Source organism: Oncorhynchus mykiss, chromosome 18 (genome assembly GCF_013265735.2).
Source record: "Oncorhynchus mykiss isolate Arlee chromosome 18, USDA_OmykA_1.1, whole genome shotgun sequence".
NCBI classification, from domain to species: domain Eukaryota; kingdom Metazoa; phylum Chordata; class Actinopteri; order Salmoniformes; family Salmonidae; genus Oncorhynchus; species Oncorhynchus mykiss.
This window is the reverse complement of record NC_048582.1, coordinates 35224386-35368564: the sequence shown is the minus strand read 5'-3', so window position 1 is coordinate 35368564 and position 144179 is coordinate 35224386. Positions and strand designations below refer to the sequence as shown.

Below are 144179 nucleotides of genomic sequence, written 5' to 3'. Positions count from 1 at the left end.
AAAGGTCGCAAAGTTCAAGGGGGCCGAATACTTTCGCAAGGCACTGTATGTCCTCTAGTGTACATAAGTCAAAATAACCCTTGACAGACAACACAACTCATAAACAGGCCAAAATGGCTCTTATTTGTTTTTATGACAAAACCATCAGTACCATAAATATAGTTATTCTGCTATGAATTGGTAAACAAACAGAGGTTGCATACTGCCACCTATAATATGTTGTTTGAACAGGCATAAAGCCAAGTTTTGACGATTTACTTGGATGGAATTGTGTGATCCTTCCTTACCCTGTAGGAAGTCCCACCCAGTTGTCAACTTCAAAATGGTTAAGTCCTCAATATCACTGCCCATGCTAAAATGGGCTTCGGGGCCCAAGTCCTCTATCTCTGTGATGGAAACGCCTTTGGTGGGAAAATGTGCATATTTTTTTTTAATGCAGATTTGAGAATATTATCATGAAAATCTGTTGCCAATTGGATGGAATGCTTATGATGACCATCATGCCATATTTCCATGATCATGAAATACACTGAACAAAAATATAAACGCAACATGTAAAGTGTTCTCATGTTTCATGAGCTGACATACGCAAAAAAATCTGATTTCTCTGATTTCTTTCTGACCCCATTTCTAGCCTAGTGGTTAGAGCGTTGGACTAGTAACCGGAAGGTTGCAAGGTCAAACCCCCCAGCTGACAAGGTACAAATCTGTCGTTCTGCCCCTGAACAGGCAGTTAACCCACTGTTCCTAGGCTGTCATTGAAAATAAGAATTTGTTCTTAACTGACTTGCCTAGTTAAATAAAGGTAAAAAAATTAAAAATAAATAAAAAGGGTTTGGGTAGCAGCTTGGACATTTGTTTTGTTGATCCCAGACTTTTTTCTGAATTTTTTTCTGAAATGAGGACAATGTACATCTGTCAATATGAACACAAAAGGCGAATTGTTTAATATCATACACATACATCATGTCATCATGTCATATTATGTGAATCATCATTCCAGAATGAGGTTAGGAAGCAGAGGGTTATTTTGGATATTAAATTGTCTACCCCAGGAACAAGATCAATAAACTGATAAAGAATGCTGATTCAGTTATTGGAGTTAGTTATTGGCCTGACTCTGGAGGTAATGACAGAGCAGAGAAACAGACAGAAACTGGAAATCTGTACAGTACATATAATGACTGTAGAAGTACTTTTAGCAACTGTCTTGGAATGCCAAAGTGCTCAACAGAAAGACTTAGGATGTTCGTTTTATCTCAAATCAAATTTATATAGCCCTTCTTACATCAGCTGATATCTCAATGCAGTACAGAAACCCAGCCTAAAACCCCAAACAATGCAGGTGTAGAAGCACGGTGCCTAGGAAAAACTCCCTAGAAAGGCCAAAACCTAGGAGGAAACCTAGAGAGAAACCAGGCTATGAGGGGTGGCCGGGTGGAGATTATAACAGAACATGGCCAAGATGTTCAAATGTTCATAAATGACCAGCATGGTCAAATAATAATAATCACAGTGGTTGTCGAGGGTGCAACAGGTCAGCACCTCAGAAGTAAATGTCAGTTGGCTTTTCATAGCCGATCATTGAGAGGATCTCTACCGCTCCTGCTGTCTCTAGAGAGTTTAAAACAGCAGGTCTGGGACAGGTAGCTCATCAGGTGAACAGGTCAGGGTTCCATAGCTGCAGGCAGAACAGTTGAAACTGGAGCAGCAGCACGGCCAGGTGGACTGGAGACAGCAAGGAGTCATCATGCCAGGTAGTCCTGAGGCATGGTCCTAGTGCTCAGGTCCTCCGAGAGAGAGAAATAAAGAAATAATTAGATAGAGCATACTTAAATTCACACAGGACACAGGATAAGACAGGAGAAATACTCCAGATATAACAGACTAACCCTAGCCCCCCGACACATAAACTAGTGAAGGCTTCGACAGGAGGGGTCCTAAGGCATAAGTTCCTAAGGCATGCCTAATGCATTTGTTTTTTTATGAGCGTACTTGAGGGGTTGTAGGCCTATGGTTTATTATATAGTTTCGATATATTGATAGTAATATATTATTATTAAGCTCCCACTTCTGCCCTACAAAGGCAAAACGAAGGAACTACGCAATTTTTTGTGTGTTCAAAATCATCAAACATCAAATCATTTTTCAGTCTAGCAGAGAGCAATTTCTGATAATCCGTTATATATTCTAATCAACTGGCTTGTTCTTGTGTCAGGAAACCATTACAGCAGATCAAAGATGTTTTACAAAATTCGTAGTTACTGCGTTTTGTCTTTGTAAGGCATTCTTGCCAAAGTCATAGAGTGTTATTGGTTGCACTATTGTCCGGGTCACATCCCTATTGCCCCTGTAGACTTGGACAGTAAGGCTTCCTAGTCTAGGCCACTGATGCTGTCCCAGTGCACAAACTTAAGCTACAACAGTCATTCTGTGTTTTACCTGATCGTCAATTAAGATAGTGAACTATGTTGAATATAGCAACTCTCAGAAAGAGAGTTGTAAATCAGGTTTTAAATGGTTCAATCTGGAACTTTTTTTAGAGGGTTCCCCTAGAAGCACATATGGTGCCCCATAGCAGTGTGAATTACATCTCAACATACTGTCGACAATGTTTCACTGGCAACTACTAAGGCTCAAAATATTTTCACATTTTTCTCTCTGATCATTCGAATGGTTGTGCAGACCAGTCATTTTTATGTTGGACATGCCAATAAATGAACTAGCTACACTATCACAGGTCTAATTAAAATGCTAAATACAATTGTTTCTTCTATTATTATACATTATATGCAGAACAATAGTTCACTGTAAATTGTTTTTTCTTAAGTTTGTTGCAGAATTCAACATAATTAAGTTGATTAATTATATTACAAATGACAACACGGTCAGTTCCGGTACAACGGAATCATGGCCGATTGAGTTACAGTCTGTCACTCATAGCCCACCACTTAAATAATTAAATAAATAAACAATTAGCTAAAAAGTATGTCCATGTGCTTACACGATTGATATTATTGATTATCTTTTTACATAAATGTAACAACAGCGAGTAGATTTTTTAACAGCTAGCTAAAACATGCTTCCGGGAACCACCAACAATGGCCAGGGCGAATAAAGATCACTTCCAGTATACAAGATGATAACGTAATACACATAACTGAATCAAATAAAAGTCTAGAATTATGCGGCTGAAATACAGAAAGCATTAGATTGGTCATTTCTTATCCGATAACTTGCCTCGCTTTCACTGTAAAATAGCTAGCTATGTTTATTTGTACTAATAGCACAAACTCCAAGAACATCGAGGGATTCAGAAGGGGCGTGGCATTGATGGAGTTTGTGCTATTAGTATATTTTAATTTGTACATATAGTACATAATCTTGTTGCTAACATAAAAACTATCGACCTATATCGAATCTCCCATTCCTCTCAAAAATGTTAGAAAAAGCTGTGGCGCAGAAACTCACTGCCTTCCTGAAGCCAAATAATGTATACAAAATGCTTCAGTCTGGTTTTAGACCCCATCATAACACTAAGACTGCACTCGTGAAGGTGGTAATTTACCTTTTAATGGCGTCCGACCAAGGCTATGCCCCTGTCCTCGTTCTCCTAGACCATTGGTTCCCAAACTTTTATAGTCCTGTACCCCTTCAAACATTCAACCTCCAGCTGCGTACCCCCTCTAGCACCAGGGTCAGCGCACTCAAATGTTGTTGTTTTTTGCCACCATTGTAAGCCTGCCGCACACACACTATACGATACATTTATTAAACATAAGAATGAGTGTGAGTTTTTGTCACAACCCGGCTCGTGGGAAGTGACAGAGAGCTCTTATTGGACCAGGGCACAAATAATAATATAATAATAATCAATAATTTTTCTCTTTATTTAGCCATCTTACATATAAAACATTAGTTGTGGGATCCTGTGTTTTACATTATATTCCTTACCATATATATATGATTAAATATTATCTGATGTTGGTTTGTGTGAGGTGTCTGCATTTGTGCACTGGAGCATCATTATGAGATTAAACAACTGCTTGCTACTTGCCTGTTTGTGTGTGACAAGAACTGAGTAACATGGTGTGACCTGCATGTTGCAAAACTGTAGATAACAGCCCAGCAGATGCTTTGTCCTTGTGTTTGTATGTAACAATATTGAGCACATGGTGTGACTTGCTGTATCTTACAAAGTTGTGATAGGGAGGGGTGGTCATCACGAGGTTTAACTGAGATGGAAAAATACTGAACAACACAATAGTAGGAACTGAGCAATTGTTATAACTAGGGGGTGATACCAGAACAGTAAGAATCTATACATCTACGGAGGGAGGACTCCAAGAAGCGCCAAGAGGCGGGGACCCGCCTTAGTGCCTGCAATAAGCTGAGCAAGTTTAAACCACACCCAGCCTCTACTGTGATAGGCCAACAGACAGGTTGGAACAATGTCTATCACAGTATAAGAACACTGTTTACATACATCTTGTCAGTTCCCTGTTCTGCCCTGCGTGGTATTACAGTGAGCCCGTATATACACGAAAGTTGCATTTGCCATTTATTACTTAGCTAATAAAAAATACATAGGATACAATCGGTGACTCATTGTTATATTTATCCTGATACCAGATTCAAATTTACGCAATTCTAACATTGTTCATTGAAAATTGTGAATAACTCACCACAGTTTAATGAGAAGGGTGTGCTTGAAAGGATGCACATAACTCTGCATTGTTGGGTTGTATTGGAGAGAGTCTCAGTCTTAAATCATTTTCCACACACAGTCTGTGCCTGTATTTAGTTTTCATGCTAGTGAGGGCCAAGAATCCACTCTCACATAGGTACATGGTTGCAAAGGGCATCAGTGTCTCAACAGTGCGATTTGCCAAGGCAAGAAACTCTGAGCGCAGCCCAATCCAGAAATCTGGCAGTGGCTTCTGATTAAATTCAATTTTCAACTGTATACAGTACCAGTCAAAGGTTTGGACATTCCTACTCATTCAAGGGCTTTTCTTTATTTTTTACTATTTTCTACAAAACTATAAAATAACACATATGGGATCATGTAGTAACTAAAAAAGTGTTAAATAACTCAAAATATATTTTATATTTGAGATTCTTCAAAGTAGCCACCCTTGGCATAATCTCAACCAGCTTCATGAGGTAGTCACCTAGAATGCATTTCAATTAACAGGTGTAAAAGTTAATTTGTGGAATTTCTTTCCTTCTTAATGCATTTGAGCCAATCAGTTGTGTTGTGACAAGGTAGGGCTGGTATACAGAAGATAGCTCTATTTGGTAAAAGACCAAGTCCATATTATAACAAGAACAGCTCAAATAAACAACAGTCCATCATTACTTTAAGACATGAAGGTCAGTCAAAATGAAACATTTCAATAACTTTGAAAGTTTGTTAAAGTGCAGTCACAAAAACCATCAAGCGAAACTGAAACTGGCTCTCATGAGGACCGCCACAGAAAAGGAAGACCCAGAGTTACCTCTGCTGCAGGGGATAAGTTCATTAGAGTTACCAGCCACAGAAATTGCAGCTCAAATAAACGCTTCACAGAGTTCGACACATCTCAACATCAACTGTTCAGAAGAGACTGTGTGAATCAGGCCTTTATGGTCGAATTGTTGCAAAGAAACCACTACTAAAGGACACCAATAATAAGAAAAGACCAAACCTGGACCAAGAAACACGAGCAATGGACATTAGACCGGTGTAAATCTGTCCATTGTTCTGATGAGTCCAAATTTGAGAATGAGTCCATGCAACTTATGAAGCAAATTTTTCAGAATACTTTCTGAAGGCACTGTACACAGTACTACCAGATACAAGGACAAGACACCAGCGCTCTCAAACAGGTAACCCAGTTAACAACAAAAATTCCCACAACTTTAGAGAACATTCCCTCAAGAGTCTCATTAGGTCATTAACTAAAGTTTTTCCAAGAGAACCTTCTCTTAATGTCAAATACAACTTACCCAGAATGTGATTACGATGTTCTGGGAACTTATATATACAGTTGAAGTCAGAAGTTTACATACACCTTAGCCAAATACATTTAAACTCAGTTTTTCACAATTCCTGACATTTGATCAAAGTAAAAATTCCCTGCTTTAGGTCAGTTAGGATCCCCACTTTATTTTAAGAATGTGAAATAATATTAGAGAGTGATTTATTTCAGCTTTTATTTCTTTCGTCACATTCTCAGTGGGTCAGAAGTTTACATACACTCAATTAGTATTTGGTAGCATTGCCTTTAAATGGTTTAACTTGGGTCAAGTGTTTCAGGTAGCCTTCCACAAGCTTCCCACAATAAATTCGGTGAATTTTGGCACATTCCTCCTGACAGAGCTGGTGTAACTGAGTCAGGTTTGTAGGCCTCCTTGCTCGTACACGCTTTTCAGTTCTGCCCACACATTTTTTATAGGATTGAGGTCAGGGCTTTGTGATGGCCACTCCAATACCTTGAGTTTGTTGTCCTTAAGCCATTTTGCCACAACTTTGGAAGTATGCTTGGGGTCATGATCCATTTGGAAGACCCATTTGCGACCAAGCTTTAACTTCCTGACTGATGTCTTGAGATGTTGCTTCAATATATCCACATAATTTTCCTGCTTCATGATTCCATCTATTTTGTGAAATGCACAAGTCCCTCCTGCAGCAAAGCACCCCCACAACATGATGCTGCCACCCCCGTGCTTCACGGTTGGGATGGTGTTCTTCTGCTTGCAAGCCTCCCCCTTTTTCCTCCAAACATAACGATGGTCGTTATGGCCAAACAGTTCTATTTTTGTTTCATCAGACCAGAGGACATTTCTCCAAAAAGTACGATCTTTGTCCCCATGTGCAGTTGCAAACCGTAGTCCGTCTTTTTTTATGGCAGTTTTGGAGCAGTGGCTTCTTTCTTGCTGAGCGGCCTTTCAGGTTATGTCGATATAGGACTCGTTCTACTGTGGATATAGATACTTTTGTACCTATTTCCTCCAGCATCTTCACAAGGTCCTTTGCTGTTGTTCTGGGATTGATTTGCACTTTTCACACCAAAGTACGTTAATCTCTAGGAGAGAGAATGCGTCTCCTTCCTGAGCGATATGACGGCTGCGTGGTCCCATGGTGTTTATACTTGCGTACTATTGTTTGTACAGATGAACATGGTACCTTCAGGAGTTTGGAAATTGCTCCCGAGTATGAACCAGACTTGTGGAGGTCTACAATTTTTTTTCTGAGGTATTGGCTGATTTCTATTTGATTTACCCATGATGTCAAGCAAAGGGTCACTGAGTTTGAAGGTAGGCCTTGAAATACATCCACAGGTACACCTCCAACTGACTCAAATGATGTCAGTTAGCCTATCAGAAGCTTCTAAAGCCAAGCTGTTTAAAGGAACAGTCAACTTAGTGTATGTAAACATCTGACCCACTGGAATTGTGATACAGTGAATTATAAGTGAAATAATCTGTCTGTAAACAATTGTTTTTAAAAATGACTTGTGTCATGTAGACTTGCCAAAACTATAGTTTGTTAACAAGAAATGTGTGGAGTGGTTGACTCCAACCTAAGTATATGTAAACTGTATATACACTGCTCAAAAAAATAAAGGGAACACTTAAACAACACAATGTAACTCCAAGTCAATCACACTTCTGTGAAATCAAACTGTCCACTTAGGAAGCAACACTGATTGACAATAAATTTCACATGTTGTTGTGCAAATGGAATAGACAACAGGTGGAAATTATAGGCAATTAGCAAGACACCCCCAATAAAGGAGTGGTTCTGCAGGGGGTGACCACAGACCACTTCTCAGTTCCTATGCTTCCTGGCTGATGTTTTGGTCACTTTTGAATGGTGGCGGTGCTTTCACTCTAGTGGTAGCATGAGACGGAGTCTACAACCCACACAAGTGGCTCAGGTAGTGCAGCTCATCCAGGATGGCACATCAATGCGAGCTGTGGCAAGAAGGTTTGCTGTGTCTGTCAGCGCATGGAGGCGCTACCAGGAGACAGGCCAGTACATCAGGAGACGTGGAGGAGGCCGTAGGAAGGCAACAACCCAGCAGCAGGACCGCTACCTCCGCCTTTGTGCAAGGAGGAGCAGGAGGAGCACTGCCAGAGCCCTGCAAAATGACATCCAGCAGGCCACAAATGTGCATGTGTCTGCTCAAATGGTCAGAAACAGACTCCATGAGGGTGGTATGAGAGCCCGACATCCACAGGTGTGGGTTGTGCTTACAGCCAAACACCGTGCAGGACGTTTGGCATTTGCCAGAGAACACCAAGATTAGCAAATTTGCCACTGGTGCCCTGTGCTCTTCACAGATGAAAGCAGGTTCACACTGAGCATGTGACAGACGTGACAGAGTCTGGAGACGCCGTGGAGAACGTTCTGCTGCCTGCAACATCCTCCAGCATGACCGGTTTGGCGGTGGGTCAGTCAAAGTGTGGGGTGGCATTTCTTTGGGGGGCCGCACAGCCCTCCATGTGCTCGCCAGAGGTAGCTTGACTGCCATTAGGTACCGAGATGAGATCCTCAGACCCCTTGTGAGACCATATGCTGGTGCGGTTGGCCCTGGATTCCTCCTAATGCAAGACAATGGTAGACCTCATGTGGCTGGAGTGTGTCAGCAGTTCCTGCAAGAGGAAGGCATTGATGCTATGGACTGGCCCGCCCGTTCCCCAGACCTGAATCAAATTGAGCACATCTGGGACATCATGTCTCGCTCCATCCACAGACTGTCCAGGAGTTGGCGGATGCTTTAGTCCAGGTCTGGGAGGAGATCCCTCAGGAGACCATCCGCCACCTCACCAAGAGCATGCCCAGGCGTTGTAGGGAGGTCATACAGGCACGTGGAGGCCACACACACTACTGAGCCTCATTTTGACTTGTTTTAAGGACATTCCATCAAAGTTGGATCAGCCTGTAGTGTGGTTTTCCACTTTAATTTTGAGTGTGACTCCAAATCCAGACCTCCATGGGTTGATAAATTTGATTTCCATTGATAATTTTTGTGTGATTTTGTTGTCAGCACATTCAACTATGTAAAGAAAAAAGTATTTCATAAGAATATTTCATTCATTCAGATCTAGGATGTGTTATTTTAGTGTTTCCTTTATTTTTTTGAGCAGTGTATATTTTCTAGACACATTTCATGGGAACATTGCAAGAACATTCATTTGTCCAATTTTCTGTGTATCAGTATCAGCCTGATGGTCTCAAAGAAACGCCCCCCCCCCCCCCACAAAAAAAATAATTACACATCACGCCTCGTTACTAAGCCCCTGATTGGTAAATCACTAATCCATTCACAGCTCTATTTCTATTGGCAAGGTTAGGGATATTCTTACACACAGTGCTTTTAACTTACAGTGTAGTGCTTTTAACTTGCATATTTGACACACATGATTACATTGTGCATGTTCATTTATACAGTAATTATTAATGAACATGTCTTCACCAAGGATTTGAACTCACAACAATTCAGAGCTTCCTGCTATGCCACCATGTCTGTGTCAGCTTTCAGTTAATTTTACCTGATTTAGATTGATTTATTTCAACAATTTAAGGACTTTCTGTAGAGTTGTCTAATGTTGTCTTAATGGTACTCCTGAATCACTAGGATCACAAAAACAATTTCTGGATGGTACTTGTAACAGAGCTGAAATTTACTTCAAAGTGCATTATGTGAATAAAGCTTACCCCATAAAGTTGTTTTAAGGGGTTTAGGGTTTCTTTTGGACAGAGCCTAACTATACTGGCCCAATAAGGACATGCCCTTGAGAGATCCCTTATTGACACAGTCGTTGGGGTGTTTGTCATTGGTGCTGGTGGCCTGGGTTTGAGACCTGCTAGGGGAGTAACCCTACTCTCACGTTCTTAGCAATATACACAGTGTACATAACATTAAGACCACCTTCCTAATATTGAGTTAAACCTCCCCCATTTGCCTTCAGAACAGCCTCAATTTGGCAGGAATGGAATCTACAAGGTGTTGAAAGTGTTCCACAAGGATACTGGCCCTGTCACACACTGATCTGTGTCATCTGTCCTTGTGCTTGTCTCCACCCCCCTCCAGGTGTCGCTCATCTTCTCCAGTATCCCGTGGGTACTTATACCTGTGTTTTCTGTCTGTCTGTGCCAGTTTGTTTTGTTTGTTCAACCCTACCAGCAGTTTCCCTTGCTCCTGTTTTCCCTTGCTTACCGACCTCTGCCTGACCCTGCCCGCTGTTCCGCTGCCTTAAACCCTCTCTGGATTATTGACCTCTGCCTGACCCTTTCCGCTGTTCCGCTGCCTTACACCCTCTCTGTATTATTGACCTCTGCCCGCTGTTCTGCTGCCTTACACCCTCTCTGTATTATTGACCTCTGCCTGACCCCTGCTCGCTGTTCTGCTGCCTTACACCCTCTCTGGATTATTGACCTCTGCCTGCTGTTCTGCTGCCTTACACCCTCTCTGTATTATTGACCTCTGCCTGACCCTGACCCCTGTTCTGCTGTCTTACACCCTCTCTGGATTATTGACCTCTGCCTGACCCCTGCCCGCTGTTCCGCTGCCTTACACCCTCTCTGTATTATTGACCTCTGCCTGACCCCTGCCCGCTGTTCCGCTGCCTTACACCCTCTCTGGATTATTGACCTCTGCCTGACCCTGACCCCTGCCCGCTGTTCCGTTGCCTTACACCCTCTCTGGATTATTGACCTCTGCCTGCCTTGACCTGTCGTTTGCCTGCCTCTGTTTAAAAAATAAACTTTTGTTTCTTCAACACGTCTGCACTTGGGTCATACCAGAAACGTGATAGGCACATGTTGACTCCAATGCTTCCCACAGTTGTGTCAAGTTGGCTGGATGTCCTTTGGGTGGTGGACCATTCTGGTATTTGGAGAACCTGCTACCATACCCCATTCAAAGGCACTTCAATATTTTGTCTTGCCCATTCACCCTCCGACTGGCACGCATACACATTCCATGTCTACACTAATTGAAGTGGATTTAACAAGTAACATCAATAAGGGATCACAGCTAGGGCTGAGGCGGTCATGAAATTTTGTCAGCCGATTGTCAAGCAAATAACTGTCGGCCTCACAGTAATTGACTGTCAACTAAAATAAACACATTTAGCATCTCCTGGCTTCCACACACAGCCTACAAGCCACTGATGCAGATCTTTGGAACATCTACATTTTAAAAAGTCTAATACATGCATTTAATAAAGCCTACACCTTCACAATAAATCCATTATTTATTTTAGACAGGTCTAAAGAAGCACGATATGAAAAAACTAGTCTATTTCAGAAGAACAAATCGGTCACATACGTGATTAGCAGATGCTATTACTGGTGTAGTGAAATGCTTGTGCTTCTAGCTCCGGCAGTAATATCTAACAAGTAATATCTAACAAATTACACAACATATACCCAATACACACAAGTAGGAATGAATTAAGACTATATACATATGGACAAGCGATGTCAAAGCGGAATGGACTAAGATACCATAGAATAGTAGATACACATATGAGATGAGAAATGCCAGATATGTAAACATTAAGTGACTAAGATACCGTAGAATAGTATAGAATACAGTCATGGCCAAAAATCTTGGCACCCTTGCCCTTTTTTCAAGTAACTCACTATTTTTCCTAAAAATAAGTTGAAATTGAACAAAGTATTTGGTCTCCACAATTCTTTATTTCACTGTTAATATGACATAACCTTTGTTTTTGATTCAGAACTTAATATATCCATTTAAATTGACAAAAGTATTGACACCCTAGGCTTAATATTTGGTAGCACAGCCTTTGGTCAAAATAACTGCGATCAAGCGCTTCCTATTACCATCGATGTGCTTCCTGCACCTCTGTACAGTCAGTTTGGCCCACTCCTCTTGGGCAAACTGCTCCAGTACTCCCCGATTAGAAAGGAGCCTTCTCCTATCTGCTGTTTTCAGATCTCTCCACAAGTTTTCAATGGGATTTAGATCTGGACTCATTGCTGGCCACTTCAGAACAGTCCAGCGTTTTGTCTTGAATCATTCCTGTGTGCTTGCTGAAGTGTGTTTGGGGTCAATGTCCTGCTGGAAGACCCATCACCTTCGACGGAGACCCAGCTTTCTGACACTGGGTCCGATATTGCGCTCCAAAATACCTTGATATTTATCTGACTTCATGATGCCATGCACACGTTCAAGGCACCCAGTGCCGGAGGCAGCAAAGCAACCCCAAAACATCACTCAACCTCCATGTTTGACTGTAGGGAAGGTGTTCTTTTCTTTGAAAGCTTCATTTTGTTTTCTGTAAACATAGAGATGGTGTGCTTTACCAAAAACCTCTAATTTGGTCTCATCTTTCTACAGAACATTCTCCCAGTAGGATTTTGTCATGTTCAGGTGTGTTTTGGCAAATTGCAGTCAGGTATTATTATGTTTTTCTCTTATGGTCTTTCTCTCCTGGGTCTCCTACCAAATAATCCCCTTTCATTGAGTTGGCGACAGATGGTGCGAGTTGAAACTGTCGTACCTTGTGTTTGAAGGTCAGCTTGAATCTGTGTGGCAGTTGACCGAGGTGCTTTATCCACCATTCAAACAATCCTTCGCTGCAGTCTTCCATCAAGTTCTCTTGTGGCCACGTCCAGTGAGGTTGGTTACAGTGGCATGGGCCTTTAACTTCTTGATAACATTACATATGGTGGAAACAGGAACATCAAGGTCTCTGGTGATGGACTTGTTGCCTTGAGATTGTCCATGCTTGGCTATAATCTTGTGTCTGATGTCCTCTGATAATTCTCTGGCTCTTTCTTTTCTCCATGCTCATTGTGGTACACACAGTGATACAAAACAGGAGAATGAGTCCTTTTCTCTTTTGAATACGTGATTTTTATACTGCAGGCACCTTCAACTCACCACAGGTGAGTACAATTCCAAAGTAAATGAGAATCACCTGCTTGAAATCTAATTATTTCTAACTACTTCTAGAAGGTGCCAATAATATTGACCCGGGCCATTTTGGATTTCTTTGTGTAATTATCTAAAATGTAGTAAATTATTCCGATTAAAAAAAAAACGAAACACCGAAGACATACATATGTGGATACCAAAATATGAATTAATTTCAACAGTCTGGAAGAAATGGTGCATTATTTGAAAAAAGTGCAAGGGTGTCAATATTTTTGGCCACGACTGTACATATGAGATGAGTAACGCATACAGTGAGGGAAAAAAGTATTTGATCCCCTGCTGATTTTGTACGTTTGCCCACTGACAAAGAAATGATCAGTCTATAATTTTAATTGTAGGTTTCTTTGAACAGTGAGAGACAGAATAACAACAAAAAAAATCCAGAAAAACGCATGTCAAAAATGTTATAAATTGATTTGCATTTTAATGAGGGAAATATGTATTTGACCCCTCTGCAAAACATGACTTAGTACTTGGTGGCAAGTACCAAGTACTAAGTCATGTCCCGTCAGGAAGTTGTTCCGTCAGGAAGTCCATGACCCAGTTGCACAGTACAGGGTTCAGACCCAGGGCCTTGAGCTTAATGATGAGCTTGGAGGGTACTATAGTGTTGAATGCTGAGCTATAGTCAATAAACAGCATTCTTACATAGGTATTCCTCATGTCCAGATGGGATAGGGCAGTGTGCAGAGTGATGGTGTTTCCATCGTCTGTGGATCTATTGGGGCAGTAAGCAAATGGAAGTGGGTCTAGGGTGTCAGGTAAGGTAGAGGTGATATGATCATTGACTAGTCTCTCAAAGCACTTCATGATGACAGTGGTGAGTGCTACAGGGCAATAGTCATTAAGTTCAGTTACCTGTGCATTCTTGGGTCCAGAAACAATGGTGGCCATTTTGAAGCATGTGGGGACAGTAGACTGGGATAGGGAGAGATTGAATATGCCGTGAACAAGCCAGCCAGCTGGTCTGTGCATGCTCTGATGATGCGGCTAGGGAGGTCGTCTGGGATGGCAGCCTTGCAAGGGTTAACACGTTATAAATGTTTTACTCACGTCAGCTACGGAGAAGTAGAGCCCACAATCCCTGGTAGCGGGCCGCGTCGGTGGCACTGTGTTATCCTCAAAGTGTGCAAAGAATGTGTTTAGCTAGTTTTTCTTTTGTAGTCCGTGATTGTCTGTAGTCCTTGCCACATATGTCTCATGACCGAGCTGTTGAATTGTGATTCCACTTCATCTCTATACTGACGTTTAGCTTGTTTGATTGCCTTGCGGAGTGAATAACTACACTGTTTATATTCTGCCATATTCCCAGTCACCTTGCCATGGTTATTTGCTGTGGTTCACACTTTCAGTTTCGTGCGAATGCTACCATCTATCCACAGTTTCTGGTTAGGGTAGGTTTTAATAGTCACAGTGGGTACGACATCTCCTATACACTTCCTTTATAAATTCAGTCACCATATCCATGTATTCATCTACATTACTTTCGCAAGCTACCCAGAACATATCTCAGTCCACATGATCAAAACAATCCTGAAGCGTGGATTCCTGTTTGAGTTTCTGCCTATAGGACGGGAGGAGCAAGATGGAGTCATGATCAGATTTGCCGAAAGGAGGGCAGGGGAGGGCCTTGTAAGCATTCTGGAAGTTTGAATAGCAATGGTTGAGAGTCTTAGCAGTGCGAGTAGTACAGTCGATATGTTGATAGAACTTCGGCAGCCTAGTCCTCAGATGTGCTTTGTTAAAATCCCCAGCTACAATTAATGTGGCCTCAGGATATGTGGTTTCCAGTTTGCATAAAGTCCAGTGAAGTTCTTTGAGGGCCGTCGTAGTATCGGCTTGAGGGGGGATGTAAATGGCCGTGGCAATGACGGAGGATAATTCTCTTGGGAGATAATGTGGTTGGCATTTGATTGTGAGGTATTCAAGGTCAGGTTAACAAAGGGACTTGAGTTCCTGTATGTTCCTAGAATTACACCATGAATCGTTAATCATTAAACGCACCCCTCCGCCCTTCTGCTTCCCGGGGAAATATTTATTCCTGTCTGTGCAATGTACTGAGAATCCTGCTGGCTTTACTGACTCTGACAGAGTATCCCAAGAGAGCCTTGTTTCTGTGAAACAAAGTATGTTACAGGCCCCGATGTCTCTCTGGAAAGAAATCCTTGCTCTAAACTCATCAACTTTGTTATCCAAAGACTGAACATTAGTGAGTAATATACTCTGAAGTGGTGGGTGGTGTGTGCGCCTACTAAGTCTAACCAGCAGGCCGACCTCGAGTGCCTCTCCTCTGACTCAGTTACACCAGCTCTGTCAGGAGGAATGGGCCAAAATTCACCCAACTTATTGTGAGAAGCTTGTGGAAGACTCCCCGAAACGGCCCAAGTTAAACAATTTGAAGGCAACGCTACCAAATACTAATTGAGTGTATGTAAACTTCTGACCCATTGGGAATGTGATGAAGAAATAAAAGCTGAAATAAATCACTCAACTATTATTCTGACATTTCACATTCTGATCCTAACTGACCTAAGACAGGGAATTTTTACTAGGATTAAATGTCAGGAATTGTGAAAAACTGAGTTTAAATGTATGGCTAAGGTGTGTGTAAACTTCCGACTTCAACTGTATGAGCAATGTGCTTCATGTTAGAAAAGTAGAGAAATAAATATAGTAGGCCTAGCCTATAGAAAATTAGTAAATAAAAGCAATGATGAGAATAGTTCGATTGCTACCAGACACTGACATGGGGGCTTAGCAGGAATACCAGAGTACTGTGAACCAAGAGGTTGTGAGGACATGTTGAATAACAATTACTGTATAAATTAACTTGAACAATGTTATCATGTACAGTGAGGGGAAAAAAGTATTTGATCCCCTGCTGATTTTGTACGTTTGCCCACTGACAAAGAAATGATCAGTCTATAATTTTAATGGTAGGTTTATTTGAACAGTGAGAGACAGAATAACAACAAAAAAACTCATGTCGAAAATGTTATAAATTGATTTGCATTTTAATGAGGGAAATACGTATTTGACCCCTCTGCAAAACATGACTTAGTACTTGGTGGCAAAACCCTTGTTGGCAATCAGAGGTCAGACGCTTCTTGTAGTCGGCCACCAGGTTTGCACATATCTCAGGAGGGATTTTGTCCCACTCCTCTTTGCAGATCTTCTCCAAGTCATTAAGGTCTCGAGGCTGACGTTTGCAACTCAAACCTTCAGCTCCCTCCACAGATTTTCTATGGGATTAAGGTCTGGAGACTGGCTAGGCCACTTCTACTTGAGCCACTCCTTTGTTGCCTTGGCCCTGTGTTTTGGGTCATTGTCATGCTGGAATACCCATCCACGACCCATTTTCAATGCCCTGGCTGAGGGAAGGAGGTTCTCACCCCCAGATTTGACGGTACATGGCCCCGTCCATCTTCCCTTTTGATGCGGTGTCCCCTTAGCAGAAAAACACCCCCAAAGCATAATGTTTCCACCTCCATGTTTGACGGTAGGGATGGTGTTCTTGGGGTCAAAGGCAGCATTCTTCCTCCAAACACGGCGAGTTGAGTTGATGGCTAAGAGCTCCATTTTGGTGTCATCTGATCACAACACTTTCACCCAGTTGTCCTCTGAAACATTCAGATGTTCATTGGCAAACTTCAGACGGGCATGTACAGTATATGTGCTTTTCTTGATCTCAGCTCGTTACCAGTATAAAAGACACCTGGGAGACAAATCTTTCTGATTGAGAGGGGGTCAAATACTTATTTCCCTCATTAAAATGCAAATCAATTTATAACATTTTTGACATGCGTTTTTCTGGATTTTGTTGTATTCTGTCTCACTGTTCAAATAAACCTACCATTAAAATTATAGACTGATCATTTCTTTGTCAGTCGGCAAACGTACAAAATCAGCAGGGGATCAAATACTTTTCCCCCCTCACTGTATGTCAAATAAATAAGGTAAAAGCACTGAATGTGTGAGTATCCCTAACCTTGCCAAAAGACAAAGCGTCATGAATGGGTCAGTGGTTCACCAATCAGGGCCTTGATTGGCTAGGCAACAGTAACAAGGAGTGATGTGTAATACATTTTTCTTTGGACACAAATGTTCTCGCAACGTTCCCCAACATGTCTAGAACATTAATATCTTATGTTCTGAGAACACAATCATGTTCTGTGTATGTTTGGTGGAACAGTGATGGAATATTCTCCTAAAAAAAAAAACTGGACACATGAATGTTCTTTCGAACGTCCCATAAAAAGCGTCTAGAACATTGTTGTATATTCTGAGAATATTGTATGTTCTGCTTGACATTAAGGGCATGCCCTAATGTTCTAACTAACACAAAAGGTTCTCATAAGGTTTTTGTTACATAGAATGTTCCCTCTAATTAACTGGACACTCAACATTAGGGGAACATTACACAAACGTTCTCTCCCTCGAACTGTTAGCTGGGAAGACACTAGCTGCTTCCAGGTATCTTTTTTTATCACACTGGCTACAATATCTGGGATGAGAAACAGAGTTGGATGTTTTCTTCACCAATTGTCTATTTCTCCATTAACAGCCAGTCATGAAGGTCCTAGTGCTGCTCGCGCTTGCTGTTTTCACTGGTGAGTGAAAAATATGTTTTCATTCTTCAACATGTGACTAGTGTTTGTGTTTGTATTTTTTAAAAGGAAGCAAATTGATAATACTAAAATGTAACAGTTAGGTAATATCAATGAAAGGAGTAAATCTAAAATACCCTCAAGTCTAGACTGAACATTTTATAATCTTCGGTCTCTCCTACAGGGTGCAAAACTTATGTTCTGTGGCAGGACCAGTCTAAGTGGATCAGACAGTGGTGCCACACAGTCAAGTTAGTCTCAATATGTAGAAAATAACACAATATATTGGAGTTTGATAACTGTTGAGTAACAATCTACTTGTTTGTTAACCTTGTGACTTGGCCTCTATACTGACCTTTCTCTCGGTCTCAGAGTGCCTATGCTGTGAACCAGTACACTGTGGCCAGGTGACTCCTCTGACTCAGGACCTGCTGGGAAGGCCAAACAACTGAAGGCTCACCTGGAGAAGGAACTGAGCACTGGCTGAAGGCCACTCTTCTCCTGAAGAGTGAGGAGCTGAAGGGAAGCCTGGAGAAGGAACTGAGCACTGGCTGAAGGCCACTCTTCTCCTGAAGAGTGAGGAGCTGAAGGGAAGCCTGGAGAAGGAACTGAGCACTGGTTGAAGGCCACTCTTCTCCTGAAGAGTGAGGAGCTGAAGGGAAGCCTGGAGAAGAAACTGAGCACTGGCTAAAGGCCACTCTTCTCCTGAAGAGTGAGGAGCTGAAGGGAAGCCTGGAGAAGGAACTGAGCACTGGCTAAAGGCCACTCTTCTCCTGAAGAGTGAGGAGCTGAAGGGAAGCCTGGAGAAGGAACTGAGCACTGGCTAAAGGCCACACTTCTCCCAAAGAGTGAGGAGCTGAAGGGAAGCCTGGAGAAGAGTATGTAGCAGCTGCAGGCCGAGCTGGGCCCCTAGCTGAAGCAGAAGTGGCCAGAACCTGGAGGAGTTCCAGAATGTCATGATTTCCCTGACCCAGAGCTCGAAGACTGAGCTGACTCAGAGAACACAGGAGCTCCAGCAGAATCTAGCCCCATATGGAGAGGACTTGACGACCCAACTGCCATTAAGAAGTGCCAGTAATCAGACTGATTTGACTTGTTCTACTAGAACTGCGTCCTGATTAATAATTTTCCATCAAAGTCCAAAAGGGGCAATATGTACAGTATACTGACAGAGTATTGTTTGTCTCATACATAATAAACAAACACACGTCTCTGTTTCAAGTTAAATACGAAGCCTAATGCAATAACAGTCAACTTAAAAATAGTATCATATGTTATATCAAATTTATAACCGTGAACAAAAGAAATGAACACAACAATTTAAGATTTTATTGAGTTAAAGTTCATATAAGGAAATCAGTCAATTGAAATAAATTCACGAGGCTGTAATCTATAGATTTCACATGACTGGGAACACATATGAATCTGTTAGTCACAGATACCTTAAATAAAAAAGTAGGGGCGTGGGTCAGAAATCCAGTCAGTATCTGATGTGACCATTTGCCTGTGGAATGAAGTCCCACTTCTTTTTAATCGCTTTGCGAATTTGCTGGATATTGGCGGGAACTGTAACACGCTGTCGTACACCTTGATCCAGAGCATCCCAAACATGCTCAATGGGTGATATGTCTGGTGGGTATGCAGGCCATGGAAGAACTGGGACATTTTCAGCTTCCGGGAAATGTGTACAGATCCTTGAGACATGGGGCCATGCATAATCACGCTGAAACATGGTGTTGGCGGAAGATGAATGGCCCGACAATGGGCCTCAGGATCTCATCACGGTATCTCTGTGCATTCAAATTGCCAGCGATAAAATGCAATTATGTTCGTTGTCCGTAGCTTATGCCTGCCCCACCGCCATCCCAGGGCACTCTGCTCACAATATTGACATCAGCAAACCGCTCAACCACATGTGGTCTGCAGTTGTGAAGGCGGTTGGACGTACAGCAAAATTCTCTAAAACGACATTGAGGCAGCTTATGGTAGTGATATTAACAGGAAATGCTCTAGTGGACATTCCTGCTGTCAGCATGCCTACTCAAAACTTGAGACATCTGTGGCATTATGTTGTGACAAAACTGCACATTTTAGAGTGGCCTTTTAGTGTCCCCAGCACAAGGTGAGCCTGTGTAATGATCATGTTGTTTAACCAGCTTCTTGATATACCACAACTGTCAGGTGGATGGATTATTTTGGTAAAGAAGAAATGCTCACCAACAGGGATGTAAACAAATTTGTGCACAAATTGAGAGAAATAAGTTTTTTTGTGCATATGGAACATTTCAGGGATCTTTTATATCAGCTCATGAAATATGGGACCAACACTTTCCATGTTGCGCCTATATTTTTGTTCAGTGTAAATGTATGTACCACTATTGTTTCACATGATCAGTTATTGGACTCACCATCTCCTGACCAATATCTACATGTGACTCAGGACTATATTACAGAAGATGTGCAGGATTCTATCATCAATAGAATAATCACATCTACTGTTGCCCTCTTGAAAAGGGTCTCAATTTCTTCAAGCAAACTTTCCTACATATCAGCATATTTGTCAGTATTATCATGTGTGATTTATATAAATTAAACTCATGAGCAGCATTCAGCTTATTCTCATCTTTTTAAAACAATTCAGGCTCTGTCAACTATGAGCAGAGAATTTGAAGCAATAAGAAACAAAACCAATTCTCTCTGTATTTTGTAAGAAATGGCATTTATCCTTTTCCCAATAGATATATACAGGTAATCTATACGATTATGAAAAAGATTTTCCTGCCCTCTGCCTCCCCAACCTAAAAAACAAACAAGTGAAAAGAAGCAGATAGACCATACAACACAAAATAAATAAAAACAAACCGACCAAAACAAAACTGTACCGGCACAGACCTAAAAACAAAAGTACTATAATTTGATAGTTTCCTAACAGCAAGTGTTTTACTGAGTCCTCTTTTACTGCTGTCTGCTATGTTGGTCTCAATATGTTAGTCTCTGAAGTATATGGCCATTGTCCAATCTCATCAACACATTGTCCTCAATCTCTGACCCATTCATTTTAACCCCAATTTTGATAATTCGATTGATTATTTTAGTCCTAAAGATGCACCTTATTTACATATCTTTGTTTAACCTTTCAATGATTATATACACTACATGGTCAAAAGTATGTGGACACCTGCTCGTTGAACATCTCATTCCAAAATCATGGGCATTGATATGGAGTTGGTCCCCCCTTGGCGCTATAACAGCCTCCACAGTTCTGGGAAGGCTTTCCACTAGATGTTGATTGGAAGCAAGTCCCCACAGCATTCAGCCACAATAGCATTAGGTGAGGTTGGGCAATTAGGCCTGGCTCGCAGTCGGCGTTCCAATTCATCCCAAAGGTGTTCAATGGGATTCATGAAGCTCCCGACAAACAGTTATTGTGCTGACTTTGCTTAGAGTGTGTTGCAAACGAGGACAGACAATTTATACGCGCTTCAGCACTCGGCAGTTCTGTGAGCTTGTGTGGTTTACCACTTCATGGCTGAGCCATTGTTGCTCCTAGACGTTTCCACTTTACAATAACAGCTCTAGCAGGACAGAAAGGTGACAAACTGACCTTGTTGTAAATGTAGTATCTTATGGCAGTGCCACATTGAAAAAGTTACTGGGCTCTTCAGTAAGGCCATTCTACTGCCAATGTTTGTCTATGGAGATTGCATGGCTGTGTGCTCGATTTTATACACCTGTCAGCAACGGGTATGGCTGAAATAACCGAATCCACTAATTTCAAGGGGTGTCCACATACTTCTGTATATATAGTGTATATTTTAACACATTATTTAGGAAAAATTAACCTTTGGAACCAACAACAATGAACTTCTTAGTAGTCAGATGGGGACAAATTGAAGTGATGTGAGACTCAGTGTTGAGTCCAGGCTTGGTCTGTCCTTTCTGTGAAGATTGCCTATAGGCTTTCCTCCACTCTGGTAAGTCTAACCGATGGTGATGCCAAAACCACATTGGAACTTGTTCTTCTTGTGGTTGAGGAAGGACCCCAGGACCAAAGAAAGAGGCAGAGGAAGTAGCTTCTTCTCTAGTGTGGCCCCCACCACCCAATTACTATCTATGGAGCCTGGAGTATTGGGGAGAAAAACAGAAAATTGGATAACAGTGCTTTCAGAACATATTCATAACCCGAGACTTATTCCACATTTTGTTCTGTTATTTAAAAATGGCTGAAATATATACATTTTGCACATTTATTGAAAATGAAATCCAGAAATCAAATTGACATAAGTATTAACACCCCTTTGCTATGACGCTCCAAATTGAGCTCCGGTGCATTCAATTTCCTTTGATCATCCCCAAGATGCCACTAGATTGGGGTCCACCTGTGGCCAATTCAATTGTTTGGACATGATTTAGAAAGAAACACACCTGTCTATATAAAGGTCTCACAGTTGACAGTGCATGTCAGAGCAGAAACTATAGCATGAAGTCCAAGAAACTGTCCCTAGATCTCCAAGATAGAATTGTGATCAGGCATATACATATTGGGAAGGGTATACATTTAGAGTATTGAAAGTTTCCAAGAGCACAGTGGCCTCCATCATTGGGAAATTGGAAAAAATATGAAACTATCCAGCCTCTGCCTAGAGCTGACCGTGCAACCAAGCTGAGACACCGGGCAAGAAGGACCTTGGTCAGGAAGGTGACCAAGAACCCAAAGCCCACTGACATAGCTACAGAGTTCCTTAGCGGAGATGGGAGAATATGCCAGAAGGACAACAGTCTCGACAGCACTTCATCAATCTGGGCTTTATTGGAGACTGATGGTCCTGAGAAAAAGGCACATTACAGCACAACTGAAGTTTGTGAAAAGGCACATGAAAAACAGAAGATAAGGCAAAATATTCTGTGGTCTGATGAGACAAACATTTAACTATTTAGCCTGAATGCAAAGCGCCATGTCTGGAGAAACCCAGGCACAGCTCATCACCCGTCTAACACCATGGTGGTGGCAGTATCATCAGGCTGTGGGGATGCTTTTCAGGGGCAGGGAGACTTGTAAGGATAGCGGGAACAATGAACAGAGCCAAATACAGGCAAATCATTGATGAGAACCTGCTTCAGAGTTCAAACAACATTCGACTGGGGCAAAGATTTACATTCCAACAGGACAACGACCCCAAACATATAGCCAAAGCAATGCTGGAATGGCTTCAGAACAAAAAATGTGAAAGTCCTTGAATGGCCCAGCCAAAGTCCAGACATGAATCCTATTGAAAATCTGTGGGAAGACTTGAAGATTGCTGTTCACTGCCACTCCGCATCTAACTTAACAGAGCTCTAGAAAATCTGCCAGGAAGAAATGGGAGAAGAATCACCAAATCCAGATGTGCAAAGCTCATACAGACATACCCAAGACAACTCAAAGCTGTAATCACAGCCAATGGTTCTTCTTACAAAGGGGTCTGAATATTTATGTAAATCAGATATTTAATTTAAGAACTTTGTCAATTTCTAAAAACGTGTCTTCACTTTGTCATTATGGGGTAGTGAGAAATAAGACATTTAATCCATTCTGAATTCAGGCTGTAACAAAATGTCAAATAAGTAAAGGGGTGTGAATACTTTGAAGGAACTGTATATGAAAATACAAAAACAGCAAACAATGTAACAAAAGGCTAATATACAGGAATATACATATACTTTAAAATCAGTGTCCATACAAGCAGAAGCCATACCTTTGAAGAGCAAATTGGCTTTAGGCACATCTAGCTGGTAGCCAAATGATACACTGGTCTCCTGCATTCGGGTGCTAGCCTCAAACTCAACACCCAACTGCAACTGTGGGATAAGAATAACAGTGAGAGAGCTGAAGACACTTTTTACCAATGTGTTGATTAGTAACAGACACAGAAGGAAACCAATGGAATTGAGCAATACCGTGTCGTTGGCTTTGTGGTAGTAGGAGGCATGTGCCCCTGCTCCCCCTAATGTCAATGTGGCAATGAAGTTACTGCCTGAAATAGCAAGAAAAACCCATCTTAAAATGGCATAGTGTAACACACACATCTATCCTATCCACTATGGAAAAATATCAGTTAGTGGACTATCGCTGCATTATCAAAAATACATGTTTGTAGAGTGTCAAATTAACACATCCCTGCCAGATGTCAACTACAATAAGAACACACAAGGACCCATTCAGTGGCCAGAGAACAAAGGAAGATGAGCAAAAAGAGAAGGACAACTCCTGCTGGGTGCTTGCTGTGAGTGGCCCCCCTCTAGTCTGCATCAACGCTTCTGTCAGCAAAAAGGGCGGCAGGTTTGAACCAAAAGGGCACCCAGACTTCTGCCAGAGACATGGACACAACAGGTTTCTGACGAAGAGTGACCATGACTCAGCCAAGGAACTTGTCCATTGGACAACATTACACTGCTCGCAAAAGTGCCTCAAACTCTTATTTCCTCAAGCAAACAGCTTAAACGGACTGAAAAGAACGGCACACACCTGTCTATATAAAAAGGTCCCACAGCTGACAGTGCATGTCAGAGCAAAAACCAAGCCATGAGATTGAAGGAATTGTCCGTAGAGGATTGAGTTGAGGCACAGATCTGGGGGAAGGACACCAAAAAATGTCGGCAGCTTTGAAGGTCCCCAAGAACACAGTGGCCTCCATCTTTCTTAAATGGAAGTTTGGAATCACCAAGACTCTTCCTAGAACTGGCTGCCTGGCCAAACTAAGCAAACGGGGGAGAAGGGCCTTGGTCAGTGAGTTACCAAGAACCTGATGGTCACTGACAGAGCTCATCTCTGTCGAGATGGGAGAATCTTCCAGAAGGACAACCATCTCTGCAGCACTCCACCAATCAGGCCCTTATGGTAGAGTGTCCAGATGGAAGCCACTCCTCAGTAAAGATAGCCCGCTTCAAGTTTTCCAAAAAGCACCTAAAGGACTCAGACCATGAGAAACAAGATTCTCAGGTCTGATGAAACCAAGATTGAAGTCTTTGGCCTGAATGCCAAGCGTTACGTCTGGAGGAAACCTGGCACCATCCCTACGGTGAAGCATGGTGGTGGCAGCATCATGCTGTGGAATGTTTTTCAGCAGCAGGGACTGGGAAACTAGTCAGGATTGAGGCAAAGATGAACAGAGCAACGTACAGAGAAAGATCCTTGATGAAAACCTGCTCCAGAGCGCTCAGGACCTCAGACTGGGGCAAAGGTTCACCTTCCAACAGGACAACGACCCTAAGCACACAGCCAAGACAATGCAGGAGTGGCTTAGGGACAAGTATCTGAATGTCCTTGAGTGGCCCAGGCAGAGCCCGGACTTGAACTTGATCTAAAATCTTTGGAGAGGCCTGAAAATAGCTGTGAAGCAACGCTCCCCATCCAACCTGACAGAGCTTGAGAGGATCTGCAGATAATGGGAGAAACTCCCCAAATAGAGGTGTGCCAAGCTTGTAGCGTCATACCCAAGAAGACTCAAGGCTGTAATCACTGCCAAAGGTGCTTCAGAGTATTGAGTAAATGAAATAGGATTTTTTCTTTTTGAATACATTTGCAAACATTTAAAAAATTTTTTTGTTTTGTCATCGATGAAGATAAAACAATGTAATCTACTTTAGAATAAGTCTGTAACGTAACAAAATGTAGAAAAAGTCAAGGGGTCTGAATAGTCACAGAACAATGCAGGTGATGAATGGGGGCTGACCCAATCCCAGGAACTATTCCATCACCTAAGCCAATCACAGCACTCCTGACAGGAGGTCTCACCTCTCACTGTTCGGTTTTACGAACCACAAAACAATCCAACAACGTCCCATGGCGGGGACCTTGTGGAATTCTGTGTCCTACTGAAATTCTTATTTTTGGACTCTGCTGGCATGGAGAGTTCTCTGAAGACTGTCCCAGACAGATGTGTAAGAGTTTTCCAGCTCAACCTCACCTTCTTCTCCCTGATTTGATGTGAGCGTGTCATCCGTAGGCTTTAAATCGGTTACTTTATATTTTAAGTGTTTTGTGTTTTTGTCCTTTGAATCACATGCTATAAAAAAGGTTAGACAAACTCCCATATACTTTTATTTGTCTATAAAATATCTCCACTATTCATTCATCCTGTACATTTGTTTTATCCTGGCTATTTCTAAAGTTCTTTGTTTGTAAAGATATCTACTGTCTCCAAGCATACATTGCCTTGTCATTTTAACTTAATTGCCTTCAGAATTATAAGTTAACTATTTTATAGTTTCTTGCTGATTTATAGTAATAAGTGTACAAACTCCCTTACATGGTTTAGAATACACTTTAACTTCTGAAATCTAAGGGTGGCGCAGAGACTGGGTTGTTCCCATACTTCAGTGTGATTGTGGCCAATGCCTCACCTGTGTATCTGCCAGCTAGAGACATGACCGTGCCTTCCTCTCCTGGCCTGCGATGGTAAACCAGCTCCCCTCCCAAAGCCAGGGATGGGGTTATGGACTGGATGTAGTGTGCTACAATAATACCTGACAGATAAAGTAGTAAGAGAAAATGATCAGCTTAAGATATGTACCACCAACTGTAACTTTCAGTATTACAAAATACCTCCATTCACAAAGCTTACCAGAGCCTACAAGGACATCCGGGTTGCCCAGGGTAACAGCAGCAGTAAAGTCCTCTCCTCGGACCTCACAATCTCCTTGCCAGTTCACAAACTTTTGCTGCTGCGTCTGATGGCAGGACACACATTGATAAACATCTCATCAATCAGTCTGATGTAGTAACTCAAGTGGGCTATACACGGTCACCAAGCCTCCCAAATGTAAGGTCCAGGCGTTGAAGCTCTACTTCAAAGTATTGCTGATTATCACCTAATTTCAACTGCCAAGGTAAATGGCAGACTAAACAAAAACTACCATAGAAATCCAAATATCTGTACCTGGAAGGCTAGTTTGGACCGGACTCTGTTGGAGATCTGATGAATGACCTGGGCATTGAGGCTGCCGCTGTTGTCCATGTCTCCCACCATGACTGGGAAGGACTGGAGGCAGTAAACAATAGTTACAAAGTACAGGTAAAACCTTTCCAGAATAAGCTAATTTCACAAATACCAGCAACAATAACTGTAATATAGTTGTCATTCTCATTCATGACTGGTAGTGCGTGAACTTGACTGTATAAAAAAATATATACTTCGGGATTTTGGCAATGAGGCTCTTTATCTACTTCCCCAGAGTCAGATGAACTCACGGACACCATTTTTGTGGTAGCATGCTAGTAGATGCCCATAGACTCCCAGTCATTGCGCTAACACTAGTTAGCATCGGCTCACGAAACTACATTCTGGACACAGCGACATGGTACCCACCAGTTCTTCCGACTCTGGAGAAGTAGATGAAAGGCCTCATTGTCAAAATCCCAAAGCACCCCTTTAAGCACTCAAATGAAGGGTTACAACTTTATATAGATGTAGTGTGTACAGGGCTAATGTATCAAACAAATCTTCAGGTTGGGGTATTAGCTAATTGGCTCAGACTCACCTCTGCTGGACCCATCTGCTTAGTTCCCACATAGGTGGCACCGAACCTGTAACTGGAATCGCCTAGGGTGCTGAGCATTACTGTGTGATTCACCTGATGGGGTCAATCAGAGGGAGGACAACATTTCATGTTTCTGTCAGCAATGCTCCTCAAGCAAACATCTGTGTGTCGTGTAAAATGAAAAGACAAAAGCTTCCCACGAGCTTGTTTGTTGCCTTATTTGGTTACGAGCGCAAGACCAGAACTAATCCTAACACAGTATTATCAAAGTTTCTAAACCCAGAGGCTTAACATCGTAAGATTTCAGGGAACGCTTCCGAAGCAGACCAGACCGGGCTTTGAGAAGTCAATGAGCGAAGAGAAATTCTTCCTTAGTTAATTTTCTCAAAACCTACATTCGAACCAATGTCTTAAGTAGCTGAACATGTTATTACTCCAACCTCATGAAAGTGACAAACTGACATTTATACACTGCTCAAAAAAATAAAGGGAACACTTAAACAACACAATGTAACTCCAAGTCAATCACACTTCTGTGAAATCAAACTGTCCACTTAGGAAGCAACACTGATTGACAATACATTTCACATGCTGTTGTGCAAATGGAATAGACAGCAGGTGGAAATCATAGGCAATTAGCAAGACAACCCCAATAAAGGAGTGGTTCTGCAGGTGGTGACTACAGACCACTTCTCAGTTCCTAGTCTTCCTGGCTGATGTTTTGGTCACTTTTTAATGCTGGCGGTGCCTTCACTCTAGTGGTAGCATGAGACAGAGTCTACAACCCACACAAGTGGCTCAGGTAGTGCAGTTCATGGCACATCAATGCGAGCTGTGGCAAAAAGGTTTGCTGCGTCTGTCAGCGTAGTGTCCAGAGCATGGAGGCGCTACTAGGAGACAGGCTAGTACATCAGAAGACGAGGAGGAGGCCGTAGGAGGGCAACAACCCAGCAGCATGACCGCTACCGCCGCCTTTGTGCAAGGAGGAGCACTGCCAGAGCCCTGCAAAATGACCTCCAGCAGGCCACAAATGAGCATGTGTCTGCTCAAACGGTCAGAAACAGACTCCATGAGGCTGGAATGAGGGCCCGACGTCCACAGGTGTGGGTTGTGCTTACAGCCCAACACCGTGCAGGACGTTTTTCATTTGCCAGAGAACACCAAGATTGGCAAATTCGCCACTGGCGCCCTGTGCTCTTCACAGATGAAAGCAGGTTCACACTGAGCACGTGACAGACGTGACAGTCTGGAGACGCCGTGGAGAACGTTCTGCTGCCTGCATTATCCTCCAGCATGACCGGTTTGGCGATGGGTCAGTCAAAGTGTGGGGTGGCATTTCTTTGGGGGGGCCGCACATCCCTCCATGTGCTCGCCAGAGGTAGCGTGACTGCCATTAGGTACCGAGATGAGATCCTCAGACCCCTTGTGAGACCATATGCTGGTGCGGTTGGCCCCTGGGTTCCTCCTAATGCAAGACAATGCTAGACCTCATGTGGCTGGAGTGTTAGCAGTTCCTGCAAGAGGAAGGCATTGATGCTATGGACTGGCCCGCCCGTTCCCCAGACATGAATCCAACTGAGCACATCTGGGACATCATGTCTCGCTCCATCCACCAACGCCACGTTGCACCACAGACTGTCCAGGAGTTGGCGGATGCTTTAGTCCAGGTCTGGGAGCCCAGGCGTTGTAGGGAGGTCATACAGGCACGTGGAGGCCACACACACTACTGAGCCTCATTTTGACTTGTTTTAAGGACATTACATCAAAGTTGGATCAGCCTGTAGTGTGGTTTTCCACTTTAATTTTGAGTGTGACTCCAAATCCAGACCTCCATGGGTTGATAAATTTGATTTCCATTGATAATTTGTGTGTGATTTTGTTGTCAGCACATTCAACTATGTAAAGAAATAAGTATTTAATAAGAATATTTAATTCATTCAGATCTAGGATGTGCTATTTTAGTGTTCCCTTTATTTTTTTGAGCAGTGTATTTGTCAAAAACAACTTTATGTTGAAGGAGTGCCTTTGATTTTTGACTGCCTGCACATGCGCAGTTTGGCGCGAGACAACCGTTAGACCTGACTGCGTGTTTCTGAGCATGAACATAGCTAGCCAACGTCGCCATGACATTCCCTACAAGCGCAATGGGGGACTTTATTGGAGAAGCAGTTTCTACACATCTTCAAACTAAACCATCTTTGGTTTTATACTCGAAGTCCGTAAACTTAATGAAATTATTTGCCAGGGGAGATCTATCTCTAGATGGAATGATGAAATGAGGCTCAGGATCAAAGGCCATTCACAACATCATTTTACCAGTAGAAAATAGAGATGTAGTGACCTTTACTGACCTGGAAGTGATTACTCAGGCCCTTGTTAACGATTAGTCTTACACCCTCCATCTGCATGGGGAACACCTCTGGAAAGACAGATAGAAATGGGAACTGATTGAGATTACGTGTAGGCCTACGACATGAAGACACAGAACCATTAAAAAGGAGTGGTTCACTATATTGTGTGTTATAGAAGGGTCCAGACACCTGTTTTTGCGATTTCACTTGGTTGAGAAACTAACCTCACTTCCTCATTCTGCATTACGGGGGCTCTGGAAAAACAAAAAACACCCAATAGTGATGCAGGTCTTTAGATGTTGTACACATGAAACTGTGCAATTCCAAAACTTTACCCGCAACATTATGTTCCATATTGTGTGACTCGAGCGGTTTCCCTTACCAGCTGTGCTGCGAGGGCTACACGGAAAGGGAGCACTGCTGCTAAGGGAAACCGTCACAAATATTTAATAATGTTGCCGATAACGTTTGGAATTACACAATCTCATGTGTACAGCATCTAAAGACCTGCAGCACTATACTGACAGCTTTGCCCTTTCTAAAATGATGTGTTTGGATGTTTTGGGAGCCTTCATTCGTGTTTTTCCAGAGCCCACACACTGCAGAACGAGCAAGTCTATTGTGGGTGCGTTAAGTTTCTCAAAACCAAGTAAAAGAGATACAAAACAAATGATAATAAAAGTGCCTGGACCCTTCTATCACATGCCATTTATGTCAACAATAATGATATGGTTCTAGAAAAGTGAACCAATCCTTTAACACTAGAACTGCCTGGCCTTTCAGCCTATAAGTACCTGCGAAAGAATGTTGCCAGCCATCACCTTTAGCATATGCATCGGATGCATATCAACTGGTACAGTGCAGCAAACATATGCACCAACACTTGATAAAGGATTCATTGCATATAGAAATACACATACATAAAAAATTTTAAAGTTTAGATCGTCAAGGATGTTTTGTATAATTCCAGCAAGTCCTAAAAAAAAACAACAACACCTATAGCCTATTTTCGTTTACCTTATAATAAAAATGCACCAGTGCATGAATAATTGTAATGGATGAATTGTATAAATACATTTGTGGAAATATATTAATGCCAAGATATAAAAACTAATTTGTTGATCGTATCATACACTGTATTGTGCCCTTATGCGTGTGCCTTTACATATGAATATTGCTCCCGAGTGGCGCAGTGGTCCAAGGCACTGCACCTCAGCGCTAGAGGCGTCACTACAGAACCTGGTTCGATCACGGGCTGTATCACGGTCTCTCGGAAAAGAGTTAATCCATAGACATGTTCCACCTGTTTTCTTTTATGTGCGCATGAGCAACAGTACAATCTGATGTGCTGCAACATCTGCATGTCACATCAACTCGTCTCTACCCCAAACCCTGCCATCCGTCCCAGACTGGTCTCACCGTGGCAGTTGGGATCACAGCCTTAGCTGGCTCTGTTCTGGTTTTTCTGCAGCGAGGCCCGGGCATTGGAGGCTTGAAGTCAACATCAGAATTAGATAAAGACTCTTAAAAATCAGCAACATCGATTTTAAGCTCGACTCCAACTCATCTAAATGTCAGTGAGTCCATTCATTTGCATCAGCTTGCCATTGTGAACTACACACATTGTATTTTGTACTCGGTGTCTGATTTGACTCTGAGGGGAAATTATATATAATTTCCAGCCTTTCATTATAAAACAATTAGACCCCCAACAACACCTAGAACTATTCATCAAAATTACACTATTGTTCTAAATTCAGTCACCCTCATCATTCAGTTACTTTAAGTCACATGCACTATTATCAGCTTCTATCGCCCATTCATCCATTGACGACAGAATAGCATATTTAAAATGTTACGTTTATTATGCAACTAGTTTTTGCTTAGCAGCCAGAGCAATGCTGTAGCATGAGTGATCATGTGCTGAATGCAGCACTGATATTCCTAGAAAAAGTCACATTTGGAAATACAGCTGCGCCTCTTGAATTAGGGGTTATCTGATAAAGGTAAGTGTAACTGAAACTGCAGAATATGCTCTCCGATACAATATAGTAATCAAAATGTTTTATCTGCATGTGACTGAAGGAGGATTTGATAAAGTGATACTCCTTTCACTGCATCTGTAAATTACAAGATGCTCCCATCTCCTCATGTACAATTTGACAAATGATAGGCCTAATATTGTCACTCATCAGGTTATTGTCAATTGAATCTTGTCTATAGGCTAACTCTTATTATGTGTGAAATTAGTTTTGGTAAAGTTGATGGGCCAGCTGTGCAGGCTCACTGGCATTGTTTCCCGCTCATAAAATTGGATAGAGTGAAGGATATGTTCTGCATTATTCTAAAGGCCTACTGCAACACATGGCATGGGTTTGTTTCCCTTACTGTAACTATTACTAATCACATTTATTGTAACAAACAGTCCCGTACGCTGTGAAATTATTTGCTGCTGATAAATGCATATATATATATATATATATATATATATATATATATATATATATATATATATATATATATATATATATATATATATATATATATATATATTAGTCTTTCTAAATTAAATCAACCTCCTTATCATTCAGTTAGGCCCAATTTAAATTCAATTGTGAAGTAAGGTGCACAATTATCACCCATTCATCATTCATTCAGTGAGCATAGAGAGACATTAGATTAGTGCCTGGCTGGGTACCAACATCCTACAGTACATTGTTTTGGCAGGTTAAGCTGGGAATAGGTGAGAAACAAAAAGAAAAACTGGTAAAAAGGCTCAAAATACTTCTCTGTTTGTGATTTCAAAATTCTGACAAATGAGCAGAGTCAAATACAAACATTTAGGAAAAGTCAGGGAAGGAGCAGGACATTTTGTATTTATTTATAAAATAAACGTCAGTGGCCGTTGGCCTATTCACCTATATTTGTACTATTCAATTCACAGATCTCATCTACATGGCGGAGGACTTTCTCTACATATTTCATGGACTAATCTGTTTACCTTTGCACTTGCGGTGGCACTCCTCAAACGTGCCAGGGTTGGACAGAGGGCCTTCTGCCTCCACCTGCTGACCGGGTGCCGCATTGCCTGAAGGCAGTACAGGTGATACTGGGGGCATTGAGAAGCCTGGGGGTACCGTCATCCCTGGGCCGCCAGGACTACCACCAGCAGGAGCCAATGGCGGGTTGGGGGAGCTGGCTGCCAAAACACTGCCCATTCTGTGAGAGGAGATGATAGGATGAGAGAGGTGGAGGTAGAAAAGATGGTGCTGAATTAATTGGGATTATTTCTGGCTATTACTGACAACTAGCAAGTTAAATAATTAAATCGGCTAACATGTATCTAGATGGCCAACCCGTTAGCTAGTTAGCTGGTCTGCTGTAACTAGTAGTTAGCTAACGAATGGTGTAGGAGGTGTTGTAAAACGACGGCAATGAAACGTTAGCTAGCTAGCTGCATAGGCTCTCCACACCTACTATATCCTGATGTTCTTATAGAAGACACGGATGAAACACCTTCTCGGGAAATAATTAAAAGCCTAATTCACAAGATCCTCAGCAACGCAAAAAGTACAATCTTTAGGCTGCCTATTTTCAATGAAACCTCGCTGAAATTGCTACTCACGTTGTGATTTCCAGAAGACGATGCAACACCCGGCAGTAACGTAAGAATACCTCAAACTGCCATGCGTCATAGCTAAGACCCGCCTACTTACTTGAGGTGGCACTTGGATTGGGCAAATGAGCCCACTTCTGAACAACGTGTGGCAGAAATACATGTCAATCTCAGCGTAAACAACCAGCATGGCACCACTGAGGTAAAAGAAAACTCAAGCGTGATAATTCGAAGGCATGGTCGTTATTTCGACCACACCTCCATTTGTAGCCAACTGGTTATTAGACGTTTCAGTCACAAAAGAACTGCAATAAGATTGGACAAATGCAATATCTGCCTTACCCAACCAACACTTGCTGATAGATTGCAAAATGGACTCTTTTTCTGATTTGGAAAAGACAGCAAGGTTCTCAAGGGCTGAAGGTGGGGTCATCACTGTTTGGAGGCTGCTGATTGGTGAACGAGGGGAGTCATTAAGGTTGGTTGCAGTTCAGGGATGTAAAATTAAAAAGTGCTGCCTGTGAAGGTCAGTGACAGCACGAGGGTCTTGGGTCAAATTCAGAAAAACGAATGGAATAGCTCCTACACCACTTTTTCCGCAGGGCCGGATTACCACATGCTCTGGGATCACTGACCTCCAGAGGTTGGGGCCCTTCTGGTGGGGGTGAAGGGTCAGACAGCACATGATAGCAAAATGTATAGAATTGCAGAAAATTTGCTTTAAAACTGCAAAATTAATAATAATAATAAAAAATAATAAGATGTGCTATAAAAAGAAGTGTAGAATTGCAGACAATTTGCTTTAAAACATGACAAAATGTGTAGAATGGCATTATAAAACTGCACATTTTACTCTGCACCATTACGAAATGAGTGGACTTAACTTGCAACAATTTTCAACCACTAACAAACGCAGCAATGTTGTGGATGTGTGCTTTGTGCTGACACACGTCCGTCAATATCTATGGAAGCTTTACCTTTCAGTTAGAGTAATGACCTAAGCAGTCACTAACTTTACATCGCTCTGGATAAGAGAATCTGCTTAATTTGAATGTAAGAATGTAGGCCTAAACACCTGAGTGCAGACAACAATGTGTAAAAGTATCACAAAAGCACACAACCTGTCATGTACACAAGCCTTCAAAGACAGGAACAATGAAAAACACCACACTTTCAATTGAGTTCATTTTTATTAAAATTTATAACCCCCTGTATTAATTCCAATGTCATTAAAACTCTGATAGAAGTAGATAATTGAAGTACACTTCTTGTATTGGTTGTTTCTAGGGTTACCGAGGGGGAGGTGTAACAAGCCAAATTGACATAGTTGCATTTTAAATTGTAATATTGTAAGAAAATTAATGGTGCAACTTTACCCATCTACTTTCTCTATAATCAGATCAAGCATACATGTATGCTCCAATATAGTGGCTGACTACGGCTGTCTGATTTGTAAGACAAACTACCTCGTCAAAGTTTCAGTATTAAGACCTCCGTTTGTAATTCTCACTCTAAATGGGGCTGAACAGTTTTGAAAATAACAAATGAGAAAGTAAAAGGAATAGCCACCAAGGTGTGTACATTCCCACATACAGTGCCTTCAGAAAGTGTTCACACCCCTTGAATTTTCCCACATTTTATGAAAAGCTAAATTGTCTTGAGTCAATAAGTATTCAAACCCCTTTGTTATGACAAGACAAAATACGTTTGGGAGAAAAAAATGTGCTTAAGTTTCATGGACTCACTGTGTGCAATAGTGTTTAACATGATTTTTTAATGACTACCTCATCTCTGTACCTCACACATATATTTATCCCTTAGTCAAGCTGTCAATTTCAAACACAGATTCAACTACAAAAACCTGCAAGGTTTTCAAATGCCTCTCAAAGAAAGGTACCTAAAGCAGACACTGAATATCCCTTCGGTTGAATCTGTGTTTGAAATTGACAGCTTGACTGAGGGATAAATATACTGGAGGATGGATCAACAATATTGTAGTTACTCCACAATACAAACCTAATTGACAGAGTGAAAAGGAAGACTGTATAGAATAAAAATATTCCAAAACATGCATCCTGTTTGCATCAAGGCACTAAAGTAATACTGCAAAAAAATGTGGCAAAGCAATTCACTGTTTGTCCTGAATACAAAGTGTTATGTTTGTGGAAAATCAAACGCAAACATTACTGAGTACCACTCTCCATATTTTCAAGCATAGTGGTGGCTGCATCATGTTATAGGTAAGCTTGTAATCATTAAGGACTGGGGAGTTTCTCAGGATAAAAAGGAAACGGAATGGAGCTAAACACAGACAAAATCCTAAAGGGAAAGCTGGCTCAGTCTGCTTTCCACCAGTCACTGGGAGATTAATTCATATTTCAGCAGGGCAATAACCTAAAACACAAGGCCAAATCTACACTGGAGTTACTTACCAAGAAGGAAGTGAATGTTCCTGAGTGGCCGAGTTATAGTTTTGCATTAAAATCTACTTGATAACTATGACAAGTCCTGAAAATGGTTGCCTAGCAATGATCAAGAGCTTGAAGAATTTTGAAAATAATAAATGGGTAAATGTTGCACAATCCAGGTGTGGAAAGCTCTTACCCAGAAAGACTCACAGTTGTATTCGCTGCCAAAGGTGCTTCTACAAAGTATTGATTCAGGGGTGTGAATACTTATGTAAATGAGATATTTATGCATTTCATTTGAAAACATTTCTAAAAACATGTTTTCACTTGGTCATTATGGGGTATTGTGTGTAGATGGGTGAGAAAGAAATCAATTTAATCCATTTTGAATTCAGGCTGCAACAACAAAATGTGGAATAAGTCAAGGGGTATTAATACTTTCTGAAGGCACTGTACAATAACTACAGAAAACACAGGACAACTGAATTCTGAAATGGCTTCTCCCCCTTAATGACCACATAATTTGTTTTACTCACTTATGTGACAAATTTAACCGTGGCTATGTTTAAAAGTTCCAAACAAGTAATTTAATTAATTAAATTTAGCAAATTAGAATTTTAGTACCAGTCATTCATCCAGTTTCCAGGAACAGGATACACTATTTTCTTTCCAGCTCTTGCAGAATTCAGTCTCTCAGTTTATTGAATGTAGCGTCTCTGCATGTAAGAGGAGTCTGCATTAGAGAAGCACAACACAGTCATGCATGCAATTCAGAATTTGTGCAACTGTAGATACAGTGGGGAGAACAAGTATTTGATACACTGCCAATTTTGCAGGTTTTCCTACTTACAAAGCATGTAGAGGTCTGTAATTTTTATCATAGGTACACTTCAACTGTGAGAGACGGAATCTAAAAGAGACCAAATATAAATTTCTGCTTTTCAGATGTATCAAATACCTTTGTCATGCAATAAAATGCAAATGAATTACTTAAAAATCATACAATGTGATTTTCTGGATTTTTGTATTAGATTCCGTCTCTCACAGTTGAAGTGTACCTATGATAAAAATTACAGACCTCTACATGCTTTGTAAGTAGGAAAACCTGCAAAATCGGCAGGGTATCAAATACAGTGCCTTGTGAAAGTATTCGGCCCCCTTGAACTTTGCGACCTTTTGCCACATTTCAGGCTTCAAACATAAAGATATAAAACTGTATTTTTTTGTGAAGAATCAACAACAAGTGGGACACAATCATGAAGTGGAACGACATTTATTGGATATTTCAAACTTTTTTAACAAATCAAAAACTTAAAAATTGGCCGTGCAAAATTATTCAGCCCCTTTACTTTCAGTGCAGCAAACTCTCTCCAGAAGTTCAGTGAGGATCTCTGAATGATCCAATGTTGACCTAAATGACTAATGATGATAAATACAATCCACCTGTGTGTAATCAAGTCTCTGTATAAATGCACCTGCACTGTGATAGTCTCAGAGGTCCGTTAAAAGCGCAGAGAGCATCATGAAGAACAATGAACACACCAGGCAGGTCCGAGATACTGTTGTGAAGAAGTTTAAAGCCGGATTTGGATACAACAAGATTTCCCAAGATTTAAACATCCCAAGGAGCACTGTGCAAGCGATAATATTGAAATGGAAGGAGTATCAGACCACTGCAAATCTACCAAGACCTGGCCGTCCCTCTAAACTTTCAGCTCATACAAGGAGAAGACTGATCAGAGTTGCAGCCAAGAGGCCCATGATCACTCTGGATGAACTGCAGAGATCTACAGCTGAGGTGGGAGACTCTGTCCATAGGACAACAATCAGTCGTATATTGCACAAATCTGGCCTTTATGGAAGAGTGGCAAGAAGAAAGCCATTTCTTAAAGATATCCATAAAAAGTGTTGTTTAAAGTTTGCGACAAGCCACCTGGGAGACACACCAAACATGTGGAAGAAGGTGCTCTGGTCAGATGAAACCAAAATTGAACTTTTTGGCAACAATGCAAAACGTTATGTTTGGCGTAAAAGCAACACAGCTCATCACCCTGAACACACCGTCCCCACTGTCAAACATGGTGGTGGCAGCATCATGGTTTGGGCCTGCTTTTCTTCAGCAGGGACAGGGGAGATGGTTAAAATTGATGGGAAGATGGATGGAGCCAAATACAGGACCATGCTGGAAAAAAACCTGATGGAGTCTGCAAAAGACCTGAGAATGGGACGATTTGTCTTCCAACAAGACAATGATCCAAAACATAAAGCAAAATCTACAATGGAATGGTTCAAAAATAAACATATCCAGGTGTTAGAATGGCCAAGTCAAAGTCCAGACCTGAATCCAATCGAGAATCTGTGGAAATAACTGAAAACTGCTGTTCACAAATGCTCTCCATCCAACCTCACAGCGCTCGAGCTGTTTTGCAAGGAGGAATGGGAAAAAATTTCAGTCTCTCGATGTGCAAAACTGATAGAGACATACCCCAAGCGACTTACAGCTGTAATCGCAGCAAAAGGTGGCGCTACAAAGTATTAACTTAAGGGGGCTGAATAATTTTGCACGCCCAATTTTTCAGTTTTTGATTTGTTAAAAAAGTTTGAAATATCCAATAAATGTCGTTCCACTTCATGATTGTGTCCCACTTGTTGTTGATTCTTCACAAAAAAATACAGTTTTATATCTTTATGTTTGAAGCCTGAAATGTGGCAAAAGGTTGCAAAGTTCAAGGGGGCCGAATACTTTCGCAAGGCACTGTACTTGTTCTCCCCACTGTACATTTGAGGCTTCGCTGTATTAGCTCTATTGCAATTTGGGAATCAGGGGTATTCTGGTTTCTGTACCAGTTTATTTTCTCCAAACCCCATGCTGCAATACCATAATTCATATATTAATTGTATTATACCCCAAACCCCTTTTACCTTTCCCCACCATTGACCATATAGGCTAGCTCTTACTCGTGTTTTTAAGGACATGATTACCTTTTCCAAACATCTTGGAGTTAACCACAAGTGAACCTTCCCTCCCCCATTTGTACTCATTCATTCACACAGTCACATCTCGACTCAATGGCCAAGAGCACGCACACACAGATCCACACAGGATTAGACAGTTACATACACTCAGTGGCCAGTTTATTAGGTACACTACACCGCTCACGAAAATGGTTAGCTGCTACAGACAACGAGTCACGTGGCCGTGGCTTGCTAAATATAGGCAATGTAGCATATACAGGCATCGACGCATTCAGTTACTGGTCAACTGAACGTTAGAATGGGCAAAATGAGTGACCTAAGCATCTGAGCGTGTTATGATCGTCAGTGTCAAGCGCGCCAGTTCCAGTATTTCAAAAAAAATGTCCGGCTTTCTTTTCATGCAAGACAGTGTCTAGGGTTTACAAAGAATGGTGTGATAAATAAAACACATCCAGCCAGGGACAGTCCTGTTGGTGAAAACAGCTCGTTGATGAGAGGTCATGGTGAATGGCAAGAATCATGCAAGCTAACAGGCAGGCCACAAACAGGCAAATAACGGCGCAGTACAACAGTGGTGAGCAGAACGGCATCTCTGAAAGCACAACTTGTGGATTCTTGTCATGGATGGGCTATTGCAGCAGACGACCACACCGGGTTCCAAACCTATCAGCTAAAAACAAGAAGCGGCTCCAGTGAGTACCGAATCACCCACACTGGACAATTAAGGAGTGGAAAAACATTGCCTGGTCCGACGAAGCCCGGTTCCTGTTGCGTCATACTGATGGCAGAGTCGGGATTTGGTGTAAGCAATTCCATGGCCACATCCTGCCTGGTGTCAACAGTACAGGCTGATGGTGGTGGTGTAATGGTTTGCTGAATGTTTTCCTGGCACACATTAGGTCCCTTGATAGGAATTGAGCAATGTTTCCATGCCCCAAATAATTCAGGCTGTTCTGGAGGCAAAGGGGGGGTCTGACCAGGTACTAGATGGGTGTACCTAATAAACTGAGTATACAGACATTTACCCACTGACATAGACTGAATATTCCATCTCTACACTCTTAACATTGCCTGTTTTCTAGTCCCCTTTGTGACCACTGATCGGAAAGAACAGTATGTGAAAGGAATTTGAAAAACTCTGCCTTGGGCTAGTTTGGGGTTTACACTATATGGCTAGTGTTGACCTATTCTGTCTTTGCACAGTATGGGTCACAAAGTAGACCAGAAAACAGGCTATGGACAACAGCCATACAGGTATTAAGACATTGTATGTCACTCACAGACAAACAAGCACACATAAACATTCACAATTGCATACAGAAATTCACATTTCAGCCAATTGAACACCCAACCAAACAATCGTACAGAACAGCCATTCATATACAGACACACAGGCAATCACATTCATACCAACAAACAAATGAGACGGGACACTAACTTACTCTTAAAACACACCAACCAACCCTGTTTCGCACACACCAACTTTCTCTCTATGACGCACGTGCACACACACACACACACACACACACACACACACACTGACAGTCACTCACGCAAAGCACACAAAATGCCATGACGTGACATTACACTTTTTTGGTTTCGGTTCAATATAAATCCTGAAAGTCAGTATTTAAAATCAAACAAAATAAAAAAAAATCTAATATTCAAAACTACCTCCACCATGAAGCAAATTCATATTTTTTGTTTGTTATTGTAAACAAATCGTGTAAACAACAAATTATTTACAAACCAATTTCCTCAAAATGATACCAACCACCTCGTAAAAAGATTGACCTAGATAACCAGTATGACTGCTCGGATAGCATTCTCTCCAGTACTTAAAATAAGCAAACTAATTGTCAAAATAGAATACTTTTTTGTACTTTGGGAAAAAAATTACAAATGTGTTGAGTTTCAGATCTGTTGCAAACCATATTGGTTGGTCCACTGTTGTGCTGGAGTTCTTAAGTACCAGAGAGAAGAAAAAATTCAAGATGACTCGCAAACCCACACAAACCCTGTGCCATAAAACCCTGCTCTGCCCCCCTCCCTGATTAGCAAGCATTGTCAAAAATAATTTCAAAGAGAAGCAAAAAAAACATCACATATTTTCCTCTGCATTCATCATCAAGCTAAACATTTGTAGCAGGACCAAAAAAAAGATTACAGCTGCCAGTTTGAAGATGCTACAATTCGCTTTCAAATATAATTCTGATGTGAGCCAACCCACCCCACACACAAGAATAGTCCCTCAGCTTTTCACAATCATAACAAAACTGTACGAACCCCCCCCCCCCCCCCCCCCCCCAAAATAAAAAAATAAACTCAGGGTTTTCCCAACCTAATGAATAGCAGAGATAACAAATGAGAGTTCTGCCAAGATCTCTGCTCTGTATGTATCATATCAAAATACCCTCCCTTCTTTCTTGGAGCCAGGCTGAGGAACATCACCCAAGAGCTCTGAGGTTTTTAAAATAAAAGCTTGGTTTCTTGTTACCTAGTTTTTAGTCTAAATATACTATATTTTGTGCCAATGGGCTGCATGTACCATTTGGCTGCACAGTACATATTGGCAATTAATACATTCACAACACTTTGGAGATGACATTTTTACATTTGAGTCATTTAGATTGATTCAAATTAGACCCTAAACCGAAGGACATACCCACAAAACTGTACCAACATGAAATGTCTGCCTCTAAAAAACATATTATATTACTTTGAGGGACCCTCACATTGAGGAAGAAAAAGCAGGTCTTAAAAATATGTTGAACCATGTTGTTTTGTACAAAGAAAACGTCAAGATTGCCTCAATTCAGGCCAATGTTAGAGGGCCTTTTTACTGAATAATGTGTTTGTTTCCTTGTGTTTGTTTTTCATGTAATGTGTAATAAATGTGTATATAGATATTTATAGTGTAATTGTTGTTTATTGAGGTGTTCATGCAGGGCTCATATGTGAAAGAGACAGTGGTTAAAAAAAAAAGATCCCATGCTGATCGTAATCTCCAACAACACCTTGTGCGTCTTTCAGAAATTGGATGCATATGACTGAATAGATTGTAAATTCTACCTGTTCTTTCCATAGTTGCAGACATATGGGCCTATTTCCTATATAGTGCACTACTTTATGGGTCCTGGTTAAAAGTAGTGCACTACTTTATGGGTCCTGGTTAAAAGTAGTGCACTCCTTAATGGTCCTGGTCAAAAGTAGTGCACTACTTTATGGGTCCTGGTCAAAAGTAGTGCACTACTTTATGGGGCCTGATCAAAAGTAGTGCACTACTTTATGGGTCCTGGTCAAAAGTAGTGCACTACTTTATGGGTCCTGGTCAAAAGTAGTGCACTACTTTATGGGTCCTGGTCAAAAGTAGTGCACTACTTTATGGGTCCTGGTCAAACGTAGTGTACTTTATGGGGAATAGGGTGATATTTTGACCCATAATCACATCACCACCGTATGAAAGCTCAGAAAATAGTTTTACTAGTAAAATGCTGCACAAGCTCAGTAATTGGATGCTACTGTGTTTTCATGAACTGCTCCTATACTGGTCTGAGATCGTTTATATATATTTTTGTCCGGTGCTATATTAGCTTGATTGTAGGTTACCATCCACAGTTTTTACAATGGGCCCAGTCTTATATTCTTTAAGTAGTCTTATATCATATTTATATCTTATTCACATGATTGATTATTCATAGTGACAGTCACGTTGCGTCTAAGTAAAAGCTGGCCTTTTTTATTGCAAAGTTTACATTAAAAGTACTTTGGCATTCTAGATGATGTCAGTCAGAGTTTGAGCCTTGATTATTGAGCATCTAGAACATGAACAAGATTCCCTAGGAGGACAGTGCACAACGAACATTCTACTTGCATATATCTGAATCAACCAATGTTACAATTCAGCTTAATTGTGTTTGTATTCCGTCTGTTGTGTGAGAGAAAGACAGATGGATGAACTGATAAGAGAGCACGTGGGAGAGTAATTAAGGCACTTGAGTGACAAAAGGCATGTGAATGTAAGCGGGCAAGATGGCTAGTGTGAATGAGCCAATATAAAAGAGTCCATCTTGTCTCTACAATGGAGGAAGACCGGTTTAAATGTGTGAACGCGTTTGGGCCTTGTGTCCCTGGCAACCGCTTTGGTCTTGCCCACAAAGGGTAAAGAAAAAGGAATCTCTTGTTGAAATGCATTCATTTTAGTGTTAAATGGCTAAAAGTGTTTTTATTTTCATATAATAATGAATTATATCTATAACTGAGTTGATGTCTGAGGGCCTCTATGTTGAATAAAAACAAAAACAAACGTTGACCACTAATTTCAAGCTACGTATCAAAGCCAGTGAAATACTAGTAATTCAATACAACTGCATGAATGAAGGTGTGGTGTACCACTGTAAAAATATACGTTTGGTGGTTTTCTATCTAGTGTGAGTGGGAACACTACCACAGGCATTTGCATCTCCGTAATTTGAGATAAACAAAAAATGTATTTTGTCTCGTGACATGCATGTCATGTATACCTAGGTAACTCTAGCTACAGTAGCCTGAGGCAAGGCACAAGCAGTGTTACTTTTAATCAGCATAAATATTGTTGAAGAAAAAAAAAACATTACTTTGTGTGCAATTCAAAGACCTGAGCCAGCTAGCTGTCATCGGTAACAAATCAGGTTTGAATAACCTACCGTAAACATTTATTTTACGGTCGGGACTGACTGCACCTCTGAAAGTGTACATGACTCAAGCTGCTCGTTTTGAACATGACCACTTTTAAGCAACCTAAAGCCATCAATCTATGTAACTATTTTCCAATACAGGCATTATTTTGATAACCCAGCTAACTATATACACTGAGTGTACAAAACATTAGGAACACCTGCTCTTTCCATGACAGACTGACCAGGTAAATCCAGGTGAGAGCTACTGTATGATCCCTTATTGGATGTCACCTTCAATCAGTGTAGATGAAGGGGAGGAGACGGGTTAAAGAAGGATTTTTAAGCTTTGAGACAATTGATACATGAATTGTGTATGTGTGCCATTCAGAGGGCGAATGAGCAAGACAAAATATTTACGTGCCTTTGAACGGGTTATGGTAGTAGGTGCCAGGCACACCGGTTTGAGTGTGTGAAGAACTGCAATGCTGCTGGGTTTGTCTCACTCAACAGTTTCCCGTGTGTATCAAGGATGGTCCAGCACCCAAAGGACCTACCAGCCAACTTGACACAACTGTAGGAAGCATTGGAGTCAACATGGGCCAGAATACCTGTGGAACGCTTTCGAAACACAAAGAATTGAGGCTGTTCTGAGGGCAAAATGGGGTGCAACGCAATATTAGGAAGGTGTTCCTAATGTTTTGTACACTCAGTGTATGTGGTACAGAAGATAAGTTATTCAAGTCGAAGTTGGATATTAGTAGTGCTGTAGCAAAGGATTTATTATCCAACACTTTGTGAATTTATTAATAAGTTTAAAACCTACAAATATAGTATCTTAATTCCAATAAAAAATGCATGTAAGTGAAATGAGCTTTCCAACACTCTGAAGCTTTCTTTACCCTTAGTGGTCGTTGCTACGGTTAACAATAGGCCTCGTGTCATTGATGACACAAACCTGTCCTCCTCCAAAGCTGACCATAAAAGTGGACGACATATTCAGCTGGAAACAGTACAACTTGATCAATATTTTGCATGGTTCTTACTTTTTTTAAGACAACGTTCCTCACCTATCTCTGAAGTTTTTCAGCTGATATGTTACCTTGCAATACCAGGATACAATCCAAAAAACATTAGCCTACATGTCTTAAGCCAAAAAAGGATTGATTGATCTCATTCAGTGTGCATTGGGCAAGCTACCTTTGGTGCAAAACAACATGGTTAAACCATTTTAAATAAAAAAAATGCAGGCAGCTCTTAATGAAATAACAAGGGGGAATAAGAACAGAATATACAAATCAGCAAAAAGTCAACTCGACCTTAACGTCCATGTGCCAGGTTTTGAAGGTTGCGAAAAGAGAAGTTGAAGAGGTGCCTGAAGCTTGTGTGCAAGAGCTGAATGTTGTGCAAAAGCTGGGTATGTCCTATTGTCCTGGATGGAAGATAAGGTGGCGGGGATTAAAAAGATGGGTCTCACACTTCATGCACATCACAAGATGGGTTCCCAATTTGATATATCCCTTATCCCCTTGTGTAGATCCACAATTACTTGATAGACGTAAGAAATATGGTAATGAGCCATATTGCCTTCTAAGGAATTTACCAAATTGCTTACGACCCTTTCAGATCTAAGTTAGGGTCGACCTAAAATATTAGGCATTCTCACTGGCATGTCCGACTGACAGGTATAATATGCCCATATAAGCAATAAAGCACTGGGTCCATCTCATCTTCGGCGGAATGTCAGAGTGAATGACTCACCAGTTGAGGGGTTCTAGGGCTCCTCCTGTTGGCAGCCTGTCTCCTTCAGCTCCTCCTCCACCTCGCAGTCTAGGTTGGCGGTGTGGAACTCGGCCACGTACAGGTTCTTGTCGATGCTGCCAGGGATGGGCTTGATGTCGGTGACCAGCTGGTCCTCGATGGACTTCAGGTTGAAGCGGTCCTCAGAGGTGATCAGGTTGATGGCCAGGCCCAGGTGACCAAACCTCCCTGAGAGAGACAATACCACAGAGGGATGGAATGGACATGTTGCCAGGATGCAAAACAGAGCATTCAGATATTAAAAGTTGATAAAAAGCATTGACATAATACCACAAGAAGCACATAAACAACACAAGGAAGTTCTATACCTGATCTTCCAATGCGATGCAGGTATGTCTCGGCGTTCTTGGGGAAGTCGAAGTTGATGACGACATTGACGGCTTGGATGTCAATACCTCTGGTGAACAGATCTATTTCAAACAGTAAAATCAACTGTACTACATACCCAAGTAAAATCTGATAGTACCAGACAAAATATACAGAAACAATTCATATGGACACGCAGTGCTTTACAAAAAGACGTGTCATTGGTAGCACTGGTGCTCCCAACTTATAAAAGTTTAAGAGCACAACATAACATTTAGGAGCACCAGAGCATCCATTGAACCCCCCCATTGAATGAACTGCTGCCATTTAATAATGGAACACTAGTGACTTTAATAATGTTTACATCCTGCTTTACTCATTTCATATGTATATACTGTATTCTATTTTAGTCAATGCCACTCAGACGTTGGTCGTCCTAATATACATGTTTTTCTTCATTCCATTCTTTTACTTTTAGATTTGTGTGTACTGTTGTGAATTGGTAGATACTACTGCACTGTTTGGAGCTAGGAACACAAGCATTTAGTTAGATACTACTGCACTGTTGGAGCTAGGAACACAAGCATTTAGTTAGATACTACTGCACTGTTGGAGCTAGGAACACAAGCATTTAGTTAGATACTATTGTACTGTTGGAGCTAGGAACACAAGCATTTAGTTAGATACTACTGCACTGTTGGAGCTAGGAACACAAGCATTTAGTTAGATACAACTGCACTGTTGGAGCTAGGAACACACACATTTAGTTAGATACTACTGTACTGTTAGAGCTAGGAACACAAGCATTTAGTAAGATACTACTGCACTGTTGGAGCTAGGAACACAAGCATTTAGTTAGATACTACTGCACTGTTGGAGCTAGGAACACAAGCATTTAGTTAGATACAACTGCACTGTTGGAGCTAGGAACACACACATTTAGTTAGATACTACTGTACTGTTAGAGCTAGGAACACAAGCATTTAGTTAGATACTACTGTACTGATGGAGCTAGGAACACAAGCATTTAGTTAGATACTTCTGTACTGTTAGAGCTAGGAACACAAGCATTTAGTAAGATACTACTGCACTGTTGGAGCTAGGAACACAAGCATTTAGTTAGATACTACTGCACTGTTAGAGCTAGGAACACAAGCATTTAGTTAGATACTACTGTACTGTTGGAGCTAGGAACACAAGCATTTAGTAAGATACTACTGCACTGTTGGAGCTAGGGACATAAGCATTTAGTTCGATACCAATGCACTGTTGGAGCTAGAAGCAAAAGCATTTAGTTAGATATTACGGCACTGTCAGAGCTAGAAGCACAAGCATTTAGTTAGATACTACTGCACTGTTGGAACTAGGAACACAAGCATTTAGTTAGATACTACTGTACTGTTGGAGCTAGGAACACACACATTTAGTTAGATACTACTGTACTGATGGAGCTAGGAACACAAGCATTTAGTTAGATACTACTGTAGTGATGGAGCTAGGAACACAAGCATTTAGTTAGATACTACTGTAGTGATGGAGCTAGGAACACAAGCATTTAGTTAGATACTACTGTACTGATGGAGCTAGGAACACAAGCATTTAGTTAGATACTACTGTACTGATGGAGCTAGGAACACAAGCATTTAGTTAGATACTACTGTACTGTTGGAGCTAGGAACACAAGCATTTAGTTAGATACTACTGTACTGATGGAGCTAGGAACACAAGCATTTAGTTAGATACTACTGTACTGTTGGAGCTAGGAACACAAGCATTTTGCTACACCCACAATAACATCTGCTAAATATGTGTGTGACCAATAAAATGTGATTTGATTTGTGACCCAAAAATATGGTATATATTTAAATGTCGACTTTTACTAATTTTAGCTTTTCATGCTTTTCATATTGAAATCAAGAAGAAGAAAAATAAGGAGAAATAAACATGTTTACCGTGCAATGTCACACGCATCCCTATCAATGAAGACTAGGCTTGGCCAAATTTTATTGCAGATTTTCTAAAATTGAAGCTGGTTCTGGAGGTATTCTAAGGATGATTATCAGGTTGCATAAACATGATTAGTGCATTCCCCTCACAATTTTGGCCTTCAAATTTGTTTTCTAAACTAAATAAAGAGAATAGGTTGCTGCTGCTGTCTGGGAGGCAGGCTTATGTGCCTGGGTACGACCATGAAACGAATGAATATGTGATTGCTTTTACTCTAGGGCACTCAGAAACAACGGTAGAGCGAAGCCTAATCTTTACAAAAATTATTTGGTGGACTTTTCTTTCTAGGCGCACTGGTGCTCCCAAATTAATATTCCAGGTCGCACATATAATATTTAGAATCACATTCAACCAAAATGGTTACACTTTAGAACCCTGTGGACACGTACCGGTGCAGACAAGATTTCTGCAGAGTCCATTTCTGAAGTCGTGGAACACACGATTTCTGTACTCCTGTGAGGATTAAAAGAACACTGCATGAGAGCACTGAACACACAACCTCAGAAAAGCATCTCTTCTCATGGCTCCCATACATTGACTAGCACAAACTCATATATTTTTTAAATTTTAAAAAATGTATTTCACCTTTATTTAACCAGGTAGGCTAGTTGAGAACAAGTTCTCATTTACAACTGCGACCTGGCCAAGATAAAGAATAGCAGTGTGAACAGACAACAACACAGAGTTACACATGGAGTAAACAATAAACAAGTCAATAACACAGAAAAAAAAAGGAGTCATATACATAGACGAATAGTTACAATTTTAGCAGATTAACACTGGAGTGATAAATGATCAGATGGTCATGTGCAGGTAGAGATACTGGTGTGCAAAAGAGCAGAAAAGTAAATAAATAAAAACAGTATGGGGATGAGGTAGGTAAATTGGGTGGGCTATTTACCGATGGACTATGTACAGCTGCAGCAATCAGTTAGCTGCTCAGATAGCAGATGTTTAAAGTTGGTGAGTGAGATAAAAGTCTCCAACTTCAACGATTCTTGCAATTCGTTCCAGTCACAGGCAGCAGAGAACTGGAAGGAAAGGCAGCCAAATGAGGTGTTGGCTTTAGGGATGATCAGTGAGATACACCTGCTGGAGCGCGTGCTACGGGTGGGTGTTGCCATCGTGACCAGTGAACTGAGATAAGGCGGAGCTTTACCTAGCATGGACTTGTAGATGACCTGGAGCCAGTGGGTCTGGCGACTAATATGTAGCGAGGGCCAGCCGACTAGAGCATACAGGTCGCAGTGGTGGGTGGTATAAGGTGCTTTAGTAACAAAGCGGATGGCACTGTGATAAACTGCATCCAGTTTGCTGAGTAGAGTATTGGAAGCCATTTTGTAGATGACATCGCCGAAGTCGAGGATCGGTAGGTTAGTCAGTTTTACTAGGGTAAGTTTGGCGGCGTGAGTGAAGGAGGCTTTGTTGTGAAATAGAAAGCTGACTCTAGATTTGATTTTGGATTGGAGATGTTTGATATGAGTCTGGAATGAGAGTTTACAGTCTAGCCAGACACCTAGGTACTTATAGATGTCCACATATTCTAGGTCGGAACCATCCAGGGTGGTGATGCTAGTCGGGCGTGCGGGTGCAGGCAGCGAACGGTTGAAAAGCATGCATTTGGTTTTACTAGCGTTTAAGAGCAGTTGGAGGCCACGGAAGGAGTGTTGTATGGCGTTGAAGCTCGTTTGGAGGTTAGATAGCACAGTTTCCAAGGAAGGGCCAGAAGTATACAGAATGGTGCCGTCTGCGTAGAGGTGGATCACGGAATCCCCCGCAGCAAGAGCAACATCATTGATATATACAGAGAAAAGAGTCGGCCCGAGAATTGAACCCTGTGGCACCCCCATAGAGACTGCCAGAGGACCGGACAACATGCCCTCCGATTTGACACACTGAACTCTGTCTGCAAAGTAGTTGGTGAACCAGGCAAGGCAGTCATTAGAAAAACCGAGGCTACTGAGTCTGCCGATAAGAATATGGTGATTGACAGAGTCGAAGGCCTTGGCCAGGTCGATGAAGACGGCTGCACAGTACTGTCTTTTATCGATGGCGGTTATGATATCGTTTAGTACCTTGAGCGTGGCTGAGGTGAACCCGTGACCGGCTCGGAAACCAGATTGCACAGCGGAGAAGGTACGGTGGGATTCGAGATGGTCAGTGATCTGTTTGTTGACTTGCCTTTGAAGACCTTATATAGGCAGGGAAGGATGGATATAGGTCTGTAACAGTTTGGGTTCAGGGTGTCTCCCGCTTTGAAGAGGGATGACCGCGGCAGCTTTCCAGTTCTTGGGGATCTCAGCCGATATGAAAGAGAGGTTGAACGGGTTGGTAATAGGGGTTGCGACAATGGCGGCGGATAGTTTCAGAAATAGAGGGTCCAGATTGTCAAGTCCAGCTGATTTGTATGTGTCCAGGTTTTGCAGCTCTTTCAGAACATCTGCTATCTGGTTTTGGGTAAAGGAGAAGTTGAGGAGGCTTGGGCGAGTAGCTGCGGGGGGCGTGGAGCTGTTGGCCGAGGTTGGAGTAGCCAGGAGGAAGGCATGGCCAGCCGTTGAGAAATGCTTGTTGAAGTTTTCGATTATCATGGATTTATCGGTCAGTGGGCAGCTGGGAGGAGGTGCTCTTGTTCTCCATGGACTTTACAGTGTCCCATAACTTTTTGGAGTTAGAGCTACAGGATGCACATTTCTGCTTGAAAAAGCTGGCCTTTGCTTTCCCAACTGACTGCGTGTGTTGGTTCCTGACTTCCCTGAACAGTTGCATATCGTGGGGACTATTCGATGCTATTGCAGTCCGCCACAGAATGTTTTTGTGCTGGTCGAGGGCAGTCAGGTCTGGAGTGAACCAGGGGCTATATCTGTTCTTAGTTCTGCATTTTTTTAACGGAACATGCTTATCTAAGATGGTGAGGAAGTTACTTTTGAAGAATGACCAGGCATCCTCAACTGACGGGATGAGGTCAATGTCCTTCCAGGATACCCGGGCCAGGTCGATTAGAAAGGCCTGCTCGCAGAAGTGTTTTAGGGAGAGTTTGACAGTGATTAGGTGTGGTCGTTTGACTGCGGACTCGTAGCGGATACAGGCAATGAGGCAGTGATCGCTGAGATCCTGATTGAAGACAGCGGAGGTGTATTTGGAGGGCCAGTTGGTCAGGATAACGTCTATGAGGGTGCCCTTGTTTACAGATTTAGGGTTGTACCTGGTGGGTTCCGTGATGATTTGTGTGAGATTGAGGGCATCTAGCTTAGATTGTAGGACTGCCGGGGTGTTAAGCGTATCCCAGTTTAGGTCAGCTAACAGAACAAACTCTGAAGCTAGATGGGGGGACGATCAATTCACAAATGATATCCAGGGCACAGCTGGGAGCTGAGGGGGGTCGGTAGCAGGCGGCAACAGTGAGAGACTTATTTCTGGAGAGATTCATTTTTTAAATTAGAAGTTTGAACTGTTTGCGTATGGACCTGGAAAGTATGACATTACTTTGCAGGCTATCTCTGCAGTAGACTGCAACTCCTCCCCCTTTGGCAGTTCTATCTTGACGGAAAATGTTATAGTTGGGTATGGAAATCGCAGAATTTTTGGTGGCCTTCCTAAGCCAGGATTCAGATACAGCAAGGACATCAGGGTTGGCAGAGTGTGCTAAAGCAGTGAGTAAAACAAACTTAGGGAGGAGGCTTCTGATGTTGACATGCATGAAACCAAGGCTTTTTCGATCACAGAAGTCAACAAATGAGGGTGCCTGGGGATATGCAGGGCCTGGGTTTACCTCCACATCACCCGCGGAACAGAGGAGGAGTAGGATGAGGGTGCGGCTAAAGGCTATCAAAACTGGTCACCTAGAGCATTGGGGACAAAGAATAAAAGGAGCAAATTTCTGGGCGTGGTAGAATATATTCAGGGCATAATGCGCAGACAGGGGTATGGTGGTGTGCGGGTACAGCGGAGATAAGCCCAGGCACTGGGTGATGATAAGAGAGGTTGTGTCTCTGGACATGCTGGTTGTAATGGGTGAGGTCACCACATGTGTGGGAGGTGGGACAAAGGAGGTATGAAGAGTGGAACTAGGGGGTCCATTGTAAACTAAAACAATGATAACTAACCTGTACAACAGTATACAAGGCATATTGACAATTGAGAGAGACATACAGCGAGGCATAAAGTAATCACAGGTGTTGATTGGGAGAGCTAGCTAAAACAACAGCTAATCAGCTAACACAACAACAGCAGGTAAAATGGCGATGACTAGGCAGAGAGGGTCGGATTAACTACACACAGAGCCTGAGTTCGCGGCTGGGGCCGACAGATAAAAATAAATAAACAGAATGGAGTACCGTGATTAATGGACAGTCCAGCAGGCATCAGCTATGTAGCCAAGTTATCATAGTGTCCAGGGGGCAGCAGTAGATGGAACAGGGGAGCCACCACTATGCTAGCGACACGGCGTTTAAAGTTAGTAGCCCTGGGCTAGTAGGAGCGTCTGCTCCGACGGAGGCCGGATGAAGGCACAGCGGATGGAGTATTCGTCGGCAGACCAGTCGTGGTGGTGCGGCGGGGCGCCGTGTCGACAGAGAATCCAAGCCAGATGGCGAAAGAGGTATTGTGGAATTTAGTTTGCTAGCCGGGAGATGTGCCTGGCTCACAGCTAACTGGTTCTAGCTTCGTGGCAGTGGCGTTAGCCACTATATCCAATCGGTAGCAGCGGTGATCCGGTGCCAAGGTCCAGAGTTTACAGCAAGGATCCGGTGGAGTTTTGGGCTCTAGCCGTGTATGAGTGGGGTTCAGGTGAACAGCTGAGTAGGCCGGGAGGTGGGCCTCAGGCATAGCTTCGGTACTGGGTGCCACGGTGTGTGAAAGCTAGCCAGTGGTCCAGGGATTACGGCAGGAATCTGCCGTTGTTGTGGAGAGACAGTCCGATATTGGTAGACTAGCGAGTATTATCCAGGCTAAAAACAGGGCTGGTATCTGTGCAGAAGGTAAAAGCCGCTAGCAGTGCCTAACAATGACTAAATAGCTTGTAGCTAATTAGCTGGTTAGCTTCTGGAGATTCTTGAATGTGTTCTAAAATTGAAAATAATAGCGATTCCGTATCACATTGGGTGAGGCAGGTTACCGGAAGGTATAATCGAATAAAAAATCGAAAAGAGATTGAAAATAAATTGAAATATATATACAAAAAATGCGAAAAATACAAAAGTACACGAGAGGACAAAACAAACACGTCTTCACTGCTACGCCATCTTGGAGACATAATCTCCTCTCTGGTCAGGTTTTTTCTTATAGGACAAATAACATGAATCTGAATCATCATTAAATCTGGTATGGTTTGTAGACCCACTAAATATGTTAATAATAATATTAATGGGTTGGAACCAGTCTTGGGAACAGAACCAAAAACTGGAAAATATTTTTTTCCAGGAACAGAATCAGAACCACGAACTAAAGTAATCTATACTGTTCCGGAACAGAATTGTTATTTTAAAACCAAGGGAACTGGTTAACAAAGTTATTTTAAGTTGCGGTAATTTTTTCCCAGTCCAACAAAAAGCAAAGCACTTATGCAAAGCCCTCACTCTGTCACTCAGAAACTTATTCCAGTGTCTGCCTGACAGAAAATATTTGCCAGTGTGTAGGCAATCCTCTGTAGGTACAATTCTGTGGGCCTAATTATGATAATTGTCATAACAACAAGATGCACAGTGCTTCAAGCTAAGCCATCTCCTGTATCGCCTCTCACTCTCTCCCCACCCGCCAAATGTCAGTCGCATCTCGCGCCTTACTCTAGTCTGTCCAATGCATGTAAATAGCTTGCCCGCTCCATAGCAAGCTGCTCTATCCGCACTGATTGGTGAAGTAATTAATGTCGAGCAACAATGCCTTCAGAAAGTATTCACATCCCTTCACTTTTTCCAAATGTTGTTGTGTTACAGCCTGAATTTAAAATTTATTAAATTGTGATTTTTTCTTCATCGCTGGCCTACACACAATATCCCATAATATCAAAGTGGATTTTTTTTATTTTTACAAATTCATAAAAAATTAAAAGCTGAAATGTCTTGAGTCAATAAGTATTCAACCCCTTTGTTATGGCAAGCCTAAATAAGTTCAGGAGTAAACATCTGCTTAACAAGTCACATAATAAGTTGCATGGACTCACTGTGTGTGCAATAATAGTGTTTAACATAATTTTTGAATGACTATCTCATCTCTGTACCCCACACATACAATTATCTGTAAGGTCCGCAAGAGATTCGTGGCACCATAATTTACATAAATACATCAAAACACATGGCTTGATACCATTCCATTTGCCCCATTCCAGCCATTATTATGAGCCGTCCTCCCCTCAGCAGCCTCCACTGGTAAGGTCCCCCAGTCGAACAGTAAATGTCAAACACAGATTCAACCAAAGAGCGAGGCACCTATTGGTAGATACATTTTTTGTTGTTGTTTAAAGCAGACATGGAATATTCCTTTGAGCATGGTGAAGTTATTAATTACACTTTGGATGGTGTATCAATACATCCTGTTACTACAAAGATACAGGCGTCCTTCCTAACTCTTTTGCCGGAAAGGAAGGAAACCGCTCAGGGATTTCACCACAGGGCCAATGGTGACTTTAAAACAGTTTAATGGCTGTGATAGGAGAAAACTGAGAATGGATCAATGATATTGTAGTTACTCCACAATACTAATCTAATTGACAGAGTAAAAGGGAAGCCTGTACAGAATATTCCAAAACATGCATCCTGTTTGCAACAAGGCACTAAAGTAATACTACAAAAAATGTGGCAAAGCAATTCACTGTTTGTCCTGAATACAAAGTGTTATGTTTGTGGAAAATCCAACGCAAACATTACTGAGTACCACTCTCCATATATTCAAGCATAGTGGTGGCTGCATCATGTTATAGGTAAGCTTGTAATCATTAAGGACTGGGGAGTTTCTCAGGATAAAAAGGAAACGGAATGGAAACACAGACAAAATCCTAAAGGAAAAGCTGGCTCAGTCTGCTTTCCACCAGTCACTGGGAGATTAATTCAACTTTCAGCAGGACAATAGCCTAAAACACAAGGCCAAATTTACACTTGTGTTACTTACCAAGAAGACAGTGAATGTTCCTGTGGCCGAGTTACAGTTTTAACTTAAATCTGGTTGTCTAGCAATTGTTCAACAAACAATTTTATCATCATTTTCAATACATTAGCAGAAATAAAAAAATAAAACAACATTTTCACTTTGTCATTATGGGGTATTGTGTGTAGATGGTTTTAATCCATTTTGAATTTAGGCTGTAACAACAAAATGTGGAATATGTCAAGGGTTTTAGTTTAATTTATTTGCACCACAAAGAAAACAAGTGACAAAACAGATTTACTAAAAATATATATAACAAATCAAATGTGCAGGTGCGGTTGGAAGCCCAGTGGCTTATATGAAAAACACACCACAAAAAAGCAATATACAATATGTCATGAAAATCAAAGGTGCCAGATCAGCTAGCCAAACTCTCTTTCTCTCTTGGGGGAGTTGGCCCAGTTTTATGACTTAATGTTGTAAACTTTCTCTCTCTTGCACTGCAGTATGGAGAAGTTAAACATCCCTTTGTTGTAACAGGGACAGACTTTGCCAAAACTTCAAACATCAAACAATGAACATTGGGACAATATATTTCAATATCCAAATGTTGGGAATTATGACAAATGTAATATAGAAATGAATGTCTATTTTGTGATGACATTAAAATGGTCAGAAAGACTGTATAACATGCTAACTGTAACTCTGAACGTGTACACGTCCTAGTGATCAGGTTTACATCTAAAATAAATTATTAAGTATAAGAATACTTTTGAAAAGATAGAAATGTGATTTTACCCTTTTCATATAAACCTGGGCCAAGTCGGTAACCACGCCCATGTGAGTACAGGCATTGTTTCAACATGACGGAACCGGCTTTCCGACCAGAGTGCTTAAGAGGACTCGCTGAAAAATGTACATATTAGACCAAAATGGTCTAAATGGTTTAAAACTATAAGACCAGAAAATGGTAAGACCCTCTGAAACTTTCAACGAGTGAAGGTGAAGGAAGACTAGACTACACATTCACAGCCTGCAGCTGTATATGTAAAATAGCCTAGGAAACTCGACCAAAGACGGGAGGCAAAGAACAGTTTCTCTCACCATCATGAGGTATCTATTCTAACAAACTTAGGGAAATACAGATCCCTCTCAACACTGTGTGGGACCTCTGATGTATCCATTCTAACAAACACTCCAGAACAAAAGAAGCCTACAACTAAGAAGGACATTGTGACCTCTGGGGGACAACCAGAGACTTAAATCGAAACACTTCCCATAGACGGATCGAATTCAACAGAGAGATGACAAAGACATCCACGCGTAAATATATACATCGCAATTATTTTAGAATGAGTATTCATATTCCCATGAGCATAGCTTCCACATATCTTTGTCTCTCCTGCTCTTTATCTTTCCCCACCCCCTTTCCATTGTGTAACAAGCTGTCATATTGTGTTAGGCCACTAGGGACTTTTCATATGCATTAGGTTAGTAATCGATAACCTATACCATGTGTGTTTATGTATTTCTGTGTGATTATTTAGTTAGTATTTATTTATTTTATTTTTTCAATTTTATTAGGATCCCCATTAGCTGTTGCAAAAGCGGCAGCTACTCTTCCTGGGGTCCACGCAAAACATGAAACATAATACAGAATGACATAATACAGAACATCAATAGACAAGAACAGCTCAAGGACAGAACTACATACATGTTTGTAAAGGCACACGTAGCCTACATATCAATGCATACGCACAAACTATCTAGGCGTTGTGCCGCATGTTGCTTTATCTGTTTTTTGAAACCAGGTTTGCTGTTTATTTTAGCAATATGAGATGGAAGGAAGATCCTGACAAAATATCCCGTTTACTACGGGAACGTTATTTTTCCAAAAATGAAAATAGTGCCCCCTAGTCACAAAAGGTTAATGACTCCAACCTAAGTGTATGTAAACTTCCGACTTCAACTGTATATTAGCCCTCAAGATTACAATTAAGAGCATCTTTGCAACCATTGAATCTATATGTTTTGACAATAACAGCTTACAATCTAAGGTAACGCCAAGTAATTTAGTCTCCTCAACATGTTCAACAGCCACACCATTCATTACCAGATAAAGCTGAGGTCTAGCACTTAAGGAATGATTTGTACCAAATACAATGCTCTTAGTTCTAGAGATGTTCAGGACCAGTTTATTACTGGCCACCCATTCCAAAACAGACTGCACATCTTTGTTAAGGGTTTCAGTGACTTCATTAGCTGTGGTTGCTGATGTGTATATAGTTGAATCATCAGAATACACGGACACACATGCTTTGCTTAATGCCAGTGGCAGGTCATTGATAAAAATAGAAACGAGTAGAGGGCCTAGAGAGCTGCCCTGTGGTACACCACACTTTACATGTTTGACATGAGAAAAGCTTCCATTAAATAAATAATTAAGCCAATTTGTGTGTCACTGATTCATCGCTTAGGCTAAGGTTCTTGTGGATTAAGATATTTGCGAAGTTCAGAATGAGACTGATATGAAGAAATGATTGATTGATAACTGGTATATCGATGTATTCTTGAGTTAATTCGGGAAACTGTAACTCATTAAATAAACTTTTCCCATGATGCCCCAAATTACTAATGAATTAGTTGCATGATTAATTTAATTGAGTAATAATTAAACGTAGGAGGTAATTAAGTACCAAAAAAAAGTTAAAAAAAAAGATAAAACCTACTATTCATAAATTAATTGATCAGTAATCACAAGAAAAAAATGTGTTTTGTTTAAATGTGTGTGTGAGAAATAGGCTATACGGAGGATATTACTGAGCAGTTCGTTTCATCAGGCTGACCCCCAGTCTGTCCGTAGAGCTCCGAGAGAGGACTGTGTCGAGGCACAGATCTTGGGAAGAATACCAAAATATTTATTCGGGCATTGAAGTTTCCCAAGAACACAGTGACCTCCATCATTCTTAAATGGAAGAAGTTTGGAACCACTAATACCCTTCCTAGAACTGGCTACCCGGCCAAACTGAGCAATCGGGGGAGAAGGACCTTGCTCAGTGAGGTGACCAAGAACCCCATGGCCAATCTGATAGCGCTACAGAGTACCTCTGTGGAGATGGGAACCTTCCAGAAGGACAACCATGTTTGCAGCACTCCACCAATCAGACCAGACAGAAGCATCACGTCTGGAAGAAACCTGGCACCATCCTTACGGTGAAGCATGGTGGTGGCAGCACCATGCTGTGGGGATGTTTTTCAGCGGCAGGGACTGGTAGACTAGTCAGGTTCGAGGGAAAGATGAACGGAGCAAAGTACAGAGAGGTCCTTGATGAAAACCTGCTCCAGAGCGAGCGCTTCAGGACCTCAGACTAGGGCGAAGGTTCACCTTCCAACAGAATAATGACCCTAAGCACACAGCCAAGTCAACGCAGCAGTGGCTTCGGGACAAGTCTCTAAATGCCCTTGAGTGGCCCAGCCAGAGCCGGACTTGAACCCAATCTAACATCTGTGGAGAAACCTGAAAATAGCTGTGCACCGACGCTCCCCATCCAACCTGACAGAGTTTGAGGGGACCTGCAGAGAAGAATGGGAGGAACTCCCCAAATACAGGTGTGCCAAACTTGTAGCGTCATGTTTTTGCAAACATTTCTAAAACCTGTTTTTGATTTAATCAATTATAGAATAAGGCAAAATGTGCAAAAAGTCAAGGGGTCTGAATACTTTCCGGATACACAGTAGATTGGGGATAACAAAAGTCCAATTATTGAACCCTGTGGCATGTCACAGAACATCTTGGCCCTGGTAGATGCACAGCCGTTTGCATAAACAAATGGTTCTCTATCATAAACATAATTATATAACCAATTATATGTATAATCATGAAAACCATAGTATTGCAATCTAGAAAGTAATATTTCATGATCAACCTTGTCAAACGCTTTGGATACATCTAAAAAGATGCCAAGAGAATATTCATTGTTGTTTAGGGCAGTAAATATTTTCTCCCCAAGTTGCAAAAGAGCCATATCTGTGGAGTAGTTTTTACCAAAACCATTTTGTAGCTCATATAGAATACAGTGTTGATTTAAATGTTTCAATATTTTCATAGACACATTTTTACAAGGATTCTGTAAAAAACATGGTAGTACAGATATTGGGCAATCATTTGTAAAACATCAAATATTGTCACGGCCTTTGAATGAAGAGGACCAAGGTGCAGCGTTGTGAGTGTACATATTATTTTTATTAGAAAAGACGCCGAACAAAACAATAAACACTACAAAACAAATCATGAAGCTAAAGGCTATGTGCCCTATACAAAGTCAACCTCCCACAAAGACAGGTGGAAAAAGGGCTACCTAAGTATGGTTCACAGAGACAACGATAGACAGCTGTGCCTGATTGAGAACCCTACCCAGCCAAAACATAGAAACACAAATAATAGAACACAGAATACCCACCCAAAATCACACCCTGACCAAACCAAATAGACACAAAAAGGATCTCGAAGGTCAGGGCGTGACAAATATTTAGAAACAATACGAGTTTGCGAAGCTCAGTAATTGAGGAAGACACTGACTTCACCAAAAAGGCCCCAATCTCATCATGCTGCTGCTGATCTTAAAGCGCTCACAATTAATTTAGTTTAAAATTCTACATCTACTGCTACTAATCAATACCATCTGTTAATTTCCAGCGGCCAAAGAGAAGTGGAAAATTGGAAAGTGGTCAGAAATGTCAGTATAAAGTATACCTGTATTAGCAACATTATTTAAATAATTAGTAAAAAATATGATCAATAAGGGTGGCAGACGAACTGGTCAGTCTGCGGTCTTCTAGATGAGGGGATCAGATGAACTGGTCAGTCTGTGGTCTTATAGATGAGGGGATACAGATGTGCTGGTCAGTCTGTGGCCTTATAGATGAGGGGATACAGATGAACGGAGCAAAGTACAGAGAGGTCCTTGATGAAAACCTGCTCCAGAGCGAGCGCTTCAGGACCTCAGACCACCAAACTGTGGTCTTATAGATGAGGAGATACAGATGAACTGGTCAGTCTGTGGTCTTATAGATGAGGAGATACAGATGAACTGTCAGTCTGTGGTCTTATAGATGAGGGGATACAGATGAACTGGTCAGTCTGTGGTCTTATAGATGAGGAGATAAGATACAGATGAACTGGTCAGTCTGTGGTCTTATAGATGAGGAGATACAGATGAACTGGTCAGTCTGTGGTCTTATAGATGAGGAGATACAGATGAACTGGTCAGCCTGTGGTCTTATAGATGAGGAGATACAGATAGGTGGAGTATAAAGTATTCAACAAGTCAGATGAACTGGTCAGTCAGTGGTCTTATAGATGAGGAGATACAGATGAACTGGTCAGTCTGTGGTCTTATAGATGAGGGGATACAGATGAACTGGTCAGTCTGGGGTCTTATAGATGAGGGGATACAGGTGAACTGGTCAGTTTGTGGTCTTATAGATGAGGGGATACAGATGAACTGGTCAGTCTGTGGTCTAATAGATGAGGGGATACAGATGAACTGGTCAGTCTGTGGTCTTATAGATGAGGGGATACAGATGAACTGGTCAGTCGGTGGTCTTATAGATGAGGGGACACAGATAGATGGAGTATAAAGTATTCAACAAGTCAGATGAACTGGTCAGTCTGTGGTCTAGTAGATGAGGGGATACAGATAGATGGAGTATAAAGTATTCAACAAGTCAGATGAACTGGTCAGTCTGGGGACTTATAGATGAGGAGATACAGATGAACTGGTTAGTCTGGGGACTTATAGATGAGGGGATACAGATGAACTGGTCAGTATTCAACAAGTCAGGTGTCAGTGAGTGGTTCTCTTCAATAAGTTTATGTTGTAATCATCCAATAGAAAACAAATTGTATCTTCATTATTAATCAAACCAAAGGTTGATGCAAGGACAAATGAAACTCCCAATATTGGAATCGGGTAGATGGATGCAATACCACTTTACCACTCAAAAATGACGTGGGTGGTGTAAGAATATTCTGAAGATAAATACACAATGGAAAGGACGAGATGACTAAAGGTTAGGAGGACTAAAGGTCAAGAGAGTACTAACGATCAACAGGGAATTATCAATGGAATTAGTTGGTTTTCAGTTCAACATCTGTTTAGAATCTGTGTAGGAATGTCAGTCCTGGACTCATAGCTACATGTGCCACGTTTTCATTGGTCTGAATCGGCTGTACTGTAGCAGGATACTTGTTATTTGGCCATTGGCCATATTTTACGGAAAATAATTCTAATTGGTCAACCACAGGCTAGGGCTGGGGGTTGTAAATTACACCCTGTCGGTTTGTTCTGTGGAGAGAATCCCTGAGGACAGGGAAGAAATGACCATCTACCACCTACTTCCAAGCATGATTTGTCCTCTTTGAATAAACATATTTTCCTCCCCCTGATTTGCTTTGGGGTCTGTGATATTGAGGAATAACATCAACTGCTAACAGTGAGAATAAATATGTGTGTGTGGGTGGGTGTGTATGTGCATACTTTCTGATGGCACAGTAAATGTAATAAAAAAAAATATATATATATTTCAGAGGTTTTTGTACGAAACCGTTCAGAACTTTATTTTTCTGGTCAGAACAGTGGAACGAAAAAAAAAATCGGGTTCCAACCCAATAATAATGTTTAACCTCTTTTCAGAAAGATGCAGATTTTTTCTCTTGTAGAACAATAAGCGTGAATCTAAATGGCTCACCTGCATCATCTTGGCGTGGATGTAGAAGCAGGAGTAGCCCAGCTGGGTGATCTTCTTGGCCAGCAGCTCAACTCTCTGGGTGGAGTTACAGAAGATAATGGACTGATTGATCTGCAGCTGTGAAAAACAAACCACAAGAGAAAGGAAATGTTAAAACTAACAAACAATAACAAACACTTTATACAACGTTTCTCATGAGAATCTCAAAACAGCAATATTGAGTTCTGGCAGGTCTTAGGCGATGGTTTAACATGAATGTAACCCTTTCTGAAGTGAGATTGAAAGATCAGAGTGGCTGCGGATCCAAACCCCCCCCCCCCCCCCCCCCCCCCGGACTAAAGAATAAAGAAGCTTATGCGCATGTGCGGAACACGTTCTACACGTGTTTATTCTCCACGCAGTCTCTGCTCTACTAGTCTGACTACCAGTCACTTTAGCTAACATTCCACTCGTCACAAGTCTAATAAATACATTTAATATAGCCTAAACCAACACAATAAATCCATTATTAAAGAAACATGATATGAAGAAAATGTATCCTATTTCAGAAGAATATAATAGCAGACTCTGAGTTGTCCTTACGTTAGGGCCAGACCTGTGCCATTAGGACCTGACCACCTGTGCAATATGGCTGTGGGCTACACTAGTTCATTTAGCAGACAGGTTAGAATTACGTAGCATTATTGTATAGTATGAAGAATTGGCCTACAATTGAACAAAGTTGAATAAATAGAAAGGATATTTTCCCCAAATGATTTGCGAGGGACCTCACACATGCGGTTATTCTGTGTTGAGCGGTTAACAAAGAAACAGGACCTCCTATATGCTTCATTTAGAGTTATTTATGTAACTTTAGTTGTGATACAAACGTTGGGCTATATGTTTGAATTTTAACACATTCTAAGGATGCACGATGCAACAACTAATGATGATTTGAAAAAGTTACAAAAACCATCCTTAGCAAACACTCGAAGAGCTAATGCAGTTTACGTGCAGTTACGTTTTTAATACGCAAGCATGTCCGTAAGGCTAGGGGAAGCTAAGCTTTACCTAATGTAAACTGAATTAAAATCGCCAAAATTATATAGCCTAATTAGCAGGGATGCACGATATCGGTGAACATATCGGAATCGGCCAACATCGTTATCGGCCCGATGTCCAGTTTAATGCCGATTTGCAAAACCGATGTCAAAGCTGCATACCTATAAAACGTAGGTACATGACGTAATGACGGCACGTAAAATTCTGCGCAACACGTGCAACACAGTATTCCTAACTTAGCCCACCATGTCTGCTGTCTGGATCGAGCAGTCAACAAGGCGAGCAGTCATTTGATGGAGTAAGAACATTTCAGAGAGACAAATGAAAGGCAAAATCCATTAAAGCCAAGATAATGGATTTCATTGCCCTTGACAATCAACCATCTCTGTCGTGGGTGATGTTGGCTTTCGCCAACTGGTCGAGCACCAGTACACACTACTAAGTGCGCTATTTTTCAGATGGTACCCTACCGGAGTTACACAGTAATAGCGTCACTGCTATTAGCTTCACGACATGCATACTATGGAACTTGGTACCTAGCTAGCACCAATACAACCAGCCTCAAACAATGGCCAGTAGAAACTGCAGTCATTTTCATTATTCTTAGCAATGATTTAGGAATCCTTGTAAATATTAGCTAGGTTGCCACTTGTTGTTCGCCTATTGAAATTGAACTTCAGTTCATGAAAATAAATAGCTAGCCAGGTACTTAACACTGTTGTCCAAAGCTAACACAATAAGCGGCTAGCTAGCTTCATCTGGCTAGCGAGTCTTGACCGGACCAGGTTATGTGTTGTAAAGCCACAATAAGGATTAGGCATAATATAGCTTGGTGTCATCATCTAAAATAACCCTAATTTATAAGACAGTTCTTATTTGATTAATGGTGGTCGGACCCACCTATGTGAGGCTAGCCACAATACGGATTAGCCACAACAATGGAATTTGCAGTTTGCCTTCAAAATAAAAGTATGTCATTGACAGTGAAGCAAATTAATACAAATAGTACAATTATGCCATACTTTTATTTTGAAGGCTAACTGAAGGAGGATACAGATATAGAACCAGACAAAGCAGAGTTACTGAAGGAGGATACAGATATAGAACCAGACATAGCAGAGTTACTGAAGGAGGATGAGGGTACATATATTGACCCAGACATAACAGATTTACTGAAGGAGGATACAGATATAGAGCCAGGCATAACAGAGTTACTGAAGGATGATAGAGATATAGAGCCAGACATAACAGAGATACTGAAGGAGGATACAGATATAGAACCAGACATAGCATAGTTACTGAAGGAGGATACAGATGTAGAACCAGACATAGCAGAGTTACTGAAGGAGGATGGGGATACAGATGTAGACCCAGACATAACAGTTACTGAAGGAGGATACAGATATAGATCTAGACATAACAGAGTTACTGAAGGAGGATACAGATATAGACCCAGACATAACAGAGTTACTGAAGGAGGATGAGGATGCATATATAGACCCAGACATAAGAGTTACTGAAGGAGGATACAGATATAGACCCAGACATAACAGAGTTACTGAAGGAGGATACAGATGTAGACCCAGACATAACACAGTTACTGAAGGAGGATGAGGATACAGATATAGAACCAGACATAGCAGAGTTACTGAAGGAGGATACAGATGTAGAACCAGACATAGCAGAGTTACTGAAGGAGGATGACGATACAGATATCGAGCCAGGCATAACAGAGTTACTGAAGGAGGATGAGTATACAGATATAGAGCCAGACATAACAGAGTTACTGAAGGAGGATGGGGATACAGATGTAGACCCAGACATAAGAGTTACTGAAGGAGGATACAGATATTGACCCAGACATAACAGAGTTACTGAAGGAGGATGAGGATACAGATATAGACCCAGATATAAGAGTTACTGATGGAGGATGGGGATACAGATGTAGACCCAGACATAACAGTTACTGAAGGAGGATACAGATATAGACCTAGACATAACAGAGTTACTGAAGGAGGATACAGATATAGACCCAGACATAACAGAGTTACTGAAGGAGGATGAGGATGCAGATATAGACCCAGACATAAGAGTTACTGAATGAGGATACAGATATAGACCCAGACATAACAGAGTTACTGAAGGAGGATACAGATGTAGACCCAGACATAACAGAGTTACTGAAGGAGGATGGGGATACAGACTTAAAGAGTTACTGAAGGAGGATACAGATATAAAGCCAGGCATAACAGAGTTACTGCAGGAGGATGAGGATATAGATATAGACCCATACATAACAGAGTAACTGAAGGAGGATACAGATATAGAACCAGACATAGCAGAGTTACTGAAGGAGGATACAGGTATAGACCCAGACATAACAGAGTTACTGGAGGAGGATACAGATATAGACCCAGACATAGCAGAGTTACTGAAGGAGGATGACGATACAGATATCGAGCCAGGCATAACAGAGTTACTGAAGGAGGATGAGTATACAGATATAGAGCCAGACATAACAGAGTTACTGAAGGAGGATGGGGATACAGATGTAGACCCAGACATAAGAGTTACTGAAGGAGGATACAGATATTGACCCAGACATAACAGAGTTACTGAAGGAGGATGAGGATACAGATATAGACCCAGATATAAGAGTTACTGATGGAGGATGGGGATACAGATATAGACCCAGACATAACATAATTACTGAAGGAGGATACAGATATAGACCCAGACATAACAGATTTATTGAAGGAGGATACAGATTTGACCCAGACATAACAGAGTTACTGAAGGAGGATACAGATATAGACCCATACATAACAGAGTTACTGAAGGAGGATACAAATATAGAGCCAGACATAACAGAGTTACTGAAGGAGGATGAGGATACAGATATAGACCCAGACATAACAGAGTTACTGAAGGAGGATGAGGATACAGATATAGCACCAGACATCACAGAGTTACTGAAGGAGGATACAGATATAGAGCCTGACTTAACAGAGTTACTGAAGGAGGAGGAGGATATAGACCCAGACATAACAGAGTTACTGAAGGAGGATGAGGATACAGCTATTGACCAGACATAACAGAGGTGCTGAAGGAGGATGAGGATACTGATATAGACCCAGACATAACAGAGTTACTGAAGGAGGATGAGGATACAGATATAGAGCCAGACATAACAGAGTTACTGAAGGAGGATGAGGATACATACATAAGAGTTACTGAAGGAGGATACAGATATAGACCCAGACATAACAGAGTTACTGAAGGAGGATACAGATATAGACCCAGACATAACAGAGTTACTGAAGGAGGATACAGGTATAGACCCAGACATAACAGAGTTACTGAAGGAGGATGAGGATACAGATATTGAGCCAGGCATAACAGAGTGACTGAAGGAGGATGAGGATACAGATATAGACCCAGATATAACAGAGTTACTGAAGGAGGATGAGGATACAGATAAAGACCCAGACATAACAGAGTTACTGAAGGAGGATACATATATAGAACCAGACATAGCAGAGTTACTGAAGGAGGATGAGGATACAGAAATTGACCCAGACATAACAGATTTACTGAAGGAGGATGAGGATGCCATTATAGACATTCATGCATCCTTTGATGGCACTTTGCACAAGAGAGGATTCACTTCTAACTAGGGGATAGGTTTATTAATTTGTGCTGGTACCAGCGAACCCTTGAAAATGGCGAAGGTCCACCCTGTCACAATAACCTTGGAGGCCATACATTTTTTAATAGAAAGATTCCACAGAAAATGGTACCTATACATCATAGAATGTCAAATGATAACGTCCTCAAAATAATATAGCACGGAGGATGATGAATGTCCCTAATATGGTCGCTATGCACAAAATTTGTTTGTTTGCAAAAGCTGCATTGACGGAGCAGCCAGTATAGCAGGAGCCACGTTCAATTAGGGAGCCACTGCTATTTCAAATGTGATGTACAAATTGTGGCTTGACAGCTCTTTGGTGACATTGGAAGCAATCAGAGAGAAGTTGTGAGAGCTGATGCTGCTTCAATGAAGTGTGCCAAGCATAGACACAGGTCCCATGACAGTCAAGAAAGTAAAGTGGCACCAGAAACAACTCAGAGGGCCTTACATGTGGGGCAGGCGTAGCTGATTAATGTTCTGCACATTTCAACAGCCATACACAATCCTTGTATGTGAAACAATTTAGCAAAGTGATATAACAATTTGCCCAAAACTGCATATTTGGCCAGCAGTATATAAAGCATATGCACTATTGCTTGAGACAAATGTATTAATCATGCTAATGTATTTGTAAAAGGTATATTTTATGTTTAATTGTCAGTTTAGGAGTGATAAATTAATGAGTTTAATTAATGTGACATAAATGGTCGTATTTATGGAAAGTACATTTTAATTGCTTTGGCCTATCTTTATCGTCCGTTTTCTCAATATGACATGTTCCCCGTGGGCCAGTTCATTTTTCTCAGTCTTCAAAGGACATACATTCCCATTATTCCACACACAGGTTCTTAGGTCTTATAGTCAGACTTTTACAGAGGCTTTTTTTTATGTCTTGTGTCTTTTTATATACAGTGCCTTGCGAAAGTATTCGGCCCCCTTGAACTTTGCAACCTTTTGCCACATTTCAGGCTTCAAACATAAAGATATAAAACTGTATTTTTTTTTGTGAAGAATCAACAACAAGTGGGACACAATCATGAAGTGGAACGACATTTATTGGATATTTCAAACTTTTTTAACAAATCAAAAACTGAAAAATTGGGCGTGCAAAATTATTCAGCCCCCTTAAGTTAATACTTTGTAGCGCCACCTTTTGCTGCGATTACAGCTGTAAGTCGCTTGGGGTATGTCTCTATCAGTTTTGCACATCGAGAGACTGAAATTTTTTCCCATTCCTCCTTGCAAAACAGCTCGAGCTCAGTGAGGTTGGATGGAGAGCATTTGTGAACAGCAGTTTTCAGTTCTTTCCACAGATTCTTGATTGGATTCAGGTCTGGACTTTGACTTGGCCATTCTAACACCTGGATATGTTTATTTTTGAACCATTCCATTGTAGATTTTGCTTTATGTTTTGGATCATTGTCTTGTTGGAAGACCAATCTCCGTCCCAGTCTCAGGTCTTTTGCAGACTCCATCAGGTTTTCTTCCAGAATGGTCCTGTATTTGGCTCCATCCATCTTCCCATCAATTTTAACCATCTTCCCTGTCCCTGCTGAAGAAAAGCAGGCCCAAACCATGATGCTGCCACCACCATGTTTGACAGTGGGGATGGTGTGTTCAGGGTGATGAGCTGTGTTGCTTTTACGCCAAACATAACGTTTTGCATTGTTGCCAAAAAGTTCAATTTTGGTTTCATCTGACCAGAGCACCTTCTTCCACATGTTTGGTGTGTCTCCCAGGTGGCTTGTGGCAAACTTTAAACGACACTTTTTATGGATATCTTTAAGAAATGGCTTTCTTCTTGCCACTCTTCCATAAAGGTCAGATTTGTGCAATATACGACTGATTGTTGTCCTATGGACAGAGTCTCCCACCTCAGCTGTAGATCTCTGCAGTTCATCCAGAGTGATCATGGGCCTCTTGGCTGCATCTCTGATCAGTCTTCTCCTTGTATGAGCTGAAAGTTTAGAGGGACGGCCAGGTCTTGGTAGATTTGCAGTGGTCTGATACTCCTTCCATTTCAATATTATCGCTTGCACAGTGCTCCTTGGGATGTTTAAAGCTTGGGAAATCTTTTTGTATCCAAATCCGGCTTTAAACTTCTTCACAACAGTATCTCGGACCTGCCTGGTGTGTTCCTTGTTCTTCATGATGCTCTCTGCGCTTTTAACGGACCTCTGAGACTATCACAGTGCAGGTGCATTTATACGGAGACTTGATTACACACAGGTGGATTGTATTTATCATCATTAGTCATTTAGGTCAACATTGGATCATTCAGAGATCCTCACTGAACTTCTGGAGAGAGTTGGCTGCACTGAAAGTAAAGGGGCTGAATAATTTTGAAAGCCCAATTTTTCAGTTTTTGATTTGTTAAAAAATTGGAAATATCCAATAAATGTCGTTCCACTTCATGATTGTGTCCCACTTGTTGTTGATTCTTCACAAAAAAATACAGTTTTATATCTTTATGTTTGAAGCCTGAAATGTGGCACAAGGTGGCAAAGTTCAAGGGGGCCGAATACTTTCGCAATGCACTGTATGTCTGGGTCTATATCTGTATCCTCCTTCAGTAACTCTGTTATGTCTGGGTCTATATCTGTATCCTTCTTCAGTAACTCTGTTATGTCTGGGTCAAATCTGTATCCTCCTTCAGTAACTCTGTTATGTCTGGGTCTATATCTGTATCCTCCTTCAGTAATTATGTTATGTCTGGGTATATATCTGTATCCCCATCCTCCTTCAGTAACTCTTATATCTGGGTCTATATTTGTATCCTCATCCTCCTTCAGTAACTCTGTTATGTCTGGTTCTACATCTGTATCCTCCTTCAGTAACTCTGCTATGTCTGGTTCTATATCTGTATCCTCATCCTCCTTCAGTAACTGTGTTACGTCTGGGTCTATATCTGTATCCTCCTCCAGTAACTCTGTTATGTCTGGGTCTTTATCTGTATCCTCCTTCAGTAACGCTTCTATGTCTGGTTTTATATCTGTATCCTCCTTCAGTAACTCTTATGTCTGGGTCTATATCTGCATCCTCATCCTCCTTCAGTAACTCTGTTATGTCTGGGTCTATATCTGTATACGCATCCTCCTTCAGTAACCCTGTTATGCCTGGCTCTATATCTGTATCCTCATCCTCCTTCAGTAACTCTGTTATGTCTGTATCCTCATCCTCCTTCAGTAACTCTTTATGTCTGTATCCTCATCCTCCTTCAGTAATTCTTTATGTCTGGCTCTATATCTGTATCCTCATCCTCCTTCAGTAACTCTGTTATGTCTGTATCCTCATCCTCCTTCAGTAACTGTTATCTCTGGGTCTATATCTGTATCCTCCTTCAGTAACTGTTATGTCTGGGTCTATATCTGTATCCTCCTTCAGTAACTGTTATGTCTGGGTCTATATCTGTATGCTCATCCGCCTTCAGTAACTCTTATGTCTGGGTCTATATCTGTATCCTCATCCTCCTTCAGTAACTCTGTTATGTCTGGGTCTATATCTGTATCCTCCTTCAGTAACTCTGTTATGTCTGGGTCTATATCTGTATCCTTCTTCAGTAACTCTGTTATGTCTGGGTCAAATCTGTATCCTCCTTCAGTAACTCTGTTATGTCTGGGTCTATATCTGTATCCTCCTTCAGTAATTATGTTATGTCTGGGTATATATCTGTATCCCCATCCTCCTTCAGTAACTCTTATATCTGGGTCTATATTTGTATCCTCATCCTCCTTCAGTAACTCTGTTATGTCTGGTTCTACATCTGTATCCTCCTTCAGTAACTCTGCTATGTCTGGTTCTATATCTGTATCCTCATCCTCCTTCAGTAACTGTGTTACGTCTGGGTCTATATCTGTATCCTCCTCCAGTAACTCTGTTATGTCTGGGTCTATATCTGTATCCTCCTTCAGTAACTCTGTTACGTCTGGTTCTATATCTGTATCCTCCTTCAGTTACTCTGTTATGTCTGGGTCTATATCTGTATCCTCATCCTCCTGCAGTAACTCTGTTATGCCTGGCTCTATTTCTGTATCCTCCTTCAGTAACTCTGTTATCTCTGGGTCTATATCTGTATCCTCCTTCAGTAACTCTTATGTCTGGGTCTATATCTGCATCCTCATCCTCCTTCAGTAACTCTGTTATGTCTGGGTCTATATCTGCATCCTCATCCTCCTTCAGTAACTCTGTTATGTCTGGGTCTATATCTGTATCCGCATCCTCCTTCAGTAACCCTGTTATGCCTGGCTCAATAGCTGTATCCTCATCCTACTTCAGTAACTCTTTATGTCTGTATCCTCATCCTCCTTCAGTAATTCTTTATGTCTGGCTCTGTATCTGTATCCTCATCCTCCTTCAGTAACTCTGTTATGTCTGTATCCTCATCCTCCTTCAGTAACTGTTATCTCTGGGTCTATATCTGTATCCTCCTTCAGTAACTGTTATGTCTGGGTCTATATCTGTATCCTCCTTCAGTAACTGTTATGTCTGGCTCTATATCTGTATGCTCATCCGCCTTCAGTAACTCTTATGTCTGGGTCTATATCTGTATCCTCATCCTCCTTCAGTAACTCTGTTATGTCTGGGTCTATATCTGTATCCTCCTTCAGTAACTCTGTTATGTCTGGGTCAAATCTGTATCCTCCTTCAGTTACTGTGTTATGTCTGGGTCTATATCTGTATCCTCATCCTACTGCAGTAACTCTGTTATGCCTGGCTCTATATCTGTATCCTCCTTCAGTAACTCTGTTATGTCTGGGTCTATATCTGTATCCTCCTTCAGTAACTCTTATGTCTGGGTCTATATCTGCATCCTCATCCTCCTTCAGTAACTCTGTTATGTCTGGGTCTATATCTGTATCCTCCTTCAGTAACTCTGTTATGTCTGGGTCTATATCTGTATCCTCCTTCAGTAACTCTGTTATGTCTGGGTCTATGTCTGTATCCTCCTTCAGTATCTATGTTATGTCTGGCTCTATATCTGTATCCTCATCCTCCTGCAGTAACTCTGTTATGCCTGGCTCTATATCTGTATCCTCCTTCAGTAACTGTTATGTCTGGGTCTATATCTGTATCCTCCTTCAGTAACTGTTATGTCTGGGTCTATATCTGTATGCTCATCCGCCTTCAGTAACTCTTATGTCTGGGTCTATATCTGTATCCTCATCCTCCTTCAGTAACTCTGTTATGTCTGGGTCTATATCTGTATCCTCCTTCAGTAACTCTGTTATGTCTGGGTCGATATCTGTATCCTCCTTCAATAATTATGTTGTGTCTGGTTCTATATCTGTATCCTCCTTCAGTTACTCTGTTATGTCTGGGTCTATATCTGTATCCTCATCCTACTGCAGTAACTCTGTTATGCCTGGCTCTATATCTGTATCCTCCTTCAGTAACTCTGTTATGTCTGGGTCTATGTCTGTATCCTCCTTCAGTATCTCTGTTATGTCTGGCTTGATATCTGTATCCTCATCCTCCTTCAGTAACTCTGTTATGCCTGGCTTGATATCTGTATTCTCATCCTCCTTCAGTAACTCTGCTATGTCTGGTTCTATATCTGTATACTCCTTCAGTAACTCTGCTATGTCTGGTTCTATATCTGTATCCTCCTCCAGTAACTCTGTTATGTCTGGGTCTATATATGTATCCTCCTTCAGTAACTCTGTTATGTCTGGTTCTATATCTGTATCCTCATTCAGTAACTCTGCTATGTCTGGTTCTATATCTGTATCCTCCTTCAGTTACTCTGTTATGTATGGGTCTATATCTGTATCCTCATCCTCCTTCAGTAACTCTGTTATGTCTGTATCCTCATCTTCCTTCAGGAACTCTGTTATGTGTGGGTCTATATCTGAATCCTCCTCCAGTAACTCTGTTATGTCTGGGTCTATAACTGTATCCTCCTTCAGTAACTGTTATGTCTGGGTCTATATCTGTATCCTCCTTCAGTAACTGTTATGTCTGGGTCTATATCTGTATCCTCCTTCAGTAACTCTGTTATGTCTGGGTCTATGTCTGTATCCTCCTTCAGTATCTATGTTATGTCTGGCTCTATATCTGTATCCTCATCCTCCTGCAGTAACTCTGTTATGCCTGGCTCTATATCTGTATCCTCCTTCAGTAACTGTTATGTCTGGGTCTATATCTGTATCCTCCTTCAGTAACTGTTATGTCTGGGTCTATATCTGTATGCTCATCCGCCTTCAGTAACTCTTATGTCTGGGTCTATATCTGTATCCTCATCCTCCTTCAGTAACTCTGTTATGTCTGGGTCTATATCTGTATCCTCCTTCAGTAACTCTGTTATGTCTGGGTCAAATCGGTATCCTCCTTCAGTAACTATGTTATGTCTGGGTCGATATCTGTATCCTCCTTCAATAATTATGTTGTGTCTGGTTCTATATCTGTATCCTCCTTCAGTTACTCTGTTATGTCTGGGTCTATATCTGTATCCTCATCCTACTGCAGTAACTCTGTTATGCCTGGCTCTATATCTGTATCCTCCTTCAGTAACTCTGTTATGTCTGGGTCTATGTCTGTATCCTCCTTCAGTATCTCTGTTATGTCTGGCTCTATATCTGTATCCTCATCCTCCTTCAGTAACTCTGTTATGCCTGGCTTGATATCTGTATTCTCATCCTCCTTCAGTATCTCTGCTATGTCTGGTTCTATATCTGTATCCTCCTTCAGTAACTCTGCTATGTCTGGTTCTATATCTGTATCCTCCTCCAGTAACTCTGTTATGTCTGGGTCTATATATGTATCCTCCTTCAGTAACTCTGTTATGTCTGGTTCTATATCTGTATCCTCATTCAGTAACTCTGCTATGTCTGGTTCTATATCTGTATCCTCCTTCAGTTACTCTGTTATGTATGGGTCTATATCTGTATCCTCATCCTCCTTCAGTAACTCTGTTATGTCTGTATCCTCATCTTCCTTCAGGAACTCTGTTATGTGTGGGTCTATATCTGAATCCTCCTCCAGTAACTCTGTTATGTCTGGGTCTATAACTGTATCCTCCTTCAGTAACTGTTATGTCTGGGTCTATATCTGTATCCTCCTTCAGTAACTGTTATGTCTGGGTCTACATCTGTATCCTCCTTCAGTAACTGTTATGTCTGGGTCTATATCTGTATGCTCATCCGCCTTCAGTAACTCTTATGTCTGGGTCTATATCTGTATCCTCATCCTCCTTCAGTAACTCTGTTATGTCTGGGTCTATATCTGTATCCTCCTTCAGTAACTCTGTTATGTCTGGGTCAAATCTGTATCCTCCTTCAGTAACTATGTTATGTCTGGGTCGATATCTGTATCCTCCTTCAATAATTATGTTATGTCTGGTTTTATATCTGTATTCTCCTTCAGTTACTCTGTTATGTCTGGGTCTATATCTGTATCCTCATCCTACTGCAGTAACTCTGTTATGCCTGGCTCTATATCTGTATCCTCCTTCAGTAACTCTGTTATGTCTGGGTCTATATCTGTATCCTCCTTCAGTAACTCTTATGTCTGGGTCTATATCTGCATCCTCATCCTCCTTCAGTAACTCTGTTATGTCTGGGTCTATATCTGTATCCTCATCCTCCTTCAGTAACTCTGTTATGTCTGGGTCTATATCTGTATCCTCCTTCAGTAACTCTGTTATGTCTGGGTCTATGTCTGTATCCTCCTTCAGTAACTCTTATGTCTAGGTCTACATCTGTATCCCCATCCTCCTTCAGTAACTCTGCTATGTCTGGGTCTACATCTGTATCCTCCTCCAGTAACTCTGCTATGTCTGGTTCTATATCTGTATCCTCCTTCAGTATCTCTGTTATGTCTGGCTCTATATCTGTATCCTCATCCTCCTTCAGTAACTCTGTTATGTCTGGGTCTATATCTGTATCCTCCTTCAGTAACTCTGTTATGTCTGGGTCTATGTCTGTATCCTCCTTCAGTAACTCTTATGTCTAGGTCTACATCTGTATCCCCATCCTCCTTCAGTAACACTGCTATGTCTGGGTCTACATCTGTATCCTCCTTCAGTAACTCTGCTATGTCTGGTTCTATATCTGTATCCTCCTTCAGTATCTCTGTTATGTCTGGCTCTATATCTGTATCCTCATCCTCCTTCAGTAACTCTGTTATGCCTGGCTCGATATCTGTATTCTCATCCTCCTTCAGTAACTCTGCTATGTCTGGTTCTATATCTGTATCCTCCTTCAGTAACTCTGCTATGTCTGGTTCTATATCTGTATCCTCCTTCAGTAACTCTGCTATGTCTGGTTCTATATCTGTATCCTCCTTCAGTAATTCTGCTATGTCTGGTTCTATATCTGTATCCTCCTTCAGTAACTGTGGTATGTCTGGGTCTATATCTGTATCCTCATCCTCCTTCAGTAACTCTGTTATGTCTGGGTCTATATCTGTATCCTCATCCTCCTTCAGTAACTCTGTTATGTCTGGGTCTATATCTGTATCCTCCTCCAGTAACTCTGTTATGTCTGGGTCTATATCTGTATCCTCCTTCAGTAACTCTGTTATGTCTGGGTCTATATCTGTATCCTCATTCAGTAACTCTGCTATGTCTGGTTCTATATCTGTATCCTCCTTCAGTTACTCTGTTATGTATGGGTCTATATCTGTATCCTCATCCTCCTTCAGTAACTCTGTTATGCCTGGCTCTATATCTGTATCCTCCTTTAGTAAATCTGTTATGTCTGGGTCAATATATGTACCCTCATCCTCCTTCAGTAACTCTGCTATGTCTGGTTCTATATCTGTATCCTCCTTCAGTAACTCTGCTTTGTCTGGTTCTATATCTGTATCCTCCTTCAGTAACTCTGCTTTGTCTGGTTCTATATATTTATCCTCCTTCAGTAACTCTTTATGTCTGTATCCCCATCCTCCTTCAGTAACTCTGTTATGTCTAGGTATATATCTGTATCCTCCTTCAGTAACTCTGTTATGTCTGGGTCTATATCTGTATCCTCCTTCAGTAACTCTTATGTCTGGGTCTATATCTGCATCCTCATCCTCCTTCAGTAACTCTGTTATGTCTGGGTCTATATCTGCATCCTCATCCTCCTTCAGTAACCCTGTCATGCCTGGCTCAATAGCTGTATCCTCATCCTCCTCCAGTAACTTTTTATGTCTGTATCCTCATCCTCCTTCAGTAATTCTTTATGTCTGGCTCTATATCTGTATCCTCATCCTCCTTCAGTAACTCTGTTATGTGTGGGTCTATATCTCAATCCTCCTCCAGTAACTCTGTTATGTCTGGGTCTATAACTGTATCCTCCTTCAGTAACTGTTATGTCCGGTTCTATATCTGTATCCTCCTTCAGTAACTGTTATGTCTGGGTCTATATCTGTATCCTCCTTCAGTAACTGTTATGTCTGGGTCTATATCTGTATCCTCCTTCAGTAACTCTGTTATGCCTGGGTCTATATCTGTATCCTCCTTCAGTAACTATGTTATGTCTGGGTCTATATCTGTCTCCACCTTCAGTAACTCTGCTATGTCTGGGTCTATATCTGTATCCTCATCCTCCTTCAGAATCTCTGTTATGTCTGGGTCTTTATCTGTACCCTCCGTCAGTATCTATATTATGTCTGGGTCTATATCTGTACCCTCCTCATCCTTCCGTAACTCTTATGTCTGGCTCTACATCTGTATCCTCCTTCAGTATCTCTATTATGTCTGGGTCTATATCTGTACCCTCCTCATCCTTCAGTAACTCTTATGTCTGGCTCTATATCTGTATCCTCCTTCAGTAACTTGTATGTCTGGTTCTATATCTGTATCCTCATCCTCCTTCAGTAACTCTGTCATGTCTGGGTCTATATCTGTATCCTCCTTCAGTAACTCTGTTATGTTTGGGTCTATATCTGTATCCTCCTTCAGTAACTCTGTTATTTCTGGCGCTATATCTGTATACTCCTCCAGTAACTATGTTATGCCTGGTTCTATATCTGTATTCTCTGTAGTGTCTTCACTATGATTAACTGAAGACTGATATTTTTTTTTTTTTTAAGATTCTCTGTAATTAGTTATTACGCGCTTAGACTGATTAATCATGTAATTATTAGGAAGTCGGGGCACCAAGGAAAAATACTCAGATTTCAAAGTTATAATATCCTAAAATAACTTAATTTTATCTTAATTTTATCTGATCAATTTGTCTTCGAATTAATGAATTATTTACTTTTCCTCACGTTAGTCTCATTCTAAACGTTGTAAATTGTTGGTTATCTGCACAAACCCAGTCTTCACGATGAGTCATCCATACATCAATTGTCTTAAATCATTTATTTATTACTAAGTAATTCACAGAAATGCATAAACAAACAAACAAACAAGGTAAATGTGGTTACATGAAATGAGAATGTGCCCTAGTGGGCTAAATCGGCATGGCGGCTTGTTATCTAACAGTACACTTCAAGTAACCCTCCAATACCCTACTCAACAAATTGGATGCAGTCTATCACAGTGCAATCCGTTTTGTCACCAAAGCCCCATATGCTACCCACCATTGCGACCTGTACGCTCTCGTTGGCTGGCCCTCGCTTCATACTCGTCGCCAAACCCACTGGCTCCATGTCATCTACAAGACCCTGCTAGGTAAAGTCCCCCCTTATCTCAGCTCGCTGGTCACCATAGCATCTCCCACCTGTAGCACACGCTCCAGCAGGTATATCTCTCTAGTCACGCCCAAAACCAATTCTTTCTTTGGCCGCCTCTCCTTCCATTTCTCTGCTGCCAATGACTGGAACAAACTACAAAAATCTCTGAAACTGGAAACACTTATCTCCCTCACTAGCTTTAAGCACCAACTGTCAGAGCAGCTCAAAGATTACTGCACCTGTACATAGCCCACCTATAATTTAGCCCAAACAACTACCTCTTTCCCTACTGTATTTAATTAATTAATTAATTAATTTTGCTCCTTTGCACCCCATTATTTTTATTTCTACTTTGCACATTCTTCCACTGCAAATCTACCATTCCAGTGTTTTACTTGCTATTTTGTATTTACTTTGCCACCATGGCCTTTTTTTTGCCTTTACCTCCCTTATCTCACCTCATTTGCTCACATCGTATATAGACTTGTTAATACTGTATTATTGACTGTATGTTTGTTTTACTCCATGTGTAACTGTGTCGTTGTTTGTGTCGAACTGCTGGCCTATCTTGGCCAGGTCGCAATTGTAAATGAGAACTTGTTCTCAGCTTGCCTACCTGGTTAAATAAAGGTGAAATAAAATAAAAATAAATAAAGTTCAAGATGGCCGTACTTCTTCATTACACAAAGGAAAAACCTCAAACAATTTCTAAAGACTGACATCCAGTGGAAGCGATAGGAAGTGCAAGAAGGTCCTTTAGTGCTCTGGATTCCCAATGAAAACTCAATGAAAAGAGAGTGACCTCAAAAAACAAAACAAATCTGAATGGTTTGTCCTCTGGGTTTCGCCTGCTAAATAAGTTATGTTATACTCAGACATGATTCAAACAGTTTTAGAAACTTCAGAGTGTTTTCTATCCCAATCTAATAATATGCATATCTTATCTTCTGGGAATCAGCAGCAGGCAGTTGAATTTGGGCATGCATTTCATCCGGGCGTGAAAATACTGCCCCCTGTCACCAAGAAGTTAAAGGCAGTCAACTTAGTGTATGTAAACTTCTGACCCACTGGAATTGTGATACAGTGAATAAGTGAAATAAATCTGTCTATAAACAATTGTTGGAAAAATGACTTGTGCCATGCACAAAGTAGATGTCCTAACCGACTTGCCAAAACTATAGTTTGTTAACAAGAAATTTATGGAGTGGTTGAAAAACGAGTGTATGTAAACTTCCGACTTCAACTTCCGACTTTATGGCTTTTCAACCACAGCTCTGAAACCATGATATGGCAATATAATAGAACTGACAGGGTTTTCTTTAGTGGAAGCTTCTCTAATGGCAAACCTGTAAAGTGTGGTGTATCGCAGGGCAGCTCTCTTGGCCCTCTACTGTTTTCAATTTTTACCAATGATCTGCCACTGGCATTAAACAAAGCATGTGTCCATGTATGCTGATGATTCAACCAATAACATCAGCAACCACAGAAAATGAATTCACTGAAACCCTTAAAGGTTTGCAGTCTGTTTTGGAATGGGTGGCCAGTAGTAAACTGGTCCTGAACATCTCTAAAACTAACACCATTGTATTTGGAACAAATCATTCCCTAATTTGTAGACCTCAGCTGAATCTGGTAATGAATGGTGTGGCTGTTGAACAAGTTCAGGAGACAAAATTACTTAACGTTACCTTAGATTGTAAACTGTCATGGTCAAAACATTTAGACTCAACGGTTGTAAAGATGGGGAGCGGTCTGTCCGTAATAACGCGATGCTGTTTTTTTGACACCACACTTCAAAAAGAAAGGAGGCTCTAATTTTGTCTAATCTTGATTATTGTCCAGTCGTGTGGTTCAGTGTTGCAAGGAAAGACCTAATTAAGGTGCAGCTGGCCCAGAACAGAGCGGCAGGTCTTGCTCTTCATTGTAATCAGAGGGCTGATATAAATACCATGCATGACGGTCTCTTTTGGCTGAGAGTTGAGAGACTGACTGCATCACTCCTTTTATAAGAAACATTGTGTTGAAAATCCCAAATTGTTTGCATAGTCAACTTACACAGCTCTGATACACACACTTACCCCACCAGACATGCCACCAGGGATCTTTTCAGTCCCCAAATCCAGTGTACAGTGTACAAGAAAGTGTACAGTATTATATAGAGCCCTTATTGCATGGCACTCTGTTCTCTATCATATTGCTCAAATAAGCAGCAAACCTGGTTTAAAAAAAACCCAGAAAGCAACACATCACGGCAAAACTCCCTCTCCAACTTAGATAGCTTGTGTGTATGCATTGGTATGTAGGCTACGTGTGCATTTCTTTTTTTAAATGATGTAGTTCTGTCCTTGAGCTGTTCTTATCTATTAACGTTCTGTATTATGTCATGTTTCATGTATTGTGTGGACCCCAGGATGAGTAGCTGATTCTTTAGCAACAGCTAAAGAGATCCTAATAACATACCCCAAATAACAAAAATGGACTCACTGACAGCATTGCACATGTTGCAGAATATAGATGAGTTGGGGTCAGATAAAAACGATCGGATATTGAGCTTGAAATCGACATTGCTGACGAAGAGTCGTCTTCTTATTCTGATCTTGACTTTGAGGCTCCGCCAACTAAAACTGTGTGCAGTGCAAGCCATTTGTTTGTGGGGATTGCTCACACAAAGCATAAAGAGAAGACGGAATTGATTAATGCGTAAAGGCATGGGTATTTGGGCACAATACAGTGTCTGATACGATCAAAAAATGACTTTTTTTATCTTGTCAAATATATTTCCACAAATATTTATTTACGCAATTCCTCCTTCACAATTGTTCATGCACTGATGCTTTTAAGGAAAACAGCAAATAATTTAACCTGCACTGTCATGTATTGTCATGTTGTGTCTTTCTGTCCTTTCCTTTCACCCTGTCTCCCTCTGCTGGTCGTATTAGGTTACCTTTTCTCCCCCGCTTTCCCCCAGCTGTTCCTTGTCGCCTCTTGACTACCTCGTCACCCCTTCTCCCACCTGTTCCCCTTTTCCCTCTGATTAGTCCCCTATATCTCTCTCTGTTTTTGTTCCTGTCCTTGTCGGATTCTTGTTTGTTGTGTTTCATGCCTGAGCCAGACTATCGTCATGTTTGCTGTAACCTTGTCCTGTCCTGTCGGAATCTGCCGGTCTATCTGAGCCTACCTATGTTTGGTTATTAAAGAAGCTCTGTTTAAGTTAGTTCGCTTTTGGGTCCTCATTCACTCACCTAACAGAAGAATCCGACCAAGAATGGACCCAGCGACTTCGGATCCTCTCCACTCAGCCGTCGAGATCCAGGGAGCGATGCTAGGCAGACACGAGCAGGAATTGTCTGCTGCTCGACATGCCGTTGAGACCCTGGCCACCCAAGTCTCCAACCTCACAGAACAGGTTCACCATCTCCGCCTCGATCCACCGGCCACTTCCAGGGCTTTCGAATCTCCGGAGCCCAGAATCAATAACCCGCCGTGTTACTCTGGGGAGCCCACTGAATGCCGCTCGTTCCTCACCCAGTGTGATATTGTGTTTTCTCTCCAGCCCAACACTTACTCCAGGAGCACTGCTCGTGTCGCCTACGTCATATCTCTCCTTATTGGACGGGCTCGTGAGTGGGGCACGGCAATCTGGGAGGCAAGGGCTGAGTGTACTAACCAGTATCAGGACTTTAAGGAGGAGATGATACGGGTTTTTGATCGATCTGTTTTTGGGGAGGAGGCTTCCAGGGCCCTGTCTTCCCTATGTCAAGGTAATCGATCCATAACAGACTACTCTATTGAGTTTCGCACTCTTGCTGCCTCCAGTGGCTGGAACGAGCCGGCTTTGCTCGCTCGTTTTCTGGAGGGTCTCCGCGCAGAGGTAAAGGATGAGATTCTCTCCCGGGAGGTCCCTTCCAGCGTGGATTCCCTGATTGAACTCGCTATTCGCATTGAGCGACGGGTTGATCTTCGTCACCGAGCTCGTGGAAAGGAGCTCGCGTTCTCCGTTGCCCCCCTCTCCGCATCACTACCATCTTCCTCTGCCGGCTCGGGAGCTGAGCCTATGCAGCTGGGAGGTATCCGCATCTCGACTAAGGAGAGGGAACGGAGAATCACCAACCGCCTCTGTCTCTATTGCGGTTCTGCTGGTCATTTTGTCACTTCATGTCCAGTAAAAGCCAGAGCTCATCAGTAAGCGGAGGGCTACTGGTGAGCGCTACTACTCCTGTCTCTCCTTCAAGATCCTGCACTACCTTGTCGGTCCATCTACGCTGGACCGGTTCGTCAGCTTCCTGCAGTGCCTTAATAGACTCTGGGGCGGAGGGCTGTTTTATGGACGAGACCTGGGCTCGGGAACATGACATTCCTCTCAGACAGTTAAGGGAGTCCACGGCCTTGTTCGCCCTGGATGGTAGTCCTCTCCCCAGGATTCAGCGTGAGACGCTACCTTTAACCCTCACTGTTTCTGGTAATCATAGCGAAACCATTTCTTTTTTGATTTTTCGTTCACCTTTTACACCTGTTGTTTTGGGCCATCCCTGGCTAGTTTGTCATAATCCTTCCATTAATTGGTCTAGTAATTCTATCCTCTCCTGGAACGTCTCTTGTCATGTGAAATGTTTAATGTCTGCTATCCCTCCTGTTTCCTCTGTCTCTTCTTCACAGGAGGAGCCTGGTGATTTGACAGGGGTGCCGGAGGAATATCACGATCTGCGCACGGTGTTCAGTCGGTCCAGGGCCACCTCTCTTCCTCCACACCAGTCGTATGATTGTAGTATTGATCTCCTTCCGGGAACCACTCCCCCCCGGGGTAGACTATACTCTCTGTCGGCTCCCGAACGTAAGGCTCTCGAGGATTATTTGTCTGTAGCTCTTGACGCCGGTACCATAGTCCCCTCCTCCTCTCCCGCCGGAGCGGGGTTTTTTTTTGTCAAGAAGAAGGACGGGTCTCTGCGCCCCTGCATAGATTATCGAGGGCTGAATGACATAACAGTTAAGAATCGTTATCCGCTTCCTCTTATGTCTTCAGCCTTCGAGATCCTGCAGGGAGCCAGGTTTTTCACTAAGTTGGACCTTCGTAACGCTTACCATCTCGTGCGCATCAGGGAGGGGGACGAGTGGAAGACGGCGTTTAACACTCCGTTAGGGCACTTTGAATACCGGGTTCTTCCTTTCGGCCTCGCTAACGCTCCAGCTGTCTTTCAGGCATTAGTCAATGATGTCCTGAGAGACATGCTGAACATCTTTGTTTTCGTTTACCTTGACGATATCCTGATTTTTTCACCGTCACTCCAGATTCATCTTCAGCACGTTCGACGTGTCCTCCAGCGCCTTTTAGAGAATTGTCTTTTTGTGAAGGCTGAGAAGTGCACTTTTCATGCCTCCTCCGTCACATTTCTCGGTTCTGTTATTTCCGCTGAAGGCATTAAGATGGATCCCGCTAAGGTCCAAGCTGTCATTGATTGGCCCGCCCCTAAGTCACGCGTCGAGCTGCAGCGCTTTCTCGGCTTCGCGAACTTCTATCGTCGTTTCATCCGTAATTTCGGTCAGGTGGCAGCTCCTCTCACAGCCCTTACTTCTGTCAAGACGTGCTTTAAGTGGTCCGTTTCCGCCCAGGGAGCTTTTGATCTCCTCAAGAATCGTTTTACATCCGCTCCTATCCTTGTTACACCTGACGTCTCTAGACAGTTCGTTGTCGAGGTTGACGCGTCAGAGGTGGGCGTGGGAGCCATTCTTTCTCAGCGCTCCCTCTCTGACGACAAGGTCCACCCATGCGCGTATTTTTCTCATCGCCTGTCGCCGTCGGAACGTAACTATGATGTGGGAAACCGCGAACTGCTCGCCATCCGGTTAGCCCTAGGCGAATGGCGACAGTGGTTGGAGGGGGCGACCGTTCCTTTTGTCGTTTGGACTGACCATAGGAACCTTGAGTACATCCGTTCTGCCAAACGACTCAATGCGCGTCAGGCGCGTTGGGCGCTGTTTTTCGCTCGTTTCGAGTTCGTGATTTCTTATCGTCCGGGCTCTAAGAACACCAAGCCTGATGCTTTATCTCGTCTCTTCAGTTCTTCAGTAGCCTCCACTGACCCCGAGGGGATTCTCCCTGAGGGGCGTGTTGTCGGGTTGACTGTCTGGGGAATTGAGAGGCAGGTAAAGCAAGCGCTCACTCACACTCCGTCGCCGCGCGCTTGTCCTAGGAACCTTCTTTTCGTTCCCGTTCCTACTCGTCTGGCCGTTCTTCAGTGGGCTCACTCTGCCAAGTTAGCCGGCCACCCTGGTGTTCGGGGTACGCTTGCTTCCATTCGCCAGCGTTTTTGGTGGCTGCTTGTTCGGTCTGCACGCAGACTAAGTCCGGTAACTCCCCTCCTGCCGGCCGTCTCAGGCCGCTTCCCATTCCCTCTCGACCGTGGTCTCACATCGCCTTAGATTTTGTCACCGGACTGCCTTCGTCAGCGGGGAAGACTGTTATTCTTACGGTTGTCGATAGGTTCTCTAAGGCGGCTCATTTCATTCCCCTTGCTAAGCTTCCTTCTGCTAAAGAGACGGCACAAATCATCATCGAGAATGTTTTCAGAATTCATGGCCTTCCGTCAGACGTCGTTTCGGACAGAGGTCCGCAATTCACGTCTCAATTTTGGAGGGAGTTTTGCCGTTTGATTGGGGCTTCCGTCAGTCTCTCTTCCGGCTTTCACCCCCAGTCTAACGGTCAAGCAGAACGGGCCAATCAGACTATTGGTCGCATCTTACGCAGTCTTTCTTTTCGCAACCCTGCGTCTTGGTCAGAACAGCTCCCCTGGGCAGAATACGCCCACAACTCGCTTCCTTCGTCTGCGACCGGGCTATCTCCTTTTCAGAGTAGCCTCGGGTACCAGCCTCCGCTGTTCTCATCTCAGTTCGCCGAGTCCAGCGTCCCCTCCGCTCAGGCTTTTGTCCAACGTTGCGAGCGCACCTGGAAGAGGGTCAGGTCTGCACTTTGCCGTTATAGGACGCAGACTGTGAGGGCTGCTAATAAGCGTAGAACTAAGAGTCCTAGATATTGTCGCGGTCAGAGAGTTTGGCTCTCCACTCAGAACCTTCCCCTTAAGACGGCTTCTCGCAAGTTGACCCCGCGGTTCATTGGTCCGTTCCGTATTTCTCGGGTCATTAATCCTGTCGCAGTTCGACTTCTTCTTCCGCGATACCTTCGTCGCGTCCACCCGGTCTTCCATGTCTCCTGTATTAAGCCCGTTCTTCGCGCCCCCGCTCGTCTTCCCCCCCCCCCCCCCCCCCCCATCCTTGTCGAGGGCGCACCCATCTACAGGGTCCGCAGGATTTTGGACATGCGTCCTCGGGGCCGTGGTCACCAGTACCTCGTTGATTGGGAGGGGTACGGTCCTGAGGAGAGGAGTTGGGTTCCCTCTCGGGACGTGCTGGACCGTGCGCTGATCGAGGATTTCCTCTGTTGCCGCCAGGTTTCCTCCTCGAGTGCGCCAGGAGGCGCTCGGTGAGTGGGGGGGTACTGTCATGTATTGTCATGTTGTGTCTTTCTGTCCTTTCCTTTCACCTTGTCTCCCTTTTCTCCCCCGCTTTCCCCCAGCTGTTCCTTGTCGCCTCTTGACTACCTCGTCACCCCTTCTCCCACCTGTTCCCCTTTTCCCTCTGATTAGTCCCCTATATCTCTCTCTGTTTTTGTTCCTGTCCTTGTCGGATTCTTGTTTGTTGTGTTTCATGCCTGAGCCAGACTATCGTCATGTTTGCTGTAACCTTGTCCTGTCCTGTCGGAATCTGCCGGTCTATCTGAGCCTACCTATGTTTGGTTATTAAAGAAGCTCTGTTTAAGTTAGTTCGCTTTTGGGTCCTCATTCACTCACCTAACATGCACACCTTGCTATTTATATTATTACATTTTTCATTTCTACTCTGTCAAAAGAACGTGTAACTGCACCTTATTAATTACTATTGACTATAATTAATGGAATCTACAAATAAAGTTGATGAAATGGACTACACTGTTTTTATTGTAAACAGAAAAGAAAATAGGATATTGGGTCTAAAGAATTTTAGAAAACATATCCTTATTTTTTTCACAAATATCTTTCTGTAATTAATCCTATACAATAGTTTAGGCACTATATATATATATCAAGTGTTGGTGCTTATGTTTGCGCACCTTGTGGGTTGATTTGCATCTGATATGCTAAAGTGTACGCCCGGCAATGTTTGACATTCTCTAGCGGGTACTTACAGTGGGGCAATTTATTTAGTCAGCCACCAATTGTGCAAGTTCTCCCACTTAAAAAGATGAGAGAGGCCTGTAATTTTCATCATAGGTACACTTCAACTACGACAGACAAAATGAGAAAAAAAATCCAGAAAATCACATTGTAGGATTTTTAATGAATTTATTTGCAAATTATGGTGGAAAATAACAAAATAAAATGTTGTTATTGACCAAATACTTATCTCAATACTTTGTTATATACCCTTTGTTGGCAATGACAGAGGTCAAACGTTTTCTGTAAGTCTTCACAAGGTTTTCACACACTGTTGCTGGTATTTTGGCCATTCCTCCATGCAGATCTACTCTAGAGCAGTGATATTTTGGGGCTGTTGCAGGGCAACACGGACTTTCAACTCCCTCCAAAGATTTTCTATGGGGTTGAGATCTGGAGACTGGCTAGGCCACTCCAGGACCTTGAAATGCTTCTTACGAAGCCACTCCTTTGTTGCCCGGGCGGTGTGTTTGGGATCATTGTCATGCTGAAAGACCGAGCCACATCTCATCTTCAATGCCCTTGCTGATGGAAGGAGGTTTTCACTCAAAATCTCACGATACATGGCCCCATTCATTCTTTCCTTTACACGGATCAGTTGTCCTGGTCCCTTTGCAGAAAAACAGCCCCAAAGCATGTTTCCACCCCCATGCTTCACAGTATGGTGTTCTTTAGATGCAACTCAGCATTCTTTGTCCTCCAAACATGACGAGTTGAGTTTTTACCAAAAAGTTATATTTTGGTTTCATCTGACCATATGACAATCTTCTTCTGGATCATCCAAATGCTCTCTAGCAAACTTCAGACGGGCCTGGACATGTACTGGCTTAAGCAGGGGGACACGTCTGGCACTGCAGGATTTGAGTCCCTGGCGGCGTGTGTTACTGATGGTAGGCTTTGTTACTTTGGTCCCAGCTCTCTGCAGATTATTCACTAGGTCCCCCCGTGTGGTTATGGGATTTTTGCTCACCGTTCTTGTTATAATTTTGACCCCACGGGGTGAGATCTTGCGTGGAGCCCCAGATCGAGGGAGATTATCAGTGGTCTTGTATGTCTTCCATTTCCTAATAATTGCTCCCACAGTTGATTTCTTCAAACCAAGCTGCTTACCTATTGCAGATTCAGGTCTACAATTTTGTTTCTGGTGTCCTTTGACAGCTCTTTGGTCTTGGCCATAGTGGAGTTTGGAGTGTGACTGTTTGGGGTTGTGGACAGGTGTCTTTTATACTGATAACAAGTTCAAACAGGTGCCATTAATACAGGTAACGAGTGGAAGACAGAGGAGCCTCTTAAAGAAGAAGTTACAGGTCTGTGAGAGCCAGAAATCTTGCTTGTTTGTAGGTGACCAAATACTTATTTTCCACCATCGTTTGCACATAAATTCATTAAAAATCCTACAATGTGATTTTCTGGATGTTTTTTTCTCACTTTGTCTGTCATAGTTGAATTGTACCTATAATGAAAATTACAGGCCTCATCTTTTTAAGTGGGAGAACTTGCACAATTGGTGGCTGACTAAATACTTTTTTGCCCCACTGTATATACTGAAAGGCAGTTCTAGTGTTAAGGTAAAAAAATACACAGTACCAGTCAAAAGTTTGAACATACACACACACACACACACAGTACTGGTCTGAAGTTTGCACGCCTACTCATGCAAGGGTTTTTCTTGATTTTTACTATTTTATACATTGTAGAATAGTGAATACATCAAAACTATGAATTAACACAGAATTATGTAGAACCCCCCCCATTCTCTCAACCAGCTTCATGAGGTAGTCACCTGGAATGCATTTCAATTAACAGGTGTTTGTTGTTTTAGGTTAATTTGTCAAATTTCTTTATTTTCTTAATGTGTTTGAGCTGATCAGTTGTGTGTGACAAGGTTGGGGAGGTATACAGAAAATATCCCTTTTTGGTAAAAGACCAGGTCCATATTATGGCAAGAACAGCTTAAATAAGCAAAGAGAAATGACAGTCCATCATTACTTTAAAGACACGAAGGTCAGTCAATCGGAACATTTTAAGAACTTTGAAAGTTTCTTCAAGTGCAGTCGCAAAAACCATCAAGCGCAATGATGAAACTGGCTCTCTCCACCATAAGAAAGGATAACCCAAAGGATAAGTTAATTTATCTTTGCTTATTTGAGCTGTTCTTGCCATAATATGGATTTGGTCTTTTACCAAATAGGGCTACCCTCTGTATACCACCCCTACCTGACGCATTAAGAAGGAAAGCAATTCCAAAAAAATTACTTTTAACAAGGCAGTTAATTGAAATGCATTCCAGGTAACTGCCTCATGAAGCTGGTTGAAAGCATGCCAAGAGTGTGAAAAGCTGTCATCAATGCAAAACAATCTCAAATATATTTTGATTTGTTTAACACTTTTTTGGTTACTACATGATTCCATGTGTGTTATTTCATAGTGATGTCTTCACTATTATTCCACAATGTAGAAAATTGTAAAAAAAGAAGAAGAAAAACCCTTGAATGAGTAGGTGTACAAACTTTAGACCAGTACTGTATGTATGTATATTTTTTTAAACTGTGATTTTGGCCTTACTGCTATGAGCCCATAAAAACACATTAAATAACAGCTTCATACATGAATAAACAGTCCCACCAAAAAAACTGAAGGAAGTTTGTACTATAGTGTCTGTCTTATATCTGAGGAACATAATATCAGAAAACTATTACAATTTTGACATGTATTTAACCCCTTATTTCATAAATACAATGCAGTCGGAAAGAATTCAGACCCCTTGACATTTCCCACATTGTTACCTTATTCTAAAACGGATCAAATAAAAAATAAAGACTCAAATCAATACACAATACCCCAATAATGACAAAGCGAAAACAAGTTTAGACATTTTTGATTAGGTATTTTACATTTTTATAAATTATGTAAATAAGTATTCAGACCCTTTGCTAAGAGACTCTAAATTGAACTCAGGTGCATACTGTTTCCAATTATCATCCTTGAAAAGTTGACAACTTGGAGTACACCTGTGGTATATTCAAATGATAGGACATGTGGAAAAGCACACACACCTGTCTATATACGGTCCCACAGTTGACAGTGCATGTCAGAGCAAAAAACAAGCCTTGCGGTCGAAGGAATTGTCCGAAGAGCTCCGAGAAGGGACTGTGTCGCGTCACAGATCTGGGGAAGGGTACAGAAACAATTCTGCAGCTTTCAAGGCCCCCAAGAACACAGTGGCCTCCATCATTCTTAAATGCAACAAGTTTCGAAACACCAAGAATCTTACTATAGCTGGCCGACTGAGCAAATCGGGGGAGAAGGGCCATGGTCAGGGAGGTGGCCAAGAACCCGATGGTCACTCGGACAGAGCTCCAGAGTTCCTCTGTGGAGATGGGAAAATCCTTCCAGAAGGACAATCATCTCTGCAGCACTCCACCAGTCAGGCCTTTATGGTAGAATGGCCAGAGGGAAGACACTCCTCAGTAAAAAGGCACGACAGCCCGCTGAGAGTTTGCCAAAAGGCACCTAAAGGACTCTCAGACCACGAGAAACAAGATTCTCTGGTCTGATGGAACCAAGATTAAACTATTTGGCCTGAATGTCAAGCATCACATCTGGAGGTAACGTAACTATGGTGAGGAATGGTGGTGGCAGCAGTATGCTGTGGGGATTTTATTCAGCGGCAGGGGCTAGTCAGGATCGAGGGAGATATCCTTGACGCACCCTACAGGTGCACATGGTCAGTAGTTGTGGTTCAGTAGTTGTGTGGTTCAGGTCAGTAGTTGTGGTAAGTCGTTTGTCAGTAGTTGTGCGGTTAATTAGTTGTGAGGTTGTTGTCGGTAGTTGTGGTCAGCAGTTGAGTGCTTGTGGTCATTAGTTGTCTGGTAAGTAGTGTTGCAGTCAACAGTTTTGGTCAGTAGCGGTCAGCAGTTGTGTGCTTGTGGTAATTAGTTGTTTGATCAGTAGTTGTGTGGATGTGATCAGTAAATAGTCAGTAGCGGTCAGCAGTTGTGTGCATGTGGTCAATTACTTGTGCGATTGTGGTGGTGTTGTCGGTCAGAAGTTGTGGTCAAGTAATTGTCGTCAGTCGTGTGGTTGTGGTAAGTAGTGGTGTGCTCGGTCAGTCGTGTGGGTGTGGTCAGTCGTGTGGGCGCGTGCGGTCAGTCGTGGTGTGGTTTTGCTCAGGAGTTGGTCAGTATTTTTGTGGTTGTGAACAGTGCTTGTGGTTTAGTAGTTTGTCAGTTGAGTTCAGTAGTTGCGTAGCAGGATATTTGGGCCCTACAGTATGGACATGTCAGTACTTGTGTCTTGTGGCTAGTAGTGGTGGTCAGCAGCTGTGTGGTCAGCAGTTGTGTGGTTATGGTTAGTAGTGGTGGTCAGCAGCTGTGTGGTTGTGGTTAGTAGTGGTGGTCAGCAGCTGTGGTTGTAGTTAGTAGTGGTGGTCAGCAGCTGTGTGGTTGTGGTTGGTAGTGGTGGTGGTTAGTAGTGTTGGTCAGCAACTGTGTGGTTAGTAGTGGTGGTCAGCAGCTGTGTGGTTAGTAGTGGTGGTCAGCAGGAGTGTGGTTAGTAGTGGTGGTCTCCAGCAGTGTGGTTAGTAGTGGTGGTCTGCAGCTGTGTGGTTAGTAGTGGTGGTCTGCAGCTGTGTGGTTAGTAGTGGTGGTCTGCAGCTGTGTGGTTAGTAGTGGTGGTCTACAGCTGTGTGGTTAGTAGTGGTGGTCAGCAGCTGTGTGGTTAGTAGTGGTGGTCAGCAGCTGTGTGGTTGTGGTTAGTAGTGGTGGTCAGCAGCTGTGTGGTTGGGGTTAGTAGTGGTGGTCAGCAGCTGTGTGGTTGGGGTTAGTAGTGGTGGTTAGGAGCTGTGGTTGTGGTTAGTAGTGGTGGTCAGCAGCTGTGTGGTTAGTAGTGGTGGTCTGCAGCTGTGGTTAGTAGTGGTGGTCTGCAGCTGTGTGGTGAGTAGTGGTGGTCTGCAGCTGTGTGGTTAGTAGTGGTGGTCTGCAGCTGTGTGGTTAGTAGTGGTGGTCTGCAGCTGTGTGGTTAGTAGTGGTGGTCTGCAGCTGTGTGGTTAGTAGTGGTGGTCTGCAGATGTGTGGTTAGTAATGGTGATCAGCAGCTGTGTGGTTAGTAGTGGTGATCAGCAGCTGTGTGGTTAGTAGTGGTGGTCAGTGGCTGTGTGGTTGGTAGTGGTGGTCAGAAGCTGTGTGATTAGTAGTGGCGGTCAGCAGCTGTGTGGTTGTGGTTAGCAACTGTGGTTGTGGTTAGTAGTGGTGGTCAGCAGCTGTGGTTGTGGTTAGCAGCTGTGTGGTTGTGGTTATTAGTGGTGGTCAGCAGCTGTGTGGTTGTGGTTATTAGTGGTGGTCAGCAGCTGTGTGGTTGTGGTTAGTAGTGGTGGTCAGCAGCTGTGTGGTTGTGGTTAGTAGTGGTGGTCAGCAGCTGTGGTTGTGGTCATCAGCAGCTGTATGGTTGTGGTCAGCGGTTGTGGTTAGTAGTGGTGGTCAGCGGTTGTGGTCAGCAGTTGTGTGGTTGTGGTTAGTAGTGGTGGTCAGCAGCTGTGGTTGTGGTTAGTTGTGGTCAGCAGCTGTGGTTGTCGTTAGTTGTGGTGGTCAGCAGCTGTGTGGATGTGGTTAGTAGTGGTGGTCAGCAGTTGTGTGGTTATGGTCAGCAGCTGTGTGGTTGTAGTGGTCAGCAGGTGTGTGGTTGTGGTTAGTAGTGGTGGTTAGGAGCTGTGATTGTGGTTAGTAGTGGTGGTCAGCAGCTGTGTGGTTAGTAGTGGTGTGCCGCAGCTGTGTGGTTAGTAGTGATGGTCAGCGGCTGTGTGGTTAGTAGTGGTGGTCAGCGGCTGTGTGATTAGTAGTGGTGGTCAGCGGCTGTGTGATTAGTAGTGGTGGTCAGCGGCTGTGTGATTAGTAGTGGTGGTCAGCGGCTGTGTGGTTGTGGTTAGTAGTGGTGGTCAGCGGCTGTGTGGTTGTGGTTAGTAGTGGTGGTCAGCGGCTGTGTGGTTGTGGTTAGTAGTGGTGGTCAGCAGCTGTGTGGTTGTGGTTAGTAGTGGTGGTCAGCAGCTGTGTGGTTGTGGTTAGTAGTGGTGGTCAGCAGCTGTGTGGTTGTGGTTAGTAGTGGTGGTCAGCAGCTGTGTGGTTGTGGTTAGTAGTGGTGGTCAGCAGCTGTGTGGTTGTGGTTAGTAGTGGTGGTCAGCAGCTGTGTGGTTGTGGTTAGTAGTGGTGGTCAGCAGCTGTGTGGTTGTGGTTAGTAGTGGTGGTCAGCAGCTGTGTGGTTGTGGTTAGTAGTGGTGGTCAGCAGCTGTGTGGTTGTGGTTAGTAGTGGTGGTCAGCAGCTGTGTGGTTGTGGTTAGTAGTGGTGGTCAGCAGCTGTGTGGTTGTGGTTAGTAGTGGTGGTCAGCAGCTGTGTGGTTGTGGTTAGTAGTGGTGGTCAGCAACTGTGTGGTTGTGGTTAGTAGTGGTGGTCAGCAGCTGTGTGGTTGTGGTTAGTAGTGGTGGTCAGCAGCTGTGTGGTTGTGGTTAGTAGTGGTGGTCAGCAGCTGTGGTTGTAGTTAGTAGTGGTGGTCAGCAGCTGTGGTTGTGGTTAGTAGTGGTGGTCAGCAGCTGTGGTTGTGGTTAGTAGTGGTGGTCAGCAGTTGTGGTTAGTAGTGGTGGTCAGCAGCTGTGGTTGTGGTTAGTAGTGGTGGTCAGCAGCTGTGTGGTTGTGGTTAGAAGTGGTGGTCAGCAGCTGTGCGGTTAGAAGTGGTGGTCAGCAGCTTTGTGGTTAGTAGTGGTGGTCAGCAGCTGTGTGGTTAGTAGTGGTGGTCAGCAGCTATGTGTGGTTGTGGTTAGAAGTGGTGGTCAGCAGCTGTGTGGTTAGTAGTGGTGGTCAGCAGCTGTGTGGTTAGTAGTGGTGGTCAGCAGCTGTGTGGTTAGTAGTGGTGGTCAGCAGCTGTGTGGTTAGTAGTGGTGGTCAGCAGCTGTGGTTGTGGTTAGTAGTTTTGGTCAGCAGCTGTGGTTGTGGTGTTGGTCAGCAGCTGTGGTTGTGGTTAGTAGTGTTGGTCAGCAGATGTGGTTGTGGTTAGTAGTGTTGGTCAGCAGCTGTGGTTGTGGTTAGTGGTGTTGGTCAGCAGCTGTGGTTAGTAGTGTTGGTCAGCAGCTGTGGTTGTAGTGTTGGTCAGCAGCTGTGGTTAGTAGTGTTGGTCAGCAGCTGTGTTGTGGTTAGTAGTTTTGGTCAGCAGCTGTGGTTGTGGTTAGTAGTGTTGGTCAGCAGCTGTGGTTGTGGTTAGTTGTGTTGGTCAGCAGCTGTGGTTGTGGTTAGTAGTGTTGGTCAGCAGCTGTGGTTGTGGTTAGTAGTGTTGGTCAGCAGATGTGGTTGTGGTTAGTAGTGTTGGTCAGCAGCTGTGGTTGTGGTTAGTTGTGTTGGTCAGCAGCTGTGGTTGTGGTTAGTAGTGTTGGTCAGCAGATGCGGTTGTGGTTAGTAGTGTTGGTCAGCAGCTGTGGTTGTGGTTAGTGTTGTTGGTCAGCAGCTGTGGTTGTGGTTAGTAGTGTTGGTCAGCAGCTATGGTTGTGGTGTTGGTCAGCAGCTGTGACTGTGGTTAGGAGTGTTTGTCAGCAGCTGTGGTTGTGGTTAGTAGTGGTTGACAGAAGCTGTGTGGTTGGTCGTGGTGGTCAGCAGTTGTGTGGTTATGGTCAGCAGCTGTGTGGATGTGGTGGTCAGCAGGTGTGTGGTTGTGGTTAGTAGTGGTGGTCAGCACCTGTGGTTAGTAGTGGTGGTCAGCAGCTGTGGTTGTGGTCAGTAGTTTTGGTCAGCAGCTGTGGTTGTGGTTAGTAGTGTTGGTCAGCAGATGTGGTTGTGGTTAGTAGTGTTGGTCAGCAGCTGTGGTTGTGGTCAGCAGCTGTGGTTAGTAGTGTTGGTCAGCAGCTGTGGTTGTGGTTAGTAGTGTTGGTCAGCAGCTATGGTTGTGGTGTTGGTCAGCAGCTGTGGTTGTGGTTAGGAGTGTTTGTCAGCAGCTGTGGTTGTGGTTAGTAGTGGTGGACAGAAGCTGTGTGGTTGGTCATGGTGGTCAGCAGTTGTGTGGTTATGGTCAGCAGCTGTGTGGATGTGGTGGTCAGCAGCTGTGGTTAGTAGTGGTGGTCAGCAGCTGTGGTTGTGGTCAGTAGTTTTGGTCAGCAGCTGTGGTTATGGTTAGTAGTGTTGGTCAGCAGATGTGGTTGTGGTTAGTATTGTTGGTCAGCAGCTGTGGTTGTGGTCAGCAGCTGTGGTTAGTAGTGTTGGTCAGCAGCTGTGGTTAGTAGTGTTGGTCAGCAGCTGTGGTTGTGGTTAGTAGTGTTGGTCAGCAGCTATGGTTGTGGTGTTGGTCAGCAGCTGTGGTTGTGGTTAGGAGTGTTTGTCAGCAGCTGTGGTTGTGGTTAGTAGTGGTGGACAGAAGCTGTGTGGTTGTGGTTGGTCGTGGTGGTCAGCAATTGTGTGGTTATGGTCAGCAGCTGTGTGGTTGTGGTGGTCAGCAGGTGTGTGGTTGTGGTTAGTAGTGGTGGTCAGCAGCTGTGGTTAGTAGTGGTGGTCAGCAGCTGTGGTTGTGGTCAGTAGTGTTGGTCAGCAGCTGTGGTTAGTAGTGTTGGTCAGCAGTTGTGTGGTTGTGGTGATCAGCAGTTGTGTGGTTGTGGTTTGTAGTGTTGGTAAGCTGGTGTGGTTGTGTTAGTGGTGTTGGTCAGCAGCTGTGGTTGTGGTTAGTAGTGTTGGTCAGCAGCTGTGGTTGTGGTTTGTAGTGGTGGTCAGCAGTTGTGGTTGTGGTTTGTAGTGTTAAGCTGGTGTGGTTGTGGTTAGTCGTGTTGGTCAGCAGCTGTGTGGTTAGTAGTGTTGGTCAGCAGCTGTGGTTGTGGTTAGTAGTGGTGGTCAGCAGCTGTGGTTGTGGTTAGTAGAGTTGGTCAGCAGCTGTGTGGTTGTGGTTAGTAGTGTTGGTCAGCGGCTGTGGTTGTAGTTAGAAGTGCTGGTCAGCCGCTGAGGTTGTGGTTAGTAGTGGTGGTCAGCAGCTGTGTTGTGGTTAGAAGTGGTGGTCAGCAGATGTGTGGTTAGTAGTGGTGGTCAGCAGTTGTGTGGTTAGTAGCTGTGGCCAGCAAGTGTGTGGTTGTGGTTAGTTGTGGTGGTCAGCAGGTGTGTGGTTGTGGTCAGCAGTTGTGTAGTTGTGGTTGGTAGTGGTGGTCAGCAGCTGTGGTTGTGGTTAGTAGTGTTGGTCAGCAGCTGTGGTTGTGGTTTGTAGTGGTGGTCAGCAGTTGTGGTTGTGGTTTGTAGTGTTAAGCTGGTGTGGTTGTGGTTAGTCGTGTTGGTCAGCAGCTGTGGTTGTGCTTAGTCGTGTTGGTCAGCAGCTGTGTGGTTAGTAGTGTTGGTCAGCAGCTGTGGTTGTGGTTAGTAGAGTTGGTCAGCAGCTGTGTGGTTGTGGTTAGTAGTGTTGGTCAGCGGCTGTGGTTGTAGTTAGAAGTGCTGGTCAGCCGCTGAGGTTGTGGTTAGTAGTGGTGGTCAGCAGCTGTGTTGTGGTTAGAAGTGGTGGTCAGCAGATGTGTGGTTAGTAGTGGTGGTCAGCAGTTGTGTGGTTAGTAGCTGTGGCCAGCAAGTGTGTGGTTGTGGTTAGTTGTGGTGGTCAGCAGGTGTGTGGTTGTGGTCAGCAGTTGTGTAGTTGTGGTTGGTAGTGGTCAGCAGTTGTGTGGTTGTGGTTAGTAGTGGTGGTCAGCAGCTGTGTGGTTGTGGTTAGTAGTGGTGGTCAGCAGTTGTGTGGTTGTGGTCAGCAGCAGTGGTTGTGGTTGGTTGTGGTGGTCAGCAGTTGTGTGGATGTGGTTAGTAGTGGTGGTCAGCAGCTATGTGGTTGTGGTTAGTAGTTGTGGTCAGCAGCTGTGTGGTTGGTCATGGTGGTCAGCAGGTATGTGGTTGTGGTTAATAGTTGTGGTCAGCAGCTGTGTGGTTGGTCATGGTGGTCAGCAGCTGTGGTTGTGGTGGTCAGCAGCTGTGGTGTTGGTTAGTAGTGGTGGTCAGCAGCTGTGTGGTTGGTCGTGGTGGTCAGCAGGTGTGGTTATGGTCAGCAGCTGCGTGGTTGTGGTCAGCAGTTGTGTGGTTGTGGTTGGTGGTTGTGGTCAGCAGCTGTGGTTGTGGTTAGTAGTGGTGGTCAGCAGCTGTGTGGTTGTGGTTAGTAGTGGTGGTGGGCAGTTGTGTGGTTGTGGTTAGTAGTGGTGGTCAGCAGCTGTGTGGTTGTGGTTAGTAGTGGTGGTCAGCAGCTGTGTGGTTAGAAATGGTGGTCAGCAGTTGTGTGGTTAGTAGTGTTGGTCAGCATGTGTGTGGTTGTGGTTAGTAGTGTTGGTCAGCATGTGTGTGGTTGTGGTTAGTAGTGGTGGTCAGCAGTTGTGTGGTTGTGGTTAGTAGTGATGGCCAGCAGCTGTGTGGTTGTGGTTAGTAGTGGTGGTCAGCAGCTGTGTGGTTGTGGTTAGTAGTGGTGGTCAGCAGTTATGTGGTTGTGGCCAGCAGCTGTGGTTGTGGTTAGTAGTGGTGGTCAGCAGCTGTGTGGTTGTGGTTTAGTAGTGCTGGTCAGCAGCTATGTGGTTAGTAGTGGTGGTCAGTAGCTGTGTGGTTAGTAGTGGTGGTCAGCAGCTGTGTGGTTAGAAATGGTGGTCAGCAGTTGTGTGGTTAGTAGTGTTGGTCAGCATGTGTGTGGTTGTGGTTAGTAGTGTTGGTCAGCATGTGTGTGGTTGTGGTTAGTAGTGGTGGTCAGCAGTTGTGTGGTTGTGCTTAGTAGTGGTGGTGGGCAGTTGTGTGGTTGTGGTTAGTAGTGATGGTCAGCAGCTGTGTGGTTGTGGTTAGTAGTGGTGGTCAGCAGTTATGTGGTTGTGGCCAGCAGCTGTGGTTGTGGTTAGTAGTGGTGGTCAGCAGCTGTGTGGTTGTGGTTTAGTAGTGCTGGTCAGCAGCTATGTGGTTAGTAGTGGTGGTCAGTAGCTGTGTGGTTAGTAGTGGTTGTCAGCAGTTGTGTGGCTAGTAGTGGTGGTCAGCAGCTGTGTGGTTGTGGTTAGTAGTGGTGGTCAGCAGGTGTGGTTGTGGTGGACAGCAGGTGTGTGGTTGTGGTTAGTAGTGGTGGTTAGCAGTGGTGGTCAGCAGTTGTGGTCAACAGCTGTGTGGTTGTGGTTAGTAGTGGTGGTCAGCAGCTGTGTGGTTGTGGTTAGTAGTGGTGGTCAGCAGTTATGTGGTTGTGGCCAGCAGCTGTGGTTGTGGTTAGTAGTGCTGGTCAGCAGCTATGTGGTTAGTAGTGGTGTTCAGTAGCTGTGTGGTTAGTAGTGGTGGTCAGCAGCTGTGTGGTTGTGGTTAGTAGTGGTGGTCAGCAGTTGTGTGGTTGTGGTCAGCAGCTGTGGTTGTGGTTAGTAGTGGTGGTCAGCTGTTGTGTGGATGTGGTTAATAGTGGTGGTCAGAAGCTGTGTGGTTGTGGTTAGTAGTTGTGGTCAGCAGCTGTGTGGTTGTGGTTAGTAGTTGTGGTCAGCAGCTGTGTGGTTGGTCGTGGTGGTCAGCAGCTGTGTGGTTGTGGTTAGTAGTGGTGGTCAGCAGCTGTGGTTGTGGTTAGTAGTGGTGGGTAGCAGCTGTGTGTTGTGGTTAGTAGTGGTGGGTAGCAACTGTGTGGATGTGGTTAGTAGTGGTGGTCAGCAGCTGTGTGGTTGTGGTTAGTAGTTGTGGTCAGCAGCTGTGTGGTTGTGGTTAGTACAGTGCCTTGCGAAAGTATTCGGCCCCCTTGAACTTTGCGACCTTTTGCCACATTTCAGGCTTCAAACATAAAGATATAAAACTGTATTTTTTTGTGAAGAATCAACAACAAGTGGGACACAATCATGAAGTGGAACGACATTTATTGGATATTTCAAACTTTTTTAACAAATCAAAAACTGAAAAATTGGGCGTGCAAAATTATTCAGCCCCTTTACTTTCAGTGCAGCAAACTCTCTCCAGAAGTTCAGTGAGGATCTCTGAATGATCCAATGTTGACCTAAATGACTAATGATGATAAATACAATCCACCTGTGTGTAATCAAGTCTCCGTATAAATGCACCTGCACTGTGATAGTCTCAGAGGTCCGTTAAAAGCGCAGAGAGCATCATGAAGAACAAGGAACACACCAGGCAGGTCCGAGATACTGTTGTGAAGAAGTTTAAAGCCGGATTTGGATACAAAAAGATTTCCCAAGCTTTAAACATCCCAAGGAGCACTGTGCAAGCGATAATATTGAAATGGAAGGAGTATCAGACCACTGCAAATCTACCAAGACCTGGCCGTCCCTCTAAACTTTCAGCTCATACAAGGAGAAGACTGATCAGAGATGCAGCCAAGAGGCCCATGATCACTCTGGATGAACTGCAGAGATCTACAGCTGAGGTGGGAGACTCTGTCCATAGGACAACAATCAGTCGTATATTGCACAAATTTGGCCTTTATGGAAGAGTGGCAAGAAGAAAGCCATTTCTTAAAGATATCCATAAAGTGTTGTTTAAAGTTTGCCACAAGCCACCTGGGAGACACACCAAACATGTGGAAGAAGGTGCTCTGGTCAGATGAAACCAAAATTGAACTTTTTGGCAACAATGCCAAACGTTATGTTTGGCGTAAAAGCAACACAGCCCATCACCCTGAACACACCATCCCCACTGTCAAACATGGTGGTGGCAGCATCATGGTTTGGGCCTGCTTTTCTTCAGCAGGGACAGGGAAGATGGTTAAAATTGATGGGAAGATGGATGGAGCCAAATACAGGACCATTCTGGAAGAAAACCTGATGGAGTCTGCAAAAGACCTGAGACTGGGACGGAGATTTGTCTTCCAACAAGACAATGATCCAAAACATAAAGCAAAATCTACAATGGAATGGTTCAAAAATAAACATATCCAGGTGTTAGAATGGCCAAGTCAAAGTCCAGACCTGAATCCAATCGAGAATCTGTGGAAAGAACTGAAAACTGCTGTTCACAAATGCTCTCCATCCAACCTCACTGAGCTCGAGCTGTTTTGCAAGGAGGAATGGGAAAAAATGTCAGTCTCTCGATGTGCAAAACTGATAGAGACATACCCCAAGCGACTTACAGCTGTAATCGCAGCAAAAGGTGGCGCTACAAAGTATTAACTTAAGGGGGCTGAATAATTTTGCACGCCCAATTTTTCAGTTTTTGATTTGTTAAAAAGGTTTGAAATATCCAATAAATGTCGTTCCACTTCATAATTGTGTCCCACTTGTTGTTGATTCTTCACAAAAAAATACAGTTTTATATCTTTATGTTTGAAGCCTGAAATGTGGCAAAAGTTCGCAAAGTTCAAGGGGGCTGAATACTTTCGCAAGGCACTGTAGTTGTGGTCAGCAGCTGTGTGGTTGGTCGTGGTGGTCATCAGCTGTGTGGATGTAGTTAGTAGTGGTGGTCAGCAGCTGTGTGGCTGTGGTTAGTAGTGGTGGTCAGCAGCTGTGTGGCTGTGGTTAGTAGTGGTGGTCAGCAGGTGTGTGCATGTGGTCAGTTAGTTGTGTGATTGTAGTATAGTAGTTGTGGTCAGTAATTGTGTTCCGTAGTTGTGGTCAGTATTTTTGTGGTTGTGGACAGTTGTTTGTGGTTAGCAGGTGTGTGGTTATTAGTTGTGGTCAGTATTTTTGTGGTTGTTGTCAGTAGTTGTGGTTTAGTAGTTTTGGTCAGTAGTTATGTAGTTCTGTTGCAGGTTCTTTAGGCCCTACATTATGGATGTGGTCAGTAGTTGTGTATTTTTAAGGCAGCAGCTCCTCTTCCTGTGGTCCAGCTAAATTAAGGCAATATACAATTACAACATATTTAATTCACAACAGATATTATCTGACCCTGCTGGTCATCTATGAACATTTGAACATCTTGGCCATGTTCTGTTATAATCTCCCCCCGGCACAGCCAGAAGAGGACTGGCCACCCCTCATAGCCTGGTTCCTCTCTAGGTTTCTTTCTAGGTTCTGGCCTTTCTAGGTAGTTATTCCTAGCCACCATGCTTCTACATCTGCATTGCTTGCTGTTTGGGGTTTTAGGCTGGGTTTCTTTACAGCACCTTGAGATATCAGCTGATGTAAGAAGGGCTTTATAAATACATTTGATTGATTGATTTCACAATATGTTATCGGCTCTATGTAGTACTGTGCGCCTCCCAGTCTGTTGTGGACTGTGAAGAGACCTCTGGTGGCATATTGTGTGTTCAGTAGTTGTGTGGTTATGGTCAGTAGTTGAGTTGGTAAGCAGTGTTGTGGTCAGTAGGATTTGTAAGTAGGTCTGTGGTTCAGTAGATGTGTGGTTGTGCTAGGTAGCAGAGGTCAGTATTTGTGGCCTTACAGTATTGTTATGACGTGCCCGTTTTGGGTGAGGATCATGACCCCCTCTCTCTCCCGCAACAGGTTTATGACGGTCATAAATACAGAAACTCCTTTCCCCACTCTGCCAAAATGAAGGTTGAGAATCCCTTAGTTACCACAGAGAAAGACTTTGCAGTACGTTAACCTCAAAAGGTTGAATAATATAACAATGTTTCTGTATTCCAACCAGTTGAAATTGTCTGTGGGTAGTACTCACAGAACAAACATGTCAAACTCCTTACTAATTTGTAATCTAACTACCACCGCAGAACATCATAACTGTTTCTCTGAATGTGTATATTTCTCAGTTACCAGATTTACATCTAAATATTGTGGAACGTATATGATTAAATATGAAACTATTTGTGAGAAGATGAAAGATGTTAACATTTTCTCATTGAGAAGGCTTTTTCAAATAAAGTTGAACTAGTCAGTGACCCCACTCCGTGAACACAGACATTTACATCGGCGACATGGAACGCCCCCGTTTCTACGCCAGTATAAAAACCACTTCCAGCGAAATTTACATTAGACCAGAAAACATGGAAGCTGTCGCTACATGTTGAAATGGTTGGCAACTCTACCAAAGGACAAGACCAAAGAACGTGGAGATCATCCCCACACTGAAATAGTTAAGAAATCTACAAACTAAAGACCAATTATTCAGGCTGCAGCTGTTTAAATACTTTAGTCTGGTAAAGGCATGTGATCTAAGAACAATGGTACTCGGAAAGATCCATTCTCAAGAACATACAATGGTACTCTGATGTATCCATTATAACAAGCTACAAGCTACAACTACAAAAGACAGATCTCTGGTGGACAAACCAGAGACTTTCTGTTGACAATCTATCCAGCAGACGGACCGGCGATCAGAGGGACAACAAAGGCATACACTCATAAAATATGTACTGTACATTGGATTTCTAAAATCCAAATGAGCGGTTGTTAGGGTGCTAAATATCCATATTTACGATGGACGTATTCAACTGTATGTATGCATGTATGTAGTGGGTTCATTTTGTTCTCCCGCTCTTTCTTATCGGTCCCCACCCCTTTACTTTGTCTACCAAGACGTCATATCGGTTTCGTCCACGAGGGACTTTTTCTTTGTATCATGTTAGTCAATGTATGGCCTACTGTGTGTGCTAATGTGATTTGATTAGTTAGTAAATAAATATTATACAAATTGGTTTATCGCCGATTCATGATTTATGTTATGGTTGGTGCAGATATCTAAGGGTTTGCGACGTTCAGGAATGAGACTGATGAGGTAACAATACATTAATAGAAGACTAATCGATAAGATAAAATAGTTAGTCGGGAAATTGCAACTCTATAAACAACATTTTCCCGTGGTGCCCCAACTTCCTAGTTAATTACTATTCTGTGATTTGTTTAATCAATAGTTATGGCAATAAGGAATAGTTACACAGAATGGATCTGATATTACAGTAGTGGTCAGCAGTTGTGTTCAGTAGATGAAGGCAGTAGTGGTCAGCAGTTGTGTGCATGGGGCAGTAAGTAACCTAGTGGTTAGAGCGTTGGGCCAGTAACCGAAAGGTTGCTAGATCGAATCCCTGAGCTGACAAAAATCTATTGTTCTGCCCCTGAACAAACTAACCCACTGTTCCTAGGCCGTCATTGTAAATAAGAGTGTTCTTAACTGACTTGCCTAGTTAAATAAAGGTTATATAAATAAAAAAAGTGTTCAACTATTTGTGTGATTGGGGTCAGTAATGGTAGTCAGTAGTTGTGGTCAGTAGATGTGTGGTTGTGGTCAGTAGTTGTATTCAGTAGTTTTGGTAGTTATTTGGTTATTAGCTGTGGTCAGTATTTTTGTTGTTGTGATTTAGTAGCTTTAGTTAGTAGTGATCAGTAGTTGTGTGATTGTGTTGCAGATTCTTTAGCCCTACAGTATGGATGTGGTCAGTAGTTATGGTCAGGAGCTGTGGTTATGGTCAGGAGCTTTTTTACATTTATTTTATATTTCACCTTTATTTAACCAGGTAGGCCAGTTGAGAACAAGTTCTCATTTACAACTGCGACCTGGCCAAGATAAAGCAAAGCAGTGCGACAAAAAACACAGAATTACACATTGGATAAACAAACAGAGTCAATAACTGTCACGCCCTGACCATAGTAAGCTGTTATTTCTCTGTGTTGGTTGGGGTGTGATGGTGACTTGGGTGGGTCATCTAGGTGAATTTGTATGTCTATGTTGGACTGATATGGTTCCCAATCAGAGACAGCTGTTTATCGTTGTCTCTGATTGGGGATCATATTTAGGCAGCCATTTCACCTTTGTGTTTCGTGGGATCTTGACTGTGTAGTTGCCTGTCTGCACTATTTTGATTAGCTTCACGGTTCGCTTGTTCATTTTGTTGGTTTGTTCGGTGTTCATTCATTAAAAGAGAATGTACGCATACCATGCTGCGCCTTGGTCCAATTACTATGACGAACGCGACAATAACACAATAGAAAGATCTATATACAGTGTGTGCAAATGGAGTAAGGAGGCAATAAATAGGCCATAGTAGCGAAGTAATTACAATTTAGAAAATTAACACTGGAGTGATAGACGTGCAGATGATGATGTGCAAGTAGAAATACTGGTGTGCAAAAGAGCAAATAAGTAAATTAAAACAATATGGGGATAGGTAGTTGGATGGGATATTTACAGATGGGCTGTGTACTGCTGCAGCAATCGGTAAGCTGCTCAGCTGTGGCATCAGTATTTGTGGTCAATAGTTGTGTGGTTAATTAGTTGTGGTCAGCAGTTATGTGCTTGTGGTCAATAGTTGTGTGGTCAGTTTTGTTGTAGTCTGTTGTGGTCAGTATTTTAGTAGTTTTGGTCAGCAGTTGTGTGCTTGTGGTCATTAGTTGAGTAGTTCAGTAGTTGTAGTCATTAGTTTTATTCAGTAGTTGTGTTATTATGGTCAATTAGTTGAGTGATTTTGGTTCAGTAGTTGTCGGTCCATAGTAATTGTGGTCAGTAGTGTGGTTGAGGTCAGTAGTTGAGTGGTTGTGTGTTCAGTAGTGTTGTCAGTTGTGTGGTTGTGGTCATTAGTTGTGTGGTGGTCAGTAGGAGTGTGGTTGTGGTCAGTAGGTGTGTGGTTCAGTAGATGTGGTCAGTAGTTGTGTAGTTCTGGTCAGCAGTGGTCGTTATCAATAGTGGTTTAGTAATTTGTCAGTAGTTGTGTTGCAGGTTCTTTGAGACCTACATTATGGACGTGGTCAATAGTTGTCATCAGTAGGTGTGTCACTATGTGCTCTCCAACCGTGTTCCAGGGGTCCTAGATCTATAGGCTGTTTGGAGTCATTTTGCCACTTTAGTTGCGATATAAACCTTTTTAAAACATACAGGCCTATGGCCAAAGACAGATGTGTGCGACTGATTTGAAAAAGTTTTTTTTTTTTTTAAAGGTATGTGCCATTTCTTGCCTTAGAGGCTGCACACACTGGGCATCATTCACAAATGAAAATACATAATTCACTAATGAAAATATTGTCACCCATCAGACTATTGTCAATTTAATCTAGTCTTTAACTATACTGTCATGGCCAAAAGTTTTGAGAATGACAAATATTAATTTTCACAAAGTCTGCTGCCTCAGTTTGTATGATGGCAATTTGCATATACTCCAGAATGTTATGAAGAGTGATCAGATTAATAACAAAATCCCTCTTTGCCATGCAAATTAACTGAATCCCCCAAAAACATTTCCAATGCACTTCAGCCCTGCCACAAAAGGACCAGCTGACATCATGTCAGTGATTCTCTTGTTAACACAGGAGTGAGTGTTGACAAGGACAAGGCTGGAGATCACTGTCATTCTGATTGAGTTCGAATAACAGACTGGAAGCTTCAAAAGGAGGGTGGTGCTTGGAATCATTGTTCTTCCTCTGTCAACCATGGTTACCTGCAAGAAAACACGCGCAGTCAATATTGCTTTGCACAAAAAAAGGCTTCACAGGCAAGGATATTGCTGCCAGTAAGATTGCACCTAAATCAACCATTTATCGGATCATCAAGAACTTCAAGGAGAGCGGTTCAATTGTTGTGAAGAAGGCTTCAGGGCGCTCAAGTCCAGCAAGCGCCAGGACCGTCTCCTAAAGTTAATTCAGCTGTGGGATCGGGGCACCACCAGTACAGAGCCTGCTCCGGAATGGCAGCAGGCAGGTGTGAGTGCATCTGCACACACAGTGAGGCGAAGACTTTTGGAGGATGGCCTTGTGTCAAGAAGGGCAGCAAAGAAGCCACTTCTCTCCAGGAAAAACATCAGGGACAGACTGATATTCTGCAAAAGGTACAGGGGTAAAGTCATTTTCTCTGATGAATCCCCGTTCCGATTGTTTGGGGCATCCGGAAAAAAGCTTGTCTGGAGAAGACAAGGTGAGCGCTACCATCAGTCCTGTTTCATGCCAACAGTAAAGCAGCCTGAGACCATTCATGTGTGGGGTTGCTTCTCAGCCGAGGGAGTGGGCTCACTCACAATTTTGCCTAAGAACACAGCCATGAATAAAGAATGGTACCAACACATCCTCAGAGAGCAACTTCTCCCAACAATCCAGGAACAGTTTGGTGACGAACAGTGCCTTTTCCAGCAGGATATGGCCCAGAAGTTAATTGACAGCATGCCAGAGCGGATTGCAGAGGTCTTGAAAAAGAAGGGTCAACACTGCAGATATTGACTCTTTGCATCAACTGCATGTAACTGTCAATAAAAGCCTTTGACACTTATGAAATGCTTGTAATTATACTTCAGTATTCCATAGTAACATCTGACAAAAATATCTAAAGACACCGAGGCAGCAAACTTTGTGAAAATTAATATTTGTGTCATTCTCAAAAACTTTTGGCAACTTTTTGATTTAGAATGGACCATTATTAGGAAATTTGATAAATAAATATAGCAGGCCTAGCCTTTAGAAAGCTGATGGGATCCTCTTTAAAAAAGAGCCCATTCAAACTGTCAAACTCATTACTACCAACGGTAATAAAGGCTGCCCGTAAAGGCTTTGTGGTACACTGATCTGCGCCCACATACCAGACTACATGTACATTCACATTAAAAAAAAGTGTATATGCGTCCAATGTTTTCAAGGCTTACCCGTGAGAAGAGCGTGTTGAGACAGTGGACTTTTTGTCTCTCAGTGACGTAGGCATAGTACTGGGTGATGCCCTTCAGAGTCAGTTCCTCCATCAGGTTGATCTCATAGGGCTTCTGCAGGTGCTTGGCCTGGTGGAGAGGGAGCAGAAAGGGAGGAGAGCGTGATGACAGAAAGGGGGACAAGAAAAGAGAAAAAAGGAGGAGAGAGGGTTATTGAAGTGCCTGAGGAAATCAATGCTAGGATAACTACACAGGTGCATGGGCACACACACACGGCTAGACCCTTGCAGCAACTTAAGACGAAACGGACATACAAGAACACCAATGCTTGATAAATAGTGCATTAAACTATTGTCAAGGAAAAATTGCATGAATAAATGAGGAAATAAACAAAAAATGTATTTGTTTAGATTGTTTAATTATACAAAACATATCCTTGACAAAACATAGGCCTATAGCCGTAATTTCATTCCCCTTGCAATGAAAACATTAGCGCATTATTTGTAGTAACTGGTTATAGTAATTAATATAGTCCGGTTATAGCTTCTTTTGACAAAGTAGAAACTTAAAAGATTAATAATATAACCAGCCAGGTGCACGGCTGAAATTATTTGCCGTATTCCTAAACAAAACCACCAGCGCATGAACAATTGTAAAGGATGAACTGCATAAATGCATTTGTGGAAATATATTCATGACAAAATTATTTGTTGATTGTACTGGAAAATGTAGTGTTACATGCATGCATGTATTTAGCATGAAACAATGTTGTCTTCCCTTTATGCTTCTGGCCCACAGTCAGCACACAGCTTCGTGGCTTTGTGTGAGCAAGCCCCACAAACAAAAAAACTGTTGCACTGAACAGTTTTCACGGGCCTCGTTTCATGTGCACCTGCCGCAGGTGTGGCAGAATCTCTCTGAAACGATTGAGTGGCATGGTCTCTCGGGAAAAAGTCCACCCCATACAGTGCATTCGGAAAGTATTCAGAACCCTTGATTTTTCCCCCCACATTGTGCTACGTTACAGCCTTATTTTAAAATTGATTAATTTGTGCTATCTACACAAAATACCACATAATCAAACAAAAACAGGTTAAGATTTTTTTGCAAATGTATTAAAACTGAAATTACTTAATTAAGTATTCATTTTGTTGAAGCATCTTTGGCAGCGATTACAGCCTTGAGTCTTATTGGGTCTGACACTACTAGCTTGGCACACCTGTATTTGGGGAGTTTCTCCCATTCTTCTCTGCAGATCTTCTCAAGCTCTGTTAGGTTAGATGGGGAGCGTCGCTGCAGATATTTTCAGGTCTCTCCAGAGATGTTCGATCGGGTTCAAGTCCGGGTCTCTCAAGGACATCGAGACTTGTCCCGAAGCCACTCCTGCGTTGTTTTGGCTGTGTACATAGGGACATTGTCAAATTTGAAGGTGAATCGTTGCCACAATCTGGAGCAGGCTTTCATCAAGGATCTCTCTGTGCATCTTTAACTCGACTCGGACTAGTTTCCCCAGTCCCTGCCGCTGAAGAGCATCCCAACAGCATGATGCCACCACCATGCTTCACCGTAGTGACGGTATTGGCCATGTGATGAGCAGTGCCTGGATTTCTCCAGATGTAACGCTTGGCATTCAGACCAAAGAGTTCAATCTCGGTTTCATCAGACCTGAGAATCTTGTTTCCCATGTACTGAGTCCTTTAGTTGCAATAGCAACTGTGTAACACTAATCAACAACAAAACAAGTGCACAATAATTTCCGCAGATCCAATGAGCCACCTAGTCCTGGGAGGTGAAGAGGTAGAGTACGGAGTTAAGTACCTATGAACCATCATGGACAACACACTCTTAATGCAAACACTCAGAACATCGATAAAAAAATGCCAATAACTGAATGTCAACACCAACTACACTGAACAAAAATATAAAACACAACATGTAAAGTGTTGGTCCCATGTTTTGGGCTCGCAGTGGCGCAGCGGTCTAAGGCACTGCATCTCAGTGCTAGGAGTCACTGCACACCCTGGTTTGAATCCAGGCTGTATCACAACCGGCCGTTATTGGGAGTCCCACAGGCGGCGCACAATTGGCCCAGCGTCATCAGGGTTTGACCAGTGTAGGCAGTCATTGTAAATAAGAATGTTCTTAACTGACTTGCCTAGGTAAATAAAAAAAGGTTAAAAAATATATATTTCATGAGTTGAAATAAAAGATACCAGAAATTTTCCATACGCACCAACAGCTTATTTCATTCAAATTTTGTTCACAATCCTGTTAGTGAGCATTTTTCCTTTGCCAAGATAAATCAATCCACCTGACAGGTGGCATATCAAGAAGCTGATTAAACAGCATGAGCATTCCAGAGGTGCACCTTGTGCTGGGTACAATAAAAGGCCACTCTACAAAGTACAGTTGTCACACAACACAATGCCACAGATGTCTCAAGTTGAGGGAGCGTGCAATTGGCGGGCTGACTGCAAGAAAGTCCATATAAGCCGTTGCCAGAGAATTTGATGTTAAGTGACAAACGTCATTTTAGAGAATTTCGCAGTACGCCCAACCGGGCTCACAACCGCTGACCATGTGCAACCACACCAGCCCAGGACCTTCACATCTGGCTTCTTTACTTGCAAGGTAGTCTGTCTGGGTGGCTGATCTCAGCTGATGAAACTGTGGGTTTGCTGTGGCTAATTTCCTTTGCTTTTTCCATGATGTCAAACAAAGAGGCACTGAGTTTGAAGGTAGGCCTTGAAATACATCCACAGATACACCTCCAATTGACTCAAAGTAATGTCAATTAGCCTATCAGAAGCTTCTAAAGCCATGAAATAATTTTCTGGAATTTCCCAAGCTATTTAAAAAGGCACAGTCAACTTAGTGTATGTAAAATTCTGACCCAGCGAAATAATCTGTCTGCAAACTATTGTTGGGGAAATTACTTTGTGTCATGCACAAAGAAGATGTCCTAACCGACATGCCGAAAATATAGTTTGTTAACAAGAAATTTGTGGAGTGGTTGAAAATCGAGATTTAATGACTCCAACCTTAGTGTATGTAAACTTCCGACTTCAACTGTGTCTATTTCACTGGCCACATTGGCGGGTGGTCAGGGTTCCAAAGTGCAAGCATGTCACCAGCATTTGTGAATAAAAATGGTCAAGTACGATCAAATTTAAAGTGAAAAACAGTACCAGTCCAAAGTTTGGACACACCTACTCATTCAAGGGTTTCTTTATTTTTACTATTTTCTACATAGTAGAATAATAGTGACGACAAAACTATGAAAGAGCACATGGAATCACGTAGTAACCAAAAAGAGTGTTAAATCAAAATAAATATTTGAGATTCTTCAAAGTAGCCATCTTTTTCCTTTGATGACAGCTTTGCACACTTGGCATTCTCTCAACCAGCTTCACATAGAATGCTTTTCCAACAGTCTTGAAGGAGTTCCCACATATAATGAGCACTTGTTGACTGCTTTTCCCTCTCTCTGCAGTCCAACTCATCCCAAACCATCAATTGTGTTGAGATTGGTTGACTGGAGGCCAGGACATCTGATGCAGCACTCCATTACTCTCCTTCTTGGTCAAATAGTCCTTACACAGCCTGGAGGTGTGTTGGGTCATTGTCCTGTTGAAAAACAAATGATAGTGGGGCTAAGCACAAACAAGACGTAATGGCGTATCGCTGCAGAATGCTGTTAGCCATGCTGGATAAGCGTGCCTTGAATTCAACAACAACAAATCAATGTCACCAGCAAAGCACTCCCACACCTCCCCCTCCATGCTTTCTGGTGGGAACAACACATGCCGGTATAATCCGTTCAACTACTCTGCGTTTGAATCATCAGACCAAAAGGACAGAGTTCCACCGGACTAATGTCCATCGCTCGTGTTTCCTGGCCCAAGCAGGTCTCGTCTCCTCATTGGCGTCCTTTAGTGGTGGTTACTTTGCAGAAATTCGACCATGAAGGAGCGATTCACAGTCTACTCTGAACAGTTGATGTTGAGGTGTGTCTGTTACTTGAACTTTGAAGCATTTATTTGGGCTGCAATCTGAGGTGCAGTTAACTCTAATAAATGTATCCTTTGCAGCAGAGGTAACTCTGGGTCTTCCTCATGAGAGCCAGTTTCATCATAGTGCTTGATGGTTTTTGCGACTGCAGTTTTCCTGATTGACTGACCTTCATGTCTTAAAGTAATGATTGACTGTTGTTTCTCTTTGCTTATTTGAGCTCTTCTTGCCATAATATGGACTTGGTCTTTTACCAAATAGGGCCACCTTATGTATACCCCCTACCTTGTTACAACACAACTGATTGGCTCAAACGCATTAAGGAAAGAAATTCCACAAAATGTACTTTTAACAAGGCACAATTGTTAATTGAAATTAATTCCTGGTAGAGGTCGACGGATTAATCGGCATAGTTTTCATAACAATCGGTAATCTGCATTTTTGGACGCCGATTATGTCCGATTACATTGCAATCCACGAGGAGACTGCGTGGCAGGCTGACCACCTGTTACGCGAGTGCAGCAAGGAGCCAAGGTAAGTTGCTAACTAGCATTAAACTTATCTTACAAAAATAAATAAACTTAACATAAATCACTAGTTAACAACACATGGTTGGTGATATTACTAGTTTAACTAGCTTGTCCTGAATTGAACATAATCAATGCGGTGCCTGTTCATTTATCATCGAATCACAGCCTACTTCGCCAAATGGGTGATGATTTAACAAAAGTGCATTCGCGAGAAAATGCACAATCATTGCACCAATGAACCTAACTATTAACATCAATAACTTTCTTAAAATCAATACACAAGTATATTTTTGTAAACCTGCAAATTTAGTTAAAATAAATTAATGTTAGCAGGCAATATTAACTAGGGAAATTGTGCAGCTTCGCTTGCGTTCAGTGCAAGCAGAGTCAATGCTTCGCGTTCTTAGTAAAAATATAAAATACTGCATAGTATGTATTATTTCTTACACTGTTACCCCAGGAAATCTTAAGTCTTATTACATACAGTCGGGACTGGAAGTAAGAGCAAAGTCAACTTACCAACATTACAACCAGGAATAAAACTTCCCCGAAGTGAATCCTCTGTTTGGACCACCACCCAGGACAATGGATCGGATCCCAGTAGGCGACCCAAAACAACAGTGCCGCAGAAGGGGCAGACAGAGTGGCCTTCTGGTCAGGCTCCGTAGACGGGCACGTCGCTCACGAGTATACTACTCGCTATTGTCCAGTCTCTTGACAACAAGGTAGACGAAGTTCGAGCAAGGGTTGCCTTCCAGAGAGACATCAGAGAATGTAACATTCACTCTGTTTCACGGAAACATGGCTCACTCGGGATACGTTATCAGAGTCGGTACAGCCACCCGGTTTCTTCACACAAATTTTATCAGCATATCGAATGCGCGACCCGGGCTGGCAAAATTCTAGAACATTGCTACTCTAACTTCCGCAACGCATACAAAGCCATCCCTCGCCCTCCTTTCGGCAAATCTGAACACGAGTCCATTTTGTTACTCCCAGCCTATAGACAGAAACTAAAACAGGAAACGCCCATGCTCAGGTCTGTTCAACGCTGGTCCGACCAATCTGATTCCACGCTTCAAGATTGCTTCGATCACGTGGATTGGGATATGTTCCAGTTAGCCACAGACAACATTATTGATGAATAAGTTGATTCAGTGAGCGAGTATATTAGCAAGTGCATCGTTGATGTTGTACCCACAGTGACTATTAAAACCTTCCCCAACCAGAAACCGTGGATTGATGGCAGCATTCGCGCAAAACTGAAAGCGAGAACCACTGCTTTTAATCATGGCAAGGCGACCGGAAACATGACCGAACACAAACAGTGTAGTTATTCCCTCTGCAAGGCAAACAAACAAGCTATGCGTCAGTATAGAGACAAAGTAGAGTCTCAATTCAACAGCTCAGACAAGAGATGTATGTGGCAGGGTCTACAGTCAATCATGGACTACAAAAAGAATACCAGCCCCGTCGGGGACACCAACGTCTTGCTCCCAGACAAATTAAACAACTTCTTTGCTCACTTTGAGGACAATACAGTGCCACTGACACGGCCCACTACCAAAAGCTGCTGGCTCTCATTCACCGCAGCCAACATGAGTAAAACATTTAAACGTGTTAACCCTCGCAAGGCTGTCGGCCCAGACGGCATGCGCAGACCAGCTGGCTGGTGTGTTTACGGACATATTCAACCAATCCCTATCCCAGTCTGTTGTCCCCACATGGTTCAAGAGGGCCACCCACAGAATTGTACATAATTATGACATGACATTGAAGGTTGTGCAATGTAACAGCAATATTTAGACTTAGGGTTGCCACTCGTTCGATAAAATACGGAACGGTTCCGTATTTCACTGAAAGAATAAACGTTTTGTTTTTGAAATGATAGTTTCCGGATTTGACCACATTAATGACATATGGCTCATATTTTTGTGTGTTTATTATAGTATAATTAAGTCTATGATTTGATATTTGATAGAGCAGTCTGACTGAGCGGTGGTAGGCAGAAGCAGGCTCATAAGCATTCATTCAAACAGCACTTTCCTGCGTTTGCCAGCAGCTCTTCGCAATGCTTGAAGCACAGCGCTGTTCATGACTTCAAGCCTATCAACTCCCGAGATTAGGCTGGCAATACTATAGTACCTATAAGAACATCCAATAGTCAAAGGCATATGAAATACAAATGGTAGATAGAGAAATAGTCCTATAATAGATACAACCTAAAGCTTCTTAACTTCTTGATGCACCCATCCCGTTAGCGGGATCATTTGTCAACATCCGCTGAATAGCAGAGCTTCAAATTACTAAAAATATTTACTTTTCATGAAATCACAACTGCAATACAGCAAAACACAGCTTAGCTTGTTGTTAATCCACCTGGCGTGTCAGATTTCAAAAAAGCTTTTTGGTGAAAGCATACCAAGCGTTTATGTAAGGACATCACTCTCAGCAGACAAAACATTAAACAGCTAGCAGCCAAGTAGATTGGTCACAAAAGTCAGAAAAGCAATAAACTTAAATCGCTTACCTTTGATGATCTTCGGATGTTTGCACTCACGAGACTCCCAGTTACATAATAAATCATTTTGTTCCATAAAGATTATTTTTATATCCAAAATACCTCCATTTGGTTGGCGCGAAAATTCCAAATAGTATCCGTAAAGTTTGTAGAAACATGTCAAACGTTTTTTAGAATCAATCCTCAGGTTGTTTTTACAATATATAATCAATAATATTTCAACCGGACTGTAGCTTTTCCAATAGGAGAGAGAGAGAGAGAAAATGTCTGCTCCAAGCTGTTGCGCATGCAAAATGCTGTTGGCACCCAGCCCTCCAATGACGGGATGTGATCTTTCTCGCTTATTTTTCAAAATAAAAGCCTGACACTATGTCTAAAGACTGTTCACAACATGTGGAAGCCATAGGAAAAGGAATCTAGTTGATATGCCTTTAAATGGAGCAAAGACAGGCAATGGAACAGAGAGCTTTCAGGATAAACAGCACTTCCGGGTTGAATTTTCCTCATGTTTTCGCCTGCAATATCAGTTCTGTTATACTCAGACAACATTTTGACAGTTTTGGAAACTTTAGAGTGTTTTCTATCCTAATCTGACAATTATATGCATATTCTAGATTCTGGGCCTGAGAAATAGGCAGTTTCATTTGGGTACGTTTTTCATCCAAACATCAAAATACTGCCCCCTACACTCAACAGGTTAACTGGGAATATTGAAGACTCATGTTAAAAGGAACCACCAGCTTTCATATGTTCATGTTCTGAGCAAGGATGGCACATATTGCACTTTTACTTTCTTCTCCAACACTGTTCCTGCATTACTTAAACCAAATTGAACATGTTTCATGATTTAATTGAGACTACATAGATTTTAATGTATTATATTAAGTTAAAATAAGTCATTATTACAAACATATATATACACACACACACACACACACACACACACACACACACACACACACACACACAGTGGGGAGAACAAGTATTTGTTAACCTGCAAAATCGGCAGTGTTTCCTACTTACAAAGCATGTAGAGGTCTGTAATTCTTATCATAGGTACACTTCAACTGTGAGAGACAGAAAAAACAAAAATCCAGAAAATCACACTGCCAGAGCCCTGCAAAATGACCTCCAGCAGGCCACAAATGTGCATGTGTCTGCTCAAACGGTCAGAAACAGACTCCATGAGGGTGGTATGAGTGCCCGACGTCCACAGGTGGGGGTTGTGCTTACAGCCCAACATCGTGCAGGACGTTTGGCATTTGCCAGAGAACACCAAGATTGGAAAATTCGCCACTGGCGCCCTGTGCTCTTCACAGATGAAAGCAGGTTCACACTGAGCACATGTGACAGACGTGACAGAGTCTGGAGACGCCGTGGTTCTGCTGCCTGCAACATCCTGATGCATGACCGGTTTGGCGGTGGGTCAGTCATGGTGTGGGGTGGCATTTCTTTGGGGGGCCACACAGCCCTCCATGTGCTCGCCAGAGGTAGCTTGACTGCCATTAGGTACCGAGATGAGATCCTCAGACCCCTTGTGAGACCATATGCTAGTGTGGTTGGCCCTGGGTTCCTCCTAATGCAAGACAATGCTAGACCTCATGTGGTTGGAGTGTGTCAGCAGTTTCTGCAAGAGGAAGGCATTGATGCTATGGACTGGCCCGCCCGTTCCCCAGACCTGAATCCAATTGAGCACTTCTGGGACATCATGTCTCGCGCCATCCACCAACGCCACATTGCACCACAGACTGTCCAGGAGTTGGCGGATGCTTTAGTCCAGGTCTGGGAGGAGATCCCTCAGGAGACCATCCGCCACCTCATCAGGAGCATGCCCAGGCGTTGTTGGGAGGTCATAAAGGCACGTGGAGGCCACATACACTGCTGAGCCTCATTTGACTTGTTACATCAAAGTTGGATCAGCCTGTAGTGTGGTTTTCCACTTTAATTTTGAGCGTGACTCCAAATCCAGACCTCCATGGGTTGATAAATTTGATTTCCATTGATAATTTGTGTGTGATTTTGTTGTCAGCACATTCAACTATGTAAAGAAAAAAGTATTTAATAAGAATATTTCATTCATTCAGATCTAGGATGTGTTATTTTAGTGGTCCCTTTATTTTTTTGAGCAGTGTATAAAACATTTAATATTAAATGTTTAAATAAATAAAATAAAAAAAATAAAAAATAAAAAAATATTAAAAAAATAATTAAAAATGTTTTTTCTAATTTAAAAAAAAAAAAAAATTTTTTTTTTAAAAAAATCGGCCAATTTTAAACGGCCAATTAATCAGTATCTGCTTGTTTTGGTCCTCCAATAAAATCTGTATTGGCGCTATAAAATCGGTGGTTGAGAGAACACCAAAAGTGTGCAAAACTGTTATCAAGGCAAAGGGTGGCTACTTTGAAGAATCTGAAATATATTTTGATTTGTTTAACACTTTTTTGGTTACTACATGATTCCATGTGTGTTATTTCATAGTTTTGTCTTCACTATTACTCAATGTACAAAAAGTCAAAATAAAGAAAAACCCTGTAATGAGCAGGTGTCCAAACTTTTTACTGGTACTGTAAATGCTATAGTAGCGGACTAAAGTATTTCCACCATTTTGTTTCATAGCTGGTAAATAAAAACACCAAGTCAAAGAACTATTTTGTTCACAAGCTAGGTTGTTTATCTATGCTCGAGTTTCAACTACTGGGAAAGAGATGACAACGCTTCTACTTGTCAGGATCAATCTCACAGGCACGAACCTCCCGCATTTAAAGGGGCAGGTGAACATTTGTCTAATCTGTTCTATTTTGGTTTAAAGACTCAGGTCACAATACATGAAATTAAACAATACACAACATTACTTCTTACTAGTAATACATTAAATTGTTTTAGGAACTTTACAAAGAACCATCCTTTTTTATGTTTTGTTGGTGTCATTTTAGAGCGGCTGAAGGACAAAAAAACAAATGTTATGCCCTGACTAACGCATTTCGCATTTATATTTGTGTTCAATGTACTACACCTGCCATTTAGAGTGTGCTGACTTTGGCTAATAAGGGTAACCTCAAGCAGGCTATGAACCTGGGGTCGAAGCTCTGTGGGCTGCAGTGCAGGGAGCTTCAGGGCCTCTGATAAACGGGCAAGGGAGAAGGCCAAGCGCATCAGGTGACCCCACACCACACACAATCTTGCCCAATGTTTTGAGCTGCTGTTCTCCGGAAGGAGATCACTGTTCAGCAAGAATAGCAAGATTTCCATGTAAATGGACAATAAAGTATATTTTCTAGTTACGAAATAGCAGAACAGAATGGCCTGTTGGTGATACCACATGGCTGCCAACATGTGGCACTACTCACCATGAACTTCTGCACGCTGATGGGGAAGGTGGCAGAGTAGAGTAGGATCTGACGACCCTTGGCCAGGAAGCTGATGATATCCTCGATGAGCACTACAAAGTCCTGAGACAACAGCTTGTCTGCCTGAGAAGAGAAAACATTCAAATGAGGCATTAGCAGAGTCACACAGTATTCTCAAAAAAAGTGTTTTAATCATGTATTTCTATTCATTTGCTACCACTGGTATGTAATTGATATTTAGCACTGGTTGCCGGGGAAATGTTACATGTAGCTCCTTTAACCTCTTTGGTAGGTTGATGAACCAGATGAGATTTGAAGGCCTTGATGAAGAATAGTGAGTGGCTCGTAACAAAATAGATCAAGAGGACTGATTCTCTGGAGTCATGTACAGTAGTTGATTACAGTCCGTGGTTCATGGACTCAGGTACCACATGTATTTACACACTAACCTCATCCATCACCATCATTTGGACTCTATCCACTTTGGCAACGCCCTTCTTAATCAAGTCTAGGATCCTGCCGGGTGTGGCTATGACCACATGCACTGAGAAAGAATCAGAAACACCATCATTACAGATATGGCATTGTGTACAGCTTTACGGTTTTGTGACTTGTTCGTATTGTACAGTGTGGTCCGAAATGATTGACACCCTCGATGAAGATGAGTAAAAATGACTTTCAAATAAATAAACAAAATACAGAGCTACGCTATAAAGAGTTGAAGTCAGAAGTTTAAATAGATTTAAACTCAGTTTCACAATTCCTGACATTTAATCCTAGTAAAAATTCCCTGTCTTAGGTCAGTTAGGATCACCATTTTATTTTAACAATGTGAAATGTCAGAATAATAGTAGAGAATGGTTTATTTCAGCTTTAATTTCCTTCATCACAATGCCAGTGGGTCAGAAGTTTACATACACTCAATTAGTTTTTGGTAGCATTGCCATTCAATTGTTTGACCCAAGTTAAATGTTGCAGGTAGCCAGCCTTCCCCAAGCTTCCCACAAAAGTTGGGTGAATTTTTGCCCATTCTTCCTGACAGAGCAAGTGTAACTGAGTCAGGGTTGTATGCCTCCTTGCTCACACACGCCGTTTCAGTTCTGCCCACAAATTCTCTATGGGATTTAGGTCAGGGCTTTGTGATGGCCACTCCAATACCTTGACTTTGTTGTCCTTAAGCCATTTTGCCACAACTTTGGAAGTATGCTTGGGGTCATTGTCCATTTGGAAGACCCATTTGCGACCAAGCTTTGACTTCCTGACTGATGTCTTGAGACGTTGCTTCAATATATCCACAATTTTCCTCCTCATGATGCCATCAATTTTGTGAAGTACACCAGTCCCTCCTGTAACAAAGCACTCCCACAACATGATGCTGCCACCACAGTGCTTCACGGTTGGGATGGTGTTCTTCAGCTTGCAACCTCCACACAATATCCCATAATGACAAAGCAAAAACAGGTGTAGAAATGTTTGCAAATGTATACATTTAAAAAAAAAAAAAAAGATGAAATATCATTTACATAAGTATTCAGACATATTCAGGGAATGATGCTACAAGCTCAGCACACTTGTATTTGGGGAATTTCTCCCATTCTTCTCTGCAAATCCTCTCAAGCTCTGTCAGGTTGGAAAAGAAATGTCGCTGCACCGCTATTTTCAGGTCTCTCCAGAGATGTTCGATCTGGTTCAAGTCCGGGCTCTGGCTGGGTCACTCAAGGGCATTCAAAGACTTGTCCCGAAGCCACTCGTGCGTTGTCTTGGCTTTGTGCTTAGGGCCGTTGTCCTGTTGGAAGGTGAACCTTCGCCCCAGTCCGAGGCCCTGAGTGCTCTGGAGTAGCTTTTTAGCAAGGATCTCTGTACTATGCTCCATTCATCATTCCCTCGATCCTGACTAGTCCCAGTTCCTGCCGCTGAATAACATCCCCACCGCATGATGCTGCCACCACCATGCTTCACCATAGGGATAGTGACAGTTCTCCTCCAGATGCGACACTTGGTAACCAGGCCAAAGAGTTCCATCTTGGTTTCAATCTTCAGTGACCATCGGGTTCATGGTCACCTCCCTGACCAAGGCCCTTCACCAATTGCTCAGTTTGGCCAGGCCTTGGTGGTTCCAAACTTCTTCCATTTTTTATGAGTGATGGAGGCCACTGTTCTTGGCGACCTTAAATGCTGCTGAAATGTTTTGGTACCCTTCCCCATATGTGTGCCTCGACACAATCCTGTCTCGGAGCTTCACGGATAATTCCTTCGAACTCATGGATAGGTTTTTGCTGACGTGCACGGTCAACTGTGGGACCTTATATAGACAGGTGTGTGCCTTTCCAAATCATGTACAATGAAATGATTTTACCACAGGTGGACTCCAATCAAGCGGTTGAAACATCAAGGATGATCAGGTGCATCCTATTTCCATTGAGCTCAATATTTCACCTCATAGCAAAGGGTCTGAACACTTATCTTACACAATCTGTTTAAAAGTTTAGGGTAACTTAGAAATGTCCTTGTTTTTGAAAGAAAAGCAAATCATCTGCCCATTAAAATAACAGCAAATTGATCAGAAATACAGTATAGACATTAATAATGTTGTAAAGGACTATAGTAGCTGGAAACAGCTGATTTTTAATGGAAAAATTGTCCAATTATTTATTTTACCAGGTAGGCAAGTTGAGAACAAGTTCTCATTTACAATTGTGACCTGGCCAAGATAAAGCAAAGCAGTTCGACACATACAACAACAGAGTTACACATGGAGTAAAACAAACATACAGTCAATAATACAGTAGAAAAATAAGTTTATATAATAAGAAAGAAAGTTACTTGTTTCTGGCCATTTTGAGCCTGTAATCAAACCCACAAATGCTGATGCTCCAGATATTCAACTAGTCTAAAGAAGGCCAGTTTTATTACTTATTTAATCAGAACAACAGTTTTCAGCTGTGCTAACATAATTGCAAAAGGGTTTTCTAATGATCAATTAGCCTTTTAAAATGATAAACTTGGATTAGTCCGTCATGTGTCACAGCATCAGCAGACTGAGCTTGTTGTCATTGCATCATCGGAGGGTGAGGGCTAGGGCCATTCCCTGCAGAAATGTCCGGGAACTTGCAGGTGCCTTGGTGGAAGAGTGGGGTAACATCTCACAGCAAGACCTGGCAAATCTGGTCCAGTCCATGAGGAGATGCACTGCAATACTTAATGCAGCTCGTGGCCACACTAGATACTGACTGTTATTTTTGATCCCTCCCCCTTTATTCAGGGACACATTATTCAATTTCTGTTAGTCACATGTTTATGGAACTTGTTCAGTTTATGTCTCAGTTGTTGCATCTTATTTTCATACAAATATTTACACATGTTAAGTTTGCTGAAAATCAACACAGTTGACAGTGAGAGGACATTTCTTTTTTTGCTGAGTTTAGATATTCCATAAAAAAAAAAAAAGACGTTTCCATTTACTTTAGTCATTTACAACATTAACAGTGTCTACACTGTACTTCTGAACAATTTGATGTAATTTTAAATGGACAAAAAAAATAGCTTCTCTTCCAAAAACAAGGACATTTCTAAGTGACCTCAAACTGTTGAAAGGTAGAATACACACATGTAAAAATGTCTAAAAACCTATTTTGGCTTTGTCATTGTGGAGCAATGTGTGTAGATTAACGCCGTAACGTAACAAAACGTGGAAAATGTCAAGGGGTCTGAATACTTTCCAAATGCACTGTATTTATCACAAGGTTCCATTGTTGGTATTTAGTAACGGAATGTGATGCTGCTGTTGGGTAATTACCAGTCTCGTCCAGGCGCATGATGTCATCTCGCAGGTTGGTGCCGCCCGTGGTGGCCATGACCTTCACGCCGCCCAGGTGCTTACTGATCTGGATACTGATCTGGCTAACCTGCAGGGCCAGCTCACGAGTGGGCACCATCACAATGGCTTGGGAGAGAGGGAGAGGTATAGATAGGGCAAGTGTAAGACAAATGTGATTTGATAGAGTAGTAGGAGTATGGCTCCAAACAGTGACCATTTAGTCGCATTTTGCTACCCTTTGACTTGACTGTGTGAGCTAAACTGTCCAGTCAAGGTTCCCTCTAAGCACCAGACTGAACTTCACTCAACTTTCCAGAGTTTTCCTCATCAACATACCGAAACAAAATTAACTATGCAATACCAAACATGCAAAACTAACTAGGCAAGACATTTTGATGTAGGCAGGACGCATCGGAGTATGATTTTATTACATTGACAGACTCAGCCCGTACTCTACACAGACCGGTGCGGTATAACCATCAGAGCTGCACTAGGCCTATATGCAAATAGACTATTGCCATATATGGATCTCCGCCATTTACCTTGAACTGTTTACAGCATGAGCAGTCGTGAATAGATGCGCTTGTTTTGAGATGTACACATTTTGTTCATATTCTTTTCTAGTTAGTGAGTTATTAGCCCAGTTATAGATCATTTGTAGTCAGCGATAGTGGAGTGATGGCTTCCTACTAGAGCACAAAATATGTACATTTCTAGACATCTTTGAAAAGCAAGTCAGGTAAAGATTTTTGTCTTAAAGGGGCAGTGCAATATTTTCAGACAGGCTTGAATAGGCTAAGTAGCCAATAGGCAGAGGGTAGCATAATTTGTCTGATTCTCTGTGATAATGGTATGGGAATAATAATGCATTTTATTTTGTAAAGTGGTTTCCTGCATCAAACAACATTTTCAGTCAACTCCTTGTCTGAAGGACAAGTGGATAAACAGGTTAATGTCAAGCCCTGCATGTTTTTCCCCCAAAAGTCTCATAGAATGTAGGCCAACATTGAACACCACAGATTTGCTGCTAATGTAGGCTGAATGATAGAACCATTATTTCCATGTTAAAATGTTATGGGATGCATTTTCTCCATTGTTTTTGATGGTAGGCCACTCTGGTAGGCCTAGATTATGATCAAAAACACAAAGTAGTCTACTTGGCCACAGTTAAAACTAACAAAGCGGGTACAGCCTCAATGTTCACAGTAAACACGTGCTGAAGTTGAACAGAATTTCCGCAATGTTAAAGTTTGCGCTCAGCAGACATGAAATTTGCTCGGTGCTGAAATTCTTTTGAAGGAACATTGTGTTCAGTGCTCCCATATTTCATTGAATTATGACCTAGAATTACTAACAATGGTAATTAGGTATGCTAAAAATGATATTTTCTGTGTTGGAATGGTTTGGGCATACCCCAACAGAATGGTGTGGGCACATACCAGTCATAAGGTATTAATACAAGTGTCCCGCTGATTGGCCAGCTCATCCGCCTCAGGAGTATGACATTTATTTATTTTGTTTAACTAGGCAAGTCAGTTAAGAACAAATTCTTATTTACAATGACGGCCTACCCGGGACGACGCTGGGCCAATTGTGCGCCACCCTATGGTACTCCCAATCATGGCCAGTTGTGATAAAGCCTGAAATCGAACCAGGGTCTGCACTGAGATGCAGTGTCTTAGACCGGTGAGCCACTTGGGAACCATTATACTCCATTAAGAAATAGCAAGCATTTTTGAAAAAGTCTTTAAAAAAAATAAAAAATGTTTTTAAAAACTCCTCAAAAGTATTTTTCTCTCTCCAATGTATGCTTTGGCCACAAATATGAGTATAGGATGAGTCAACAACATTATCTGGGTATGACTTAACAGAATACGAACTTCTAAAGTAAGATTTTCACTGGACATTTACTTTAAAATGTTTTATTTGTCGGTGAGAGCTGCCCATTCTACATGGTCACCTCACTCAAACATGATTTGGTCAAGCAGTAAGTGCATTATGCTCATGATTCCTGTAATGAAAGTGTCTGCCCTGACGCTCTGCCTGTTTCCCTGGGGCCCGCTGCTGTGATGATCAACCCACTTTCCCTACCTCTCCCACTTTGCTCTAGGGGGAAAAAAAACATTTTGATTGTATAACATTTAAAACTACAATTGCAGGAAAATATACTTGCCACAGTTGAAGAGAGGAGGTTCTCCGATTTCTGTAGGTATACGTTTTATTTCTCAACTCTCAATTTTTAGCTCTATGGCAACTATTTTATAAAGCTTTGGGATATGGAGTGTGCGAAATCCGCATTGGACATTACGAAAGCATGGGCCTGATTGGGTAGTAGGCTACAACTGCAAAGTTATTTTTAGGACATTAAAATGTACTGTTAAGCTTAATATGGCTACTACCAGTGGCTATTATATTTAAGTTAGCTATCTAGCTAATGTGTTTTGAGTTTCCACTTACTCAAGTGGTGAATTGGACCCAAATAAAACATGCCTATAATTAGTGTACACAAATTCATCTATATTTTAACAGTAAAATGTAACAATAGCCTAATTGTCAACCCAAAATGCATGACAACAACTGGATTACGTTCTACATCAAAATATCTTGAATCACGCATTCCTGCTTAAACATAGATGAAACATAACTTGAATACCTTTTCAGTAGTCTATAACACTTTAATAAAGCACTGTGAATGACATAAGACTATTGTTGTAGTAGACAAGTCGAGTATAAAAGGAGAGAAAGAGTAACGTGAAGAGCCTTGACTCACCCTGTATATAGTCCTTCTTCAGGTCTATTCTCTCCAGCATGGGGATGAGGTAGGCCCCACTCTTCCCTGTTCCATTCTTGGCTCGGGCCAGGATGTCTCGTCCTGACAGGGCTATGGGAATGCTCTCCTCCTGAAAGTGACAAACTCTGGTTTAATGGAATTTTATCAAAAAAGATCTAACTACAAAAGCTAAGTCCAAAGACTTCAGTTATAACTCAAGATGCAGTCCGGGATCTTAAGCTCAACAAATTTGCAACATATTGTACACATTTTTGTGGGAGGTAATACATCACACGAAATGGATGACGTAGTACATCATTGGATGACATAGTACACACGCTCGAGCACCACTTTCAAAACTACCTGCTGAAATTATACAAAAGTTCTGGAGCATCTTTATAGGCATCAGAATCAGGAGCCAATTTACAGCAAGGGAATCCCCCAGTTTCAACAGGTCATCTTTGGGCAGAGACTCTCCCAGTGAGTGTCGTACCTGGATAGGGGAGGGCTTCTCCCAGCCCATCTCAAAGATGCCCATCAGGAGCTCCCGTTTCAGACAGTAGTCCTCAAACTCATTTCCCTTAGTGGACGTTACATCCTGGGACACAGCAAGAAAGAGGTTAGACAACAGAAGTAACAGACTTGATTAAAATGATACCGGGAAAATCCATGAGCTAGTGAAAAAGCATGCTGCATTGTACCATGACTTACAGAGGTTCTGACCCTGGTGTCTTTGGGAGGGAGCTGTAGGCTCTTTTTCCAGTCATCTCCAAACCTGACAGAGCAGAAGAGAGCAATTAAAAGAACACCTGCACTACTGATTTCTAAAACAGAATCTACTGGGTCATCACTTCTAAAACCTGGTATGAAGGTATAATAAACTATGAGCAGAACACAATTGTTTCAGTCACTGGGTAAAACAGGGGTGTGAGAGAAATGTGTACCTAATCCCAGTTCCCTCCTGGGCAGCACCCGCTTTCTGGGATGCACCTGTGGCCTCGTCTGACAGAGAGCCCAGGACGAGGGGTCCTGATTGGGGAGAAGCCGGTTTAGGAAGCCCCCTAAGCTGCCCGTTCTGCTTGTTCAGTCCCAGGACGACAGGACCAAGGTTCTCTGTTCTGGCAGCTGCCATTTCCGCTTTCCTGTTTTTATTCTCAAAATATTAATATTTTCTGTTTTTTTGCCCCCTTAAAAAGCCTCTTCAAAAGTAGATGAGTCTAATAAAGCATTAACAAATATTATCTTGTTTTTTTGTCCAAAGCTTTTACAACAGAAGTCTGTCGTTTTTACATATATATGTACGTGCAGTTCGGTCCCCTTCAACAGAGTTTACTGCCGTATGAAAAAAAATAGCATTTATACAAGAGCTCTCCCAAATGAAGAGATATATGCATTCAAATGCATAAATATACGGCACCTGCACACAATATAGAACATTATATGTGAACAATAATCAAAGTTTAATTCCTGCAATAGAACTGCTATTTGAAGCGGGGGAATAGCATCTGTAATATAAATCTTTGTTCAAACGTACATTTACATATTTTTATTTCCTTGTTTTGCATCAAGTCCATTTGAATTGCTCAACATCGATGTCCTTTGTACAAATATTTCATCAAAATAATAATGTTCTTATTGTTCAACATTTGTTTTCCACTCTGTCTGTATATGTCCATCCACGTGTTAAAGTAGTTTCCTGATGTTGAAAATCAAACAAGGGTAACTGTAGTCCAAAAGCAACGCAGCTTTAAGTTCCCCTTGGGCTCCTTTCGGTCTGTCCCCTCTGTTCCAGGTGAGTCTCCCTCCTCTCTCAGCTTTTCTGTCAACGTGTGTAGCTGTGTGTGTGAGTGGTGGTGTATTCAGCAACTCAAACCTGTTCCACCTGACAGGAAGAAGGAGAATTTGATTTTAGAAGTAAAGTCAGAGTGAATACTATATAAGCCCTAGACTAGCTTTAAAACTGCATAATACAATGTAGAATAGATGCACAAATGTTATATTCAAATCCCCAACTACATCATGTCAAAAATGTATTTGGCGTAAAATTGCTTTTCTAGTGTTGGCTTGGTGGATCAGTCTGTTGTGTACTCCAACCCATTGGTGTACTGCATGAGCACATAGGAGTTGCCTACACTACAAGCAGTATGAGCCCAGACAACAGGAGAGTAACGTTGGGCGATGTCGTCAACAACGTGGGACTACTTTATAGACGTAATCACTTGCGAACTTTGAAGTTACTTTGAGGAAATTAGCTAACGTTAGCTAGAAGCACCTTAACTTAAATGAAAGTGAATTGCAAATGTATGGACAACAAAACACGTCACCGTCTTTAGCTAGCTAGCTAACATTAACGAACAGGGATGTCCTTATCGGTCAAATAAAGGTTTAAAAAAGACAGCTAATGTTACAAGTCAGTTGTTAGCCAACTTATCTCAATTGTGCCAACTGCAAAAAGTAATTCAAACCTGACTAATAGCGATTTGACGCTACAAAATGCCATTTATCTGGCCAACTTGAGAGGAAGGTATTTAGTTAGCCAGTTAACTTATATTACTAGCTATCTAATGACGTTAGCCACATAGCTTTGACATAAACATGCAAGTCGGCTAGTAAGTTAAGCTATCTGAATAATCTAAATAGTAATTTAGTAAGCCATCTAGGTATCGTTACATCACTGATGAAAGGGGTTATTATAAACTAGCTAGTCAGATAACTTGGATGGCTTGTGCATTGGGCTGTCGTTTTCCATGTCTGAATGTTAGCTGGCTGGCTATATTATCTAGCTGACAAGCTAACGTCGACTTTATCAAATCTGTATAATACTAATTGAATAGAACACCACGAAGTACTCACCTTTCTCTCACTTTGATGTTATATATCATAAATGTTTGCGGCAGATCAATTACTTATGTCACTGTTAGATTAAATTCACTCCATATAAAACGCTAATTCAACATGGTCTCCTCTCTTCATCACCGCCTTCTTCTTCTGTGGTATCATGGCGGTCCACAAACCAACGTTTAAAGTGCATGCCGCCACCTACTGTGCTGGAATGTCGATCAATCATGATCAGACCAACTATGTACTACCTACCATGAAAATAAAATTCTAAACCAAATAAATCCCCAACACCACCAATTACAGCACTTAACCTTCACATTGCTTCTTCATTCATTCCTTGACCCTCATCCTCCCACTCCATGTCATCAGATCTGACACCCATCTTGTTAGCATTCCAACACAGCTGTTGCTTCCCTGATTTTTTTCTCAATTTTGTCCGCACTACTCGCCACGATTTCCGATCTCCTACTTAAGACATTTCAATATCCCAGGGCTCCCCTACCCTATTGTTGTTGTTGTTGTTGATAATGATGATGATGATGATGATGATGTTGTTGTTCTTCTTCTTCTTCTTCTTCTTCTTCTTCTTCTTCTTCTTCTTCTTCTTCTATGAGGTTTAACAGCAGTTGGCATCCAATATGTTGCGTTACCGACACCTACTAGACTGGAGTACAACTCCCTTGAACTTTGCTTGAAAAATAAATAAATAAACAAATACCCTACCATCTAACACTACACTCACCAAAAAAAATACAGAAAATAAAATAAAAAATAATATAAAAATAACACCACCCTACTCCACTATGAAAATCTAGTTAGTCCTACCTCAGGCCAATAACCTGGACACCACCACTTAACACACCCTGAAACTCTTCTGATGTCTCGCACACCCAAGTCTCGCACACCAAAATACCTCTGTGCAGCACCACCACAACCTCAATTTTCTACGACTTTACGTTCCATCCCTGCAGTACAGCTCACCGTGCTTCTACATCTGCATTGCTTGCTGTTTTGGGTTTTAGGCTGGGTTTCTGTACAGCACTTTGTGACATCGGCTGATGTAAAAAGGGCATTATGAATACATTCGATTGATTGATTGATTGATTGATTCAGTTGATAACCGTTACTATAAATGCAAAAAATCCAATCATACTGAAACGTATATCACTTGTTGGCCTATCCCTCTGTTCTGGTATAGATCTACTGCTCACACCACTCCTCTCAGGATCCCTCCCCCTTGACCCATCTTCCTCTACTTTCTTCACTGCCTCAGCATATGACAACTTCTGCACTACTCTAACCCTGGAAACCTCAACCTGCCTCTCTCTCACCGGACATTTTTTTTTTTAAATTATTATTATTATTTTTATTTTACCCCTTTTTCTCCCCAATTTCGTGGTATCCAATTGTTTTAGTAGCTACTATCTTGTCTCATCACTACATCTCAGTACCTCGTGGGCTCGGGAGAGACGAAGGTTGAAAGTCATGCGTCCTCCGATACACAACCCAACCAAGCCACACTGCTTCTTAACACAGCGCGCATCCAACCCAGAAGCCATCCGCACCAATGTGTCTCTACCGGCCAAGCCCTCCCTAACCCGGACGACGCTAGGCCAATTGTGCGTCGCCCCACGGACCTCCCGGTCGAGGGCCGGTTACGACAGAGCCTGGGCGCGAACCCAGAGTCTCTGATGGCCACTGCGCCACCCGGGAGGCCGCCTCACCGGACATTTCTGATCCCCAGCCCCATGGGTACCCCTACAATTAACACATACCACTACTTTCCCCAATGCTACACATTCCTTTGTCTCATGCCCTTCTGCACACATGCAGCAGGCATGTCATAGGTATGTCATGTTTCTACATTTGAATATAAAAATTGATTTTATCAAACAAAACTACACTGCTCAAAAAAATAAAGGGAACACTTAAACAACACAATGTAACTCCAAGTCAATCACACTTCTGTGAAATCAAACTGTCCACTTAGGAAGCAACACTGATTGACAATAAATTTCACATGCTGTTGTGCAAATGGAATAGACAACATGTGGAAATTATAGGCAATTAGCAAGACACCCCCAATAAAGGAGTGGTTCTGCAGGTGGGGACCACAGACCACTTCTCAGTTCCTATGCTTCCTGGCTGATGTTTTGGTCACTTTTGAATGCTGGCGATGCTTTCACTCTAGTGGTAGCATGAGACGGAGTCTACAACCCACACAAGTGGCTCAGGTAGTGCGGCTCATCCAGGATGGCGCATCAATGCGAGCTGTGGCAAGAAGGTTTGCTGTGTCTGTCAGCGTAGTGTCCAGAGCATGGAGGCGCTACCAGGAGACAGGTCAGTACAGCAGGAGACGTGGAGGAGGCCGTAGGAGGGCAACAACCCAGCAGCAGGACCACTACCTCCGCCTTTGTGCAAGGAGGAGCACTGCCAGAGCCCTGCAAAATGACCTCCAGCAGGCCACAAATGTGCATGTGTCTGCTCAAACGGTCAGAAACAGACTCCATGAGGGTGGTATGAGGGCCCGACGTCCACAGGTGGGGGTTGTGCTTACAGCCCAACACCGTGCAGGACGTTTGGCATTTGCCAGAGAACACCAAGATTGGTGTGCTCTCCCTGTGCTCTTCACAGATGAAAGCAGGTTCACACTGAGCACGTGACAGACGTGACAGAGTCTGGAGACGCCATGGAGAATGTTCTACTGCCTGCAACATCCTCCAGCATGACCGGTTTGGCGGTGGGTCAGTCATGGTGTGGGGTGGCATTTCTTTGGGGGGCCGCACAGCCCTTGTGAGACCATATGCTGGTGCGGTTGGCCCCGGGTTCCTCCTAATGCAAGACAATGCTAGACCTCATGTGGCTGGAGGGTGTCAGCAGTTCCTGCAAGAGGAAGGCATTGATGCTATGGACTGGCCCGCCCGTTCCCCAGACCTGAATCAAATTGAGCACATCTGGGACATCATGTCTCGCTCCATCCACCAACGCCACGTTGCACCACAGACTGTCCAGGAGTTGGCGGATGCTTTAGTCCAGGTCTGGGAGGAGATCCCTCAGGAGACCATCCGCCACCTCATCAGGAGCATGCCCAGGCGTTGTAGGGAGGTCATACAGGAACGTGGAGGCCACACACACTACTGAGCCTCATTTAGACTTGTTTTAAGGACATTACATCAAAGTTGGATCAGCCTGTAGTGTGGTTTTCCACTTTAATTTTGATTGTGACTCCAAATCCAGACCTCCATGGGTTGATAAATTTGATTGCCATTGATCATTTTTGTGTGATTTTGTTGTCAGCACATTCAACTATGTAAAGAAAAAAGTATTTAATAAGAATATTTCATTCATTCAGATCTAGGATGTGTTATTTTAGTGTTCCCTTTATTTTTTTGAGCAGTGTATATTCAATTGTATCTCTTAGGATGGCAAATCAGAGCAAGATTACTGAATGTAAGTACATTATTTACCTTCAGAGATGAATGTATCAAACCAGTTGCCATGATAAAAGTGTTTTGTTGTTGTGCACTCCCCTCAAACAATAGCATGTTACTTGTTCACTGTAATAGCTACTGTAAATTGGACAGTGCAGTTAGATTAACAAGAATGTAAGCGTTCTGCCCATATAAGACATGTCTATCTGTAAGGCGTCTAGGTGTAGCAGGTAAAGTGGAGTCAGGCGCAGGACACAGAGATGAGTAATAAACTTAACTTTACTCATAACAACAAATATTCCACAAAGGAAAATACTCAAGCTCACAAATGAGACCAACTTACAATGAATAAACCCACACAAAACCATGGTGGAAACCAAAGGTTAAATAAGGAACAATTAATTATGGGAATGGAAACAAGGTGTGTACAATGAAGACAAAACAAATGGAAAATGAAACGTGGATCGGTGGCGGCTAGAAAACCGGTGACGTCGATCTCCGAACACCGGCAGAACAAGGAGAGGGACCAACTTCGGCGGAAGTCGTGACACTATGTCCTGGAAAGTTTGCTGTTACTTACAACACCATCCTAGTCACATTACACACGTTAGCAACAACCGTTCCGGTATAGGGACACCGATCCCATAGATTCTTAATAAGTGGTCACATAATAAGTTGCATGAACTTACTCTGTGGACAATAATAGTGTTTAAAATGATTTTTTGAATGACTACCTCATCTCTGTACCCCACACATACAATTATCTGTAAGGTCTCTCAGTCGAGCAGTGAATTTCAAACAAAGATTCAACCACAAAGACCAGGGAGGTTTTCCAATACCTCGCAAACAAGGGCACCTATTGGTAGATGGGTAAAAAAAACAGCAGACATTGAATACAACTTTGAGCATGGTAAAGTTATTAATTACACTTTGAATGGTTTCCAATTAGGCACTAAAGTAAAACTGCAATGAAATTTAACTTAATGTCCTGAATACAAAGCGTTATGTTTGGGGCAAATCCAACACAACACATCACTGAGTACCACTCTTCATATTTTCAAGCATGGTGGTGGCTGCATCATGTTATGTCATCAGCAAGAACTAGGGAGTTTTTCAGGATACCAATAAATGGACTAGAGCACATCCAAAATCCTAGAGGAAAACCTGGTTCAGTCTGCTTCCAACAGACACTGGGAGACAAATTCACCCTTCAGCAGGACAATAACTTAAAACACAAGGCCAAATATACACTGGTTGCTTACAAAGACAACCTTCAATGTTCCGAGGTGGCCTAGTTAGAGTTTTGACTTAGAATGGCTTAACAATCTATGGCGAGACTTGAAAATGGCTGTTTAGCAATGATCATAAATCAACTTGACATGAAGAATTTTAAAAATAATTATGTGCAAACATTGTACAATCAAAGTTCTTGGCGACTTACCCAGAAAGACTCACAGCTGCTTTCGCCGCCAAAGGTGACTCTAATATGTATGGACTCAGTGAATACTTATGTAAATTAGATATTTCTGTATTTCATTTTCACTTTGTCATAATGGGTATTTTGTGTAGATGAGTGAGAAAAAATAACAATTTAATCCATTTTGAATTCAGGCTGTAACACAACAAAATGTGTAATAACTCAATGGGTATGAATACTTTCTGAAGGCACTGTACGTATTTTTCTTGTCCAGGTGGGAGAGGGCAGTGTAAAGTGCAATTGAGATAGCATCATCTGTTGGTGCAGTGTGTAAATTGGAATGGGTCTAGGGTGTCTGGGATGATGAAGGTGATGTGTGGCATGACCAGCCTTTCAAAGGACCTCATGATTACAGTTGTTAGTGCTACATGGCGGTAGTCATTGTGGCAGGTAGTCTTAGAGTTCTTGGGAACAGGAATGATGGGGGTCAGCTTGAGACGTGGGGATTACAGACTGAGACAAGGAGCAGTCGAAAATGAGTGTGAGTCTATCGCATGCTCTGAGAATGCACCCTGGAATACCTTAATGGCTCTGTGGCCTTGCAAGTGTTGACCAGATTAAAAACCCCGGCCTCGAAGAACGAGATCACCCAGTCCTCTGGGACGGCGGAGCCCCTCGTGCACTGCTCTGTGTTGTTTTTGTCATCTAGTAGAGGCACAGTAATGGAGAACGGCTAGGTCTACTGTAATGTACTGTAGCCCCTGCCACATGTGTTGAGCATTGGAGCCAGTGTAATAGGATTCCACCTTGTCCTATATTGTAATTTTTCCTGTTTGATTGCTCTGTGGAGGTTGTAGCAGGACGTCTTGTACACGTTGGTGTCCTCATCCGTAGCATCGGGGTTGATGAATGTAATTTTCAGGATAGTTGGTCAATAATAGCTTTTCTGTTCTTGCTAAGATATTGAAGCCATTACACTAGAATAGTGCAATAATCATAGTTAGAATATAATGAATGACCTTTATGATAGCATCAACTAGAGGACATCATGCCCTTGTGTACTACTCAGTGGAGTTTGTCGTGGAAATTCAGTACTGAGAGAGACTTGGTAATTTTTTCAAACCATGATCTTTATTTAATATCGATTAATTATTGCAATAATGAAACCGGCCAACTCAACAGTGTTGGTATGAACAATAAACTATAATTTAAGAAATTCTCAGCCATCTAAATCAGAGTACATTTTACATCAGTACAAAAAAAATAATCATGTCGACACTGAGCCTACCCCCATTGGTCAGCATGGTAGAAATAACCATTTCCATCCCCATAGCACCATCTGTAAATACTAAAATGAGCACATCTTGTTGGACAAATACAGGTAGACTCCCTGTTTAAGTAACATTTCTTCTGTTTAGTGCCCAATGAACATGACCCAGGACAAGCATCATGATCCCACTATGTATAAGGCAACGCCTATGGACTGCTATAGTTCCTGAGTATTATTATTATCATCAAAAATTGCAATTTGGCAATGGATATAAATCAAATAGATTAGGATCAGTTTCACTCTCAGGATCAGAGTTCTCCCTCTCTATTCACCAAGGCATGCCGAGAATAGTCTCAACGACCCCTCCTGTCTCAGCCTCCAGTATTTATAGTTTATGTGTCGGGGGGCTAGGGTCAGTCTGTTATATCTGGAGTATTTCTCATGTTTAAATCTGGTGTCCTGTGTGAATTTAAGTATGCTCCCTCTAATTCTCTCTCTCTTTTTCTCACACTCTTTTTCTCTCTCTTTCTCTCTCTTTTTCGCTCTTTCTCTCTCTCTCTTCTTTCGGTGGAATCTGAGCCCCAGGACCATGCCTCAGGACTACCTGGCCTGATGACCCCTTGCTGTCCCCAGTCCACCAGTCCACCTGGCCCGTGCTGCTGCTCCAGTCTCAACTGTTCTGTCTGCGGCTATGGAACCCTGACCTGTTCACTGGACGTGCTACCTTGTCCCGGACCTGCTGTTTTGGACTCTCTCTCTCTTCCGCACCTGCTGTCTCTAACTCTGAATAATTGGCTATAAAAAGTCAACTTACATTTACTCCTGAGGTGCTGACTTGTTGCGCCCTCTACATCCACCTTATTGTTATTATTATCTGACCCTGCTGGTCATCTATGAACATTTGAACATCTTGGCCATGTTCTGTTATAATCTCCCCCCGGCACAGCCAGAAGAGGACTGGCCACCCCTCAGAGCCTGGTTCCTCTCTAGGTTTCTTCCTAGGTTTTGGCCTTTCTAGGGAGTTTTTCCAACCATTCAGCTTCCAAATCATAATTAAAACCCAACGAATTATCCTACCAAAATTTAGAATGACTTTGCTCAGTGATTCACATTGGTTCTATCCCTCAAAATGAACACCCTCAACTTAACACACATCAGCACTGGGCGAATGTACATTTATATTAACATACAATATATTCACCTTATAATTAACCCAATTAACTATCTCATCAGGGTTATAAATACAGATCAGTATCTCAATGCATTCTTAGCCTAAATTACTATAAATGTAGCAGTGTGTAAACCTCCTCAATCAAACTGATACCCCAACTAACAATTTCAGTCTAAATCAATTACGGGCACTGTTGACCAACCCCCTCCCTTTCCCGGTAATCTTCTGGCATTTCTTAATTTTTCTTCTTCAGATAGCTTCACAGTTCAAAGTGTATGGCCAATGACAATGTCCCATTTTCAATGTCTCACCTGAGCCCCACCTCAACTACTACTATGTCCATTTGCCAACCAGTACACCAGCAACATGAGATGTTTTGGAACGGATCTCTCTCCATTCTCACTCCACGTGGACTTCTGTTGTACACCTGATTGAAAAGGCATGAGAGAAAAGGGTGTCGATAGCTTCAACTGGATGCTGTACACTGGTTGCTGGCTCGGATTCAGGTCTCTCGATAGAAGTGGTGCAGGACAAGGCTGTAGTGAACGCCATTTCTTCAGCCGGTTAGAGGTGTTTTGAGGTCCACACCGTTTGGTCAAATAACCCTTGCATGCATTTAGATACCAACTGTAGCCATCTCTCCATAATCTCGAGAAAGGACAGATAAGAACAACAGTTTAGTTCAGTTCACTTCTGAATCAGGAAATACAGACAAGCATTGACTACATGACAAATTATTACTAATATTGAGCAATATTATTAATACAAATTTCTAAAACAAAAGTAAAGAAAGAATAACAACAGATTCCATTGAAACAATTTTTCCAAATTAGCTTACTCCCCTTATCACACTGTCAACCTCATCGCAGAGTCATAAGATCAGGAAATTATCCCGGTCATCCAGGAGACCCAATCTGGTGAAATTTGTGTCAGAGCAATACAGAACAAACAACGCAACAATACACTACTTCATATATCACTCAATACATCCCTACATATCACTCAAGGTGTGTAAACTTCAATCCAAAAACCTCAAAAGACTGGTAATTCCCCCATTTTGACACATGACTAATGTGTAAAAACAACAACACTACTGGTTAAAAAATGAAACAAAACAACTTAAAATAACAAAATCGAATTACAATCACTACCCATAATCACACCATAAAGAACATTTGTACCCATAACTTCATTGTAAAAACAGACTTTAGACAGCCTCCCCTTATTCAAGTGCAGCCCTCTCTTTCCCATGTGGATCAAATCACAAATAGGGCTATGAACTATAAACCTCTTCATAATTATCAGTATTACAAATGAGCTTAATTTCATCATCCAATGTCTCTCGGCTCTCCAGTGGGGGCGATCAAACCCCACTAGAAAGTCAGGACAGAGGTCAGAGGTCATTCAAACCCTTCAAATAAGTGTCTATTACTGTTTTAATGAATTATGTAAAAAATAGTCAAACATTCTATACATTTCAATTTCCAGGTTCACAGTAAGTTTCTTCAGGACATTTTTTATCAAAAATAATTAATGTGTTCAATTAAAACTCCATGTGTGTGTGTGTGTGTGTGTGTGTGTGTGTGTGTGTGTGTGTGTGTGTGTGTGTGTGTGTGTACCCTTTAGGATACCTTGGCACTAAGACAAATGGGAAACCCACTACCCCCAAATGAAATAGAAAGGTCACAATAAACCAGACATAGTACCTAAAAAACACAAACAAATATTCATAATATTCAAGTGTGTTGTGTGTGGGTGCCTGCAAACAATACGGCAAAAACAAACAAAAATGACCATAATTTCATAGTTTACGGCCTAATCTGGATTCCTTTCTTCTAACTACATTGCAGAATTTCACTAACTGCTCTCCCAAAGAGAGAACAAATGACTACCCCATTCTACAGGAAAGGAAACTGTACATTTCTTTATCATAACTAATATCATAATCAGCAAGCCAAAGGTTTAAACTACAAACAAAACACTATAATAATAAGCCTACTGTACTCCCTCAAATCATTAATTGTTTGTTTTAATGTGCATCAAAGTTATGTGTGCTTAATTTACAAAGCAAGTAATTTTTCCAACAATTGTTTATAGACAGATTATTTCACTTATAACTCACTGTATTACAATTCCAGTGGGTCAGAAGTTTACATACACTAAGCTGACTGTGCCATTAAACAGCTTGGAAAAAATCCAGAAAATGATTTAATGTCTTTAGAAGCTACTGATAGGCTCATTGACATAATTTGAGTCAATTGGAGGTGTACCTGTGGATGTATTTCAAGGCCTACCTTCAAACTCAGTGCCTCTTTGCTTGACATCATGGGAAAATTAAAAGAAATCAGCCAAGACCTCAGAAAAAATGTTGTACACCTCCACAAGTCTGGTTCATCCTTTGGAGCAATTTCCAAATGCCTGAAGGTACCACGTTCATCTGTACAAACAATAGTACGCAAGTATAAACACCATGGGAACACGCAGCTTTCATACCGCTCAAGAAGGAGACGCGTTCTGTCTCCTAGAGATGAACGTACTTTGGTGTGAAATGTGCAAATCAATCCCAGAACAACAGCAAAGGACCTTGTGAAGATGCTGGAGGAAACAGGTACAAAAGTATCTATATCCACAGTAAAAGGAGTCCTATATCGACATAACTTCAAAGGCTGCTCAGCAAAGAAGAAGCCACTGCTCCAAAACCGCCATAAAAAGCCAGACTGCGGTTTGCAACTGCACATGGGGACAAAGATTGTACTTTTTGGATAAACATCCTCTGGTCTGATGAAATAAAAATAGAACTGTTTGGCCCTAATGACCATCGTTATGTTTGGAGGAAAAAGGCGGAGGCTAACAAGCTGAAGAACACCATCTCAACCGTGAAGCACGATGGTGGAAGCATCATGTTGTGGGGGTGCTTTGCTGCAGGAAGGACTGGTGCACTTCACAAAATAGATGGCTTCATGAGGCAGGAAAATTATGTTGATATACTGAAACAACATCTCAAGACATCAGTCAGGAAGTTAAAGCTTGGTTGCAAATGGGTCTTCCAAATGGACAATGACCCCTAGCATATTGCCAAAGTTGTGGCAAAATGGCTTAAGGACAACACAGTCAAGGTATTGGAGTGGCCATCACTTGCTCGCAAAGCGTGTGCGAGCAAGGGAGCCTACAAACCTGACTCAGTTACACCAGCTCTGTCAGGAGGAATGGGTCAAAATTCACCCAACTTGTTGTGGGAACCTTGTGGAAGGCTACCCAAAACGTTTGAGCCAAGTTTTATTTATTTATTTTATTTTACCTTTATTTAACCAGGTAGGCAAGTTGAGAACAAGTTCTCATTTACAATTGCGACCTGGCAAAGATAAAGCAAAGCAGTTCGACAGATACAACGACACAGAGTTACACATGGAGTAAAACAAACATACAGTCAATAATACAGTATAAACAAGTCTATATACAATGTGAGCAAATGAGGTGAGAAGGGAGGTAAAGGCAAAAAAGGCCATGGTGGCAAGGTAAATACAATATAGCAAGTAAAACACTGGAATGGTAGTTTTGCAATGGAAGAATGTGCAAAGTAGAAATAAAAATAATGGGGTGCAAAGGAGCAAAATAAATAAATAAATTAAATACAGTTGGGAAAGAGGTAGTTGTTTGGGCTAAATTATAGGTGGGCTATGTACAGGTGCAGTAATCTGTGAGCTGCTCTGACAGTTGGTGCTTAAAGCTAGTGAGGGAGATAAGTGTTTCCAGTTTCAGAGATTTTTGTAGTTCGTTCCAGTCATTGGCAGCAGAGAACTGGAAAGAGAGGCGGCCAAAGAAAGAATTGGTTTTGGGGGTGACTAGAGAGATATACCTGCTGGAGCGTGTGCTACAGGTGGGAGATGCTATGGTGACCAGCGAGCTGAGATAAGGGGGGACTTTACCTAGCAGGGTCTTGTAGATGACATGGAGCCATTGGGTTTGGCGACGAGTATAAAGCGAGGGCCAGCCAACGAGAGCGTACAGGTCGCAATGGTGGGTAGTATATGGGGCTTTGGTGACAAAACGGATTGCACTGTGATAGACTGCATCCAATTTGTTGAGTAGGGTATTGGAGGCTATTTTGTAAATGACATCGCCAAAGTCGAGGATTGGTAGGACGGTCAGTTTTACAAGGGTATGTTTGGCAGCATGAGTGAAGGATGCTTTGTTGCGAAATAGGAAGCCAATTCTAGATTTAACTTTGGATTGGAGATGTTTGATATGGGTCTGGAAGGAGAGTTTACAGTCTAACCAGACACCTAAGTATTTGTAGTTGTCCACGTATTCTAAGTCAGAGCCGTCCAGAGTAGTGATGTTGGACAGGCGGGTAGGTGCAGGTAGCAATCGGTTGAAGAGCATGCATTTAGTTTTACTTGTATTTAAGAGCAATTGGAGGCCACGGAAGGAGAGTTGTATGGCATTGAAGCTTGCCTGGAGGGTTGTTAACACAGTGTCCAAAGAAGGGCCGGAAGTATACAGAATGGTGTCGTCTGCGTAGAGATGGATCAGAGACTCACCAGCAGCAAGAGCGACCTCATTGATGTATACAGAGAAGAGAGTCGGTCCAAGAATTGAACCCTGTGGCACCCCCATAGAGACTGCCAGAGGTCCGGACAACAGACCCTCCGATTTGACACACTGAACTCTATCAGAGAAGTAGTTGGTGAACCAGGCGAGGCAATCATTTGAGAAACCAAGGCTGTTGAGTCTGCCGATGAGGATGTGGTGATTGACAGAGTCGAAAGGCATGGCCAGATCAATGAATACGGCTGCACAGTAATGTTTCTTATCGATGGCGGTTAAGATATCGTTTAGGACCTTGAGCGTGGCTGAGGTGCACCCATGACCAGCTCTGAAACCAGATTGCATAGCAGAGAAGGTATGGTGAGATTCGAAATGGTCGGTAATCTGTTTTTTGACTTGGCTTTCGAAGACCTTAGAAAGGCATGGTAGGATAGATATAGGTCTGTAGCAGTTTGGGTCAAGACTGTCCCCCCCTTTGAAGAGGGGGATGACCGCAGCTGCTTTCCAATCTTTGGCAATCTCAGACGACACGAAAGAGAGGTTGAACAGGCTAGTAATAGGGGTGGCAACAATTTCGGCAGATAATTTTAGAAAGAAAGGGTCCAGATTGTCTAGCCCGGCTGATTTGTAGGGGTCCAGATTTTGCAGCTCTTTCAGAACATCAGCTGAATGGATTTGGGAGAAGGAGAAATGGGGAAGGCTTGGGCGAGTTGCTGTTGGGGGTGCAGTGCTGTTGACAGGGGTAGGAGTATCCAGGTGGAAAGCATGGCCAGCAGTAGAAAAATGCTTATTGAAATTGTCAATTATGGTGGATTTATCAGTGGTGACAGTGTTTCCTATCTTCAGTGCAGTGGGCAGCTGGGAGGAGGTGTTCTTATTCTCCATGGACTTTACAGTGTCCCAGAACTTCTTTGAGTTAGTGTTGCAAGAAGCAAATTTCTGCTTGAAAAAGCTAGCCTTGGCTTTTCTAACTGCCTGTGTATAATGGTTTCTAGCTTCCCTGAACAGCTGCATATCACGGGGGCTGTTCGATGCTAATGCAGAACGCCATAGGATGTTTTTGTGTTGGTTAAGGGCAGTCAGGTCTGGGGAGAACCAAGGGCTATATCTGTTCCTGGTTCTAAATTTCTTGAATGGGGCATGTTTATTTAAGATGGTTAGGAAGGCATTTAAAAAATATATCCAGGCATCCTCTACTCTTGGGATGAGGTCAATATCCTTCCAGGATACCCCGGCCAGGTCGATTAGAAAGGCCTGCTCGCTGAAGTGTTTCAGGGAGCGTTTTACAGTGATGAGAGGAGGTCGTTTGACCGCTGACCCATTACGGATGCAGGCAATGAGGCAGTGATCGCTGAGATCTTGGTTGAAGACAGCAGAGGTGTATTTAGAGGGGAAGTTGGTTAGGATGATATCTATGAGGGTACCCGTGTTTAAGGCTTTGGGGAGGTACCTGGTAGGTTCATTGATAATTTGTGTGAGATTGAGGGCATCAAGTTTAGATTGTAGGATGGCTGGGGTGTTAAGCATGTTCCAGTTTAGGTCGCCTAGCAGCACAAGCTCTGAAGATAGATGGGGGGCAATCAGTTCACATATGGTGTCCAGAGCACAGCTGGGGGCAGAGGGTGGTCTATAGTAGGCGGCAACGGTGAGAGACTTGTTTTTAGAGAGGTGGATTTTTAGAAGTAGAAGTTCAAATTGTTTGGGTACAGACCTGGATAGTAGGACAGAACTCTGCAGGCTATCTTTGCAGTAGATTGCAACACCGCCCCCTTTGGCAGTTCTATCTTGTCTGAAAATGTTGTAGTTTGGAATTAAAATGTCTGAATTTTTGGTGGTCTTCCTAAGCCAGGATTCAGACACAGCTAGAACATCCGGGTTGGCATCCGGGTTGGAGTGTGCTAAAGCAGTGAATAGAACAAACTTAGGGAGGAGGCTTCTAATGTTAACATGCATGAAACCAAGGCTATTACGGTTACAGAAGTCGTCAAAAGAGAGCGCCTGGGGAATAGGAGTGGAGCTAGGCACTGCAGGGCCTGGATTCACCTCTACATCGCCAGAGGAACATAGGAGGAGTAGAATAAGGGTGCGGCTAAAAGCAATAAGAATTGGTCGTCTAGAACGTCTGGAACAGAGAGTAAAAGGAGGTTTCTGGGGGCGATAAAATAGCATCAAGGTATAATGTACAGACAAAGGTAAGGTAGGATGTGAATACAGTGGAGGTAAACCTAGGTATTGAGTGATGAAGAGAGAGATATTGTCTCTAGAAACATCATTGAAACCAGGAGATGTCATTGCATGTGTGGGTGGTGGAACTAATGGGTTGGATAAGGTATAGTGAGCAGGACTAGAGGCTCTACAGTGAAATAAGCCAATAAACACTAACCAGAACAGCAATGGACAAGACATATTGACATTAAGGAGAGGCATGCTTAGTCGAGTGATCAAAAGGGTCCAGTGAGTGGAGAGGTTGGTTGAGGGTCACGGCGATTTAGACAGCTAGCCAGGCCATCGGTAGCAAGCTAGCATAGGATGGAGGTATGTTGTTAGCCACCTCTTGCGTTCGGTCAGTAGATTAGTGGGGTTCCGTGTGGTAGAGGGGATTAATCCAAATCACACAACAACAACAAAGATAAGAACAATAGATATAGTTATAGAGGCCCGAGAAGAAAACATAATAATAATAAAAATAAATAAATTGTCCGATTGTCTATTCAGATAGCAGCCGGTAAGACAGCTAACGGTTAGCGGGCCGCAGATGGGCGTTCAGGTAACGTCGCGACGGAGGAGCCAGCCGGATCTCCTTCAAGTAGATAACGTCGGCAGTCCAGTTGTGAAGGCCCGGTGGGGCTCCGCGTAGGCAGTAAAACGGGTCCGGATAGGTGACTGCAGCCCAGGAGTGAATGATGGAACTCAGGAGTGATTGATGGAGCTGGCTAGCACCGGAACAATCGATGTTTGCTCCGGAATCGACGAAAGCCGACTGTCACACGGATAGCAGCTAGCTAGCTGTGAGATCCGGGTATGAATGTCCAGAGAGCAGTTGAAATCCAGGGACATGGAGAGAAAAATTGGTCCGGTATGTTCCGTTCCGAGCCGCGCTGCGCCGTACAAAACTGCCGATAGATTTTCGATAGATTTTCGAGATAAACAATTTAAAGGCAATGCTACCAAATACTAATTGAGTGTATGTAAACTTCTGACCCACTGGGAATGTGATGAAGGAAATAAAAGCTGACATAAATCATTCTCTCTACTATTATTCTGACATTTCACATTGATAAAATTAAGTGGTGATCCTAACTGACCTAAGACAGGGATTTTTTACTGGGATTAAATGTCAGGAATTGTGAAAAACTGAGTTTAAATGTATTTGGCTAAGGTGTATGTAATCTTTCCGACTTCAACTGTATCTCGCCACTGAGTCTAACAATTCACTACCATATCATATTATATGACTGGTCTCTCTTTTCCATAACCATGTAAAATGATCCCGCTATCGTTACTAGACCAACGTCCAACGACATATTTAATAGCTGTTTCGCCTTAGATTGTTCTTGCTACCCCTCTAAATGTAATATATTTTTCTGTCGCAAATGTAGTCAATTTCTCAGTGTAAGCAATCAGTCATATTTGATCCCAGGCATATATTAAAAAGTTGTTTGAGACGTGGTCTCCTATGTCTCCCTTAACATACATACTGTAGGGGACTTCCATCAGTCCTGGAAGAAAGAATACAACTCAAGACACATCAGATAATACAGTGTTCCATTAAGATGAGACGACACCGTATAAAATAAACAATAAACAAACCAGTAACCCCTTTCCTGTAATCTAATAATTTGCATTCATATAGTAAAAACATAACCTTTTGTTAAACAAACCTAGAACCTTCAAAAAGTTGTTGTTGTCTCATCAGTGTAATCGTCAAAACTAACTGCAATTCACTTTAATGACTGGACAGTGTTCCACATAATGGAAACAGATTATAATGTTAGAGTACATTAACTTCTTGCTCAAATTCACTGGTGTTACCTAAACTATAAAACTAAGCAACAGTAATCAGAAATGATCAAAGAACGTTTCCGATTCAACTATTCAGACCTCTACTGCAAATGTCCCACTGCGTCCCTTACAGCCCGATATAGCCCAACGTGATGACTCGCTTTCACCAGTGGACTAAAACATGGCATTAGTAGTCTATCCAAAAACCACCAATAACTAATAACCATTTAGGCCACAAAAACGTATTACCTCGAAATCGCATCGCTATTTATGTTGAATAAATTAGCCATCCAAATTGAACTAAGTACACTGTTAAAACGTTCAGTTTGACATCTTAAAACAAAGACTGGCGGCAGTATCTGTCTAGGCAAAACATACCAATAATTGAATTACAATCAGAAACCCAGATTTTAGTCGATACCATTGTCATGACTTCCGAAGAAGTTGGTCCCTCTTCTTGTTTGGGCTGCGTTCGGCGGTCGACGTCACCGACCTTCTAGCCATCACCAATCCACTTTTCATTTTCCATTGGTTTTGTTTTGTCTTCCATCATACCTGGTTCCAATTCCATCAATTACATGTTGTCTATGTAACCCTCTGTTTCCCCCCCATGTCCTTGTCCGTAATTGGTTGCTGTAGTGCTTGTGCACGTTAAGCTGGTATTTACGGGGTCTTGTTAGACCCATTAATTTGTATTATTCTGTTGACCGTGGTTTATAGTTTTTAAACACAACCGTTGTAAATCAGTCTTGGCTCTTCTGCGCCTGACTTCTCTGCCACCAGTAGCATCGCATTACAGAATTACTGACCCATACTATGGAGTCAGTAGGAGCAGGTACCCCGGGTATCGGGGTGGAGGAGCGTGTCCGGGAGCACGCAGCAATGCTCCAACATCTTGGCACCGCCATGGACTGCGTTGTCCAGACAATGGACCGCTGGGAGAGACAGGGAGTTCTTCCAGCGCCTCCACCAGCACAACTGGGGTCTCCACTGATCGCCCCTCTTCATCCTGGTCCCAGTGGGATTCGTCTCTCCCTGCCCCAGGAATATGATGGGAAGGCTGCGAACTGCCAGGAGTTCCTTCTTCAACTGGACCAAAACCTGGCCACCGTCCACTCGGCTCCGTTGGGCCGTGAGAGGGTGTCAGCCCTCGTCTCGTGCCTCACCGGTAAAGCCCTGGAGTGGGCCAATGCCATGTGGAGAGAGGGAGACGCAGCGTTGGACCAGTTTGAGGAGTTCACCCGCTGTTTCCGGGCAGTCTTCGACCACCCGCCCTAGGTAAGAGCGGCGGGTGAGCGCCTCTTCCATCTGAGGCAGGAGACCAGGAGTGCCCAGGAGTTCGCCCTGGAGTTTAGGACCCTGGTTGCCGGCGCTGGATGGAAAGACAGGGCCCTGATCAACCATTATCGCTGCAGTATGCGCGAGGACGTCCGTCGGGAGTTGGCCTGCAGAGACACCATCCTCACGTTTGACCAGCTGGTGGACCTGTCCATCCAACCTGCTTGCTACCCGTGGACGTTCAGAACGGGCTCTGGTGATTCCATCCCCCTGCACCCCCTCTCAGATACCTATGGAGCTGGGAGGGGAGGTGCGCAGGGAGACTGGAGGGGGATCCAACTCGTGCACCATCTGTGGCCGCAGAGATCACACTGCCGGTCGGTGCCGGGTTGGTTCCTCTGGGGATCGAGGCAGCAGGCAGGGCACTCTGGCGTCACCCCAGGTGAGCCGGCACCATTCTCACCCAGAGGCCTCTGTGTCTCATATTTGTCTATGTCTCTTTTTCTGAGTTTCACCCGCATTCCCAACATAAGGCGCTCATTGATTCAGGCGCGGCTGGGAACTTTATAGAAAGATTGTTCACCCATAGTTTAGGGATCCCCATTGTTCCCGTGGCTGTGCCCTTCCCCGTTCACGCCTTAGATAGTCGACCATTAGGGTCAGGTTTGATCAGGGAGGCCACCGCTCCCCTGGGCATGGTGACGCAGGGGGGGGGGGGGGGGGGGACACAAGGAGAGAATGAGTCTCTTCCTTATTGACTCTCCTGTGTTTCCAGAGGTGCTAGGCCTACCCTGGTTAGCTAGTCATGACCCCACAGAGGGCTCTCACGGGGTGGTCGCGGGAGTGCTCGGGGAGGTGTTTAGGGGTTTCCGTTGGTGCTACTACGGTGGAAAGTCCAGACCAGGGCTCCATCGTGCGCATTCCCCCTGAATATGCCGATTTGGCTCTCGCCTTCTCTAAAAAGAAGCCGACTCAATTACCACCCCATCGACGGGGCGATTGTGCAATAAATCTCCTGGTAGACGCTGCACTTCCCAGATCTTACGCCTTTTAATAAAAGCGGATTATGTTTTCTCATGCAACATATTTCAATTACTTTACTATATTCACATTAACTCCGCAATGATAAGTAGTTTGATAGAGACCCTAATTTGGCATTGCACAACGTTACATATTAAGTAGAGATTCCACCTTAATTCGCTCTAACTTTATGGAAAAGGATTTATTCAATAAATATAGCTGCATAGGGTGACCAGACGTCCCTGTTTTCCGGGGACAGTCCCCGTTTTTGGTGGCATGTACCCGGCTGGGGCTGTCCCTGGAAATGTCCTCGTTTTTAACTGTGCGTTAAAAGAAGACTGCAAAGTGAAATAATATTTTAAGAAAGACCGGGCAGCAGAGTCTACCGGTTTACGTCTCAATCGCGTTATGCTTGCTTTGTCCAGCAGAGGGGGCTGCTCACTATATCAGCTTCATTCACTCTTCTTCTACAAACTACTTGCTAGCGCTAGTTTTAGAGAAAACTGCTGTGGAAAACTCGGCCAGAAGCTAGCAAGTGTTAAGTAAATCCACAACATCACCACAAACGTCTTTTTAAGCCAGGTAAGTTACAATCGTTTGAGATACTAGCTAATGACGTTATAATGTCACAATTTATTATATAGATAGATGATCTGCTTTATAAGGTTTTAAATAGGTTATGCTAGCTAACATTAGCTATGTCGACTAAGTTATCTAGCTATGTTAGCTAGCTACTGTCGTGGTAGCTGCAGTCGTGGCCAAAAGTTTTGAGAATGACACAAACATTAATTTCCACAAAGTTTGCTGCATCTGTGTAATAGATATTTTTGTCAGATGTTACTATGGAATGCTGAAGTATAATTACAAGCATTTCATAAGTGTCAAAGGCTTTCATTGACAATTACATGAAGTTGATGCAAAGAGTCAATATTTGCAGTGTTGACCCGTCTTTTTCAAGACCTCTGTAATCTGCCCTAGCATGCTGTCAATTAATTTCTGGGACACATCCTGACTCATGGCAGCCTGTTCTTGCATAATCAATGCTTGGAATTTGTCAGAATTTGTGTGGTTTTGTTTGTCCACCCGCCTCTTGAGGATTGACCAGTGGTTCTCAATGGGATTAAGGTCTGGGGAGTTTCCTTGCCATGGACCCAAAATATCAATGTTTTGTTCCGCGAGCCACTTAGTTATCACTTTTGCCTTATGGCCAGGTGCTCCACCATGCTGGAAAAGGCACTGTTCGTCACCAAAGTGTTCCTGGATGGTTGGGAGAAGTTGCTCTTGGAGGATGTGTTGGTACCATTCTTTATTCATGGCCGTGTTCTTAGGCAAAATTGTGAGTGAGCCCACTCCCTTGGCTGAGAAGCAACCCCACACATGAATGCTCTCAGGATGCTTTACTGTTGGCATGACAGAGGACTGATGGTAGCGCTCACCTTGTCTTCTCCGGACAAGCTTTTTTCCGGATGCCCCACACGATCGGAAAGGGGATTCATCAGAGAAAATTACTTTACCCCAGTCCTCAGCAGTCCAATCCCTGTACTTTTTGCAGAATATCAGTCTGTTTCTGATGTTTTTCCTGGAGAGAAGTGGCTTCTTTGCTGCCCTTCTTGACACCAGGCCATCCTCCAAAAGTCTTCGCCTCACTGTGCGTGCAGATGCACTCACATCTGCCTGCTGTCATTCCTGAGCAAACTCGGAACTGGTGGTGCCCTAATCCTGCAACTTTAGGAGACGGTCCTGGCGCTTGCTGAACTTTCTTGGGTGCTCTGAAGCCTTCTTCACAACATTTGAACCGCTCTCCTTGAAGTTCTTGATGATCCGATAAATGGTTGATTTAGGTGTAATCTTATTGGCAGCAATATCCTTGCCTGTGAAGCCCTTTTTGTGCAAAGCAATGATGAAGGCACGTGTTTCCTTGCAGGTAACCATGATTGACAGAGGAAGGACAATGATTCCAAGCACCACCCTCCCTTTGAAGCTCCCAGTCTGTTATTCAAAAATTAAAACTCAATCAGCATGACAGAGTGATCTCCAGCCTTGTCCTCGTAAACACTCACACCTGTGTTAACGAGAGAATCACTGACATGATGTTAGCTGGTCATTTTGTGGCAGGGCTGAAATGCAG

At 42.6% G+C, this 144179-nt stretch overlaps 2 protein-coding genes and 1 long non-coding RNA gene across 6 annotated transcripts; 1 reads left to right on the top strand and 2 right to left on the bottom strand.

Annotated features, from left to right (window-relative positions):
- The first annotated feature begins 16909 nt into the window (after positions 1–16909).
- On the top strand, positions 16910–20621 carry LOC110496085. The gene is made up of 3 exons (XR_002469509.2): positions 16910–17572; positions 17754–17820; positions 17942–20621. It is a non-coding gene; the product is annotated as an uncharacterized LOC110496085 (long non-coding RNA).
- tomm40l (translocase of outer mitochondrial membrane 40 homolog, like) lies at positions 20270–33517 on the bottom strand. Of its 4 annotated transcripts, none has more exons than XM_036952546.1 (10): positions 33398–33517; positions 32441–32658; positions 29440–29507; positions 27089–27181; positions 26488–26589; positions 26173–26278; positions 25952–26074; positions 23507–23583; positions 23305–23407; positions 20270–21689 (listed from the first exon to the last, which is right to left on the bottom strand). In XM_036952546.1, exons 2-10 carry the CDS (start codon positions 32655–32657, stop codon positions 21550–21552), a joined length of 1029 nt encoding a protein of 342 aa, XP_036808441.1. In that variant the 5' UTR covers position 32658; positions 33398–33517; the 3' UTR covers positions 20270–21549. The 4 variants fall into 4 exon arrangements, with proteins under 4 accessions (XP_036808441.1, XP_021427440.2, XP_036808440.1 ...); XM_021571765.2 differs by lacking the exon at positions 33398–33517 and adding an exon at positions 33065–33209; XM_036952545.1 differs by lacking the exon at positions 33398–33517 and adding an exon at positions 32913–33058.
- A 10383-nt stretch (positions 33518–43900) lies between these two features.
- On the bottom strand, positions 43901–124368 carry LOC110496082 (probable ATP-dependent RNA helicase ddx6). The gene is made up of 14 exons (XM_036952544.1): positions 123927–124368; positions 122018–122955; positions 121785–121848; positions 121567–121671; positions 121074–121203; positions 118283–118429; positions 114936–115030; positions 114487–114609; positions 104077–104205; positions 61056–61172; positions 47618–47681; positions 45224–45325; positions 44856–45083; positions 43901–44526 (listed from the first exon to the last, which is right to left on the bottom strand). Exons 2-13 carry the CDS (start codon positions 122203–122205, stop codon positions 44869–44871), a joined length of 1479 nt encoding a protein of 492 aa, XP_036808439.1. The 5' UTR covers positions 122206–122955; positions 123927–124368; the 3' UTR covers positions 43901–44526; positions 44856–44868.
- Positions 124369–144179: the final 19811 nt, after the last annotated feature.

Excerpts from the sequence above, each read along its gene's own strand:
- LOC110496082 (XM_036952544.1), bottom strand. The coding sequence starts at position 122,205 with ATGGCAGCTGCCAGAACAGAGAACCTTGGTCCTGTCGTCCTGGGACTG. Across the intron at positions 121,849-122,017 it reads CAGGAGGGAACTGGGATTAG|GTTTGGAGATGACTGGAAAA; the intron begins GTACACATTTCT and ends CTGCTCTGTCAG. Across the intron at positions 121,204-121,566 it reads AGAAGCCCTCCCCTATCCAG|GAGGAGAGCATTCCCATAGC; the intron begins GTACGACACTCA and ends TGTCACTTTCAG.
- tomm40l (XM_036952546.1), bottom strand. The coding sequence starts at position 32,657 with ATGGGCAGTGTTTTGGCAGCCAGCTCCCCCAACCCGCCATTGGCTCCT. Across the intron at positions 29,508-32,440 it reads GTGCCACCGCAAGTGCAAAG|AGGTGTTCCCCATGCAGATG; the intron begins GTAAACAGATTA and ends CTGTCTTTCCAG. Across the intron at positions 26,279-26,487 it reads GGTCCAAACTAGCCTTCCAG|ACGCAGCAGCAAAAGTTTGT; the intron begins GTACAGATATTT and ends TCCTGCCATCAG.